At 45.8% G+C, this 144,179-nt stretch overlaps 2 protein-coding genes across 9 annotated transcripts in view; both read right to left on the minus strand.

Moving 5' to 3' along the window:
• Window positions 1-1,428: 1,428 nt before the first annotated feature.
• On the minus strand, window positions 1,429-119,262 carry LOC115130244 (microtubule-associated protein 4). 8 transcript variants are annotated; one of them, XM_029661163.2, is made up of 18 exons: window positions 119,154-119,262; window positions 88,029-88,219; window positions 85,730-85,786; window positions 64,008-64,121; window positions 63,130-63,219; window positions 61,700-61,828; window positions 50,426-51,790; window positions 24,344-25,389; window positions 23,692-23,949; window positions 19,554-19,728; window positions 19,260-19,322; window positions 18,219-18,505; window positions 16,919-16,981; window positions 15,136-15,228; window positions 14,123-14,204; window positions 13,751-13,863; window positions 5,562-5,739; window positions 1,429-5,265 (listed from the first exon to the last, which is right to left on the minus strand). In XM_029661163.2, exons 2-18 carry the CDS (start codon window positions 88,213-88,215, stop codon window positions 5,258-5,260), a joined length of 4,308 nt encoding a protein of 1,435 aa, XP_029517023.2. In that variant the 5' UTR covers window positions 88,216-88,219; window positions 119,154-119,262; the 3' UTR covers window positions 1,429-5,257. The 8 variants fall into 8 exon arrangements, with proteins under 8 accessions (XP_029517023.2, XP_029517024.2, XP_029517022.2 ...); XM_029661164.2 differs by having other exon boundaries at window positions 1,429-5,129; window positions 18,219-18,508; XM_029661162.2 differs by having other exon boundaries at window positions 18,219-18,508.
• Window positions 119,263-129,342: 10,080 nt separating this feature from the next.
• kcnh2b (potassium voltage-gated channel, subfamily H (eag-related), member 2b) overlaps window positions 129,343-144,179 on the minus strand; it is a 317,198-nt gene continuing 302,361 nt past the window's right edge. The window contains exons 7-16 of the mRNA XM_065019434.1: window positions 143,435-143,857; window positions 142,048-142,438; window positions 139,059-139,258; window positions 136,332-136,584; window positions 135,604-135,797; window positions 135,303-135,405; window positions 134,685-134,960; window positions 134,344-134,533; window positions 131,924-132,101; window positions 129,343-131,736 (exon numbers count right to left, since the gene is read on the minus strand). Of these exons, the coding sequence (XP_064875506.1) occupies window positions 131,311-131,736; window positions 131,924-132,101; window positions 134,344-134,533; window positions 134,685-134,960; window positions 135,303-135,405; window positions 135,604-135,797; window positions 136,332-136,584; window positions 139,059-139,258; window positions 142,048-142,438; window positions 143,435-143,857 (2,634 nt within the window). The 3' untranslated portion in view covers window positions 129,343-131,310. The remainder of the gene's footprint in view (window positions 131,737-131,923; window positions 132,102-134,343; window positions 134,534-134,684; window positions 134,961-135,302; window positions 135,406-135,603; window positions 135,798-136,331; window positions 136,585-139,058; window positions 139,259-142,047; window positions 142,439-143,434; window positions 143,858-144,179) is intronic.

A 144,179-nucleotide genomic window follows, 5' to 3' on the forward strand; every position in this document is an offset into this window, starting at 1 on the left:
TGTCAACTCTGGGACCTTATATAGACAGGTGTGTGGTTTTCCAAATCATGTCCAATCATTTAATTTTACCACTGGTGGAATCCAATCAAGTTGTAGAAACATCTCAAGGATGATCAATGGAAACAGGATGCATCTGAGCTGAATTTTTTAAAATTCTAGAAACCTGTTTTCGCTTTGTCATTATGGGGTATTTGGTATTTTATTAGGATCCCCATTAGCTGTTGCAAAAGCAGTGTGTAGATTTATGAGGGGAAAAAATGATTTAATACATTTTAGAATAAGGCTGTACCGTAACAAAATGTGGAAAAAGTCAAGGGGTCTGAATACTTTCTGAATGCACTGTAAGTCGAATAAAATAATAAAATGTTGTGTAGTGGCTTTGCTGGCATGCATCTAAAAAAAATTGGTTGAGTTTTCCCCACCAAGATGTAAATGCTAAAATCGCCACTATTCAGGAACCACGCCTGTGTGGAAGCACCTGCTTTCAATATATACTGAACAAAAATGTAAATGCAAAATGCAACAATTTCAATGATTTTACTGAGTTACAGCTCATACAGTATAAGGAAATCAGTTAATTGAAATACATTAATTATGCCCTAATCTATGGATTTCACATCACTGGGCAGGGGCACAGCCATGGGTTGGCCTGGCAGGGCATAGGCCCACCCACTGGGGAGCGAGGCCCAGCCAATCAGAATGAGTTTCCCCCACAAAAGGGCTTTATTACAGACATAAATATAATTAACTGTCCGGGTGGCTTGGTCTCAGACGATCCCGCAGGTTAAGCAACTGGAAGTGGAGGTTCTGGGCTGGCGTAGTTACACGTGGTCTGCAGTTGTGAGGCTGGTTGGACATACTGCCAAATTCTCTAAAACGACATTGGAGGCGGCTTATTGTAGAGAAATGAATATTCAATTATCTGGCAACAGCTCTGGTGAACATTCATATAGTCAGCATGCCAATTGCACGCTCCCTCAAAACTTGAGACATCTGTGGCATTGTGTTGTGTGACAAAAGCGCACATTTGAGTGACATTTTGTCCCCAGCACAATGTGCAACTGTGTAATGATCATGCTGTTTAATCAGCTTCTTGATATGCCGCACCTGTCAGGTGAATGGATTATCTTGGCAAAGTGTTAAATGCTCACCAACAGGGATGTAAACAAATTTGCGCACAAAACGAGAGAAATAAGCTTTTTGTTCATATGGAACATTTCAAGGATCTTTTATTTCAGCTCATGAAACATGGGACCAGCACTTTACATGTTGTGTTTATATTTTTGTTCAGTATACTTTGTGTACCTCATTTACTCAAGTGTTTCAGTTATTTTAGCAGTTACCTGGCTTATAGGCCATGTGGCTTATATTATGTCTAAAAGAGGACAGAGAGGATAACGTAACTGATCAAAAGACAAGCACAATATCTTAAACATTTTGTTTTTTAATGTTTAATAATCACATCACTAATTAACAATTAATCACAATAAACACTTCTTTCAAACCAAAAATGTCAATTCAAAATGAATGAAAAACAAAAAAACAAATTCTGCAAATGACAAATTCTGCGAATGACATAAGTCTACTGAACACATTCCATTTGTTTCTGCATGCTCTTAAATAGGTGTTTTCTATGAGTACACTTGCACATTGGGTGTGCGCTAGCGGAAGAAGCAGATCTATGGAGCTCATTGTAGCATTACTGGAGAGCTCTAAGTAACACAAGCCAAACCTGACAGCTACTGTTAGCCTTACATAAGGGTGTGTTAGGGCGCGGACGTCTCCATGACACTCCAGGACAGAGTGTGTGTGTGTGTTTCTGTGTGTGCGTGCGTGTAGGGCAAGGGCAACAATATTCCTAAATGACAGATATGACCTCACTTCTAATCCCACTTCCTGCTTTAACAGGAAGCCCTGCACCACAATGGCATGTTATACAGTGCAATTCTACACATTAGTTTCAATCCCTTCCATGTTGCACGTATCTTGTTTTCAAATCAACGCAAGAAGGTCACTGTATCCTACAATGTCAAAATCACATCTGAAGGTCTACCTGTAAATAAGAGTATTTTCATTTCTTAAGACTGGGGTTGTGGGGATGGAAAAAGGTTATGTGAAAGTTAACAAAACTCTTACAATTTGTGAAATAAACACTGTTCAATAGACAGCAATCCACAAACTGGACCAGACCTCATTATGCCTCCCATGCGTATAGCCCCTCAAACACTCCCCACTGACCCAACCACCATGTCGGTATGGGAACACAAGATAAATACAAAAGTGTTGCATCTATAGAACATTATATCTCTATAACATTCTTTCACTTCAGCAGCCCTTTTCTTGGAAAAAAGACAGACTTGCTCAATAACAATAATGATACCCCTTACCATTAAAACTGTTAAAGACATATTAACATAAAAGCTGTATGTAACATCCTTATTACCGTCATTGTTGTTTTCATATTGTTTTTTTCTTCCTGTGGCGAAAGTGTATAAAACAGTCAAATATCTATTTATATACAACCGTGTGCAATCTCAGAGAGAACATACCGGTGAGTGTGGTAAGTCAGGATCAGGGGTAATATTGAAATGTCTCTTATCAGATGAGGATCGTGTCACCAGAGGCGATACTACGATCCACCTCAGCAGCCGTTCCTCTTACAACAATCACTGCTGTACTACAAAACCGCTCCAATATCTATATCTACAAACCTCTCCAATTTTAAAAGAACATCTAGTTGATAACAATAAAATGTATTGACCATTTTCTTAAAACATTTAAATAGACTTTTTTTTGGCTCTGGGTATTAGGCCTATTCCACACATCTCAATAGATTGTGATTAATTTAATTTAAAAACATTATTACAATGTCTTTTAAACACTATTTCATGGATATCCTAGGAACAATATGGGAGTAAATCAGTGTGTGGAGAGACAGCTTTACCTTTCATGAAATACACATTACCATCACACACCCTCTTTAATATATTCAAGAATTTAAGGTCATTTTAATAGTTTCCATATCTCTGATTTAAGAGGATAAAGTAGGTCTACATCTTGATGCGAATTAGGGGGGGGGATCATTCCTCAAAAAGAGTACCTGGTGTACTGTCCTTATTTTGAGCTCAACACATTTAAAAAACATGACGAACTTATAGCTGAATTATATAATATACCAAACTGCAATAGAATTTAGAATCAAATTGACAGCCCCCAATTTTCTTCCTGCCCACTGTAAAAAAAAAAGAGAAGAAGATACAACACCGACTATTTGCCCCCAAGGACAAATATACTGAACCACAACACTGCAAGTCATAATGCACATAGGCTTTCTGCTCTGGGCATGATATTACCTGGCCATGCACTAAAAAGGCAATTGGAGGCAATTGTTGGATACATTACTACAAGTAAAATAAGCCACATTGAATGTTCCACTGCCAACAGCCTGACAAAAACAAGTCCTTCAGCAGAACCTCTAATAATGTTCCAACAAGTCCTTCAGCAAGTCCTCTTATAACTGTCAATAACACTTTACCAGAACCCTCAGAAAACAGCTGAAATGGGACAACAAGCAGGACTGGTCACAAAATACGATTATTCTAAATCCTAATGAAACTACAGTGCCACCATGCGGTTTCATTTTCAACTATGACATTCTGTCTGTCTGTGTCACTCCAGGGACAAGGGTCCATCAGCTTGAGCTTCCAGCCCGAGTCCCATCCCAGTTTCAGGTAAGCAGGACAGGAGGCACGTACAGTACAAGACACATCGCTCCACCAACCTCCAAGACACTTTCCTTCACATAATTCATCTTAACATTCTATTACCCTCTGGAGTTTTCCTAGACAGCACTATTCTGACACATCACATTGTTGTCTTAACACACTGAAGAGGACACGTCTTTACGTCACTACGCCTCAGTGTTCGCTGTCTCCCTTTTTATATCTGTCTTTGTCTCCCTCGTCACACCCCTGACATGCTTTCTCAGTCTCAACGCCCTAAACGGAGTCGCATCTTCATGCCTGTGTGCCTTTGTTTCGAGAAAAATATATGCGTGTGTATTCAAGAGGATTTCTGAGCCCTGTTGGTAAAGAGAAGAAAACAATGAAACAAACCTTAAAACTAAGCTGATGAGGAAAATAAACGAATGTAAAAGTAAACAGAACAGAACGCCACAGCTCATTGTTACAGTATTATTCAATCAAACACACCATCACAAACACACCGTTTAAAGAGAGTTAAATAGCCTACTGTTCAAGTACAGTCTACTAGTTTACTAATATTTTGTGAGTGCTCTTTAAAAACAAAATGTATTTAACCCTTGGACAGTGAAAAAGAGGGGTCTGGACTCTGGGTACATGGATATGAGAGAGGAGGGAGGTGAGGCAGTTAAGTGAATGAGTCGATGTTTGGTGAATAGTGAGTAAATGAATCAATGGTTATTGGGAACACACCACAGCCCTACATGCTCACAAGTAAAAGGGCTCTACACACATATTAGTCTGCGTACATAACCCACCACAGGTGAGTCTAGGAAGGTTTCCCATTGGGGGTGTCTATGTGAACCAAACGGGTGTGTTCAGGGCTGGCGATGCCTGGTAGATTACTCTCACTAAAACGGCACTAGGAAGTACTGTAATACTAGATAAGACTGATTTTTGCTACTGTACGCTGCAACTGCCATGTTATGCTCTTGGAGAGGTAAGGAAACATGAATTAGACTTCACAGTTAACATGGCAAGCCTCCGTTCCCCTCCCAATGTTATCCCAACCTGCTTGAAGCTTGCTCTACTGTATGTACAATGTCAGCTCATCCAATGGGAACACAGGACAGCGGTAGGTAGGTAAGCGCAGGTTTAGGCGTAGTAAGAGAATGATACATGGGTGAGGTGTTTGGATGTGGGATTGAGGGTCATGACCTGAGTCCTGCTAGCGTGCCGTTGCCCCCCTGTCCCAGCGGGGGGGAGGGGACAGCGGGGGTAGCCAGCAGAAGTCAGGGAGTCGTTGAGAGAGACGCTGCGTTGTGGGTGTGAGGGGCTGTCTCCCGGGGCTGGCCAGGTTATGATGTCGGCGCCGTGGTCCGTGCGAGAGCGGGCGTTCTCGCGGAAGTTGAGCTTGAAAGACTCAATCTGCAGCAGGAAGTGTGTAAATGGGACAGAAAGAATGGGAAAGAGGAGAGAAGGAGAGAGGAGTGGGGGACATAGGAGATGTTGAGGGGGTTAAGATGAAGAGGGTAGATGGATAGCACAAAGAAGAATTAGAAGCCTGTAAAATAAGAAGTCAAAAGGTAATGGGGTGGTCAGGGACATGTAAATCACAAAATAAATATGAAAGTCTCAAAGTCATTTAGGTAAGAGACCATCTCTCCTTCTTTTGTATCCAAACTTGCCCCTTCATAAGGCCCCTCTCCAGACCAGACAACCATAAAGCCTATTTGGGAGGCCTCATATTAGCTCACATCAAAGGATAGGAGTCTGAGAGAATGAGGAGGAAGGAGTGGGACGCAGCCCTAGTGGAGAGAGGACAGGCAGGGGACTGTTCGGTTTGGACGGCACACTTACTTGTCTCAGGGATGCGCGAGTCAAAGCCCTGGGGGTCATGGATGCCCTGGCTTCCGCAGGGGGCACCCTCCTTCACCCCATTCTCCTGGGCGGGGCTGCTTGCCTGCCCTGGCACCTTGGCTGAGGCATCACTGGAGGGAGCCCCATTTTCCTCTGCCGTCTCCTCGGCTCCCTCAGCCTAAAAATGCATACAGTAGCAGGGTGTCAATTGGGTGGAAAAAGGGGTTGCAGTGTGTGTACAGTAGGACAGGTGAGATATTAACTACAAGCGTACTCAATTAAAACATGGTAGGCGCTGAGGATGTCTTCAATGCTGGAAATAAAAATGGTAGAAAATCATAAAAGCTAAAACAGGTCCAGCGGTCTGACGGTATCAAATATTGTGGAAAATAAAGAGCTATATTTACTCAAACATATTAGATGAGAGCTAGCTTTGGATGTGGAATATATTCTTCAGCTATATTTCATCTGACATTTCTTTAGAATAATAATAATTATAGTTATAATTATCTTTAGACAGGGGCTTATGTGTCCAGTAGCTCTAGGTACATAAAACACGTGTCACTATTTCACAAAAAGACCACAAGGGAAGGGATAAATAACAGCATCCATTGGAAGCAAGATGGTTTGGTAAACGTGTGTGTGTTTCAACACAACACTACACATCACCCGCACCATTAAACCCTGGGTTTTGTCACCATTTTCATTCTAAAGAAATGTGCATACCTAAACCATAGAGAGCACCAAATGAAACATGTTATCATGGATTGTGTAAGTGTTGCGTATACTGCTGGTGCAAGCTGAAAGGTACTGTATGTGTCCAGGTATATTATAACATCTCTGAAATAGTCATATAGTATGTGTCCAAAGAATGTGATTGAGGACCAACTGAGAACATGTCAATATGTGTATGTGTTCTATGTGGTCTAGTCATGTAATGGATGGTGGTGTAGATGAGGCTGGGTCTAGTCATGTAATGGATGGTGGTGTAGATGAGGCTGGGTCTAGTCATGTAATGGATGGTGGTGTAGATGAGGCTGGGTCTAGGCAGGTTATGGAGGGTGGTGTAGATGAGGCTGGATCTAGTCAGGCTATAGATGGTGGTGTAGATGAGGCTGGGTCTAGTCATGTAATGGATGGTGGTGTAGATGAGGCTGGATCTAGTCATGTAATGGAGGGTGGTGTAGATGAGGCTGGATCTAGTCATGTAATGGAGGGTGGTGTAGATGAGGCTGGATCTAGTCATGTAATGGATGGTGGTGTAGATGAGGCTGGGTCTAGTCATGCTATGGATGGTGGTGTAGATGAGGCTGGATCTAGTCAGGCTATAGATGGTGGTGTAGATGAGGCTGGATCTAGTCATGTAATGTATGGTGGTGTAGATGAGGCTGGGTCTAGTCATGCTATGGATGGTGGTGTAGATGAGGCTGGATCTAGTCAGGCTATAGATGGTGGTGTAGATGAGGCTGGATCTAGTCATGTAATGGATGGTGGTGTAGATGAGGCTGGGTCTAGTCATGCTATGGATGGTGGTGTAGATGAGGCTGGATCTAGGCAGGTTATGGAGGGTGGTGTAGATGAGGCTGGATCTAGTCAGGCTATAGATGGTGATGTAGATGAGGCTGGGTCTAGTCATGCTATGGATGGTGGTGTAGATGAGGCTGGGTCTAGTCAGGCTATAGATGGTGGTGTAGATGAGGCTGGGTCTAGTCAGGCTATGGATGGTGGTGTAGATAAGGCTGGGTCTAGTCATGTAATGGATGGTGGTGTAGATGAGGCTGGGTCAAGGCAGGTTATGGAGGGTGGTGTAGATGAGGCTGGGCCTATTCAGGTTATGCTAGTGGATGAGGAGAGCATAGTGGGGAAGGGCAAGCGACTAGGGGTGGTGGAGGAGGGTGTCAAGCGGAAAATGAAAAAGGGGGAGAAGAAAGGAGGTGGGAGGGGAGAGGCACTAAGGAACCTTTGCCTGGTGCCGGGGGGAGGGGGGGTGGGCCAGCTAGAGAGAAAGGGCAGGTGGTCAGGATGGGAGATGCGGAGGAGGGTGAGTCTAAGGACGAGGAGGTCGCTTTCTTTTCAGACTCAATGGGTCCAGAGCTGACAGTCAGTCAGGCAGAGGGGTCAAAGTACAAGGTTAGGGAACTGTCAAGGTTCCTGAATGATAGGAATCTTGAAGCTTTTTTTTGTGATCCGGTAAAGTTTGTAAGATCAGTACAACACGCCAGAGGTGTGGACTCGAGTCATATGACTTGGACAAATATGATGATTTGCAACTCGACTTTGACTTCAACACCAATGACTCGTGACTTGACTTGGACTTGAGCCTTATGACTCGACCTGACTTGATACCCTCCCCAAGCCCAAATATAAAAAATGACGCTATTAAAAAAAGTGTGCAGCACATCAACTCTTCATTTAATGGATTACAGTTTGAATCGGACAGCAGCCAATCAAATTGTGCCAGCTGAGAAAAAGCTGTGCATGGCAGTCAGGAGGAATGTCGGCGGGTGAATTCAGATGGAGCCCTTGGAAAGATGATACCACAAATTATTATTTTCGGATATAAAGACGATGCTGTATCAACAAAAAACAGATTGTAACTTGCAAAACATGCAGGAAGAAAATTACAGACGGAGGCGCAACAATTTCCAACTTTGTTTGACACTTGAAGCTGCACAAAGAACGGTAAGCCGCGGCTAATATAGCCGACAGCTATATATTTTATTACCTTACTATCATGTAGGCTAACGTAACGTTAAATCAATGAGCCTCCACACAGCCAGTCAGTGCAGGAACGTGATCATTGCACCCCAGATTGAGCTACAACTGGCTAGGCAGTTGGTAGCCTAAATCTTGCCTGATGTTCCTAAAACAAGGTTGGGTGATTGTGTACAAGCCTACATCGCCCCATAGCGATTCTCGATAGTCGATCACTATTGTTTCCATGGAAAAATAAAATTTCTTTAGAAAGTAATAAATATATAGATATATTTAAAAGCATTCATGATTTGCGTAAATGTAATATACTAACTATTACTCTGGTTAAAAATATGAAATTCTATTACATTTGGTGAAGAGCACATTATGACTTGTTTAGGACTCGAAACTCAAAGTTAAAGACTTGAGACTGACTTGATACTTGACGGTTTTGACTTGGGACTTGAGTGCTAAGACTTGAGACTTACTTGTGATTTGTAAAACAATGGCTTGGTCACACCTCAAACACACTATGAAAAACGAGGAGCATGGTGTCATCTCACTCAGGAAATGTGTTAGGTTTAGGAAGTGGGTCACAACCACCGTTCGTAAGGGTCTACCTTCAGATGCTGTTTAGATTAATAGTTTCTTTCTGGGACTGGGGCTTTTTGAGCTTTGCTATTGGTCTCTTTCTTGGCTGGCTTTTCTCCCACTTTTTATGGAGACTCTTTGGCTCGCTTAATTTAATTGGTGCCAGAGATGCAGGTAAGAGGAGTCTGTCGGGTGAATATGTAAAACAAAAAAAGTACAGGTGTTGTTTCTGCTGGAGACACATAGTGATGTGGTGAATCAAGTCGATTTGGAGCTCTGGTGGAAAGGGGCAAGTGTGTTGAGACATGGGACAAATCTTAGTGCAGGGGTGGCAGTCCTTTTTGCACTGGATCTGTCTGTAAAAATGTGCTCCTCAAAGGAGGTGTGTAGGGGTAGGCTGCTTGTTGTTAAAGCAGAAATTAACAACATGAGTTTTGCCCTTATACATGTGTATGCGCCTAACACAGTGTCTAAGAAACTCACAGGTAGCGCCTGAGGAGATGCTGGTGGTAGGCGGGGACTGGAACTGTACAATGGATTTTTACCAAAGATAGAAATGAGGAGGAGCCTCATTCAGGCTCAGTGCGGGTGTTTTTATTTATTTTACCCTTATTTTACCAGGTAAGTTGACTGAGAACATATTCTCGTTTACAGCAACGACCTGGGGAATAGTTACAAGGGAGAGGAGGGGGGGACATCTTAAATCAGTTTGATGTAGTGGATGTTTGGAGAACTAGACGTCCCAACACAAGACACTTTACATGGGTGAAGGTCTTTGGGGCTAGGGTGAGTGCAGCCTGACTAGATCGGTTTTACATGTCCAGGAACCAGAGCAATAGGCTGCTGGGCGCTACCATTCTCCCGGTGGGTTTTTCAGATCGCCGCATAACCGGCTGTCTACTTCATCAGGGCTTCGGCAGGCATCCTAGTAGAAGTTTAATGTAAAGATCTTAAAAGATGCCACTTTTTGCTCAGGTTTCCAGACTTTTTGAGAAAGGTGGGGGCAGCGAAAAGAGGGGTATCTCTGAGTCAATGGTGGGATGTGGGAAAAGTCCAAATGTGTATTTTCTGTCAACAGTATACAGTTCTCTCATTCTCAGGCTAGGAGAGTATTGGAGGAACTCGAGCGTAGTATCAGTGATGTGGAGGTAGAGCTGGTGGGGCAAGGCAATGTAGGCCCCCAGGTTAATTTGGCTGAATTACGTAGGGACCTGGGCAGTTTTTTCCAGGTTAAAGCAAAGGGAGCACTTCTAAGTTCTCCATGCTCAAGGAGATGGATGCTCCCAGCTTATCCTTCTTTGGTTTGGATTGTCTGCGGCTGTCGGCCGGGCGGGTGACCTCTGTGGTGGGGGAGATGCCGGAGTGGACTGTGGAGTTTTCTACTGAGTTGTATAGGGCACAACCGTGTGATCCTATACGTGTTCAGGTTTTGTTTGCAGAACTCCCTAAGCGCTCTCTGGCACAGAGGGATGAAATGGACATTCCCCTGTTGTCCAATGAACTGGCAGAAGCCATAACCCAGATGTCCACCGGGGTCGATGGACTCCCAATTCTGGGGAATAATTGGACTGGACTTCTTTCGCGTGGGGGTAGGAGAGTTGCCGATGTCCTGCTGTGGCTCTGACTCTCCTGCCCCCCAAAAAAGGCCTGTAGCATTGCTCTGTGCGGACTACAAGATATTTGCCAAGGTCCTCGCTAACAGAGTGAATTCCCATCTGGACTCTATAGTATACAAGGACCTGACATATTGTGTACCGGGATGCTCAATCACTGACAACTTCTTTTTAATCAGGAACATGTTGGACTTGTCGAGAGTTTCTAAGATGAAATTCGGACTGGTCTCTAGACCAAGAGAAGGCTTTTGGTAGAGTGGACCATATATCTGAGTATCTGTTCAATGTGATGTCTGTGTTTGGGTTTGGGGAAAGGTTTTGGCTTGTGTGAAGATGTTGTATGCTGGGGCGTCACATATGGTCAAGTTCGGAGGGGGGCTCAGTAGACCAGTCTTGGTGAGGCGGGGCATTAGACAAGGATGACCTCTATCGGGGCATTTAAATACACTAGCCATTGAGTCTTTTTTTGGGCGTCCTACGCAGGAGAGTGCAGGGAGTGTGATGGACAGGCATAGCAGTGTCGGCATATGCAGATAACATTTCTGTGATGGTCAGGGATGGGCAGGATATGCAGGCACTAGAGACTAGGTGTACGAGGGAGCTTCGTCAGCTAAGGTGAACTGGGGCAAGACATAAAGGCTTAACATTTTGGGGGTGTACCTGGGCTAGGAGAGGTGGTGAACTGGGAGATGTCAAGATTGGCCAGGTGGAGGTGGCTCCTGTCTCAAGTGTCATATAGAAGGAGGGTACTGATAATCAACAACCTGGAGGCATCCTCCCTGTGCTTGCAGACCTGCAACACAAGCTGGTGGATTTTTTCTGGTCGGGCCATCACTGGCTGAGGGCGGCAGTGTTGTACATGTCCGTCCACAAAGGAGGACAGGGCCTGGTGGAACTGGAGAGCAGGGTGCCTGCATTCCCGACTAAAGGCGGCGCAGAGACTGCTGTACCATACTGATGTCGGCTGCTGCTGAGGAGAGCTGGTGGATTAGGGTTGGACCGGCAGCTGTTCCTCATGAGGCTGAAGAGGCTGAGTACAGCAGGTCTCTCTGATTTTTACTCTGCAGTGCTGAGGGCCTGGCAGCTGCTAAGGCCCACACGAGAAAGGGGTTTGGAGCCTGGGCTGTGGGAGGAGCTTATCTTCAACAATCCAGCCATCCTTTTGAGATCAGTTCAATCGGCCACCCTGCAGAAGCGACTGATGGCAGCGGGTTTACTAAGGCTGGGTGACCTGCGGCTGCTGGGGGAGGAGGGGTGGAAAACCCTGGAAGTCCTGGCATAACAAACAGGTTTATTAACACCTCTTAGGCTGCTAGAGAGATTCCTGGGGGAGGTCCTGGAGGCACTGTCTGAGCCGGTAAAGTGGGTTTTTGTGCAGTCAAAGGGGGAGGGACCACCAATGTTTCCCCCACTTGTTGGTGACGGCAGAGACTGGGGACTGGCAAGGGGGTATGGAGGACTTGTTGGACTTTAACACTCTGAGCCTGGGGGAGTTTGAGGGGGTGGAAGGTAAAGCCCTCTACAACCTCTGCATTAAGGTAAGGAACATTAGGAGCCCAACAGTATGAAGGCACATCAGTGGCAGGGGGTATGTGGGGCGGAGAGTATGGTGGGTCCCCAGTGCCAAAGAGGTCAGGGATCTCCAGTGGAGGGTTCTACATGGAGCCATGGCCACTAACAGCTGGTTGGCACGGGTCGACCCAGGAGTCGGACAGGGGTGTCCTTTACATTTACATTTACATTTAAGTCATTTAGCAGACGCTCTTATCCAGAGCGACTTACAAATTGGTGCATTCACCCTTTCTGTGTCATGAGTGAAACTGTGCATCATGTGTTTTCTGTGTGCACCAAGTTAATGCAATTAATGTCTCTGTTGGAATGTCTGTCTGAGAGGTTGGGAGTGGAGTTTACTGTCAGGATGTTTATAATGGGGTAGAGGTATTTGAACAAGGAAAAGGCCAAATGTGTGTTGTTGAATGTTCTGTTTGCTCAGGCAAAGTTAGTTATTTGGCTAACAAAGAGGAACAGGGTCAAAGGTGGGGGGATAACAGACCCTTTACTATTATTTAATGGGATGGTCTCTGTGCGCCTTAGGGTGGATTTTGAGTTCTATGAAATTGGCGATGTTTCACGAGATATGGTGTGTTGGGGAGGCCGTCTGTATAGCTGGGGAAGATGTTTCAGGAGATATGGTGTGTTGGGGAGGCCGTCTGTATAGCTGGGGAAGATGTTTCACGAGATATGGTGTGTTGGGGAGGCCGTCTGTATAGCTGGGGAAGATGTTTCACGAGATATGGTGTGTTGGGGAGGCCGTCTGTATAGCTGGGGAAGATGTTTCACGAGATATGGTGTGTTGGGGAGGCCGTCTGTATAGCTGGGGAAGATGTTTCAGGAGATATGGTGTGTTGGGGAGGCCGTCTGTATAGCTGGGGAAGATGTTTCACGAGATATGGTGTGTTGGGGAGGCCGTCTGTATAGCTGGGGAAGATGTTTCACGAGATATGGTGTGTTGGGGAGGCCGTCTGTATAGCTGGGGAAGATGTTTCATGAGATATGGTGTGTTGGGGAGGCTGTCTGTATAGCTGGGGAAGATGTTTCAGGAGATATGGTGTGTTGGGGAGGCTGTCTGTATAGCTGGGGAAGATGTTTCAGGAGATATGGTGTGTTGGGGAGGCCGTCTGTACAGCTGGGGAAGATGTTTCAGGAGATATGGTGTGTTGGGGAGGCTGTCTGTATAGCTGGGGAAGATGGGTTGGATATATGGTGTGTTGGGGAGGCCGTCTGTATAGCTGGGGAAGATGGGTTGGATATACGGTTGCAGAAGTGGTGAGGTTTTGGTTATTCTGGTGTGTGATGTTGTTTTGTATCGTGGGGTAAAGGACAAGGTGAGTACGCAGCACAGGGGATATTTGTCTTTTTGAAGGGGGTGGTGGTGGTGGTGAGGATTGAATGAAATGAGGATGTATCATTAAAGAAAGTCTCTCCCTCCCTCCCTCCTGTGGGGAGCGACACTTTCCACAGACAGTATTGTCCACAATGTATTGTAATAACTTACCGTACCTGTGCCATGCTCAATGGCTATCTTCACTAAAATGTTTTCCGAATGCTATCACTGTGGAGATCACAGTTGTTTTCTGGACTATACCATTCGACACAGGCTGAACATCTGATCTGATGCACTAGATGTAATAGACTATACTGGGGACGGGTGTCTGACAGGAAACTGTCAGCGTGAAAGTAGGAGTATAAAGCAGTCACTCAGTGTGAGGGTCCTTTGTCCAGTGACCTCACCTTGATGTTGCCCCCGCCGGGCTCGTGACAGAGGTTGTCCATTGAGCCCACTTTGGACTTAGCCTGATCCTTGTTGTTCACTTTCTGGGACTCGATCTTCACATCGCCGCCCCCTACAGGACACACACAGTCAATGGGACAGCACAGACAATACACACTGCACAGGTCCGCAGAACAGAGATCAGTTGTTGTTCTGCTTAATCATTATAATCATCTTTGGTAGTCACATTTGAATGGTCCTTAATAACATATTGAGCATATAATGACAGTAACGTGCTCTGGTCAATAAAACACACAGAAACATACACAACACATACATTACAGTGTACATTCAGTATGGCAACTCAACAGGTCTACCAAGAGGGCCTTTACCAGGCTTGTGTTTGATGTTGGCCTTGGAGCCACACTTCGATGTCACTTTGCTTAGATCCACCTTCTTGTTGAGTATCTGTACCTGCAAATATACATTAGACCCAGTTACACACACAGAAGAGGAAATGAATGACCACCCGTCAAAGATCCATGACGGCCATCTTCTTCGCCATGCAGTTGAACCTATTCAGCTTTATCATTAGCCATCTGTTCTTGGGAAAACTCATGTACTCTTGTGTCCACCGCATACAGTAGCAGCACGAGCACAACCAATCAAAGGAGGAAGTCTGCATAGAGAGCCAATCAGAGTTGAGTGTCTGGGCAGGTCAGAGGTTAGACAGGTAAGGGCGGTGTTTGATTGGTGTTGAGTGAGTTAGAAACAGCGACAGGTAGAGTCTAAGCCAGTGTTTTACAACTCCAGTGTTTCCCAACTGTAGCCCCGGAAAAGCTTGTCAACTAATCTTGTCAACTAATCATCAAGCTCTCAATGAGTTAAATCAGGTGAGTTTATCTGGGGCTACAACAAAAATGTGTGATGTTGGAGGGACTGGAGTTGGGAAACACTGGTCTAAGCCATGGACAGTAGCAGGTACTCCAGAGGAGGGTTAGCTAGAGACACCATGCTGTCCAAAAACCACATCATACAACAGCCTCTTATTGCCAAGGTCCCCCCCCCCCCCAAAAGAAACGGTGAATAAGAGTGACGTCTTAAAAGCGTTCGGTGGTGTCATTCGGCAGGAGCGATGCTTTCAGGCAATGACTGTGCCAGTGCCAAAAGGGGGGCAGCACTGTAGCATTTCCTAGACTAAAACCAAATTTGTCAATGATAGAACCGTGACTCAGACATTTTGAGGTCTGCAGAAGTTTTTTTTTTTGGTATGAGTGAGGTTCAGCCTGTTCCAGTGGATTCTTCAGAAGATAACCCCCCGCCACGAGCTCTTTAGTGGTCATGACGTGCGGTCGGCCGTGTAGGGTTGGGGGCCATTCAAGCTAAGCCGCAATCCGGTACTAACCTTCCCTCCACCAGGAACATGCTTGATATTGTCCTTGGAACCCAAGCGTGAGGTGACGTGGCTGAAGTCCAGCTTTTTGGAGACTATCTGAACCTACAAAGCATAGAGCAGGCAGAGAGGAAGAGTAGATTCACTGTGGGGGTTAGAGGGAGGGTGGGGTGGGGGCGAGCTGTGACGAGGAAGGATGAGAGGAGCGCAGAAGCATCTAGAGGCCACACACACAGACGTCTATTGACACACGCACGCGGGGTCCCACATCCACACCTGCCCTTTGAAGATGCTCAATTGCTACGGTATTAAAATAGATGATTGAAACAGGCATGTGAATGTATTATCACGGTGATTGTTTCACCTGGAATGTATTGTATGTTGGTGCTAACGTGTGTTGTTACAGTGATAATTACTATAACTGTGTCTGACTGCCTGAATTGTGATATTGCTATGCATACTGTATGCCCTTTTAATGGGCTGAAGAGAATGTCTCCGTTTAAAATTCGCTTTGGTGATATCCTGCCATATTGACACATTCATACTTGTTGGCACATAGACGGACAATCGCACAGTGACAACATGACATTGGTACCATGAACCCATAAACCCAGTAATTAGATTTAGACAGGAAAATTACTACATTTCATACAGACATCTTAGTTAGAAATCACTGCTGACAGTTAAGCAAAGGAACCACACACAACCACACAGACAAACAGATACTAGGCTGTAGCAGGCTTAAGCTCAGATCCTTGACAGCCATAGGAGTCCTCTGGGTATCATTATGTTGTGGCAATTAGGGGGATGGAGAGCTTTATAGTGGAGGGTGTGACGGAGCAGAACTCAGAAAGTCTCTCTGTCCGGATCCTCCGTCTACAGTGCAGACATACGCTACTGTACAATGACTTATCACAGCTCTCCAGCCCCTACTTTGCCACAGGGTAGGCCAACATTAATACTTTGCTTTAGGTTCAGGACCATTTTAAAACCAGGGATATACAGTATTCGTATTGCTGTCAAGCAACATTGTAGCCTTGCGTTACTGTATGAAGTCTTGTGAGGAGAGAGATTGTAGCAAGGCAGTGTGTTAGTATGCTTAGCGCTCTACCACGGACGCGTGCCTCCCCTCCGAGGGTATGCCACCTGATCTGGTATCTCATTGACCGTTCTTCCATGTCTACTGTAAACAATAACCTAACCAAATGTTTTTGAGGTGAAACCTAAGACGCAACATGAATCAGAAGGATTGTATTTCAAACGCATGATTCTTCTTCGGGTGTGGTCCGCCTCCACAAAACCTCACGTTGATGTTGGTAACTCCAGAACTGTCTGGCTGTAAAGACATAGTCACCGGTGCGCACCAGTATGGTGTCGGTGGGTCGGTGAGTCAGTCACCTAAACATCTGCTTTAGACAGCTGTCCGTCAGTCAGTCCATGCAGTGAATGAGGGATAACCAGAGATGAGTGAGTGTTTGTGAACAATGAAATATGGCAATAAAAAAAACTGCAAAACCACAATATTTTAACCTACAAAACAGAGGTCGGAGAGATGAACAGCTTGGAGGAAATGTATCTCACTTAAGAAGAAAATTACAAGAGGATCGAGAGACAAAGAATGAGAGAGAAAGGGGAAGAGAAGAAAGAGAGAGGTTGACAGAGAAAGAGCGGGTGAGAGACAACACAATGAGACATATACAAAGAGAGAGACAGAAAGTGAGAGTAGTAAACAGAGGGTGAGGAAGAGAGAGATATTTGAAGAGGGAGGGGTAGATATGGGGGGGGGTGAACTCACTTTGGCCTCGCTGGTCTCTTTGGAGGAGGAGCCTTTGGCCAGGGCGTCGCTCCTGCCAGAGACCTGGGGAGACAAGCCCCACCCTGGGTCAATACAACACACAGGACACAGGAGTCCGCAGAACTACCTCCTCTATTCTGATGCTGTATCCAAAGCAGCAGGGCTCCGTTTATTTCAGAGAACAAAGAAAATCTGCATTTTCTTTGACATGCAGTTTGGGGTCCATCGCTCAACATGTGGCACCATATGTCTTTCAACGTTGTTATAGGTCATTCCAACGTTGGACTTGGTTATTCCACCATGTTGACACTTGACAGTAGAAGTGAAGGCATAGTGTATCTGGCTAAAAAGCGTGTTAGGAGGACTTATAATGTATTAGGGATCTCAGCCAGGGAAAAGGAAGTGAGAGGTAAAGTAGTGTATAGGTGGATGTAGAGAATGGGGTGAGATGTCAGCATGAGTGCAAGATGGTGAATTGAATCAAATGGTGATTTATGGAGGAAGTCACTGAGTTAACTGAAGTTAACTGGGAACTATTGTGGATCGCAAAGGGTAAAATATGAGACAAGCTGGGACCAGTTGTCTGGGAGAAGAAACTAGGAGGGGTTGTTAACAGGGAAAGCTCTGCTACGGGATGTGGCATTAGGAGAAGTGCACTATGGAAAATTCCGTGTTAGCTGGGGCTTCAACTACTGAACATAACCTGTCTGAGGGAGGCAAAACCATTATTAGACCAGGGGTGTCAAACTCATTTTGCCCCGGGGGCAACATTCAGTCTTCAATGAGATCTGGAGTCCCGCACTGAAAATTGGTTGTATTTCCTTGCCGCCAGAATTTGCAAAAAATAGTCCTCTATCCATCGTTTTTGATTTTCCGATGCTCCCTGACAGTCATTTGGGTGACTATTAGCTCGTTACAGTCAAGAAACTGTATGAATGTAGGTCCATTCTTATTTCTACACAGTTTCCATTGCATTTTAAAGTATACAAGTTCATTCCCCCCCCAAAATAATTTGTTCTGTTAATTGATGTTTTACTCAAACCACCCAAGGACCGGATAGGACCCCCGGGCCGTATGTTTGACACCCCTGCATTAGACTGTGAACACTACAGAGCCCTACACAAAATCAGAATGGCAATGTCTGTAAAACAAGCCCATCTGTGAAACAATATCTATTTTTACTAATATAATGACTAATGTATAAAACACAACCTGACCGATAAGCCTTGGAAATATTAAAACGTGTAGCCGCATAAATGATACGGGTATCTGCATCTACCACTGATGCACGACCCCTTACCTTCCCCCCTCCGGGCTGGTACTTCATGTTGTCCGTGGAGCCGATCTTGGAGCGCACATTGCGAATGTCTGGTGTGGGGGCTGTGCCTGGGCGGGAGGTGGTACGCGTGGCGTTGGCACTGCCGGTGGTGGTGGGGGTGGGACGGGGGACGCGGGGCACAGCCGGCTTCTTCTCTGATACTGTGGAGGAGGGGGCAGGTTTGGTGGTGGAGGGGCGAACACGGGGGGTGGCGCTGGTGGTGCTAGCTATAGAGCTGCGGGTGGTGCTGGTCCGGGGCCGGGTGGAGTCTGCTAGAACGGAGGGAGGAGGAGGAGAAAAGAGGACAATCAACAACCAGGTAATGAAGCCGTTTAGATGCTAAAATACTTCAACTCAGTTCAGAGAAATTATATAGACCTGCTCTCTTCGCTACTCTTACTATTCTGTGATTAAGATCAGGTGATGGTTAATATGCTATTAGCAACAATTTGAAAAACCTTTTTGGGAACATACATCGGGCAGGTATCCTTTCTGCTCTGTAGCAACATAAACCCCAGTATGCACTGCAACGTTTATTATCCCACTTCCCAAATGTCTAACGGACATCACGTGATGAACTAAATGTACCCTGCCGAGGACTTAAGTCTTAGATCCGTCCAATCCGTCCTGAAAGAGTCTTATTTCTGAGCAGAAAGACATGCTCGGATCAGAAAATCATCCCCTCTTTTATGCGTATATTAACGGGCTTCTGCCTGCGTTGCTGGTTATGCAACGTTGAGACGTAGTGGCAGTGTCAGCAGCTCATGTCAACAGTAGGGGAGTGTAATCCTCAGAGTGTGCTGTGTTGAGCTTTTTACACTCTGCTGCTTTCTTCTCTCTCGACGACTTCACCACCTCTTTGTCCCGGTCTACATGCTTCATCTGTGTGTTCCTGCATGACACTGTCACTCATCATTTCCTGTCTCTCTCTGCCCCCAATCCCTCAACTGGTGTTACAGTACTGTGGCTGTCTGGCTGAAGGACTAGCGCTGGAGGAGATAAGAGAGAAAAGTGTTTCTGTACCTGTTGTTGACTTCAGAGTGCTGGGCTTCTTGTCCTCTCCTGGCTTGCTGTCAGTCTTTGATGCTGAGAGGCAGAACAGAAGAGATCAGAGTTCAACCTGTTGCTCCCTGTTATTGTCTTGTCAAAGTTTGTTTGGCAAAGCAGTGGAGTCACGTTGTGGAATAGAGAAACAGTTTGGTACTCTGCTGGCTAGACGTCAGACACCTTGAATCACCAAAACAATAGGTCAGGGTGTGTGTGTGTTTGTGTGTACGCGTGTTCAAAAATGTGTAAGTGTGTAGCATAGCGACTCACCCTGAGGGCGTCTGGTTGCAGGTGCGCTGCCGGCAGTGCGGGATGCGAGGGGCGTGCGGGTCGCCGTGGCTGGTTTACTGGTTGCCGTGGTTGCCGTGCCGTTTTTGGGGGCAGCAATTCGAGCCGTGGAGGCGGCGGTGGCCTTTGGCACTAGAGGACGCCTCTCTGTGGTCGTCTGGAGGGAGAGACAGACAGGGAATGGGAGACGTTTGGTAAACAGATACATAAGGGAGGGAAGGATGGAGCTGCACTATTCAGTTACAAATAATGGAGTAATGGAGTGTAATAACAAATAAAAGGTTGAATGGACACCATAGCGCTCTCATAAACTGAAGCTGTGGCAAAGAACCTCTTTGTTGCGTAATGTTACATTCCTTACTAAAAAGGAACATTGGATAATGTTATATTTATAAAACCACTTGCCTATCTAGTATTCGATGTACAACAAAAACATCAGCAAATCCTCATAGAGTAATTGCTATCATATCTCTCTCATTGCCATCTGGCTAGCCTGTACTGAATCCTCTGCTATCATATCTCTCTCATTGCCATCTGGCTAGCCTGTACTGAATCCTCTGCTATCATATCTCTCTCATTGCCATCTGGCTAGCCTGTACTGAATCCTCTGCTATCATATCTCTCTCATTGCCATCTGGCTAGCCTGTACTGAATCCTCTGCTATCATATCTCTCTCATTGCCATCTGGCTAGCCTGTACTGAATCCTCTGCTATCATATCTCTCTCATTGCCATCTGGCTAGCCTGTACTGAATCCTCTGCTATCATATCTCTCTCATTGCCATCTGGCTAGCCTGTACTGAATCCTCTGCTATCATATCTCTCTCATTGCCATCTGGCTAGCCTGTACTGAATCCTCTGCTATCATATCTCTCTCATTGCCATCTGGCTAGCCTGTACTGAATCCTCTGCTATCATATCTCTCTCATTGCCATCTGGCTAGCCTGTACTGAATCCTCTGCTATCATATCTCTCATTGCCATCTGGCTAGCCTGTACTGAATCCTCTGCTATCATATCTCTCTCATTGCCATCTGGCTAGCCTGTACTGAATCCTCTGCTATCATATCTCTCTCATTGCCATCTGGCTAGCCTGTACTGAATCCTCTGCTATCATATCTCTCTCATTGCCATCTGGCTAGCCTGTACTGAATCCTCTGCTATCATATCTCTCTCATTGCCATCTGGCTAGCCTGTACTGAATCCTCTGCTATCATATCTCTCTCATTGCCATCTGGCTAGCCTGTACTGAATCCTCTGCTATCATATCTCTCTCATTGCCATCTGGCTAGCCTGTACTGAATCCTCTGCTATCATATCTCTCTCATTGCCATCTGGCTAGCCTGTACTGAATCATCTGCTATCATATCTCTCTCATTGCCATCTGGCTAGCCTGTACTGAATCCTCTGCTATCATATCTCTCTCATTGCCATCTGGCTAGCCTGTACTGAATCCTCTGCTATCATATCTCTCTCATTGCCATCTGGCTAGCCTGTACTGAATCCTCTGCTATCATATCTCTCTCATTGCCATCTGGCTAGCCTGTACTGAATCCTCTGCAATCATATCTCTCTCATTGCCATCTGGCTAGCCTGTACTGAATCCTCTGCTATCATATCTCTCTCATTGCCATCTGGCTAGCCTGTACTGAATCATCTGCAATCATATCCAAGCAGGACATTCAAGGGCCAGGCTCCATGGTGTCTAAAAGTATTCCCTCAATGCACTGCTCTATAGGGCATTTTCACAACAGAGTGGGCACGCTAGATTGCCTCACCCCTCGTGTGTTGTTTAGCCAAAAAAAGAGGAGTAATTTAATTTACAAGCGATAATGTCACTGCATGTAGTAAAGCAGGCAACCACTAGAGGGCAATGGCAGATCATTCCTGCCTGGAGTGTGTATGGAACTCCAAGTTCACGCTAACAACTATGGGCCATCACATACACTGAGTATAGATCACATTAGGAACACCTTTCTAATATTGAGTTGCATCCCCTCTTTTGCCCTCAGAACAGCCTCCATTCATTGGGGCTTGGACTCCAGAATGTGCCGAAAGCGTTCCACAGGGATGCTGGCCCATGTTGACACCAATGCTTCCCATAGTTGTGTCAAGTTGGTTGGATGCCCTTTGGGTGGTGGATCACTCATGGTGCACACGGGAAACTGTTGAGCGTGCAAAACCCAGCAGCGTTCACCCTTTTGAATCACCCATGTCTCAATTGGCTCAAGGCTTAAAAATCCTTATTTCACCTGTTACCTCCCATTCATCTAAACTGATTGAAGTGGATTTAACAAATGACATCAATAAGGGATCATAGCCTTCACCTGGTTTCACCTGGTCAGTCTATGTTATGGAAAGAGCAGGTGTTCTTAATGTTTTGTATACTCAGTGTACAACAGGGGTGGCCATTATCATACATACGGGGCTGGTGATAGTCCAGACCTTTTTCCAACCAACCAGTAACACACCTGATTAATTGAACTAACCAAAGTCAACTAATGTTACTTCACAGGCACACTTATATACAGTGTATGGCTCTGAATCAACACCAGATATAACCTCAGAGTGCACAGTTCAGATTAGCATTATCAAACGAAGGCTCCAGCCAATCTTGTCCAGGAAGCATGTGTTGCATCGGAACTTGAAGGCAACAACGAGCACGCGCCAGAATCCTCAAGCAGGTACACTGTTGATAGGTCTCAACATGGTGTGTGTTGCCTTGGCGCTGATGTAAGGATTGTACTAGGAACCAGGGATATAACGAGAATGCCAATGCACTGTGTGTCTGATTTCCCCATGCATAGATACACCGCCCGAGGGAGGCTTTGCATGGAAAACAGCTTGGATTTCCGCGCCGTCTCCTCATTCATTCCCTCTCTCATTCAAACGTGTCTTGCGATCTCTCGAGTCGCCCGCTCTTTTGACCTAGACTGTATTACTCTACTCCAATATTAAACAGCAGTGTAATATGTAGTTATTGGCTAGAATGTCAGCCCTGAGATTGGAAGGTTGCGAGTGCCATCCTGGGCCGAGACATACCAAGGGACTGTAAAAATGGGACCTGATCCATCACTGCTTAGCACTAAGATAGATATGGGGTAAGGCTCTGCGATAGACTAGCGGACTCTCCAGGGGGTGTACTTGCACATCAAGCTGCCTTCCGCTACAAAAACAGGAGATGGGCTCCAAGACCCGTGCAAGGCTACTTAATATGTAATTAAAGGCAAATACACCCGCAGGATAGAGAAGTGGCGCTACATCACCTTCAGCGCTGACGGCTGAAGGTGAGAGACTTAGGTGTGGTGAGGGAAGCCTTGAGCGACTGATGCTTGGCCCTGGGTCTCTCTAGTAATTGCCAAGGGAGGAGTGATGAATGCTGGCTTCACCTCCTCTGGCCCCCTACCCTCCCCTACCCTTTTATTTATTTTTTAAATCTGTTATTTTACCGGGTAAGTTGACTGAACACGTTCTCATTTGCAGCAACGACCTGGGGAATAGTTACATGGGAGAGGAGGGGGGATGAATGAGCCAATTGTAAACTGGGGATTATTAGGTGTCCGTGATGGTTTGAGGCCCAGAGTGGGAATTTAGCCAGGACACCGGGGTTAACACCCCTACTCTTACGATAAGTGCCTTGGGATCTTTAATGACCTCAGAGAGTCAGGACAGCCGTTTAACGTCCCATCCGAAAGACGGCACCCTACACAGGGCAGTGTCCCCAATCACTGCCCTGGGGCATGATTGAACCCTCTATGAACCCTGCACGGAGTAATCCTGCCACTCAGCACCTGGGACACAAGGGCTTACTAGGAGACATGTTTAGAAGGTGGATACATTCCAGGCAGATTAGGCTCCGAGCAGCACCACTGCAGTCAGACAGAGCCTTTGTCTATAGCTCCTGTGGAAATTAACATAGTAGCTGAACTAACACTTATGCTAAACAGAACTGAACCTGCTCCTTCTTCTGATCAGCAAGATGATGAATAGGAGGTTGAAAGAAATGCCATGGGAGAAGAAGAAAGTGGTAGGTACTTCTCCCGACACAGAGACACCACACAGGGGTGGCTATGGAGGTGGAGGGGACTGCGGCTGTCCCTAAAGCAGGACAGGGCCACTCACCTTGGGCTTGACCTCACGTGGCACAGTGGTGGAGGCGGTGGCTGCGGATGTGGGTCGGCTGACTGTGGACGAAGGCCGCTTGGGGCCAGCAGTGGGGGTAGGGGCCTTGGGCACGGGCGTTTTTTTGTTGAGGAGGGTGGCTGAGGTGGTGGTGGAAGTGGAGGAAGGGGTGGGGCGTTTGGGGGCGGCAGCACCAGCGGATGCTGCCGAGCTCGGCCGCGGCTTAGCGGCGCTCAGTTTGGTTGCCCCGGCGACAGGCTGCGAGATGGAACGCACACCAGACAAATGAAGAGCAAAACAAAGAACAAAGGCGAGAAAGAAAACAACAAAACACAAGATAGTAGCAGCAGGAGAAAGCAGCAGAAGCAGCTTTAATCATAAGAATAGCAACAAATGGAACTGCCAGCTGAACAAAAACAACAACTCTATTCAGTTACATCAAGTTAAAATCAGCACTATAACAACGAAGACCAACATCCTTTCCTTGTTCTTCATATGGTTGATTATGACAGATATTACTTCATTCTGTTAACTTCAATAGTCCTATCTCACAACTATACGTGGATTTAAAAGTAGCAGTAGGAAAAGCGTTAGCAGCATGAGTGATGTATGATTTGATAATGTTCCTCTTTAAATCTAGACTGTGACCTACCTTGGTCTTCTTGTCTGGACTGGGCAGGTCCTTGCTTGGTGCGGCACTGCTCCCATTGGTCGAGGGTTTACTTGCAGGTTTTTTGGCCTTATCAGCGGTCTCTGATTTCTTGTCCGTCTTTTTCTCAGGACTTTTCAGCTCTTTTTTCTCCGATTTCTCCACCTTAACCTGCTTGTTTAATTTCTGAGCCAGCTCTGTTTTCTCTGGCTTCTTATCCTCCTTCTCAACGTTGTCTTTGGGCTTCTCAACATTTTCTGTTTCTTTCTCACCTGTTACTGTTACCTTTCCAACATGATCTGTCTTCTCCTTGTCAGGCTGTGTTTCCATCTTGCCAGACTGTGTTTCCATCTTGCCAGGCTGTGTTTCCATCTTGCCAGGCTGTGTTTCCATCTTGCCAGGCTGTGTTTCCATCTTGCCAGGCTGTGTTTCCATCTTGTCAGGCTGTGTTTCCATCTTGCCAGGCTGTGTTTCCACCTTGCCAGGCTGTGTTTCCATCTTGCCAGGCTGTGTTTCCATCTTGCCAGGCTGTGTTTCCATCTTGCCAGGCTGTGTTTCCATCTTGTCAGGCTGTGTTTCCATCTTGCCAGGCTGTGTTTCCATCTTGCCAGGCTGTGTTTCCATCTTGTCAAATGTGTCCAACTTCACCTCTGTCCCCGGTTTCTCTGGGGTCTTCTCCATTTTTTCAATATTCTGTTCTGTCTCCTCAGGCTTTTCAACCTTGTCCATCTTCTCTACTTTGTCAGTTTTCTCTACCTTGTCTGTGTTGTCGCCCTTATCCATTTTATCCACCTTCTCTGGTTTTTCTTCTTTGTCTACCTTTTCTGCCGGCTCCAGCTTCTCCGTTTTCTCTGCCTTGTCCATTTGACCCATCTTCTCTCCTTTGTCCAGTGGTCCTGCATACGCCACCTTCACTGACGCCTCAGTCTTCCCAGTCGAATCCTTCTTCTCCACTTTATCGAGCTTATCCAACATGTCAAATTGGTCCAACTTCTCAAAGTGGTCCATCGTCTCCTCTTTCTCTGGTTTGTTCATCTTCTCTGATTTGACTGAGAGAGAGAGAGAGAGAGAGAGAGAGAGAGAGAGAGCAAAGATCATATTTTAGAATCATACCAATCATGTGAATGACATGATCATTAATACAAAGAACCAAATGCCTTGCTGACCTCAAGTACCTCCACAGACAGGCCAGCGACCAAACCGGATGACATTAATGTCATTTGAAGTGATTAACCACTATACACACACACACACATACGATATCCTATAGTCCCAAAGTCATGCTCAAAGGCATGCAAAGATCAATCTCTGCTGAAGTTTGAACAAGTGAATCACCTTTGATAATGGAATGAATCAACAGTAGCTCAGGCTGATTACATTTTGGGACACACAGGGAAGGCTGGAGTGGAATTATCCTGTGGGCGAAGCCTGATTTAGAGATGGCCATTGACCCTGGCAATCAACCAACCAGCAGAGCTGAGGAAAAACCATAACCAATGACCATGACCATCTCTCAATACGGTCTACACAGACCCGACAGTCAGGCAGACAGACCGACAGTCAGGCAGACAGACCGGCAGTCAGGCAGACCGACATTCAGTCAGGCAGACCGACAGTCAGACAGACTGACATTCAGTCAGGCAGACATATCGATAGTCAGGCAGACAAATGCACACACACACACACACAATCTCTTTTGCATTCCAGAGACATGTATGCATACACCAACATATCTACGCAGATACACATACACCGGCACACAAGATAAACACACAAACTCACTTCAATTTCATTTGGAATACATATTGCATTACTACATAGTGCCGCTTTGAACTCATTCCACCAACCCTACTGTATCTTGAAGTGTTTTGAGTAAGGCCAGAACAGACTCCACAGACAGAAAGTGGCAGTAGTTTATAAAGACCCTTTGGTCACCGCAAATGTGTGATGGTGCTTTGCTTGCCTAGTAAAGTATGGTTGTCTAGTAAAATATGGCCGTGAGAGTGTGGAAGGCCAGCCTGCCTGTCCTGCCGCATTAGACACTGAGCAGCTGTGGGCTGGACACACAGACATGGCAGCCTGAGGGGTGGACACAGCTAATTCACCATAGCACAGGCACCCAGAGATAGAGATGAGAGGCAGCCTATTAGCCTAGACACAAGCTCTGCGGCCTTGATACTTTCACTGAGTATAATAATAATCATCATCAAGAGGACAATAGTGACACAGTGTTCTAGCAAAGTGCAGTATGTGAAACACAAAACCCCACCTAATTCACTCTTTTCTCCCGGACATATCCCTGAAGCTCTGCCCCCTCCCATCCCTCTAGCTGGCAGCGCCGCCCCCTCTCCAGAGGCAGCTCATCGTTCACCTCCTCTCTCACTCCTGGGAGCCTCATTAGAGGGCAGGCCATCTGGGGTACTGGCCCGCTCCACACCAGAGGGCCACAGGCCCTTAACCCTAATGTTCCCACAACGCCTCAAGCTCACACTGTAGGAATGATGCTCAGACCCAAAGTAGTAACTGACATTAGATGACATGGAAAGGACTAAAAGTATGTGGACACCTGCTTGTCGAACATCTCATTCCAAAATCATGGGCATTAATATGGAGTTGGTCCCCCCTTTGCTGCTATAACAGCCTCCACTCTTCTGGGAAGGCTTTCCACTAGATGTTGGAACATTGCTGCAGGGACTTGCTTCCATTCAGCCACAAAAACATTAGTGAGGACACTGATTTTGGGCGATTAGACCTGGCTCGCAGTCGGCGTTCCTTTTCATCCCAAAGGTGTTCGATGGGGTTGAGGTCAGGGCTATGTGTAGGCCAATCAAGTTCTTCCACACCAATCTCGACAAACCATTTCTGTCTGGACCTCGCTTTGTACATGGGGGCATTATCATGCTGAAACAGGAAAGGCTTCCCCAAACTGTTGCCACAAAGTTGGAAGCACAGCATTGTCCAGCATGTCCTTGTATGCTGTAGCATTAAGATATCCCTTCACTCGAACTAAGGGGCCTAGCCAGAAAAACCGCCCCAGACCATTATTACTCCTCCACCAAACTTTACAGTTTGCATTCGGGAAAGTAGTGTTCCCCTGCCATCCACCAAACGCAGATTAGTTGGTCAATGGCGGTGAGCTTTACACCACTCCAGCCGACACTTGGCATTGCGCATGGGGATCTTAGGCTTGTGTGCGGCTGCTCGGCCATGGAAACCCATTTCATGAAGCTCCTGACGAACAGTTATTGTGCTGACGTTGCTTCCAGAGGCAGTTTGGAAGTCAGTAGGGAGTGTTGCAACCAGGGACAGACCATTTTTATGCGTTATACGCTTCAGCACTCGGCGGTCCCATTCTGTGAGCTTGTGTGGCCTACCAGTACGCGGTTGAGCCATTGTTGCTCCTAGAGGTTTCCAATAACAGCACTTACAGCTGACCAGGGCAGCTCTAGCAAGGCAGAAATTTGACTTACTGACTTGTTGGAAAGGTGGCATCCTATGACGGTGCCACGTTGAAAGTCACTGAGCCCTTCAGTAAGGCCATTCTACTGCCAATGTTTGTCTATGGAGATTGCATGGCTGCGTGCTCGATTTTATACACCTGTCAGCAATGGGTGTGGCTGAAATAGCTGAATCCAGTCATTTCAAGTGGTGTCCATATACTTTTGTGTATATATAGTGTAAATGTCAATGGATTGATTGGTAAAGCCATGACAATGACTAGACTGATGGTGCCCCCGGCTTTCAGTCCAGTCAGGAATGTCAATAGTCATTATTCTGTTTATTTTGACTACAGTGATATAATGATACGAAGCTACAGGGATTATCACATTAAACAGCTGGAGAAGAGGACGGCCTAATGAAACCACTACACCACAAGATCGCAAAATAGAAAATGCTCATTGGCTAAGCGCAAATAGCTCAGTCCTTTTTAAATAGAGCGGTATCTTCCTGGCTAAATAACCAACTAAATCAATATGGTTCCAGAGATTTGTGGAGTTATACACCCATGCATAATATCTCAGCTCTGCAGTGTGTCAGCATCAACCCAGTTAAACTGTTAATCCACTAGTATAAACAACCCAAAATGAGGATTAGATATCATAGACTTTCATATTTCCCCGCTATTAAGCATCTGCATTATTTGACCTTTGGATAATATTGCTGGGAGAAGTCCACTGAAAGTAGTGACTGTACAGCCTGTGGGAGTCTATTCAAAACAAAGGACAAATACCATAGAGCTATGGCCACATTCAACCCTTAATATCTAGAAACTGAGGAATCCTGTATCCTCCCATTAGCTTAAAAGTCTATTAGCTACACTGTGATGACAAATGGTGAAAAGGCTCTTTAGCAGTGTTAGCGATTCCGCTAACAACGCCTCCCTCACATCAGCATAATCAGTCAGAGTAAACCCCAGAGGAAGCAGGATACCCATTTACCACTGGCCCTGCTTCAATTACTTCAGACCTAAATCCCTACCTTTGTATAATACATTTTCAAGTGTTTTGTCTAAGCACCCAAATGAGAGATTGGAGAGGGCAAGGGGCTGCCTGAAGTGGGGGATCGTGGGTGGGGGCGTAGACGCCATACATAACTGGGTACAGTGCTCCACAAACTTCAGAAGGGAGGAGAACAGTGGACAACCAGAGAACCCAATAGGTGGACTAATATAATGAAGGCACAAAACAAAGTGCTCACCCAAATCCAGTCAGGCTACAGGACAAGACAAAGGGAATGGAAGGAGGCAAGGCACAACAACACGAGGCTTCATCTCTGTAGTCCACAGCTTTAACAGACTTGTCAAAATAAATCATATATAAACTGGATATCTTAATTAGCTAAGACATTGGAGATCCAATAGACTTCTACTGACCCCAAACCCAGTATTTGGTTGATTTATGAAGCAGTATGAAGAGCCACCCTCAAAACAACCTCATCAACTCTGCTCCCACTCTTCTCTCCTTCCCAGCCTGAGAAAGCCTGTGAGAAGCTTTAGCACGGTGGATTTTCAAGCTACATTCACAAGGTAATTATGGATTAGCCGGTGAATACCAACAAAGGTGATATGCAGAGTACTCCGAGAGCGCTGGGACCTATAAAGCCGCTGAAGCCAACATACTCAAACAACCTCAACAGCCAGCTTTGTGTCTCAGACTCCCCACCACTGAGCAGCAGGGCTAAATGTAAACAAGCAGCCATTTTGAACCCTCCAGTAGAAGGGAATTAATACATCATGAATGGAGCATCTGATTAGAAGCATTCATCACTCTTAGGGCCTATGACACTGATATCATTGGGAGGGAAGACATTTTCTGGAGATATGATGACATTGTGGCGGTCACCCGTGAATCCATTATATCTATCCCAATAAATCTCACAGACAGCCGCCTGGCACCCTCATCTCTCATTTCAGTTCGCCAACTAACACAGTGGGAGACAACTCTGTCTTTTCTATGCTGGGTCAGTTCATTAGACCACACATTAGCATAGACACAATTCAAGCTCTGTTAAGGTGACTAAACAGCCTTTAAACCACTTGTATGGTCTTTTTAATTAAGAGTTTTTTTTTATGGGAGAAAAACATGACAGCGATAAGACACCATCTCCACATGGATTTTGAGACCATCGGATTGCTTCTTACATTTTCAGAGTCGCATCAGATAAGGAAAAACCCTCACTGTTCCAACACTAACACTCAAAACTACCAATGAAACTCCTCCCGAAGAAGTTTCAAGTAACTGTCCAGTGAAAATCTCATTTTAAAAGTTAATATTCTGTTAACTCATAACCAAATAATGTTGTTGACTTATCCTATACTTGTATTTGTGGACAAAGTATGAATTGGAGAAGGAAAAAAAACACCACAAACTTGTATCTCAAAAAGTTTTAAAAATGCTTGCCATTTCCTCATAGAGGATGATGTTATCCTCCAGAAGAGGATGAGCTGGCCAGCTGGCCAATCAGCAGTCTAGTCACATGAATATTTTTAATGACCGGTATTTGCCCACACCTTTCTGTTGTTGGTGTACGCCCACACCATACCAACACACACAAAAAGCTGCTTTTTAACATACATAATTACCATTTTTTTGGAAGGACAATTATTTCACTCATATTGCAATTAATTATAAGTCATATTTCATAGATATCTGGAGACACTGGACAGTTACTTTAAACAGGCATAACCTGACCATTTTCTTGGGTATTTCCCTCTGGTTCCTCAGATGACAAAATCAATCCTCGAGGCGAACGGAGCCTTATTAAAAGACAGTCATTACCTCCAGCCTCACCCAGAAGCCGCTACGAGGCAGAATCCTTGACAACGTATTTGTGCCTTCCAAAGGAACGATCCTCCTTAGTGACTATTCTCCACACGTCAAAGAAGCTGCTGGCCGCCTATAGAATGTTTGGAGTGATTTAGTGAAAGTGGATGCCATTGCGTTTCACTGTATTTAACTGTCAGAAAATGGAGCCTTTCTTTGTTCATGTTAAGCTGTTCACTTGGTGTGTGGCTCAGGAGCGTATTCTAGTCACCACAACGGCTTGTATCCAACAAGGCAACTTCAAAGGCAGAAATAAACGACAAAACCCAGGCTATTAATCAAAGTTATTCCATACGGTGTCAGGTTGGACAGGCAGCTTTTGGAAGGACTTAGGCATTACCTACTGTAGACTGGCGTGACACCTGACATGAACACACAAGGATGATCCACATTGACCATGGAAACACTCACGGGGTCCTCTCTGGATTGGATGTATTTCTCTCTCTGACACACACACACACAGCGCTATCACTGCACCGCAGCCTTGACTGCAAGACAGGTCATTGCAGAGGGATTTATCTAATCTACTCTGTATGTGACGGAGGTCAGGAAAGTGTTGCTAATATATGAGCCTAAAGTATCCACCACATCCAGACCTGAACCTTCCTCCACTCCCCCTTTCAGACAGTAGTGCATTGTGTCCTTGGTAACTGCATGATCATATACAGTAGAGTGGATCCGACTTATGCGCGGAGAGGACAAAAAAAAACACTTGAGCTGTGCTGATGAGATCTGGAGGGTTCTACAGCTTTCTGTCCCCCTGGGTAACAGGCTTCTTACGCACAAGCGTACCCACATCGATCACTTACTCACAGAGACATATGCATGCGCATAAAGTGAGAGCCACATAGGAATGCTGAGACAAACGTTTGAACGTGTCAAAATATTTGAAGCATAATGGCATAAATAGAAAATGATTCATGCATACGAATCACCTTTACACATTTAACTCCTATTTTAAAAGCTTGCCCAAATAATCGAAACAAACTTTTTTCTGGTATTTTTCTGGATGTTGAGGTCAAACACAAACATGGGTAATTATTTTTTTAATTGTATTGACGTAAGGCTAAATTAATCTGAGACAAATGGACGCAAAGCAAAACACTCACACACATAGTACCACACATTTGTGCACACAAGAAGAAACACAAACAGAAGCGTGTACAGAAACAGACCAACAAAGCCCAGAGTCTTTACTACAGAGCACTCATTACGGGCCACATTCATCCTTCTGCTTAGTAGGAGATAAGGAGAGCGACATTGGGTGACAATTATCTGTTTCGTTCTGGGGAGAAACATCCCACTATGACTCCAAACCACGAAGAAAGACACTCAAATGATTCAAAGCCTGTTTGAGTGCGAGTTCCTTTGTCTCTCCACGCTGCATCTCTCCTCCAGTATCGTCTCCTAATCCCTCTCTCCAAACGGGGGGGGGGCGGAGAGAGAGAACTAAAAAGAGGGGCTGGATGGAACTGAGGGAGTCAGTAAAAATACATTCAGGCAGATTCTTATACTGGGACAAACTATTTTTTCTCTCTCTATATGACTCTGTGTATCTCTCTCTCCCCTCTGGAGCCAGAGATGGCAAATCTGTTTATCGATATTTCCCACACCCCAATTGGGGAGCCAAGACGAATGCCTGAACAGAGCCAGCCGGCCGACGTGTGTGTGGATTCATTAATGTGCACGCTCCGCATGAACACTTTTTACAAGTGCAAACTGCCTTTGAATGACCTTGTCAAGCCAGTGCATGCTCACACACAGTCGCGCACACGCACTCTTCCTCTGACCAGCTCACACACTCTCATTCTGAGCTCTCCGGGACGCTGGCCCTTTAATGCTCCAGCGTCCACGAGGCAGATTGCCGGCACACTTTAGCGACAGAGAGAGAGAGAGAGAGAGAGAGAGAGAGAGAGAGCGGTCATTAAAAGCGACGAGTGAAGAAACAGACGGATTTTGTTGCTGGGTTTACATCTCCAGTGACCCTGTTCGGCTAAGGGGCAAGAGTTATCGGATGTGACCGAGGCCATCTTGGCTCTGCCTCTCCCCCACTCCTCCCAGGGGACTAATGACTGTGTCGGTGGCCAGAGAGAGCGAGAGAGGCCAAGTCTAGCTCTGGACTCTGGTCTGTGGTAATGAGCTGTGTCGGCAGCATGACCCAGTCCCACATTCCCGGTCCGCTGACGGTCACCTAGATATAGTACATCCACATGCAACACGCTTAGTGAATCACATGCAAAGTGACAAGTACACTCCTGCTGCACATACACCAGCAAGCAAAACACACACAAGGCTGCACTGGGCATATACTGTACTATGCCATCAATCACTATACCATCCTTCAGAAACTCTCCCTCTCTCTCTCACGCCCTCCTCCTTCCCTTTCTCTTCACACTACTTGACTGGGACCTCAGACTGGTGGAAGCAGCTCAGTTGTAAATCAGACAGTGTGATGCCACATCTTCCCCCTACACACAATCTGGGCTGTCTGTAGTCTGCAGGCCATTTGAGGAGGCCATTGCCAGAGGGCAGCACTAGTAGCAGCCAGATAGCATCACCATTACCTACCCTGGTGAAAGGACTGGTAGTAACCATGCCTTCACCAAAGCCGGTGCCAAGGTTGGTACTCATACCTGATCCAAAGCCGGTGCCAAGGTTGGTACTCATACCTGCTCCAAAGCTGGTGCCCATGCCTGCTCTAAAGCTGTTGTCTGGGTTGCTACCCATTCCAGCGCCAAAGCTGGTGCCTGAGTTGGTACCCACGTCTGCTCCAACGTCAGTGCCAAGGTTGGTATCCATACCTGTGCAGATGTTGGTACCCATACCCGTGCCAATGCCGGTTCCTGGGTTTGTGACAATGCCCAGGCCGGTGCCCATCCCGCTGATGGCCTGGCTGCTGAGGGGTACAGGCAGCAGCACGTCCTCGTTCTTGTCTGCCCCGAGCCCCTCCACGATGCCCTCTAGAGGTGAGAGCGGAGAGCTGCCCCCACAGTCTCTCATTGGGGGGAAGGGTGAGAAGTGTAGGGTGGGCTCCTGGTCCTGCCTCAGGTCGGAGCGGGTGGCGCCTGCAGCAAACAGAGTGGGGGGCAGCTGGTCGTCCGAAACAGTCAGTGAACGCCTCATGCTGGAGTGGCAGGAGCGGCGCGGACCGCCCATGGGCGTTGTTAGCTCATCCAGCCCAGCTCCAGGGTAATGGTCGGGCAGCTCCAGGCTAGAGGGTACCGAGAGGTGGGAGCATTCGGACATGGCCCGCCGCAGAGCCTTCCGCTGCTGGTTAGCACGCCCCATGAAACACGGCTCAAGCTCCACCTCTTCCTCCTCCTCGTCCTCGCTCTCCTCCGAGGATCCCTCTGTCATTTGGAGGCCGCCTAGTGCTGATGCGCTGTCCTCGTCGCCCCTCTCCAGGTAGTTGTCATTGACAACACCGATGACACAGTAATTAGGGCTGGCAATATTCTGGGGTGGAAGGGTCTTGGGGCTGGACTCTGAGAATCCAGGGTTCCACACACCGGTGCTGGCTGGGGCTGGTATGGGCGGGCTAGAGGGTAAGGGTAGCTCCATGCGTCGAGCTGGGGAACCAGGTACGGGGGGATGTAGGACCCCATTGTTCCCACAGCTCAGAGGGGAGGGGGAGGAAGACACTTGGCTTTCTGGGCTCTCCCCAGCGCTGCCTAACCCCTGACAGCCCCCCCTGCCAGGTACCTTGAGATCCGCATCCAAGCCAACACCGGCTGACGGGTCGAAGAAGCACAGCTTGTCCTCGTCGGTGAGTCCCGGGGCCCCACCGAGGCTCCTGGGAGGCCCCATGTCTCCATGCTGCCAGTCCCAAGCCTGGGGGGCTGTGGTGGGGGCCATGGAGGGGACCTTACACAGCTCACTGTACTCTGAGAACGGAGAGCCAGGCGGCTGGTTGGAGAGAGAAGACATGCTTTCCCTCCTTTCTCACTCTCTCTCTTTTCTCCTCAGGCTACGTTTCTCTGTCCTCCGGTTGTTCTCGTTCCCCTGTGTGTTGTGTTGTTTCTTCTGGTTAGGATGCACAGGTGGGGTCTGTCACGTCTGCGGTAGGGCCAGTGAAGAAGGCGAGCGTGTGTGTGTGTGGTGTAGCCTCTCTCTCTCTGTGCCTCTTCGCTCTCAATTGACCAAGAAGCACTGTGAACTGGGCTCCTCTTTCTCTATCGCTCTCTCCCTCCCTCCCTCCCTCCCTCCTCCCTCCTCCCTCTCACTCACCGACAGCCTTTTGCATGGCTTTTGGTCATGTGACTCGAGTGGCTGCTCATTCGCTGCTGCCAAATCACAACTCCCTCCCCCTGTGGTGGAGTGTACATCCCCCTCCTCTCAGTTTTTTTCTTTCTCTCCAAGCTTTCTCTTTCTACCCCAGTCCCACCCTCTCGCTCATCCTTCTCCCCAGGCAACACACAACCCCAGGGAGATGAGAGGGAGGTTTTGGGGCAGCTGCTTTAGGGGAGCATGTTTGTAGCTAGGGCATCTCTCTCGCTCTCTCTCACAGCAAAGTGATCCATTTCTTGGTAACATATCTCCATTTGACCTCACCTCACTTCACACATTCAATCTGTGTACCTCTCTCTGAAGCTCTCACACACTGTGTGTCTCTGAGCCAGACAGCCAGTAGTGTACCCTGGCAGAGGCCTCTGTCGAGCAGAGCCAAGGTCTAGAGCCTGGCCCCTTTGTTAATTGTGTTAATGACTTTGTTGTGGGCACTGTGCTTACCCTTACTCTGCAGGAGTAATTTGAGAGAGAGAGAGAGAGAGAGAGAGAGATGGTGGATGTATCTGTCTGTGTGTGAGAAGGGGATTGTTTGTGTGTAAAGATAACACAGACTCACAGTCAGCCCAGTCACAGAAACAGAGAAGGGGGGGTAGGAAGGAGAGCGGTAATGAAAGAGGGGTGTCAGATATATGAAAACCACCGCCTCCCAAAAGCACCGTAGATGCCTGTCATCCCTGATCTCGTCATGCAAAGAAAACGGAGCTGAACAGTAGAGAGAAAAACCACGCTCAAGAAGAGATGAACTTCTGACACAAACGCAAACACATCGTCTGTGTGAAGCCTTTGCCTGGCCTCAACTCTGCACGGGCGAGCCCTCAAGACTTTAACTGCAACGAGAAGGCACACACTCTGACCTGACTTCACTCTCTCAACCCTGAATCACCATTCGGTCCATTCTGTTTCAGTCTCACCCAGACTCTGCTGCATTACTAAAGGCATATTTTTAAATTGGAGTACAGTGGAAACATTCTCAGTCCACATCCCGGTTGAATGTGTACAGTTGAAGTCGGAAGTTTGTAGGCCTCCTTGCTCGCACATGCTTTTTCAGTTCTGCCCACACATTTTCTATAGGATTTGTGATGGCCACTCCAATACCTTGACTTTGTTGTCCTTAAGCCATTTTGCCACAACTTTGGAAGTATGCTTGGGGTCATTGTCCATTTGGAAGACCCATTTGTGACCAAGCTTTAACTTCCTGACTGATGTCTTGAGATGTTGCTTCAATATATCCACATAATTTTCCTCCCTCATGATACCATCTATTTTGTGAAGTCCACCAGTCCCTCCTGTTGCAAAGCACCCCCACACCATGATGCTGCCACCCCGTGCTTCACGGTTGGGATGGTGTTCTTCGGCTTGCAAGCCTCCCCCTCCAAATATGACGATGGTCATTATGGCCAAACAGTTCTATTTTTGTTTCATCAGACCAGAGGACATTTCTCCAAAAAGTACCATCTTTGTCCCCATGTGCAGTTGCAAACCGGAGTCTGGCTTTTTTATGGCGGTTTTTAAGCAGTGGCTTCTTCCTTGCTGAGCGGTCTTTCAGGTTATGTCGATATAGGACTCGTTTTACTGTGGATATAGATACTTTTGTACCTGTTTCCTCCAGCATCTTCACAAGGTCCTTTGCTGTTGCTCTGGGATTGAAGTGCATTTTTTGCACCAAAGTACGTTCATCTTTAGGAGACAGAATGCATCTCCTTCCTGAGCACAGTCAAACACCAGGCCCCAGGACACGGCCGTTCCCTCCCCAAAACATCCCCTTCTAAGCTTTAAGTGTCAGCTGAGTAGTCAAAATGAATTACCACCCGTCTCAGCCAGAGTGAACCGTCAATGTGAACCAGGACAGGACAAGACAGAGAACATTCTTTAATGTTAAGCCCAGCATAACCCTTAAGAAGGCACTGCGTAACATTAGTTAGATTGACCCAAGCATGTCAAAAGTGTGGAACTTTCTTTAGTTCTATACAGTTCCGCTCAGTTTAGTAATGGGGGGAAAAATGTGATGGGCAACAGGCTCTGACAAATTTACATCTCTGGTCTGTGTGAAGCTTCTGTGGCTTGGGAAACAAAAATAGATGTATTGTCCACAGAAACACACACCAACACACAGAAACACACGCCTTTACCAGTCATCCAGGCCCCCAGCACTGGGGCCACGTTACATAAGCTCCAGTTGAGTCTGCTTCTGCAGCTCAGAGTATGAAGCTCTGACAATAGACACCAGGCCAGGACAAACACAATGAGACAGATCAGATCAGACACAATCACTTCAGATGCTAATCACAAGCCGAGTAGCTACTATAAAAAAGTGGCCGCATACACACGGATGTGTGGTGAATGAAGCAAACCATACATTTGTCATGTGGAAAAACATGACTGTTTTTAGAAATAGTACTTTGCAGGATTCTTCAATGTGTTTAGACAACATTGTCAACCATTCATGATCACGTCAGAATTGCTTAGTGTATTTTGTAGTGGTGTCCTGTACCTGCGTACATCAAGAGTCGAACCTGGTAGTGTAGTGTAGAGAAGGGTAGTGTGGGGTAGTGTAGTGCAGAGTAGGGTATTGTAGTGTAGGGTAGAGTAGGGTATTGTAGTGTAGGGTAGTGCAGAGTAGGGTATTGTAGTGTAGGGTAGTGCAGAGTAGGGTATTGTAGTGTAGGGTAGAGTAGGGTATTGTAGTGTAGGGTAGAGTAGGGTATTGTAGTGTAGGGTAGTGCAGAGTAGGGTATTGTAGTGTAGGGTAGTGCAGAGTAGGGTATTGTAGTGTAGGGTAGAGTAGGGTAGTGCAGAGTAGGGTATTGTAGTGTAGGGTAGAGTAGGGTAGGGTAGTGTAGTGTAGTAGGGTAGTGTAGAGTAGGGTAGTGCAGGGTAGGGTAGTGTTGAGTAGGGTAGTGCAGAGTAGCGTATTGTAGTGCAGAGTAGGGTAGTGCAGGGTAGGGTAGTGTAGAGTAGGGTAGGGTAGTGTAGAGTATGGTAGTGTAGTGCAGGCTAGGGTAGTGTAGAGTAGGGTAGTGCAGAGTAGGGTAATGTAGAGTAGGGTAGTGGAGGGTAGAGTAGGGTAGTGTAGAGTAGGGTAGGGTAGTGTGGACTAGGGAAGTGGAGGGTAGGGTAGTGTATAGTAGGGTAGGGTAGTGTAGAGTAGGGTAGTGCAGGGTAAGGTAGTGTAGAGTAGTGCAGAGTAGGGTAGTGTAGGGTAGTGTAGAGTAGGGTAGTATAGTATAGAGTAGGGTAGTGCAGGGTAGGGTAGAGTAGGGTAGTGTAGAGTAGGGTAGTGGAGGGTAGGGTAGTGCTAGGCTGACACAGTGGAATAATAATGTGTATATTTGGGCCATGCTGACCCTGCCGACTCACAGGCAGGCTGGAGGCCTCTGTCACTGTCACATCACAGCCCTCTCTCAATCCCAAATGAGTGACACCCAAGCCCCTCAAGGACAGGGACACAGAGCGCCCCCTCTCCAGTGATGACCTCACTCTGCCTGGCCCGGCTGGCTGGGTGGCTGGACGTACACACACACATGCACGCGAACACACAAACACACACAGAGGCTCTTTTACATAATCCCACAGTGCTACTAAGGCACCGTTTCTAATAGACAAACAACAATAAGAACGCAGAAAGGAAGCAGAAAGTTGCAAACCGTTCCATAACTTCATTTAGCCGTGGATATTTGGATAAAAGTAATCAAGTAATCAAGTTAAATCAAGTTAAATCAAATCATCTCTAACAATGGAAGCAACAATGGAAGCAACTGGGAGGTAAAAACAGCAGCAAGAAATGTGAGTTATTTTTCCGATCCATCAAATGAATAACATATTTCTGCAACGTTCCATCCAAAAATGTTCCATCCTTGCACTGGAGCCTGTCATCGGTGAACTATCTACGGAGTATGCTGCAAATAGGTTAGATAGGTGGCCATTAACTAAGAACACTGATGAGAGTAAAGGGGGCTTTATTTAACCCGGTGCCCTACAGAATATGTAAATAGGCCAATCAGTCAAGCCATTAAACAAGCACATACTCAGAGGTACATTATTCAGGAGGTGCAGTACTCCAAATGTAAGCTTTACAATTGAGGAGAGGCACAGCAGCGTTGAACAGTGAGGCTAAATCTAAAAGTGAAAAAGAAGTCAGTGCTCAAATTAGTGCCTTCACTTCTCTGAGAGAGAACGAGAAAGGGAAGAACGGTGTGGATGGAGAGATGAGAAGACACAGAGAGAGAAGGAGTGGGGTGGAAGAGAGAGAACGCGAAACAGAGTCTTTAGTGGTTCTATTTTTAGCTCAAATCAGTACCCCCTCCCCCTGCTGTCACACACCCATTGTTTCCTTGGTAGCCCCCTCTACCAAATGTCTCCAAAAGCAACTGCCTCCCATTTCCATGGCAACAGGATCCTTGCCACGGCAACCAAGTGGAGCCAGAGGAATATATGAACGGAGGAAGGGGAGAGAGGTGAGAGGAGGAGGGGGAGAGAGAGGTGAGAGGAGGAGAGGGAGAGGCCAAATTCAACTGGGGGCATTTTCGTATATTATTATGTGCACATCTACGAACCAATGAGCTGCTCTCACACTGCTCTTGAGTTTATGGTATCTTTCAATTAATCACAGTCATCATTCTGCTACGGTCTTTCAGCTGCTAATGCCTATGCAAGTCTGTTAATCCAGCAATGTCTGTGTCATGCTGATAGACTGGCCTCCAGACAGATCATTTCAGCTGCAAATAGCTTGGGAGGGGGGGGGAGATTGGGTTTGATCAACATAAAAATGTGAAAGTCACATGCTGTGGCCGTTATCGTCCAAGCCACAGATCTTCTACTTCCACGATGAACTCCTTGCCTCCCTCGGATCAGGGCACTACATCACATCAGCCTCAAAATCAGAGGGAGGGAGCCTGGCTTTGTGTACTTTGTGTTTGAGAATCCTCCTTTTTCAGACACGATGGCCCACATTACCAGACAGATAACTGTCCAGTGAAAATCTAACTTTTAAAAGACTCATCCTATACTCTTATCTGTGGCCAAAGTATAAATTGGTGAAAAAAACCACTTCAAAAATCCCACCTCAAACAGACCGTTTCTAAAATGCTTGCAATTTCTTCATAGAGGATGATCTGGCAAATCAGCAGTCTACTTGCATATTTTGTGACCATATACACCTACACCATTCTGTTGTTTGGGGTTACATCCACCCCATTCTGTTGTTGGGGTATACCCACCTCATTCTGTTGTTGGGGTATACCCACCCCATTCTGTTGTTGGGGTATACCCACCTCATTCTGTTGTTGGGGTATACCCACCCCATTCTGTTGTTGGGGTATACCCACCCCATTCTGTTGTTGGGGTATACCCACCCCATTCTGTTGTTGGGGTATACCCACCCCATTCTGTTGTTGGGGTATACCCACCCCATTCCAACACAGAAAAGCTGCACTCATATTGAAATTAATTCTAGGTCATATTTCATAAAATAGTACGGTGTTAAAAATAACATGACAATGTGCTTTGATTGCTCACTATGACTGAAAGGGTTTATTGAGTTGATGCTTCAGTAGTTACTCCCTTTTATTCAATGGAATCTATTCTACAGGTTGAAACTGGGTCTACTTCTGAACACTGACATAAGCTGCACCTAGCCTCTGACATATTACTTTCACCTATCTAATAGCTATCTTCTGATGAGAAGCTGACTATTGCCTGATGTATTGGGCAGATTGCCATTATAATTGTCCTGGAACAACAACAGAGCCCTATTAAAGTGCTGCAGACGACGAACAATTGGCCTGAGATCCGCGTAACCATCTATCAACGTGAAATAGCTGTTCAATCTTGTGCGGTAAAATCGATACGTCCATAAACCGCCCCACCATTTTAGTTCTATTATAGCAGATGTGCTCGGATCCCTCATCCATTGCTATTGATTATGGATGTGGTGCCTGTGGCCAATTCGCTCTGCCAGATTCACAGCCGTTCCCACTCTGGACACAACTGATCCCTGATTAATGCGCAACGAGCTCAGATCAGCTCAGCTCCCCAAATTCCCTAAATTGTATAAACGACGGACGCTCAATCAAATGGGATGATTTTTTTGGGGGGGGGAACTTAAGAGTGGATATATGTATTCATGACATGTCCAATTGATATGAAATCTTAGTGATGGCTGCATTTTGGGCTTAGGTTTTTGAGCAGATTGATTCGGAATTCAATTTGGTGTGGCATGTACTGCCAGCATGTGGTTGTCAAGCCTTTCACTCTAAAGTGACAAGACATTTCTCAGTCATTTCTCCTTTATCCAGCACCGTAAGACCACCGCCATTCGAATACAGCGGACGAGAAAGAAGGTGCATATTTAAAGTGTGAAACATCGCAACGAGAAGAAATCCAGGGAAGGAAGTCCACTCACTTCTCCTTTAACCAGCATTACATCAACTTTCAAATACAAGGGCGAGAAGGAACACATTCTTGTAGTGAGAGGGCGAGAACCAGCAATTTCTTGCAATGAGAAGAAATTGGTACCAGCACAGCTCAGAGTAAAACACTGTTGGATTATTCCAGTTTATGGAATCTAAAAATAATCCTAGCATGTCTACTGTAAATCAAACAGTGTCAGCCCCAGGTTTGGATGCTACAATGTAGACATTTCATTTGAATTCCATCATGTCAAGTCTGGATTATGGATTATGCCAGCTGTGTCAGGGGAGTGAGTGGAAGGGGAGGTGGAACAGTCCCTCTGCTATGCCAGGAATATTATATTATTCTTTGACAGCAGACTGCTCCCTTCCTCCTTCCACATGCAGGCAGCCGCCCACCGGTTTTAGAAATCACCCGATTCCAGAGCCCATTATAGAAACAGAAACAAGCCCAGGGCTGCTTCATTAACATGTTTTGTATAATTAAAGCAGCGTTTTTAAAAACTTTTTGGGCGACCCGACCAAATTCACATAGAAATGTGAGTTATAGATCTATCATAAGCATTGAAAACAAGTCTAAGAAGCGGTAGATCTGTTCTATATGCACTATTTTGAGCTTCCAGTTCTTACAATTTGTTTTTGCATCTTTTACTTTCGGTTTTGTACACTAGCGTCAAACAGTTGAAAATACTATATTTTTGGTTACTGAAAATATTTCACAGCGGTTTAGATGGTACAATGATTATCTACACTATACATTGCTTGTTTTGTCACATTAATTGAAATTAGGCGAGCTATTCGAATTTTTGCAACCAGGAAATGTCAGAGCGATTTCTGCATATTGCACCTTTAAGACCGTGATCGAGTGGCTGGTGCTGTGATGTACTGCACCGTCCAGCGGAACGCTTTGTTGTTTCAGTGTACATGATCAGTTTCACACTAATGAGGTTGCATGAGAAAAAAGGAAATTGTATTGAAACATACAGTTGAAGTCGGAAGTTTACATACAGTTAGGTTGGAGTCATTAAAACTAGTTTTTTAACCACTCCACAAATGTATTGTTAACAAACTATAGTTTTGGAAAATCGGTTAGGACATCTAATTTGTGCATGACACAACTCATTTTTCCAACCATTGTTTACAGACAGATTATTTCACTTATAACTCACTGTATCACAATTCCCAGTGGGTCAGAAGTTTACATAAATGACAGGCAAATTGACATCATTTGAGTCAATTGGAGGTGTACCTGTGAATGTATTTCAAGGCCTACCTTCAAACTCAGTGCCTCTTTGCTTGACATCATGGGAAAATCAAAAGAAATCAGCCAAGACCTCAGAAAAAAATTGTAGACCTCCACAAGTCTGGTTCATCCTTGGGAGCGATTTTCAAATGCCTGAAGGTACCACATTCATCTGTACAAACAATGGTACGCCAGTATAAACACCATGGGACCAAGCAGTCGTCATACCGCTCAGGAAGGTGACACGTTCTGTCTCCTAGAGATGAACGTACTTTGGTGCGAAAAGTGCAAATCAATCCCAGAACAACGGCAAAAGACCTTTTGAAGATCTTGATGGAAACGGGTACAAAATTATCTATATCCACAGTAAAACGAGTCCTATATCGACATAACCTGAAAGGCCACTCAGCAAGGAAGAAGCCTGCTCCAAAACCGCCATAAAAAAGCCAGACTCCGGTTTGCAACTGCACATGGGAACAAAGATCGTACTTATTGGAGAAATGTTCTCTGGTCTGATGAAACAAAAATAAAACTATTTGGCCATAATGACTATTGTCATGTTTGGATGAAAAAGGGGGAGGCTTGCAAGCCGAAGAACACCATCCCAACCATGGAGCACGAGGGTGGCAGTGTCATGGTGTGGGGGTGCTTTGCTGCAGGAGGGACTGGTGCACTTCACAAAATAGATGGCATCATGAGGGAGGAAAATTATGTGGATATATCGAAGACACATCTCAAGACGTCAATCAGGAAGTTAAAGCTTGGTCACAAATGGGTCTTCCAAATGGACAATGACCCCAAGCATACATCCAAAGTTGTGGCAAAATGGCTTAAGGACAATAAAGTCAAGATATTGGAGTGGCCATCACAAAGCCCTGACCTCAATCCTATAGAAAATTTGTGGGCAGAACTGAAAAAGCCGACTCAGTTACACCAGCTCTGTCAGGAGGAATGGGACAAAATTCACCCAACTTATTGTGGGAAGCTTGAGGAAGGCTACCCGAAACGTTTGACCCAAGTTAAACAATTTAAAGCCATGCTACCAAATACTAATTGAGCGTATGTAAACTTCTGACCCACTGGGAATGTGATGAAAGAAATTAAATCTGAAATAAATAATTCTCTCTACTATTATTCTGACATTTCACATTCTTAATATAAAGTGGTGATCCTAAATTAACTAAGACGGGGATTTTTACTGGGATTAAATGTCAGGAATTGTGAAAAACTGAGTTTAAATGTATTTGGCTAAGGTGTATGTGAACTTCCGACTTCAACTGTTACTGTGTGTGTGTGTGTGTGTGTGTGTGTGTGTGTGTACATGACTGTTGCTGTGTGTGCGTCACCGATAAAGATATTTTAGCCTCAGCCTACGTTCTCAGCATCAGTTGCCATCCCCATGGCAACATTAACTGCTCCTCAGTTACGATGGCAACTAGCCAGACCCCACCCTCCCCAAAGGCACATCTATAACTGTCTACCACTGGAAAAATCTAATCAACAATCTGACCTTTCCTACCCTTTTCACAACATTCACATTTGTGCAACATTTCTACAACATTTTACACTCCATTTCATTCAAGTCTGCCATGTCTCTAGTAGTCTTCAAATCATAAACACCTTTTCGTGTAGCTTTCTGAAGCATTAGTAAGGCAATGTAAGCCCACAAGGATTTTCCCTATTCACACACATCGTCTCGTTCACATGAACAAACAACGTTCTGTCACATTGTTCCCTTTAGATCAAAAAGACATCACCCAGACAGAACCCCCCCCCTCCCACACACACACACATACACACACAATCACTCTCAGAGGAACAGCAGAGGAATCAAAGCCTTTAACTCTTTCCGCTCTGTACTTTGCAATGTTGCTGAGGGCCAGTGGACAGCAGAGCAGCCCTGTGGATAGGTTTGTCTGTCTCCAAGGGGGCTGTGTCAGAAGATTTATTTACAGTGAGCTCCAAAAGTATTGGGACAGTGACACATTTTGTGTTGTTTTGGCTCCGTACCCCCAAGACATGCTACCTTCTCACCATTACAATAACAGGGAAGGTTAGCATTTTATATCATACCCCCAAGACATGCTACCTTCTCACCATTACAATAACAGGGAAGGTTAGCATTTTTTCTGTGGGGGGGGGGGGGGGGGGGTTATATTTATCATTATTCACGATTCATTCCTGATTATCTGTAATGATGGTAGCATCCACATGAATGTAAAAGTGTTCAGAAACATATCCTATTCCTATTTACACTAAAAGTGACTCCAAAATGACACAATACATTATTTACCATTCATTTCTTTTGGGCACAAAATAATCTGAAACACACCCAAAACAAACAGCAAAGGCATCCAACAAGTTTGTAGAGTCACAAGCTTGATGTAGACATTGAATATGGGACCAAATACTCAACTTTTTACTACTTTAATACACACAAGTGAATTTGTCCCAATATTTTTGCTACCCTAAAATGGGGGGGAATATGTGTCGTTTCAAATCCAAAGTGCTGGAGTACAGAACCAAAACATTTGTCACTGTGCCAATACTTCTGGAGCTCACACCTGGGTGCTTCTGTCTCACCACATGACGGGGACAACACTGTCGCGGATGACTCCACGTTCAAATGCTCATCAGGGCTCATCTGTGGAGGAGACAGTGGTCTCAGATAAAAATCTTCTCCAATGAAAACATGGTATTTCGAAGAATAGCCACGCCCTCCCTATTATTGGTGGAGAAGAATGGAATGGAAGCGACACAGAAACCCCACACACCTTATAGGTCGGATGACTGGCTTCTTGATTGATGGTTATACGCAAGCGACTGACAGTGATGGGACGCAGCGTAACTGGAAATCAAATAGCACTTACAATGGAATTACAGCTGTTCTAGAGTGGCTGACGCAACAGAGAGCAGTGGATGGCACCAACCCGACCTTGGCACTGTTATAACGGGTGGTTTCAAAGGAAAACCTGCTCTGTTGCTGCCTTTACAACTAAGGAAATGAAGATACTAAGGCATTTTAAGCCAAACGGATGGAGTATTATATATATATATATATTTTTTGAGAATCAGAAAGTGTGTTACAGAATAGAGATCGTGGTATTGCTACACGACTAGGGCCTGGGGTTATTCCATATCGCCCTCGCCCCTCTGATCCAATGTGTTCTTCCCATCAGTGATAACAGAAGTGTAATGTTGCGGTCTGGCTTCCAGCACATTCTCATAGGGATACGACCGAGATAGAACAAAACTCCATCCAAACCCCACTGGCTCAGACTGTAACACTCCTTTACAGAGATAGCCCCCACTACCTGACAATAACCCCTTTCTAAAACAGCACCCGCGGGAGTCCTGGCTTTCACAATGGTGAAATCACATAGGTTACCCCTTCACGCCACGACCCATCAATTCACAGTACTGCTAATACACAGTACTGCTAATACTGTACTCTTGTCCCTTCTAGGATCCCATCCGTCAACGGCCTATTAAAGAAATCCGCCCCCCAGGAACAGTGAAAAAAGCCATGGATAGAAATAGGTGGCTGGAATATTTATGAAGCTTCGTTGTTCTGGGCCGTGGCCCTAAAATAACACCAATGACTCGTTTTGTTGCTGTGTGCAGTCACAGTGACATGGGGACACTGTGGGGGCACATCGGTGGCACGTTGGCACCTCTGTTAAGGCGTTGTACTCCTCCCACTGACCCCCAAATGGCCAAGGGGTGTTGTCATTCACAGAGGCAAGTTAACAGTCTGACTGCCTCACCTCAAAAGGCCAGGAATGCTCGACTTATCTAAACCACACAAATCCCATCAATATTACATTGGGTCACAGGGGGGTTGTGAATGGTAGAGAGGCTTAGTGAGGGCAAGGATATGTCCCGTATTGGTTGGTCTATAAATACACCAACAGACCAGTAATGAGGGGGAGCAAGGCCAGACTAACTTTATCTAACACCACACACACACACACCCCACCAAGACCAAGTCAACATGATAACACTCTGAAATGCTATCATATGTGTAGAGGAAATCCAATACTAGTTTGTGTTGAGCCCTTGGAGATATACTAAAACGCTGTTTAAACAGAATCTTCACTGAAGCTGAGAGGTACTTAATCTCTGGCCTGTGTCCAAATGAAAAGCACATGAATGACCCCTTGTCCCACAAACACACACACACAAACACAGATACTGAGTGGCAGTGGCTGAGCTGTCAAAGGATTTTGCCCTGAGCTAACGGTGCACTTTTCCACTCATATGGGTAACAACAAGAATTGTCTACTGAACTTCACACACTGAAAAAAACATGAGAAACGGAACACACACACACACACACACACACACACACACACACACACACACACACACACTGCTGTTGGGCTAATCTTGTCCTTCATCCCCAGGAAAGAGCATGCTGGGTGAAGGATGGGCTGGGACACAGCAGCCTTATCTCCTGTCTCCTACGAGGCCTAAATAGCACCCCCAGTGACACAGCTCCACCCCTTGAACACTGACAAAGAGAGCAAATTACAGAGGGGCAACAGAGGCAGCTGTGTCTCTCCCAAAACCCACCCACCCACACATCAAGCTGTTCATCTCAAGGAACAGAGTGCAACTGTTAAAAGCCATACACTTTTAGATAAACAATGGGCCCTGCTGCGATGGCTGACTCAAGGTGCCAGACCAAATAAAGCTATTTTATACACTTCACTTTCTCTATCTATCGCCACAGGTGAATAACGGGCTCACGTCTCATTAGAAGGAATATTTGGCTGCACCGAGCTGACGAGGAAGCCACGGACAGGAAGTGATGCGGGATGAAACGGTAAACTGTATCTACTCGTCCGCTTCTTTAATTAATCAGAGTGGTGCCTGCTGAGCTGCGCTTTAACGCTGCGTGTCAACATAGTCTATTTATATACTGGCATCTCGCCGGGGCGCTCATAAATAAACAAATACTTCACATGCTACTCGGCGGACAATTTCTCCAAAGTGAATCCGGGGGAGTTGGCGACTGTCATAACTCTTCATTACAGAGGAACCCAGATTGCCAAAGTGAATAAATATATAGAAATGTGTGTAGTTTGGGCATTGTGCGCTCACTTAAAGCTGCCCGATGGTGAAGGCGGCATCTAATTGGCTGTGGCAGCTGTATCTTGAGGGGCACATTCAGTACACATGGCTTAAAATAAAGCTGTGATAAAAAAAACTGACTCTGACGCTCGTTTACCACTTGCTCCTTTGAGCAACTACTGTGGAGTTAAAGAGTCAGTCGTCGTCCCTGGATGACTGCACTAGAACGGAAGAGGTGTGTATATCCCAGTATCTTTATTATGTAAGGGGGAAATGGGAGAAATACTGTGAAACAGCAGCGAGAGTAGAGAGTGTGCTGAATGTGGTCTCTTATTGGACAATACTCTTCTGGCTGCAGTGCATTCTGGGCGAGTTGCCTGGGAGGGAGGGGTTAGAGAGGGTTTGAGGCGCTCACCCCTCTCAGCTCAGTGAGAGTCAAGGTGCCAGTGTTGTTTCGCTCGGCCTGAACATGGCAGCTTATGTAGGCGACTCTACGGGGGGTTCGGCTGACCTTCACTCAGCCCTCCTGGCCTTCGTAGAGAGAGCACACAGGGCACCAGGGGAGACCCAAGGGGTACTAGCCAACATCTGGAGCTCTCAAACAAGTGTGCCCGTCTCCTAACACAACCTCTCTCTCAGTTCTGTTCTATATTCCACTCTCCTGTCCCAGTGTCCCCAGCTGCTTGGATTCAGCCCCAAGACACTTTTGTTCAGCAACATCTCGCCCTGTCTCAAAGAGATTGCTTCACTGTGGTGCATTGCAACGCAAGACTTTCCCACAATTTATGCAATTTCACAAAATACATAACGTACGCAGCAGCAGATTAGCAAAAAATGTAATGGCACATTATCCAAACAGGTTGTTGCATGGCAGCCTTTAGAAGCCTCCAGAATATTTCATTCACACAAAGTCGCCGTGAATTCAAAGCACGCGCATTATTGACACGGACTGCACACGCGACCCGAATGAAGTTAATAAACCCTAGAGGAAACCTCTACAGTACAGCTTATAAAATAATGTGTGCCTCTTTGAGCTGTCATTGTGACTCTTTGGACAGTCACACATTTGATAGGCCTACGGACAATTCACTACATAGGCATTTCTGTCACAGTCTGTACATTTTTTTTTTAAAAGGCAGGAGGGAAAATTCTCCCTTCTCCTGTCCTAGATTAGGTTATTTTTCTATCCGGTCCCGACCCCACTGAAACCCAAAATCCCCACTCCTGTCTCGCATGGAAAGTCCTAACTTTATTCTGTAAGCCATAGGTCGCTTTATCAAAGCACTTCTCTCGCCTACTATGACAATTCACCCGCTTCTCTCTCTCGTTTCTTGCTGCCCATATGAGATCTGCGGTAGGGAATGTGTGATCAACAATAAGAGTACATATGGATTTGGTTTTTAAACAGAATTGGTCCCTAAGATTGGCGAAGATACCTTGATATTTCAACTATTTCCACTCTTCATCTCTTGGTTATTCATGAACTGATCTGCTTTCTGTATAATCATCAACACCATTTGGCCCAAATACCGGAGATATTCTGCCATTCGTTGAAGGAGGTTATCTGGCAAGTTTAGCAACTTTGGTCATTTTGAATTTTGCTTGACTGCTGTTACAAAGTTACACTCGGGGTGAGCTCTGTGCATCCTGCGTGCGCTCTGTGCATCCTGCGTGCGCTCTGTGCATCCTGCGTGCGCTCTGTGCATCCCGGGTGCGCTCTGCGTCGAGAACCACCGCTGAAATGTGCTGAATTAATTGAGGAACGTGAGAATGCTCTGAATTTGTGAACAGCCCGTTTCACAATTCACAACAATGTCATTGGATAGTTACTTTATCATGACCAAATATCAGTTTCAATTCTTTACATGGTGGAGCAGCACCCCTCTAATGAAGGGAGAACCCTGGCATAATGATCATATCTTGGTTCTAAACGCTTTAAATGGGAACTTCTGATTTTGCGATATTTCCTGGGCCTCTCAGGATTAATATGAATTATTCCCGGTATTGAAACTTGGTAGATTTGAAGGAAAATATTGATCCCTATTTCCCACAATATATTCCCCAAAAAGATCAAGGAGATTTCTGACTCACCTATTGGGGGCGGCCGTCGTAGAGGCAAAAGGGATATGAAAATCGCCAGGACATGGAAAGAGAGAAGGAGACAATGAGAATCTGATTGGAGTGTACATTCATTCAGGCATGCTTTGGTTAGAGAGCGGTCATGCACTGCAGAGGTTTGGACAAAACATCCAGAGAACTGTTTAGAGGTTCCTCTCTGGAGGAAATGCTAGCTAAAGAGAAGAAGACAAGGAAACCAATGTTAATTCAACGCAGAGGATACAAAGACGAATCACGGAGGTCCAGTAGACACACACTAGACTGTTATCAGAGACACCTGGATACAGCAGGAAGGAAGAGAGGTCTGGTTATGAAACAAAGTGCCGGGGAAACTGGTGACGCTGTGTGTGGTAGTTAGTAGCACACCATAGGGTTAATGAGAACACTCCAGCACTGCCCAGACGCAGCAGTGCCTTGTGGGTGAGAGGAACCCCCCCCCCCCAAAAAAAGCCAAGCCCCTCGGACAGTGTATATTTTCGGGGAACCTGTATGTTAGTCAGTCAGGCTGTCTAGACTGGGCTATTGAGTCGGTCCCAGCCCAGTCTTAGCGCCACATGCCCATGCAAGGTACGGGGCTACTCCTCTAATCTTCCAATCCCCCTAGTGGAGAGCACATGCCACTGCAACAAACCTTCAGACATGGGGGCCACCACCACCAGGGGCTCCGTGAGTTCGGCAAAGCTGGGGAAGAAGGGCTTGGCAGCGGGGTTCAGACCAGACCCCGGGGAGGTGGGGCTTTTGGTGGAAGAGGAGGAGGGGGACTTCGTGGGTATATTCTGTGATGGGGATTTGCCCTCCCTGGGGTGATATTCGGGTATGGTTTTGGGAGAGCGGAGGGGGGCTGGGCTGGGTGTGTCGAAGGCTAGGCCAAGAGGTAGTGGGCGCCCTGGAGTGAGGTCACTGAACTCAAAGGAGTCGTTGTTGAAGTTGGAGTCATTGATGAGCCAGGAGCTGTCGGAGGGGGAGAAAGGGGGAGCGGTCGCTGTGAGCTCACTGAACTTCTCCAATGGGGGCAGGCCACGATCTGGTTGGCTGGTGAGGCTTAAACTTAAGGCATTTTTCATATGGACATCGTGCATGGGGGTGTCATGATCAAACACCACCTTGACACCTGACTCATGAACTGGGGAATCTAGGGGAAAGGTTGTGGAGAAAGCCTCTTTGGCATTGCCCATGCTAGCGTTCTCTGTATCCATGAGCAGGTCTTGGTAGCTAGCAGTGAATGGGTCTCCTGGACGTGAGGCCATGGGGAAGGTGTTCTTGGGCGAGAAGTCTCCCTGACTGGTGGGCATGGAGACAGGGGCGGTAGGCAGGAGCTCACAGCCCAGGGCCGGTGGAGGGGAGGTGGGAGCTGTGAGAGAGAGCAGGTCCTGGGTGAGAGATGGAGGGAAGAGGCCCCCGTAGAACTCCTCACTGGCAGGACTCAGCCCCATGTTGGAGTAGGGGTTCTCCAGGGGCTGGGAATGGGTGATGGGGGGCACTAGTTGGTCTAACACCCCTTCAGGGAGGTCATTGGCAGAGGAGGCAGAAGAGGGCATGAAGGGCTCAGCTGTGACTCCCCACTCTTCTGGAAGCTTCTTCCTGCTCTTGCCCCTCTTTCCCCTGCCTCCACTTCTCCCTGGCTCTTCGCGCTCCCAGCCTCCATCCATCCTGTCCCTGTCCTTGCGGGGGGAGACCCTGTGGTGGCCCTCTGACAGGGGTGTGTTTTCAGCCTGAGCCTCCGGGTGGTCCCTGTTCTCTACCAGGTCGTACACATCATCCCGGGGCCTCCTTTTCTTCTTCTTCTTCTGCTGTTGTTTGCGGTCGTTTCCTTCGTTGCTTTCCCTCGCCTCCCCCACCGCCGAGGCCTCTCGGAGGGGCCAGCCAGAGTCAGGGCGGTCCTCGGGGCTGGCCGCCAGGTGGCTGGCATGGCGACTGATCACTGTGGAGACGCTTTGGGTGAATGGCAGGTCGGTGGGAATGCAAGCCTCGTCTGGCCAGCCATCGCCCAGGGCACCTCGTGTGTGAAGAGGGAAGAGAGTTTAAAGCATGCATACAGTCGCTCTCCCTCTCTCGTCTAGACAAAAGCGTGAACTTCAAAGGGCTCACTTACTTTGAAAACAAAACCAAGTTCAACAATGCAGTCTAAGAAATGAGAGTAGTAACAGACATTGTGTACATCTTTACAGCTGTAGACGCTTATTGATGGTCCATTCAATATAACTGAACTTTGGTAGTGTACGAGCTGCAATTTCACATTTTGCCACTGAACACTCAAAATGCAACATGGGTGTCAAATCAGTCATGCATCCTCATTGGCCCGTTGCCTCAGTAACCCCTGTGTGAATGAATAGTCCCGCTGAGGGACTGGTAATACTGTGGCTTTTTGGCTGCTGACTCCGTGCTACCCTAGTGACATGCTGGTGTACTGAATGACATTTTAGGAGGAGGAGAAAGCTGTGTTTACTTCGTAGTGAGTAGGTAATTGAACTCAGCAAATACAGACAAAAACACAGCAATTTGGTCAAGTATACAGAAACAGGCACAGACCACACAGTTTTATAGTACAGTATAGGCATTGAAATGTTTGTGTACAGAGCGCTCTGAACGGTGCAACATCAACTGCTGTGCACTCTGTGAAGGCTCTGGTTGTCCCGCTTCTGACACCTCATTTGAATAAGGTGCGACATGCCACATTTTCTGGCCTATCCAGACAAAGGATACATTTCGTCTGCCTGTGAATCCTGCAGCTCCACCTACAATACGACATATGAAACGGGAGACTAGCGATTGGAGCAAAAACAGTCTCATCTTGCTGTGGTGTTCTTATATGGATTTAGAGCTCTCAACATGAAACAATACCAAACGATTTTGCAGAATCGAAACTAGACCAGATCTCGTGGTCACAGAGGGACAAAATGACTTGGTGCTTAAAGCTGAAGTTGTAACGAGTCGACAGGCATTTGAATGTCTCTGCGCCGCTCAGAGGACGCTGGGCTGAAAATGCTCTGTCGTCAGTTATATGAAACGGTGCCAATTTTCTACTGTCACGAAGTATAATGATTTTTATTTTACAGTGATAAACAAGGTCAAATATTATAGTAAGTCAATTAGCATTTGATTGTTACTATATTTAGAATATTTACTTTTGTTAAATAGGAAAGAAATCCTATAGGATTTTCTATATTTTCATATTTTTATGATACAGTGTCTGTACTGTGTACTTGAACTGGTGTCTTCAAAAGTGAATACAACTCAGCAATTTATGACTATTTTTAACAGAAAGGTAAAAAGCATTACTACAGTTGGTATTGTTTAGGGCCCTGTCATTGTAAATAATTACTTTTGGATATTCTGCTTAGGTGGATACAACATTTTGACATTAGATTTAAGGGATTGTTAAGGGATTGTTTTCTTTCCTGGACTGTTCAGTCTAGCTAATTAAATTCTAGAGCCCCACGCTGCCAAGCTGCACGGGTAAGTCGTGCCGGTTCTGAGGAGAGGAGGAATGGAAGGAGGGAGCAATGGAGGAGGAAGTGATTAGCCAGTAAGGCTGGGCCACTTTGCCCCAGTTGTCTCTCTGGCCTTTTGAATACTGAAACTCCAAATGGAGCATCTCTTTATCATATTTTCATATTTTACATGAATCAAGCACCACATGACAGAAATGGACCTAGTATGTTAGAGCAGAGACGAGAGACAATGCAGGAGCACTTAGAGCCGCTCCCTCAATGCTCTGGGGAGCTGTTGAAGTTGTTCCTGTGATGAACAGCAACAGATTGTCTTGGTAGCCGTCGTGGTTCTCTCCAAGTACCGAACCAGGGCGTGGCACCGTATCCCCAGAGCCCACAGGTTGCAGGTCTCCAGGGGTGTGACTGACTCCATGACTAATGCAGCACGACGGTGCTGTTCGGCACGTATAAGGTCACTGCAGCACTTCTACTCCACCAGGTTCCCAGCCCTTATCCTCACAACTCTGTTCAGTGCAGACACGCTTAGCTAGCGTGCTATGCTAATGTTCACACATGGGGAAACATGAGACACTCAACATAACCCTGACTTAGTTGTAATACATAAATACCTCATGACTTTTGTAGCAGAGGACGTTTTGTTTGTTAATTATCGTGGCAGTTGTTATTCTTCCCATGAGTGTCTCTGACAAGAGATGGTTTGTGAGTCATAACAGGACCCCCCCCTTCACCAGCAGGTGAGTCATAACAGGACCTCCCCCCTTCACCAGCAGGTGAGTCTTCCAGGGGTAAACATGAACGCAAGATGCATTCAGATATTGTACTGATCAAATGAGTTTCCCCATATCGAGTTCTAAATGACTCATTCTCTACACAGACAAGCTCTGGAGTTTGGAGTCAATTCTCCACAGGCAGCGTTGTGAAGTTTATCTTTCAGCCTCAGGCTTCCAATCGGTCTGCAGCTTATAACTTATTCAGTACCAGACTGTGCTGCGTGCCTTTAGTCACACGCACGCACACACACACACACACACACACACACACAGCTACATGCTATTCCTACACAAACATACTAGTGGAACCACCTACTGCAGGGGTAGGCAACTAGCCTGTGGGCCGATCGGCGTGCCAGAACATAATTATAATAATATGCACACTACAAATTGCCCACAACTAAGACTAAAAAGAGATTGTATTTGAAAATAACAGTAATTTCATACATCTCACATATCTTTTTAATTTTTTTATTCGTGTGAATACTTGGGAACAGTTTTTATTTATTTGATTAATTCCCAAAACACTTGCGGGGCAGTTTTGGCGGAGGGAGGCAGACACAGCTCTAGGTCTAATGGAGTGTAGAGTATTCCCAGCAGGGGCTATACCCAGTGAGCGGAGGGAGGCAGACACAGCTCTAGGTCTAATGGAGTGCAGGGCTATACCCAGTGAGCGGAGGGAGGCAGACACAGCTCTAGGTCTAATGGAGTGCAGGGTATTCCCAGCAGGGCTATACCCAGTGAGCGGAGGGAGGCAGACACAGCTCTAGGTCTAATGGAGTGTAGAGTATTCCCAGCAGGGGCTATACCCAGTGAGCGGAGGGAGGCAGACACAGCTCTAGGTCTAATGGAGTGTAGGGTATTCCCAGCAGGGCTATACCCAGTGAGCGGAGTGAGGCAGACACAGCTCTAGGTCTAATGGAGTGTAGGGTATTCCCAGCAGGGCTATACCCAGTGAGCGGAGGGAGGCAGACACAGCTCTAGGTCTAATGGAGTGTAGGGTATTCCCAGCAGGGCTATACCCAGTGAGCGGAGGGAGGCAGACACAGCTCTAGGTCTAATGGAGTGTAGAGTATTCCCAGCAGGGGCTATACCCAGTGAGCGGAGGGAGGCAGACACAGCTCTAGGTCTAATGGAGTGTAGAGTATTCCCAGCAGGGCTATACCCAGTGAGCGGAGGGAGGCAGACACAGCTCTAGGTCTAATGGAGTGTAGAGTATTCCCAGCAGGGCTATACCCAGTGAGCGGAGGGAGGCAGACACAGCTCTAGGTCTAATGGAGTGTAGAGTATTCCCAGCAGGGCTATACCCAGTGAGCGGAGGGAGGCAGACACAGCTCTAGGTCTAATGGAGTGCAGGGTATTCCCAGCAGGGGCTATACCCAGTGAGCGGAGGGAGGCAGACACAGCTCTAGGTCTAATGGAGTGTAGAGTATTCCCAGCAGGGCTATACCCAGTGAGCGGAGGGAGGCAGACACAGCTCTAGGTCTAATGGAGTGTAGGGTATTCCCAGCAGGGGCTATACCCAGTGAGCGGAGGGAGGCAGACACAGCTCTAGGTCTAATGGAGTGTAGGGTATTCCCAGCAGGGGCTATACCCAGTGAGCGGAGGGAGGCAGCCACAGCTCTAGGTCTAATGGAGTGTAGGGTATTCCCAGCAGGGCTATACCCAGTGAGCGGAGGGAGGCAGACACAGCTCTAGGTCTAATGGAGTGTAGGGTATTCCCAGCAGGGGCTATACCCAGTGAGCGGAGGGAGGCAGCCACAGCTCTAGGTCTAATGGAGTGTAGGGTATTCCCAGCAGGGGCTATACCCAGTGAGCGGAGGGAGGCAGACACAGCTCTAGGTCTAATGGAGTGTAGGGTATTCCCAGCAGGGGCTATACCCAGTGAGCAGAGGGAGGCAGACACAGCTCTAGGTCTAATGGAGTGTAGGGTATTCCCAGCAGGGGCTATACCCAGTGAGCGGAGGGAGGCAGACAGCTCTAGCTATAGCCCCCCTCAGTGGACAAGAGAGGGCATTAGTACAAAAGTTATATAGGTGCCCCGTGTGAGGATTCTCTACACAGGAGCGGAGTTGGGGGTCGGATTGGGTGATGAGCCCCACAGGGGGTCCCCTCACTGCTCTAAGCCCATAAGCCCTCAGCCAAAGCCCAGACCTCATCAACTGAACTGGGCATGAGATATGGAGGAGGGGTAGGGGCTGGCTGCCACTGGGTATACTGGCATGGGGAGGTGGCACTGGGATGAGACTATGTGGAGGAGACAAGTGGGGTGAGGGGACGGGCTGGGGTTGACAGATGGCATCGGCATTTAAGGATTTGTGGCAACACTCAAGTCTTGGGTGGTATACCGTATAGAGAGGTATTCTGAAATACCCACGGTATAATTTGTCAACACCCCCCCCCCTGACCTTTTCCATTTTGTTACGTTACAGCCTTATTCTAAATTTTTGTTTTGTTTTTCCACCTGTGGAAAGGCACACATCTGTCTATATAAGGTCCCACAGTTGACAGTGCAAGTCAGAGCAAAAACCAAACCATGGGGTCGAAGGAATTGTTTGTTGAGCTCAGGGAAAGTATTGTGTTCTGGGGAATTGAAGGTCCCCAAGTGCACGGTGGTCTCCATCATTCTTAAATGGAAGAAGTTTGGAACCACCAAGACTCTAACTAGAGCTGGCCGCCCGTGCCAAACTGAGCAATCAGGGGAGAAGGGACTTGGTCAGGGAGGTGACTAAGAACCCAATGGTCACTCTGACAGAGCTCCAGAGTTCCTCTGTGGAGATGGGAGAAACTTCCAGAAAGACAACCATCTGTGCAGCACTCCACCAATCAGGCCTTTATGGTAAAGTGGCCAGAAGGAAGCCACTCCTCAGTAAAATGCATATGACAGCCCACTTGGAGTTCACCAAAAGGCACCAAAGGGAGTCTCCAGACCATGAGAAACAAGATTCTCTGGTCTGATGAAACAAAGAATTGAGCTCTTTGGCCTGAATGCCAAGCGTCATGTCTGGAGAAAACCAGGTACCACATATCACCTGCTCCAGAGCGCTCAGGACCTCAGATGGGCGAAAGTTCAACTTCCAACAGGACAACGACCCTAAGCACACAGCTGAGACAACACAGGAGTAGCTTTGGGACAAGTCTCTGAATGTCCTTGTAGTGGTCCAGCCAGAGCCCGGACTTGAACCCGATAAATCTCTGGAGAGAACTGTAAATAGCTGTCCAGCGAAGCTCCCTATCTAACCGGACAGAGCTTGAGCAGATCTGCAGAGAAGAATTGGAGAAACTCCCCAAACACAGCTGTGCCAAGCTTAAAGCGTCATACCCAAGAAGACTCAAGGCTGTAATCACTGCCAAAAGTGCTTCAACAAAGTACTGAGTAATGAGTCTGAATATTTATGTAAAGGTGATATCTGTTTTGTAGTTGTAATACATTTGCAAACATTTCTAAAAAACTGTTCTTGTTTTGCTTGTATGCAGATTAATGAGGGGGAAAAAACTATTAAATATATTTTAGAACAGGGCTGTAACGTAACAAAATGCAATGTATAGACATTTTTGGGGGGGAAATAGTTGTTAAAGAAATACCTGCAGTGAACTTGTGGACTAGTTTAATAGATAAAGCAGATTGAATTATTTTTCGCCTGTTGCATTTTTTCTCTCATTGTGAAGCAGTTCCCCAAAGTAGCTGATTGAGCCAGTTACATGGTATATTTTTTTATAAAGAGCGCAAGGAGCAATGGTGATGGGACGATCCAGTGTTGTGCAGCGCAAGAGAGGTTATCAAGTTATACTTTTATCTTTATTACTGTTTGCCAGCTAAATATATTTTAACTAAAAAGTTGAACTACTTAAGATGTGACAAATAAATTCTCTCCAGCTCAGGGCTCCAACTATGCATTTGGTTTGCTAACTTGCTAGCTAAGGGGCAAGTTAGCAAGTGGTGATCAAGCTTCTTGGTTACAGCAGAGACCATCAATCCCCTCCTAGATCAAGATCCCTGCAGTCTAATATTTGTTTTGTGCATGCAGCAAACTTTTTTTAGATAGTTGTACAACTTTCTGAGCTGGGGTGTCTATCCTTGCAAATTGTTTATGTTCACTTGCGCTTGTTACCATTTAGCTAGCGTCTGCTACGGTAATTCGCTAGTACCTTGTTAGAATTGTTTTAACGTTTGGAAAGAAATAGTGCCCCCTTGTGTGCACTCACGGAAATACTGGAAACTGCCCAACCCTAACACCCTCTAGTGTGCACAATGGACTTCCACAAATGCCACACATACAAGCCAACACGAAGAGAGGCAGACCGACATACACATACAGTTGAAGTCGGACATTTACATACACCTCAGCCAAATACATTTAAACTAAGTTTTTCACAATTCCTGACATTTAATCCTAGTAAAAATCCCTGTTTTAGGTCAGTTAGGATCACCACTTTATTTTAGAAATGTGAAATGTCAGAATAATAGTCGAGAGAATGATTTATTTCAGCTTTTATTTCTTTCATCCCATTCCCAGTGGGTTAGAAGTTTACATACACTCAATTAGTATCTGGTAGCATTGCCTTTAAATTCTTTAACTTGGATCAAACATTTCAGGTTGCCTTCCAAAAGCTTCCCACAATAAGTTGGGTGAATTTTGGCCCATTCCTTCTGACAGAGCTGGTGTAACTGAAACAGGTAGGCCTCCTTGCTCTCACACGCTATTTCATTTCTGCCCACAAATTGTCTATAGGATTGATGTCAGGGCATTGTGATGGCCACTCCAATACCTTGACTTTGTTGTCCTTAAGCCATTTTGCCACAACTTTGGAAGTATGCTTGGGGTCATTGTCCATTTGAAAGACCCATTTGCGACCGAGCTTTAACTTCCTGACTGATGTCTTGAGATTTTGCTTCAATATAGCTACATCATTTTTCTACCCCATGATGCCATCTATTTTGTGAAGTGCACCAGTCCCTCCTGCAGCAAAGCACCCCCACAACATGATGCTGCCACCCTCGTGCTTCACGGTTGGGATGGTGTTCTTCGGCTTGAAAGCCTCCCCCTTTTTCCTCCAAACATAACAAACAGTTCTATTTTTGTTTCATCAGACCAGAGGACATTTCTCCAAAAAGTACGATCTTTGTCCCCATGTGCAGTTGCAACCCGTAGTCTGGCTTTTTTTATGGAGTAGTGGCTTCTTCCTTGCTGAGCGGCCTTTCAGGTTATGTCGATATAGGACTCGATTTACTGTGGATATAGATACTTTTGTACCTGTTTCCTCCAGCATCTTCACAAGGTCCTTTGCTGTTGTTCTGGGATTGATTTGCACTTTTCGCACCAAAGTACGTTCATCTCTAGGAGACAGAAAGCATCTCCTTCCTGAGCGGTATAGTGGCTGCGTGGTCCCATGGTGTTTATACTGGTGTACTATTGTTTGTACAGATGAACGTGGTACCTTCAGGCGTTTGAGAATTTCTCCCAAGGATGAACCAGACTTGTGTGGAGGTCTCCAATATCTTTTTCTGAGGTCTTGGCTGATTTCTTTTGATTTTCTCATGATGTCAAGCAAAGAGGCACTGAGTTTGAAGGTACCTTGAAATACATCCACAGGTACACCGCCAATTGACTCAAATTATGTCAATTAGCCTATCAGAAGCTTCTAAAGCCATGAACTTAGAACTTTCCAAGCTGTTTAAAGGCACAGTCAACTTAGTGTATGTAAACTTCTGACCCACTGTAATTGTGATACAGTGAAATATAAGTGAAATAATCTGTCTGTAAACAATTGTTGGAAAAAATACTGTCATTCACAAAGTAGATGTCCTAACCGACTTGCAAAAACTATAGTTTCTTAACAAGAAATTTGTGGAGTAGTTGAAAAACTAGGTTTTAATGACTCCAACCTAACTGTACAGTGCCTTGCGAAAGTATTCGGCCCCCTAGAAATTTGCGACCTTTGGCCACATTTCAGGCTTCAAACATAAAGATATAAAACTGTATTTTTTGTGAAGAATCAACAACAAGTGGGACACAATCATGAAGTGGAACGACATTTATTGGATATTTCAAACTTTTTTAACAAATCAAAAACTGAAAAATTGGACGTGCAAAATTATTCAGCCCCCTTAAGTTAATACTTTGTAGCGCCACCTTTTGCTGTGATTACAGCTGTAAGTCGCTTGGGGTATGTCTCTATCAGTTTTGCACATCGAGAGACTGACATTTTTTCCCATTCCTCCTTGCAAAACAGCTCGAGCTCAGTGAGGTTGGATGGAGAGCATTTGTGAACAGCAGTTTTCAGTTCTTTACACAGATTCTCAATTGGATTCAGGTCTGGACTTTGACTTGGCCATTCTAACACCTGGATATGTTTATTTTTGAACCATTCCATTGTAGATTTTGCTTTATGTTTTGGATCATTGTCTTGTTCGAAGACAAATCTCCGTCCCAGTCTCAGGTCTTTTGCAGACTCCATCAGGTTTTCTTCCAGAATGGTCCTGTATTTGGCTCCATCCATCTTCCCATCAATTTTAACCATCTTCCCTGTCCCTGCTGAAGAAAAGCAGGCCCAAACCATGATGCTACCACCACCATGTTTGACAGTGGGGATGGTGTGTTCAGGGTGATGAGCTGTGTTGCTTTTACGCCAAACATAACGTTTTGCATTGTTGCCAAAAAGTTCAATTTTGGTTTCATCTGACCAGAGCACCTTCTTCCACATGTTTGGTGTGTCTCCCAGGTGGCTTGTGGCAAACTTTAAACAACACTTTTTATGGATATCTTTAAGAAATGGCTTTTTTCTTGCCACTCTTCCATAAAGGCCAGATTTGTGCAATATACGACTGATTGTTGTCCTATGGACAGAGTCTCCCACCTCAGCTGTAGATCTCTGCAGTTCATCCAGAGTGATCATGGGCCTCTTGGCTGCATCTCTGATCAGTCTTCTCCTTGTATGAGCTGAAAGTTTAGAGGGACGGCCAGGTCTTGGTAGATTTGCAGTGGTCTGATACTCCTTCCATTTCAATATTATCGCTTGCACAGTGCTCCTTGGGATGTTTAAAGCTTGGGAAATATTTTTGTATCCAAATCCGGCTTTAAACTTCTTCACAACAGTATCTCGGACCTGCCTGGTGTGTTCCTTGTTCTTCATGATGCTCTCTGCGCTTTTAACGGACCTCTGAGACTATCACAGTGCAGGTGCATTTATACGGAGACTTGATTACACACAGGTGGATTGTATTTATCATCATTAGTCATTTAGGTCAACATTGGATCATTCAGAGAGCCTCACTGAACTTCTGGAGAGAGTTTGCTGCACTGAAAGTAAAGGGGCTGAATAATTTTGCACGCCCAATTTTTCAGTTTTTGATTTGTTAAAAAAGTTTGAAATATCCAATAAATGTCGTTCCACTTCATGATTGTGTCCCACTTGTTGTTGATTCTTCACAAAAAAATACAGTTTTATATCTTTATGTTTGAAGCCTGAAATGTGGCAAAAGTTCGCAAAGTTCAAGGGGGCCGAATACTTTTGCAAGGCACTGTATGTAAACTTCCGACTTCAACTGTAGGCCTTAAGAGCTGGCTGAAGATGTTGATAGGTACTGACAGTTACTGAACTAGGTACTGAGGTAGGCACTTCGGTATAGGCACTGTTACTAATAGTGATAATGTGTGTTTCTTAATGTGTGTTTCCCTTTACCTGCAGACATGTCCTTGGGTGTGTTGGCTGCCTGAGGTGGGGGCTTCTGGGGTTCTGCGATGCTGGGAGGCCTCTCTGTCGATAGTGGAGCTATCCCCATCTCCGTCCCCAAAGCAGGCTGGGAGAAACCTGTCACACAGACACAAAGAAACAATCAACCCCTGTATTCACAAAGCATCTCTGATTGATCAACCCCCACTCTATCCATTTAATCATGTTCATTACAATCTAAAAGGCTAAATCGATTCTTGATCAGCACTTCTACTCTGAGGTGCTTCGTGAATATGGGCCCAGAACCGCTTCAAATGGATCCTGATACAGAGTCAGACAAATGTCACACAGAGCAGTAGCAATCAGAGCTTAGATCAACCTCAGACGGGCCAATGAATAGGTCGAACATAAGTCATTACACAGGCAGACGGAGGGAGCCAATCCAGAGAGCTCATTGAGGAATGTTCAAAAGATGAGTCATGATAGGATGAAGCCTTTCAGGCGCAGAAATGAGGGACGGAGACATTTGAAAATGGGCCCCGCTAAATGGACTTCTATTCCTCAACGAGGGCCCTTCTCCTGAGTGGGGACTGGCTAGCAACACCTTCTGAGGCAAGTGCAGTGGAAATGTCACAGACAGAGAGGAAGTGACACGGTGATGAGAATTCCATGTCGGTGGCAGTTGGCTAGTGGGGGGTGGGGGGGGGGGGGGGGGGGGAATGAGCCGCTGACACATTGATTGAAACCGTAAAGCAATGACTCAGACAAAACACCCAGTAACCCCTTCAAAATGTCATCCATTGGTTCCTGGTGGGGATTCACAGCTACTGTTCCTGTGTGTGTGTGCATGTGTTTGCCTGAGTGTGTGTGTGTGTGTGCATGCCTGTTTCCTTTTGTAAGTGTGTGTCTTCAAGTGACTAGCCTTTCAACAGTGATTCAGTAGCACTGAGATGACAAAGGTTGTGGCGGGGCTGTATCTGCCGAGTCTGGCATCGTAGAGGCTCAACTCAACTCAGCCCACAACTAATCAGGCCAGTCACAACTCCCAAGCCACCAATGTGGCAAATCAGTGTGTTCAGTTTTACAGGCACTGAGTTCATACTCAATAAAACAAAGTGTTTTTTAACACTCTTTGCATAGTCTATGTAATGTATTACAAGTTTACAATATCTCTTCTTTTCTTAGCATGCACACATTCTTATTGTGTGAATGTAAACATTCAAATGGGAAATCATTCCCGCATGGCCAGTTATGACATGATCAAAAGAAAGTACATCATACATTTAATATATGACAGCGCACTACTTAGCGACTTACAAAGAATTCCTCATATCGAGGAATCTAGAGACCTAATCTGTTCGTAATGGATGCTATTACTCGGACAATAGGATGTAGGATGTGTGTTGCTCAAGTATTGACAATTGAATCAAAGAGTCCACCTGAAGAATCTCCCATCAGTCCACTGTCCATCATCTGGGGCGGGTTGTTGGGCTGGGAGCTCCAATGATCAGGGAAGCCTGCCATGGAGCCTGGAGAGATAGACGGAGAGAGATAGGGAGAGAGAGATAGAGGGGAGGAAGGAAGGGAAGATCAAAAGAGGGGGCAGAGGAAAGGGCATGAGTAATGAAGGATCAGAGAGAAGTAGATGGAAGCAGACAAATCCACAGAGCGAGAGAGAGACAGAGTGAGAGAGAGAGACCGAGTGAGAGAGAGAGACAGAGAGAGAGAGACAGAGAGAGAGAGAGAGAGACAGAGAGAGACAGAGAGAGAGAGACAGAGAGAGACACAGAGAGAGAGAGACAGAGAGAGAGAGACAGAGAGAGAGAGACAGAGAGAGAGAGACAGAGACAGAGAGAGAGACAGAGAGAGAGACAGAGAGAGACAGAGAGACAGAGAGACAGAGAGAGAGAGAGAGAGAGAGAGAGAGAGAGACAGAGAGAGAGAGAGAGAGACAGAGAGAGATAGAGAGAGACATAGAGAGAGAGACAGAGAGAGAGACAGAGAGAGAGAGAGACAGAGAGAGAGACAGACATAGAGAGAGATAGAGATGGGTGTGAGTAGACTAAGCATGAGACCCTCCACCACAAACTGAACACTGAAAATGCAGAACAGTCCTCTCTTTAAGGGTAAACAACACATCACTTCAGTCACACCTGTGGGAGTTGAGAAAGTACAGTACTCTCTTAAAGGTGAACAACACATCACTTCAGTCACACCTGTAGGAGGTGAGTTCAGATCTCTACCAGCTCTCCAAATCAATAGATGAGATATACTTCAGGGTAATCATTATGAAATAGTGCAGCATCAGGTCCCTTACCTGAGAGGGCTGCAAAGACTTGCTGCTCTGACGAATTGGGACGCACTTCCCCCTGTGGTTCTGGGCGTGACGCTGCTGTCTGTCCCCCAGGTGTCACTTTAGAACCTGCAGTAACTGGAAACACAGAACACCTCACATTAGTTCCACCCTCTGGCAACACACCGCACATGTCCACTAACTGTACATCAAAACACACAAACCTCTCACTCACTCACCTGTAATTTCTCCTCTAAATAAAGCGCTATCAAGCCTGTTAAATCTAAAACAGCATTTGATATTGGGAATCCTTTCCCCTATGTCTTTCCAGTCCAGCTGTATCTCTGTGTACGCAGTAGCTCTGTGCTGATCAGAGGCTGCAGTAGCCTGGGCCGTGGTCACTTCCCCCCGTCTGTGACTGGTTCTGCCCTCCCACCTCTGTCCTGCCCTCCTGCCTCTGGGTCCTGACTCTACTATCTAGGCCCTCCGTCTGGTCGTCTGATCCGATGTGGCTGTTATTTGCCCGCTGTGGGAGAGCGGCACTCTCCCAAAAAACACCCCCCCCCCCCAACCTCCCTCTGTACCCATGCAGCTCCATTGAGGGTGACAGTGACGCGGGGGGACAGGACGACACCCAAAGTCACAAACACAGCAGTGCCGGTTCCAAAAGCTAGACAGTAGTAGACGGAGGGGGGCAGGCGGGGGGAATTTGAACTTCCATGTGTCCTCACATGTGGCTGTGTGTGTGTGCGAGTGCGTGTGTGTGTGTCTCAGCGCTCGATAATACACATGCCTATTCAGAGAGACAAGAGGAGACACAAAAAAGTTGAATCAGAGAGGCTGTTAACATTGCAGAGGTGAGAGGAAGGAAGAATAGACTGGTGCTTTTTAGGTTTGCTCTCTGGACTTTGCTCGTTTGCTGGGTTACTGTCCAAGGTGCTGAAATCTGGCAGAGCAGTTTAGAAAAGGGCATTCCTGGCTTAATATGTTTGAAAAACTAAAACATAGAATATGGCTATGAAATTGCAGCTTTCATTCTCACACTGGAAAACTATAGTCAAGATAACTGAGCAACGCAATGTACATATTACCTGGACTAACCTGTCCCCCCTCACATTGACTGTACCGGTACCCCCTGTATATAGCCTCGCTACTGTTATTTTACTGCTGCTTTTTAATTATTTGTTATTTCTCTATTTTTTTTATTTTTTTTACTTCAGTTTATTTGGTAAATATTTTCTTAACTCTATTTCTTGAACTGCATTGTTGGTTAAGGGCTTGTAAAGTAAGCGTTTCACGTTAAGGTCTACAACTGTTGTATTCGGCGCATGTGACAAATAACATTTGATTTGAGATACTACGAAAGCTCAAAGGAGATGGACTGAACAAGACCGTGTCTGAATGCCTCCAATTCGTGATGAGGCATGTCTCGTGAGCCTTTCCCCAGGGAACTGGGACAGGGCACTCAGGGGGCTTGGAGATCTAGAATGGTCGGCAGAACTAATAAATGAATGTTAGGAAAAGTGGGGACACAGTAAGAGGTTAATGCTTGGATACGAGGACAGTGATTGGATCTTTGTGAAGATGTGAGGCAAGGGAGCGTTGAGGACAACCCAGAAGAGAGAAAGGCCCGGGTGGGTCAAGAAAGCATCCGAAACAGTGGGACACTGACAGCTCCGGGCAGCCCAACACTCCAAAATTCACACACATCACTAAGTAAATCAACTTCAGACTGGGGCTGCGTGGGCGTCTGGACCCAAACATGCCAAGTCATGTAGCACTCGTATCAGCTTGCCCCCCGGGAACCCAGCGTGGGGAGCAAGGCTGCATGCCCACCCATTGTCGACAAGCTGTTAGCTATTGAAACACACCAGGCCAACTGAACACAATGGGGTTGTTTAAGGGCATTGGGGAAAAACAAAACAGGGCAAAAATGAAGGGGCCCCGGACGGGGTGGGAGAGGGAGGGGTGAAAGATTGGTACACCACAATTAAGGGCTTTCTGGCCCAGTAAGAAGAGCAGTGAACCTTTGGATGCCTTTGCCCAGAGTTTCATCCCTCCATCTCTCTACTCCTCTATCCATCCCTCTGTATCTCCAGCTCCTAGCATACTCTATGGCTCGGTCTGACCTAGATCACTGCTGCTGTGTGTGTGTGGCGTCTGTATACACAGTATATCCCTGTCATGGTTCAGCTGAGCAGACAGCATCTTACAGGGCCAGTCGCGCTGGCTTTCACAGTTGGAGAGATGAAGTCCCTCTGAAAACGGATGGATGGGTGTGACACAATCACCACCTGAATCTCAAATACAACCCAGTGACATTCTGGTCCGCCCATGTGCAGTAGACACTGTATGTACATTAGAGAGCCTTTTAAAGTGTTACATTTCAAATGGATATTGTGTGACATAACATCTGGAGAGTGCTAGGCTCTGCTTTGAAACTGCAGCCATACAGGAACTGGCCGACTCCCGTCCCGACCCATGTCACTTATGAGGATTAGACACCTGGACAGGGTAAATGCAGTGGGTTATTTTCAGCCAAGGTGGCAACGTTAGTGGACGTATGGCGTGGTAGTGGGCATATGGCCAATTGTGTGGTTTCAGACCAAAGTTTGAAAAAAGGCCCTCTTCTTGGCCACAGAGACAAAAATGTAGCTATTTATGTCTCTGCAGCCGAGAGCTAATTTTCTGCAATTCTACACATTTATGCGAGTGACTCAAACATTTGTGGAATTTTAGATTCTTTCTGAGTCCATTTTTTTTATTATTGGTGATTGTTAGTTCTCAAAGATGATCTTATTTCAAAAATATAGCGGCGACCCGCCACTGCTAAATGAATATTGGGTAAACACTGAAATGTATCTCTCTAAATAGGACTCAGCAACACAGCTTTGGTTTTGTGTTCTCCCATAGCAAATCCTGCCATTCACATATTAGTTATAAGAGATATAGAAATATGAATTATTCAGCCCACTATTTGAGCCCAACTTCGTGTGGGGACAGAACACATCAAAACCTCTGAACATTTCCTCTGTGGTTGTAACGTGTAACGTAATCAATACGACTGGGTGGTAAGGAAGGCAGAGCAAAAACAAAATGACGGAGCAGTGGAAGTGTCAGGATTAGCCCCGTGCCACACAGCTGGACAGAAGACTATGCTAGGCTACGCTAACTCGGCTAACTCCACAGTGTTGTCCTACAGCTGACCCCAGCTTTCCCCCCCCCTTCTTATCCCCAGTCGGATTTCCGCATGCTGGGTACACACGCCGGCAGACAGGGCGAGGGATGAGGGGAGCACCACAGGGGCTCCTCTGAAGAATACTGATTTGGGGGTAAGATAATCCCACCTCCAACAGATGTGCAAACGTCTGATAAACGTTGACGTTGTGGTGAAATGTCCCTATAACACAGCAAATAAAATAATGTATAGTACATTCACATTTCAAACAAAAGAAAAAGGCACAAAAGAGCTAAAACCAAATAAATGCATCAACATAAAAGACTGCTCTTCTGCAGTCAGACAGGATGACACATGGACATAGAAGACTGCTCTTCTGCAGTCAGACAGGATGACACATGGACATAGAAGACTGCTCTTCTGCAGTCAGACAGGATGACACATGGCCATATAAGACTGCTCTTCTGCAGTCAGACAGGATGACACATGGACATATAAGACTGCTCTTCTGCAGTCAGACAGGATGACACATGGACATAAAAGACTGCTCTTCTGCAGTCAGACAGGATGACACATGGCCATAAAAGACTGCTCTTCTGCAGTCAGACTGGATGACACATGGACATAAAAGACTGCTCTTCTGCAGTCAGACTGGATGGCACATGGCCATAAAAGATTGCTCTTCTGCAGTCAGACTGGATGACACATGGACATAATAGACTGCTCTTCTGCAGTCAGACAGGATGACACATGGACATAGAAGACTGCTCTTCTGCAGTCAGACAGGATGACACATGGCCATAGAAGACTGCTCTTCTGCAGTCAGACTGGATGACACATGGACATAGAAGACTGCTCTTCTGCAGTCAGACAGGATGACACATGGACATAGAAGACTGCTCTTCTGCAGTCAGACAGGATGACACATGGCCATAAAAGACTGCTCTTCTGCAGTCAGACTGGATGACACATGGACATAAAAGACTGCTCTTCTGCAGTCAGACTGGATGACACATGGCCATAAAAGATTGCTCTTCTGCAGTCAGACTGGATGACACATGGACATAAAAGACTGCTCTTCTGCAGTCAGACTGGATGACACATGGACATAGAAGACTGCTCTTCTGCAGTCAGACAGGATGACACATGGACATTAAAGACTGCCCTTCTGCAGTCAGACAGGATGAAACATGGACATAGAAGACTGCTCTTCTGCAGTCAGACAGGATGACACATGGACATAAAAGACACATGGCCATAAAAGATTGCTCTTCTGCAGTCAGACTGCTCTTCTGCAGTCAGACAGGATGACACATGGACATAGAAGACTGCTCTTCTGCAGTCAGACAGGATGACACATGGACATAGAAGACTGCTCTTCTGCAGTCAGACAGGATGACACATGGACATAGAAGACTGCTCTTCTGCAGTCAGCCAGTATGACACATGGACATAGAAGACTGCTCTTCTGCAGTCAGACAGGATGACACATGGATATAGAAGACTGTTCTTCTTCAGTCAGACAGGATGACACATGGACATAGAAGACTGCTCTTCTGCAGTCAGACAGGATGACACATGGACATAGAAGACTGCTCTTCTGCAGTCAGCCAGGATGACACATGGACATAGAAGACTGCTCTGCTCTTCTGCAGTCAGACTGGATGACACATGGACATAGAAGACTGCTCTTCTGCAGTCAGACAGGATGACACATGGACATAGAAGACTGCTCTTCTGCAGTCAGACAGGATGACACATGTGATCCACGGATGCAGGGTCATTAGATCATAGCTCTGGGTTGCCACAGCCTGCCGCTCTGCAGATTTTGATGTCAATCCCTCTGGAATATCTCTCTCTCTCACACACACACACACACACACACACACACACACACACACACACACACACACACACACACACACAGAACTAAGCTGAATGCTGAGCCGCATGTGTGTGTGTGTGTGCTGCCCCTGTCTGTAAAGCACCCATTGCCTGGCTGCCCATGTAGAACCCTGTTAGCAGCAGCTCCATTGATCTTCCCAGTGGTTAGCCTACGGATTAAGGCTGAGGGGTTTTATCATTTGGAAGGCTTTGATACAAATAAACCAGAGGGAATAAAATCCCAGGGAAATGAAGTCCATTTAGGTCAGAAATGATAGAACCCATTTCACCCTCATCTGTAAAGACACACATCTGTGCTGAGTGGGGGGAGTCCTCCTGGGGGAGGATTGTATAGAGAGGGGTGGTACTGTAACTCATAGATAAAGGGCAGTGGTCAGAAGTGGGAAAAGACGTGATAACGGGGAACGAGCCGCCAGAACAGTGTCAATGCACCTTGGCGTTCTACAAGTGTCTGGAACTCTATCGGAGGGATGCAACACCATTCTTCAATATTCCATCATTTGCCGTTTTGTTGATGGTGGTGGAAAAAACACTGTCTCAGGCGCCGCTTCAGAATCTCCCATAAGTGTTGAAACACACACACACTTTAAACCCCCCATGCTCCTTTCAGACACCTCTTTCAAAGTCACAGATCTCTTCTTCTAGCCCTTCTACCCCTCAGGAACCACACCTGTGTGGAAGCACCTGCTTTCAATATACGTTGTATCCCTCATTTACTCAAGAGTTTCCCTTATTTTGGTAGTTACCTGAACACCTGGATACTGAACATCTGGATTAGTTCAACATGCTGAGTTCTGTGAGCGCGGGCCGTCCTCATTTCAGGAGTACTGAACCCAGATCTAACACATCTTATTTTCTATCTAAGCCAGAGGGCTATTGCAGGAGATAGGGGAACAATTGATGAGGAGCGTGGTCATTGACAGGTCTTAAAGAGAAAGGTGGGACACCGCCGGAGGGAGGGGACACAGCAGCAGGTACCCATTCCACTTGCACCACTCCCACAGAGAGGCCGCAGGTCTGCAGAGCAGGTTCGTCAAAGCAGAGGGAGCACTGAGGCAATGGGCTACTGACAAGACTCCACACACACACACACACACACACACACGACAAGTGACCCCTCCGGTTCCATAATAATTATGATACATTATATTTATATGGCGCTTTTCAAGGCCCCAGAGTCTGACCCAATGACCTCATGATAGAGTCTGCCATTCCACCACACCTCCTTTTGATCGCCTTCTTAAACACCCCACAGCCCTGTCCAAGACAGACAGTCTGTTGGAGGCAGAAATGCAGAGAATAGTGTTCCCTTATCTCTGTTACAGCTCCCAGTCACACAGTGAGACAACACGGCCCATCTCCCTGGCCCACAGTACACCATGAAGGCATTGGAAAGGCTCCAGTGGGTTTAAAGTCACTGGGATGGGGAATCAGAACATTACACGTGGAGACTGCAGAAGATGAAAGAGACAGCTTCCACTAGAGAGGAAGAAGGAGGATACACTGTGTGCTTTCCCAAGCTGCAGGATTAAAAAGGCAGATCATGAATATGTAGGGGGTTTAGCCACAGTTCTTGTTCATAGGTTATTGGGATGAAAAGAGCATCAGGCTCTGGCATGCGTTCACATGCATTGCAGAGGTTTTGCTGAAAGCCTGTGTGTTAACACTTTGGCTTGCATGAATTCCCAGTAATAGTGTTTTGAGTAGTCCAAGAGGGTTTTGTTAGATTGTAGGTGATGAGCTTCCATCTTCAGTCCTCCGTAAGGAGCATAAAGATGGATAATTTAAAATACATTACCATATAGTGCCATTTCCATGTTGTATTGTAGGCTAATACATACAGTACACATCAACGTAGATGAATATGAGGAAGTGAGCTCATTCCACTTCCTCCCTCCATTACATTGCCACTTGTGGCCACCTGAACAGGTATTTATCTCTCTCGGTCTCGGCGTCTTCATCTCCCTTTCAGTCTCTCCGTCTTCCTCAGTCTCTCTGTCTCTCCCTCTCAGTATCTCTCTGTCTCTCCCTCTCAGTCTCTCTCTGTCTCTCCCTCTCAGTCTCTCTCTGTCTCTCCGTCTTCCTCAGTCTCTCTCTGTCTCTCCCTCTCAGTCTATCAGTCTTCCTCAATCTCTCTCTCAGTCTTCCTCAGTCTCTCTCAGTCTCTCCGTCTTCCTCAGTCTCTCCCTCTCTGTCTCTCCGTCTTCCTCAGTCTCTCTCTGTCTCTCCGTCTTCCTCAGTCTCCATCTTCCTCAGTCTCTCTCAGTCTCTCTCTGTCTCTCCCTCTCAGTCTCTCTCCGTCTTCCTCAGTCTCTCCCTCTCAGTCTGTTCGTCTTCCTCAGTCTCTCTCTGTCTCTCCCTTTCAGTCTCTCTGTCTTCCTCAGTCTCTCTTTGTCTCTCCCTCTCAGTCTCTCTGTCTTCATCAGTCTCTCTCAGTCTCTCTCTCAGTCTCTGTCTTCATCAGTCTCTCTCAGTCTCTCCGTCTTCCTCAGTCTCTCTCTCTCTCTCCGTCTTCCTCAGTCTCTCTCTGTCTCCCCCTCTCCGTCTTCCTCAGTCTCTCTCTGTCTCTCCCTCTCAGTCTATCCGTCTTCCTCAATCTCCCTCTCAGTCTCTCTCTGTCTCTCCGTCTTCCTCAGTCTCTCCCTCTCAGTCTGTTCGTCTTCCTCAGTCTCTCTCTCTGTCTCTCAGTCTTCCTCAGTCTCTATCTCTGTCTCTCAGTCTTCCTCAGTCTCTCTCTCTGTCTCTCAGTCTTCCTCAGTCTCTCTCTCTGTCTCTCAGTCTTCCTCAGTCTCTCAGTCTTCTTCCTCAGTCTCTCTCTGTCTCTCCCTTTCAGTCTCTCTGTCTTCCTCAGTCTCTCTTTGTCTCTCCCTCTCAGTCTCTCTGTCTTCATCAGTCTCTCTCAGTCTCTCTGTCTTCCTCAGTCTCTCTCTCTCTGCATCTGTCTCTCTGTCTTCCTCAGTCTCTCTCCGTCTTCCCCAGTCTCTCTCTGTCCCTCCCTCTCAGTCTCTCTGTCTTCCTCAGTCTCTCTCTCACACTCAGTCTCCCCGTCTTCCTCAGTCTCTGTCTCTCTCAGTCTCTGTCTGTCTGTCACTCTCAGTCCCTGTCTCTCTCTGTCTCTCTAAGGCTCTGTCTCTCCATGTCTCTGTCTCTCTAAGTCTCTGTCTCTCCAAGTCTCTGTCTGTCTTTCTAAGTCTCTGTCTGTCTTTCTAAGTCTCTGTCTGTCTTTCTCAGTCTCTGTCTGTCTTTCTCAGTCTCTGTCTGTCTTTCTCAGTCTGTCTTCGTCTCTCTCAGTCTCGGTCTCTCCCTCTCATTATCTGTCTTGCCCTCTCAGTCTCTTTCTCCCTCTCAGTCTCTGTCTTGCTCTCAGTGTCTCAGTCTCTGTCAATGTCTCTCTCGGTCTGTCTCTCTGTCGGCTCTCTCGCAATAACTGTCCCTGTCTCTCTCAGTCTCTATCTCTCTCAATCTGTCTGTCTCAGTCTCTACCTGTCTCTCTAAGTCTCTGTCTGTCTCATTCTCTGTCTGTATCTCTCTCAGTCACTGTCTGTCTCTCTCAGTCACTGTCTGTCTCTCTCAGTTGCTGTCCATCTTTCTCTCAGTCGCTGTCTTTCTCTCATTCTCTGTCTTTCCTTCTGTCTCTCTCTCAATCTCGTTATCCTTCTTAGTCTCTTTATCCCTCTCTGTCTCGGTCTCTCTCTGTCTGTCTGTCTCAATCTCTCTCAGTCTCTGTCTCTCTCAATAACTGTCTAAGTCTCTATTAATAACTGTCTTGGGCTCTCTCAGTCTTTCTCTGTCTCCTCTCAGTCTCCGTCACTCTCAATAACTGTCTCAGTCTCTCTCAGTCCATGTCTGTCTCTCTCAGTTTATCTGTCTGACTCTCAGACTCGCCCCATCGATGTCTCTCTCAGTCTGTCTAACTCAGTCTCGTTCTCTGTCTCGCTCAGCCTCTGTCTAACTCAGTCTCGTCTCTGCCTCTCTCAGTCTCTGTCTGTCTCTCTTACTCTATGCCTGTCTCTCTTACTCTATGCCTGTCTTTCTCAGTCCATGCCTGTCTCTCTGTCTCTGCCTGTCTCTGCCTGTCTCTCTCAGTCTGTCTGTCTCTCAGTCTGTCTCTCTCAGTCTCCGTCTGTCTCTCTCAGCCTCCGTCTGTCTCTCTCAGCCTCCGTCTGTCTCTCTCAGCCTCCGTCTGTCTCTCTCAGTCTCCGTCTGTCTCTCTCAGCCTCCGCCTGTCTCTCTCAGCCTCCGTCTGTCTCTCTCAGTCTGTCTCTCGCAGTCTCCGTCTGTCTCTCTCAGTCACTGTCTGTCTCTCTCTGTCTCTCTCAGTTGCTGTCTATCTTTCTCTCAGTCGCTGTCTTTCTCTCATTCTCTGTCTTTCCTTCTGTCTCTCTCTCAATCTCGTTATCCTTCTTAGTCTCTTTATCCCTCTCTGTCTCTGTCTCTCTCTGTCTGTCTGTCTCAATCTCTCTCAGTCTCTGTCTCTCTCAATAACTGTCTAAGTCTCTATTAATAACTGTCTTGGGCTCTCTCAGTCTTTCTCTGTCTCCTCTCAGTCTCCGTGTCCCTCAGTCTCTGTCACTCTCAATAACTGTCTCAGTCTCTCTCAGTCCATGTCCGTCTCTCTCAGTCTCTGTCCGTCTCTCTCAGCCTCCGTCTGTCTCTCTCAGCCTCCGTCTGTCTCTCTCTCAGCCTCCGTCTGTCTCTCTCAGCCTCCGTCTGTCTCTCTCAGTCTGTCGTCTCTCTCTCTGTCTCTCTCAGTCTGTCTAACTCAGTCCATGTCTTTGTCTCCCTCAGTCTCTCCTCAGCCTCCTCTCTTACTCTATCTGTCTCTCTCAGCCTCCTCTCTGTGTCTTTCTCAGTCCAGCCTCCGTCTGCCTCTCTCTCAGTCTGCCTGTCTCTCTCAGTCTGTCTGTCTCTCAGCCTCAGTCTGTCTCTCTCAGTCTGTCTCTCTCAGCCTGTCTGTCTCAGCCTCCGCCTGTCTCTCTCAGCCTCCTTCTGTCTCTCTCAGCCTCCGTCCTGTCTCTCTCAGCCTCCTTCTGTCTCTCTCAGTCTCCGCCTGTCTCTCTCAGCCTCCGCCTGTCTCTCTCAGCCTCCTTCTGTCTGTCTCTCTCAGCCTCCGCCTGTCTCTCTCAGCCTCCGTCTGTCTCTCTCAGCCTCCGTCTGTCTCTCTCAGCCTCCGTCTGTCTCTCTTAGCCTCCGTCTGTCTCTCTTACTCTATGCCTGTCTCTCTCAGTCTCTGCCTCTGTCTCTCTTAGCCTCTGCCTGTCTCTCTCAGCCTCTGCCTGTCTCTCTCAGCCTCTGCCTGTCTCTCTCAGCCTCTGCCTGTCTCTCTCAGCCTCTGCCTGTCTCTCTCAGTCTGTGTCTGTCTCTCTCAGTCTCTGTCTGTCACGCTCAGTCTGTCTCTCAGTCTCTGCCTCTGTCAATCTCAGTCTCTGTCAAACTCAGTCTCTCTCAGTCTGTCTCTCTTTCAGTCTCTGTCTATCTCTCTCGGTCTCTCTCAGTCTGTCTCTCTTTCAGTCTCTGTCTATCTCTCTCGGTCTTGGTCTCTCTCAGTCTCTCTCGGTCTCAGTCTCTCTCGGTCTTCTCTCGGTCTCGGGCTCTCTCTGTCTCAGTCTGTCTCTCTCCGTCTCAGTCTGTCTCTCTCCTTCTCAGTCTGTCTCTCTCAGTCTCAGTCTGTCTCTCTCCGTCTCAGTCTGTCTCTCTCAGTCTCAGTCTGTCTCTCTCCTTCTCAGTCTGTCTCTCTCCTTCTCAGTCTGTCTCTCTCCGTCTCAGTCTGTCTCTGTCTGTCTCTCTTGGTCTCTGTCACGCTCAGTCTGTCTCTCTTTCAGTCTCTGTCTATCTCTCTCGGTCTTGGTCTTTCTCGGTCTTGGTCTCTCTCGGTCTCAGTCTCTCTCGGTCTTCTCTCAGTCTCAGTCTCTCTCCGTCTCAGTCTGTCTCTCTCCTTCTCAGTCTGTCTCTCTCCTTCTCAGTCTGTCTCTCTCCTTCTCAGTCTGTCTCTCTCAGTCTGTCTGTCTCTCTCAGTCTGTCTCTCTCCGTCTCAGTCTGTCTCTCTCCGTCTCCTTCTGTCTCTCTCAGTCTCCGCCTGTCTCTCTCAGCCTCCGCCTGTCTCTCTCAGCCTCCTTCTGTCTCTCTCAGTCTCCGCCTGTCTCTCTCAGCCTCCGCCTGTCTCTCTCAGCCTCCGTCTGTCTCTCTGTCTCTCGCAGTCTCCGTCTGTCTCTCTCAGCCTCCCTCTGTCTCTCTCCTTCTCAGTCTGTCTCTCTCCGTCTCAGTCTGTCTCTGTCTGTCACGCTCAGTCTGTCTCTCTTTCAGTCTCTGTCTATCTCTGTCTGTCTCTCTTTCAGTCTCTGTCTATCTCTCCTGGTTTTGGTCTCTCTCAGTCTTTCTTGGTCTCTCTCAGTCTTTCTCGGCCTCTGTCTCTCTCGGCCTCTGTCTCTCTCGGCCTCTGTCTCTCTCGGCCTCTGTCTCTCTCGGCCTCTGTCTCTCTCAGTCTCTGTCGGTCTTTCTCCATCCCTGTCGGTCTCTCTCCATCTCTGTCGGTCTCTGTCAAACTCAGTCTCTCTCAGATTGTCTCTCTTTCAGTCTCTGTCTATCTCTCTCGGTCTTGGTCTCTCTCGGTCTTGGTCTCTCTCAGTCTTTCTCGGTCTCTCTCGGTCTTGGTCTCTCTCGGTCTCAGTCTCTCTCGGTCTCAGTCTCTCTCTGTCTCTCTCTGTCTCTGTCTGTCTTTCTCCATCCCTGTCGGTCTCTCTCCATCTCTGTCAAACTCAGTCTCTCTCTTTCAGTCTCTGTCTATCTCTCTCGGTCTTGGTCTCTCTCGGTCTCTCTCTAGTCTCTCTAGGTCTATGTCTCTCTAGGTCTCAGTCTCTCTCGAGTCTCTCTCGGTCTCAGTCTCTCTCGTCTCAGTCTCTCTCGGTCTCAGTCTCTCTCGGTCTCAGTCTCTCTCGGTCTCAGTCTCTCTCGGTCTCAGTCTCTCTCGGTCTCTGTCTCTCTCGGTCTCTGTCTCTCTCGGTCTCTGTCTCTCTCGGTCTCTGTCTCTCTCGGTCTCTGTCTCTCTCGGTCTCTGTCCCTCTCGGTCTCTGTCCCTCTCGGTCTCTGTCTCTCTCGGTCTCAGTCTTTCTGTCAAGCTCTCTTCCTACCTTTCTCCTGGTGGCAGCTCTGTAACTTTGCATTTGAATGAAAGTAAGTATGTATAATGTATAGGTCAAAGTTATCTTTGCCCTCTCTCTTTCTGTCTCGCTCCATGGCAGGGGCAGTCTCCCTCTCACTCTTCCCAGGGATGTGGGTGACACAGCTGGCAGGACCAGGGCTCTGAGGACTCGGAGGCAGGCTCCTGTAGGTCTGTGGAGGGACGGTCCTGTCCTTCCCGCTCTCCTCTGTTCTGCCTCCCCGTGAAGGACATCTGATGTGGGGCCATCCAGCCACTGCTGCTACAGCCCCCAGCCGTAAGTAGGCCAACCTGACCCATATAGCTGCAGCTCGAGCTGGAGATCTCCCCCCGGACTGGAGAGACAGAGAGAAGCCTGCCAAGAGGCCACACAGCAGCAGTGCTACCCAGGCCCCCTGTTCCACTCGGAAGAGAACTGGAGAGCACATACACACGAACATCAACACACAGATGCACAGACACACACAGTGCTAACTGCAGTCTAATGGCACAGAGGGGAGAGGAAATAGACAGGATGATCTGAGTAAAGTTAAATGAACGAAGAAGGACAGAGCTCTCCTAAGAGTAAAGGCTGTGTTAGACAAGGACATCAAAACAGTAGGAAAAAACAAGTGTCTTTTTGTGGTCGTATCCGTCTGTCTCCCGTCCCTCTTGTATTGTTAAAGTAGCTTGATTAACGACTCAGGCAAGGGTGTCCTCATTAATTAGTCTAACAAACATTATTCTTCAGAAACATGACTAAACCAAGCAGAGTACTTCATTGAAGGTAAAACTATTCCCTATCTCAATAAGCTAACGCTATTAACCAAGGTTCTGTTTGTGAACGAGGCAAATGGAGTTAGGATTTTTAGGTCATATCACCCAGCCCTATCTCAACTTATGGGTGATTCATGATATATGTCTTAATTGTTTTAAAAAAATTTTCTAAATACGCCTTGTTGTACAATTAAAGGTCAAATATACTACATTTCAAACAGTCAGCAATAATCTAATGAATTCAGTGCTTGTGAAATTATACCTGCCTTCCACAACCATAAGACCCACTAATAATGAAACGAGCTCATCCTGCTTTTTCCCCCCAGTAATTACTGATCTGGCTTTGAAGTCTATCAAAATGCCATTTTTGTTCCAAATTGAAACAGAACCATGCATAATGCACATTCACTAAACTGGCCAACTTCTTTTAGCAGGCATTGGAGAACATGAACACCGGTCTCATAAACAATCTCTCAAGCACAAGCCCACATGCTAGTGAGTAGCCAGCTAATCTTTATATTTCAAATTTAGCCAACTTGGATCTATTTGCTAGCTAACAGGGTAGAACAGTATAATTGTTATGAACACACCCTTCTGTTCGTCTCCAACTGTTGGAACACATTCTAGCCTGTCCACTTTGTTCAGATGTTGAAATCAAGTGGTCTACCTTATTTCTCAGAATAAGATTGAGTTGCCAACTCCTTTATATAAATGTTTTTATGCTCATTGCACATTTATAAAACACAGACTCGATAGCTAGTATTACAGTCTGAGGCCCAAAATGCATGAAACACAAACTGAGCTTTGGTTTTCCAGAATGAAATGTTCATTGATACCTCTGTTTTGATAGGGGGCTGCTCGTCACGCAGTTTGAGGAGTTGAGACATAAAAAGGGAATAGGTAGAAAGGTTAACTTCTCCTCTTTTACAGAAATGACTCTGTTGGACCAAACCTCAAACGTAAATAGCGAGTTGAAACTGCTTGTTGTCAGAGAGGAAGAAGTGATTCATATTTGTTGCTGTGAGTGGCAGGGGCTTGGTGTGTGTGTGTGTGTGTGTGTGTGTGTGAGTGTGTGTGTGTATGTGTGTGTAAAATGGGAAGGCGCAGAGCCGCAGCAGAAGGAGCGAAGGAGTGTGTTCAAACAGTTGGAGATGAACAGAAGGGTGTGTTTATAACGATTCAACTGTTAGCTGGCAAATAGAGCCAAGTTGGCTAGACTTTAAATGGAACGATTGTCTGGCTTAACACTAGCATGTGGGCTTGTGCTTGAGAGATCGTTTATGAGACCTGGGTTCATTTTCTACAATGCCTGCTAAAAGAAGTTGGTCAGACGAGACAACATTAAAACAACATTAAAACAACATTAAAACAAGCGGACATAAACAGTCATAAAACAAAGAAAAAAAAACGTCATTCTGGCGATTCAGGCAAATGGAATGTTGTCAAATGAATTCCATTTAAATCGCCCATCCTTAAAATGGATGGTTCAGACGTGTGTCTGTTAATATGAATAATATATTATACTGTATATTAAGACAGGCTATTTCAAAAAAAAAAAGCCCTGTTAAAGTGTACCAGTTTCGGCCACCAGCAGGCTTCTGAAACAGAGGGTCATGTCTAATGTAAGTTGTAACATGGCCAAAACACACAGCATCGAAAGGTTACTATGGTAAGAATGGTCTTTCAACGCCTTCAGGAAAAAGAGAGTTCGGCGGACTGAATGAACATTTCACCATATCATTTGAACGGGAAATAAAAAAGACAGGATCGACAAACATCGAAAAGCACAAAGCAACATTCACAGAATCAACAAGGGGTTAATTGGAGGTTAACCGGTGAAGAAAGAGGAATGCAAAGCCAGGTTGTGGAAGAGTTTATTAGCACAATGTGCAGACAGATGGACAGACTACGACGGGCGGACAGTCTAGAAAAAGAGCGCTGTACACAGATGCGCTATCCAGTAGAGGGGGAGGCTTGATATCAACCACACGAAGAGTCGTCAAAATCAAGGGGACGACTTTCTCAGAACAGCAAAGCCATCGGGGAAAATAGTTTGGTAAACCTCGCAAATATGTTTAAGTCATCCTTAACTTTTACTTGACTTACTTTAAACTAAACTGAAACAAAAGACAGATGAATGAGAAAGCGTGTAAACTTCCACGTCCAGTGGCATGTGTTAAAAAGTAGTGTGTTAGAGAGAAATGTGACTTTCCGAAACAGCCCAGACTTTTAGGACAGAGACAACCTGACATCGGAGATAGAAGCAGCGTGAGTTTGGTGTTAGGAGAGCAGGCTGGCAGAGCTGTCCCAGTAAGAGACAAGGTGCTGACGGGAGGAGAGCGGCTGGCAGTGGTACTGTGGGTCAAATCAAATCAAAGTTTGTGTGTGCGTGTGTGTGTGTGTGTGTGTGTGTGGAGATGAACTTGTCAACTGAAGCATAATAAAACATCACCAAGAAAGTGAGTGACACAAGGAAGAGAGAGAGAGAAAGAGAGGGAGAGTGAGATAATTGAAAGAGAGAGAGAGGGAGAGCGAGATAATTGAAAGAGAGAGAGAGAGAAAATTGAAAGAGAGAGAGCGAGAAAATTGAAAGAGAGAGAGAGGAGAGAGCGAGAGAATTGAAAGAGAGAGAGAGAGAGATAATTGAAAGAGAGAGAGAGGGAGAGCGAGAGAATTGAAAGAGAGAGAGAGATAATTGAAAGAGAGAGGGAGAGCGAGAGAATTGAAAGAGAGAGAGAGGGAGAGCGAGAGAATTGAAAGAGAGAGAGGGAGCGAGAGAGAATTGAAAGAGAGAGAGGAGAGCGAGATAATTGAAAGAGAGAGAGAGCGAGATTGAAAGAGAGAGAGAGAGAGCGAGAGAATTGAAAGAGAGAGAGAGAGAGCAGAGAATTGAAAGAGAGAGAGAGGGAGAGCGAGAGAATTGAAAGAGAGAGAGAGGGAGAGCGAGAGAATTGAAAGAGAGAGAGGGAGAGCGAGATAATTGAAAGAGAGAGAGAGCGAGAGCGAGAGAATTGAAAGAGAGAGAGAGAGAGCGAGAGAATTGAAAGAGAGAGAGAGAGAGCGAGAGAATTGAAAGAGAGAGAGAGAGAGCGAGAGAATTGAAAGAGAGAGGGAGGGAGAGCGAGATAATTGAACGAGAGAGAGGGAGAGCGGGAGAATTGAAAGAGAGAGAGGGAGAGCGAGATAATTGAAAGAGAGAGAGAGCGAGAGAATTGAAAGAGAGATTGCTACATTGTAAATTGGGTAGAGAAACTTTGTGGAAGGGTGAGTATGTAAACTACACGTATGAATAAATAAGGAGTGTGGGTGAGTATGTAAACTACACGTATGAATAAATAAGGAGTGTGGGTGAGTATGTAAACTACACGTATGAATAAATAAGGAGTGTGGGTGAGTATGTAAACTACACTTATGAATAAATAAGAAGTGTGGGTGAGTATGTAAACTACACTTATGAATAAATAAGAAGTGTGGGTGAGTATGTAAACTACACGTATGAATAAATAAGGAGTGTGGGTGAGTATGTAAACTACACTTATGAATAAATAAGGAGTGTGGGTGAGTATGTAAACTACACGTATGAATAAATAAGGAGTGTGGGTGAGTATGTAAACTACACGTATGAATAAATAAGGAGTGTGGGTGAGTATGTAAACTACACGTATGAATAAATAAGGAGTGTGGGTGAGTATGTAAACTACACTTATGAATAAATAAGAAGTGTGGGTGAGTATGTAAACTACACGTATGAATAAATAAGGAGTGTGGGTGAGTATGTAAACTACACGTATGAATAAATAAGGAGTGTGGGTGAGTATGTAAACTACACGTATAAATAAATAAGGAGTGTGGGTGAGTATGTAAACTACACGTATGAATAAATAAGGAGTGTGGGTGAGTATGTAAACTACACGTATGAATAAATAAGAAGTGTGGGTGAGTTGAAGAGTAATCCTGGCAATATATTACAGTTACTAGTAGTATGCATCACTGGCCATATGGGATATGAGAAGAGGACAGGGTGACAGACAGGAGTGTTTGTGAAGGTACTCCGTCATCATGACCAGCCATATTAACAGTACTCTCACCTATAACACTCATCTTGGGCCCTAGAAAATGTACGATGCGGAGGACGCGGACGGAATCACGGAATCCGGCCGTTAAAGCGGAATTCAACAATATTCTAGAATGTCTTGGACTTAATAGGGGATCGACTAAATGTACTGAAAATGTATTCATTTGTTCAAGTTCATCATGACACGAACAGAATGCATCAGTGATTCGTATATTTCCTGCAACTTTCTGCGGAGGCAACGAGAACTCCTCGTCTGTGGATGAGCGGTGCGTGTGGCCTTTAGCGATGATGCTAATGAAAACCTTCTGGTACATGGAAAGACTCCCAACACCCTTCTCGTTGAAATGTTAACTACAAAGTAGACTGTGCTTGCCTGGCAGAATGAGATCATGATTATTCGCATCATTCAAGTGTTTTTTGTTTTGTTTTGACTGATAAACAACAGCCTGTTGCTAGTTGCACACTAGAATTAAAAGGGTAATTACACCCAAAAATCGAGATTTCTAAATTTGCCCAGACCTCAAAAGTGGTCTCCTGATGTGGTTTAAACATTCTTGTTAAAACATGGACTTAAAACATCCAATTCAGTTGTTTTTCTATTTAAAAAAGTGTGATTTTGAAATCAAAAACCTGAAAGAAAGAAAAACGGAAACCTGGAAAAACAAAACGGAGAAAAATCAGACAACCAACAAAAAATGTATAGGACCCTACTCATACTCTGGTTGGAGTTTAGAGTTCTTCAAAGCATCTGTGTGTGTGTGTGTTCATTGTGTGTATGAGTCTGTACCTGCATAGCTACTGTGTGCTTGTGTGCTTGATAATCTGTGTAGGTGAAGGCTTATTTCTGCTCATTTAGTCCTCTAGGCTCAGAGTAGGAGAGAGAGTGGACTTGCTGGCGGCAGTGGAGCACCCTAACCCCCATATTGGTGATTGAAGGCTGGCGAGAGTCAGGAGAGGCTCCACAACGTTTCCTACAGAGGTCTCCAGGCTGATGGGCATTGCGGTGGTGGTGGTGTGGTTGTTATAGGGGGGTACTGAGGTGGGAGAGGAGAGGTGCAGAGAAGCAGAAGCACTGGTGACACTCAGGCGGTGGCTTGTTCTAGTCCTCTGAAGCTTGGGTTGGGGAAGGACAAGAGAGAGGAGAGTTGAGGGAAGAGAGGAAGAAAAAGAGGATGAGAGAAGAGAGAGACACTCAGACAGAGAGATGAATGGTAGATAGGAGGTAGATAGGAGGGAGAGATGATCCAAGAGAAAGGGAAGGAGAGTATGAATAGGAGTGGGGGGACATGGTGGGTGAGAGGGGCGATAGGGAAGAGAGGAAGAAAAAGAGGATGAGAGAAGAGAGAGACACTCAGACAGAGATGAATGGTAGAGTGAGATGGAGAGATAAGAGTATGAATAGGAGTGGGGTGACATGGTGGGTGAGAGGGGCGATAGGGAAGAGAACAACAGTGCTGGTTAGTAAAGTGATCACAACAGAACCAGTTCTGCCAACTACAACACCTGCCTACTCCAAGCATTTGCCCATGCAGTGGCATACCTACATGCATTGCAGCCAGTGGCATACCTACATGCAACACAGCCAGTGGCATACCTACATGCATTGCAGCCAGTGGCATACCTACATGCAACACAGCCAGTGGCATACCTACATGCATTGCAGCCAGTGGCATACCTACATGCATTGCAGCCAGTGGCATACCTACATGCATTGCAGCCAGTGGCATACCTACATGCAACGCAGCCAGTGGCATACCTACATGCAACACAGCCAGTGGCATACCTACATGCATTGTAGCCAGTGGAATCATGCAGTACAAACACAAACACACACACTCATTCTCATGGCTCCCAAACGTTGCTTACCGTCTCTGCATTTACCTTACGTCTCAATTCTCTGACCTAGTTACTACTTATACCTCCTGCCTCTACTTTACTCTACTCTACACTACTCTACTCTACTCTACACTACTCTACTCTACACTACTCTACACTACTCTACACTACACTACACTACTCTACACTACACTACACTACTCTACACTACTCTACTCTACTGTACAAAAGGTTAGTTTTTATAATGATAAATGGAATCAATGTACCCAGAAAAGACCAGATGCTATGTGCAAGTAGTCTAGCACAATTGCATCACCAGTAGGTGGCTATTATATATATAAAAAACACATCTTAATCTCCTACTATCAATGGGTAGACGTTATTTCATTTAGACATATCTTAGTCTCCTACTATCAATGGGTAGACGTTATTTCATTTAGACATATCTTAGTCTCCTACTATCAATGGGTAGACGTTATTTCATTTAGACATATCTTAGTCTCCTACTATCAATGGGTAGACGTTATTTCATTTAGACATATCTTCTATTTACGCAACGTCGCTATGATATAGCTGATGACATCCTCTTGTGTCCTACAGTGGATTTGAGGCAAATCAAGAGTCAGACAGGATTAAGTGAATACAGGCTCCAAGTCTGGACTGGAGCCTGGTCTGGAAGTCCAGAATACATCCTCCCTGAGAACACCCCTGTCCCACAGCATATCCCTGCCATACACACATACTGCCCCCACACACTCAGACACCGTTTGTAACCGCAGTGACTGAGGGTGACCGAGGCATGCAAACAGATCGGGGGACAGAGACAGACAGAGGTCATGCCAACCCAGACGACCGCCCGCAGTCCTGCTCCCCAGTAACACCCTCCCATCGACCCGCGGTCAGATGGGCAAGGCAGGCGGGCACTATGACATGCTGGGCACAGCCACACTGCCAACGGGCACAGGCTCTCTAGTCTTATTCAACTCAACCTGGGCTGAAGGGAGAGAGAGTCGGACTGTACTTGTGTGGTAAGTATGTGTTGGTGTAACAGAGCATGTGTGCATCACACTAACTATTTCCTCCGTGCAATTTCAACCTCATCAAGGTCATGCACAGTATTTCAAGAAAGGGTCATGTGGTGGATTGGAATTGTCAGAATGGCAAAGGAATTAGACTGAGCAAATGGAAGCAAAGAAAGAAAAGGAGTGTACAAAGCACACACACGCGCACACACAGACACAGACACACACACACGCGCACACACAGACACACACACACACACACACAGACACACACAGACACACACACACACGCGCACACACAGCCACAGACACAGACACACACACACGCGCACACACAGACACACACACACAGACACACACACACGCGCGCACACACACACACACACACACACACAAAGTGGAATTCCCCTTGCTGAATTGTATTGAAATATATGCAGACGTCCTACGGCACACGTTGGTCTGTTAGTGGGCCGTTCAATAGGAGATGGCATAAAGGCAGAGCAGAGTTCATTTCATCCCTCCAGTGCTGCAGTTAGTTAATTACCTCAGAGGCGACAGGCAATAATGAAGTTTCCGTCAGATAGGCAGAACACTCTGATAAAGACTGAACAGCTAGTCACAGAACACCTCCCTTTAGATGGAAGGACGAGAGTAGACAGCACTTCAGCGCTTGAGAAACTGAAGTGATCCACGGCAGCACTTGAGTGTTCACAGAACATGAGTGTTCACAGAAACACCTTCTTTCTTGTCCCTTCAAGGTTCTTATGCACAATTCAGGAGATTCTGTAACTTCTATAGAGTTCCTGTGAACAGTAGTAATGGCTATTCAGCCTCTCGGATACAGGTGAGAGAGAAGAGCAAGGTAAAGATGAACCTCGCTATAAATAGGAAATGAAAGACAGAATAACGGCCTTGTACCTTTACAGTGTGTGACACGATGCCGTTGAACCTCAAAAAGGTCCAACCAATATATAACTAACCTTACACATCCTGGACTACCAATATATAACTAACCTTACACATCCTGTACAAACAATATATAACTAACCTTAACACATCCTGGACTACCAATATATAACTAACCTTACACATCCTGAACTACCAATATATAACTACCAATATATAACCAACCTTACACATCCTGGACTACCAATATATAACTAACCTTACACATCCTGGACTACCAATATATAACTACCAATATATAACTAACCTTACACATCCCGGACTACCAATATATAACTAACCTTACACATCCTGTACTACAAATATATAACTAACCTTACACATCCTGAACTACCAATATATAACTACCAATATATAACCAACCTTACACATCCTGGACTACCAATATATAACTAACCTTACACATCCTGGACTACCAATATATAACTACCAATATATAACTAACCTTACACATCCCGGACTACCAATATATAACTAACCTTACACATCCTGGACTACCATTATATAACTAACCTTACACATCCTGGACTACCAATATATAACTAACCTTACACATCCTGGACTACCAATATATAACTAACCTTACACATCCTCAACTACCACTATATAACTAACCTTACACATCCTGCCCTGAAATTCCTTGGTTGACTATACAAGTAAGAATGGAGCCAACCCAACCACACAGTCAAAACACTCAAAAAGAGAAATAACTCAAGCAAATGACGAGGACACAGGAAGTGGGAAGTAAAGGACCAGAAAGAGGCGTGACGAACGAAGGTGCATGAGAATGATCAGGTGGTACGTTCAGAGTGGCCGGGGACATAGTGGAAAATTCTGGGAATCAACTCTTACCAGGTTTTTGTGCCCCTTGGGCGTCCTGCTCGCCATTCTCCAACACAGAGTCGGCATCTGCACACACACACACACACACACACACACACACACACACACACACACACACCACCAACAACAAGGCGTGTTGGTGCGTCAGCTGGAACCAACACTTAATTTCTGCCTAAGGTACTTCTGAAGTTGACCATCATGGAAAACTGCCCACACACAGTCTGCAACTCTGGACAGACTGTCTGGACAAGAGAAGTGGCCTACAGCTGAGTCACAGTCTGCTGGACCCACACACAAACACTCCACTAAAATCAGGCCGCAGCCGCTGGAGTGACACACCGTCAGACCCAAAATGGCAGGCCTTGTCCAGCGCTGTCTGGCTTCATCAGTCTCTTATCTGGAGCTGCTTACATAAGGCCATGTAACGTCACACACACGCTTCTTCTCACTTTTAGGATTATAGTTTGCCTACACCGTTGGGCCTAGTTACGTGCCTAATTATGGCAGCCCTTCCCAGAAACCACGGAGGTCTGAATTAAAGTGAGATTAGACGTTGGCAGCTATCCGCACATTCAATACCATGGATTAAAGGTGGTATCGGTTGGGTGTAGATGGTGAAGCCCATACGCTAAGGACTAATCCCGGGGTTCATTTCATTAGAACATGCATGATCTGCTCATACAGCATGTGAAACTCTAAGACGCCTGGCTGCACGCGCTCCAGTACGGCCACCTATTGTTCGTTTAACCGTAATTCATCCGGGTTAGTCTCATTGAGATCAAATAGGTTTTTCAAGGGATACCTGATCCAACCAAGACAACAGCAGCGGGGAAAATGTTTCAGACAAATATCAGACATAACAATTTACAGACTTGGACACACCATAATCAAATTATAGACAGACACACACGTACAGTACAATTACAGAAACATACATGGGTAATAGATATACACCCATGTTAGTGTGTGGCGTGGGGGTAATGTGAAAGAAGATTTGTAGAGCTCTCTTTCTTTCTTTCTTTCTTTCTTTCTTTCTCTCGCTCATTTCTCCCAGGAAGGAAGAATAGATGGAAGGAAGTAATTGATGGAGATGGGAACAATAAAAGCCAAGCACATTACCCTGAGAGAAGAGTGAGTCTTCCACATCACCCTGCATTACAATGAGAGAAAAGTGAGTCTTCCACATCACCCTGCATTACCCTGAGAGAAGAGTGTGAGTCTTTCACGTCACCCTGCACTACCGAGTCTTACACGTCACCCTGCATTACCCTGAGAGAAGAGTGAGTCCTTCACATCACCCTGCATTACCCAGAGAGAAGAGTGAGTCTTACACATCACCCTGCACTGCCCTGAGTCTTACACATCACCCTGCATTACCCTGAGAGAAGAGTGAGTCTTACATCACCCTGCATTACCCAGCGAGAAGAGTGAGTCTTACACGTCACCCTGCATTACTCTGCGAGAAGAGTGAGTCTTACACATCACCCTGCACAGCCCTGAGTCTTACACATCACCCTGCATTACCCTGAGAGAAGAGCGAGTCCTTCACATCACCCTGCATTACCCAGAGAGAAGAGTGAGTCTTACACATCACCCTGCACTGCCCTGAGTCTTACACATCACCCTGCATTACCCTGAGAGAAGAGTGAGTCTTTCACATCACCCTGCATTACCAAGAGAGAAGAGTGAGTCTTATACATCACCCTGCACTGCCCTGAGTCTTACACATCACCCTGCATTACCCAGCGAGAAGAGTGAGTCTTACACGTCACCCTGCATTACTCTGCGAGAAGAGTGAGTCTTACACATCACCCTGCATTACCCTGAGAGAAGAGTGAGTCTTTCACATCACCCTGCATTACCCAGAGAGAAGAGTGAGTCTTACACATCACCCTGCACTGCCCTGAGTCTTACACATCACCCTGCATTACCCAGAGAAGAGTGAGTCTTACACATCACCCTGCATTACCCAGAGAGAAGAGTGAGTCTTACACATCACCCTGCACTGCCCTGAGTCTTACACATCACCCTGCATTACCCAGAGAAGAGTGAGTCTTACATGTGTACAGTGATAATGTACAGTGATAAGCCCAGCAGTGCATCAGTCTGAGGTTATCCACTGTAGGTTAATAAGTCTACATATGGCAGGTGTTCATTCATATTCCCATTGTCATCGATCAATCGATCAACCAACCCCTTTTACTCACCTTCACTTATGACCTATGATTGTGTTAGTGACTGAGCTCAATGACCTCCCTCCTTCCCGTTCCCCTCATCCCCCAAACCCCGTCCCCTCCAGTCAGCTCACCTGCCCTGTTCCCGTCATTGTCCAGCAGGGGGATGTAGTCCGTCTTGCCCACAGTCTCGCCCACCTGGTCGTCAAAGGCCTCGGCCTCCAGCTGGGCCACAAAGTCCCTCTCCACCAGGTCCTCCGGGCCAGCCTGGGGCACACTGTCCATCAGAGCATCGCTCAGGCTCAGGTCCAGCTCTGCCATGGTTCTGAGGGGGGAGACAGAGACAAGCAGTGGTGTAAGGTTAGAATTCAAATGGGATCCAGGGAGGACAGTTTAGGATGGATGAAACATTTGACAAATGCCAAAGTATATACCGCAGGAGAAACATGCACACACACATATAATATACACACACACAGATTACACATACAGTTTGAGGTAATAAAATAGTTACAATAGTTATAATTTCTTACATCAGTGTGTTACATTTTAACTGTACCAACAAGTCAGGTTTGATACTTAGAAGATGCATCATTCATGAATTCTCCCAACCAGAATCAGACAGAGCCAGCAAGCAGGCCTCCTGAGGTTCCAGCTGTCTCTCTATCTAACCTGCCTGTAATGTAATGTCCTTCTGGGCCACAAGGCCTCTCTGCTAGGCCCACACAAACCCAATAATCTGGGACATCCACGGATGTTCCCAATAAGAGAACAGCACACTCTAGGCTGCTGTAGCACTAGGGCAAGTATACATACATACAGACAGAGAGAGACAGAGAGAGAGAGAGAGAGAGAGAGAGACACTGCTGATCAGGTTTGAGAGAAAGACCCAGCTCTAGGGTCATCTGACCACGGAAGCTGCGAGAATCTGCAGAGTCATACGGTGTCATCTTTCACCAACGTCAAAGGGAGGGGTAATGACAGGTTATAATCCTGATCAGTGCCCCGGTCCCCTATCCCTCTCTCGCTCTCTCTCTCTCGCGCTCTCTTTCTCCATTTTCATTTCCCCACAGGCTAAGCCTTACCATTCCCTCAGTCATTCCTCCTCTCCGATCCCCTCCCTCGCTCTCCTATAATCTCTCCTCCATTCTTCCCTTTTTACTCCAACCCCTCCTCCCTCTGCCTTCCTCAATCAGGGAGATTAGAATAGCATGTGCCAATGGTGTATCAGAAAGAGGGATTAGGGTTAGAGCAGAGCAGCACACGCTCCAGCAAAACCTCCCTCCCAGCCATAACACACATCCTGGGCAGTGAGGGCATCTAACCTGGCCTGCACCACTCTCCATCTCTCTTCATCCTTCTCTTTTAAATCCTTCTCTGCTCTCTGCATCTTTCCTTCTCGGCACACTTTCAAATTGTGGACGTACATAAAAAAAGAGTGACCAGCCAGTGCACTTGTACAGTGTGAAATGACAGAGCTCATTGTAGAGGTACTATCTGTATGGTGGGGCCCTCTCACTCTCTCTGTCTCTCTCTCTTTTCACAGAGCTGTCTGTGTGTATATACAGCATAACACATCAGGGGCTCCATCTACTGGACAGTCTGGGTGGTGACAATGCCTATAGGCTTCCGAAATGCTTCGTTTCGGCTGGTGCCTCCCTTAAAAGCGGCAGTAGTACTGTTTGTCCATCCTGAGATGCCGTAGCCAGTATACACTTCCTCAAAATAGTCCAAATTAATTAATTAATCTTAGGCGTGCAATTTTAAATCTAACTAAATTGTTTGGGGCAGTATTTCTCAAGTTAAATAATGTGCATGAAAACGAGTCATCTATCGTTGAATGACAACAAACATTTCATTGATGAGTCCTTATTGTTGACTAATGACCGAAGAAGGGGCTTAGACCTTGGCTCCAAACTTCAGCTTGCCTCCCGAGGAAAACATTTGTGCACGAACAGCCAAAAAACCCTTGCCGAAAAACTGCTCAAAATTCCATCCTAATATATGCAAACTGTTTCGGATGGGAAGCGTGCAGACACTTTAACACATTATAGGTACAACCTTTTCAGTGACATTTCATTTGATAGCCCAGTCAATGGTATAACGTCGAGTCAATGGCAGATTGCTATAGTATAGAGGCGCAGAACTGGTTTTAAAGTGTGACTTTACAGTGTCTGGTTTTACATATGGGCAATTCCACGGTAACGGAATTACGCTTAGACTCAGATTTTTCACTGTAAAATGTATTCCAAACAAAAGCCATTGATTTCAAAGTTTAACAAACCATACAACTCTATGCACAGGGGCTACTTTTAACAGTGCAGACGCAAAGTTTGGTAACAGCATGATGGCATCAACAGCACAAACCGTCATTCTGTGACCAAACTTTGAGTTCTTTAAGTAAATGTGTTTTTGTCAAATTCTCTGTGTAAATTGTTAAAAGTAGTCCTTGTGGGGGCCTCCTGAGCGGCGCAGCGGTCTAAGGCATTGCATTGTTGCAGCATCACTACAGCCTGGGGTTCGATTCGGGCCGTGACCGGGAGTCTCATAGGGCCGTGCACAATTGACCCAGCGTCGTCCGGAATTAGGGGAGGGTTTGGCTGCAAGGGCTTTACTTGGCTCATCGTGCTCTAGCAACTCCTTGCGGCGGGCCGGGCGCCTGCAGGCTGACATAAGTCATCAGTTGAACGGTGTTTCCTCTGACACATTGGTGCAGCCGGCTTCCGTGTTAAGCGAGCGGGTGTTGAGAAGCGTGTTTTGGCGGGTCGTGTTTCGGAGGACACATGACTCGACCTTCGCCTATCCGGAGCCTGTTGGGGAGTGTTAGTGTAATAAAGTTACTGTGGAATTGCCCATATGTGTTGTACTGTAAACTATATTTCCCTATGGGGTTATGAAGACCGACTGAAACCTGAACATTCATAATACAGTGTAAGACTCAAACCGTCTACATGGGGGTTTCCTGTAAGCAGCAGTAGTATACAGGCAATTCCACGGCAACAGAGTGATGCCGAGACTCACTTTAAAATGTGAGCCAAACAAAAACCAATGATTGTATAGTAAAAAAAACAACATATGCACAAGGACGACTTTGACCAATTTCCACTGAACATTTTACCTGAACAACAGTGCAGATGCAAAGTTAGATATTTTTTTATTTCACCTGGCAAGTCAGGTAAGAACAAATTCTTATTTACAATAAATGTTGTTGAAACTGAATTGGCTAAATTGCTAGAGCTCCAAGAAAACAATCCAAAGGTTGCTGCTGCATTTTTGGCTCAGATTCTACCATTAACCTCTTGAATACAATTTGGTGTGGCCACTCGGAAACCATATTGTTTCAACAAAGGAAGGAAACCAAAGGAAAGCCAGGATTTCTATTGTGCGGTCTGACCAACAAATGGCCCACGGGACGTCTAGTACTGATGGGGCAGTGTGTGTGTGTGTGTCCGCTGGATGACATAAGGCCATAGAGAAGGTTCATCCTCTCTATTCTGCTGCAACAGATCAATATTGTAGCCGACAGCACACGTAGGTGAATCAAAGGTCTTTTTAATTGCATATTTAAATTGTCGCTGCATGTCTAATAAATCACTGTGTGTGTTTATTTCATGAAAATAACTAAAAATATATTTTTGGTATCATTTATTTTCCTGAGCCTCCTTTTGCCATTGAAATGCTCAGTCTGATCATGTGGGTGTGTTGATATAAATGTAAATATATTTACATACACAGCCCTGATTGGCGGATAAGATCGTATAGACTCCCACATGTTAAACTCCGGACCTTAAAGCAAGTGCCACTCCTTTAAAAAAAAAAAATTCCCTCTAATCAGGGACTGATTTAGACCTGGGACGCCAGGTGGGTGCAATGAATTATCAGGTAGAACAGAAAACCAGCGGGCTCCAGACCTCGTAGTGTCAGAGTTGAATACCTCTGGTCTAGACTCTAGAGAGCCTACCCGGCTAACCCCTTCAAAGTAGGAGGATATATTTAAGCAATAACGCCCGAAGAGGTGTGGTATTCGGCCAATATACCACGGCTAAGGGGTTGTTCTTACGCACAACGCAACGCGGAGTACCTGGATACAACCCTTAGCCATGGTATATTGGCCATATACCACAAACCCAGAGGTGCCTTATTGCTATTATAAACTGGTTAGTAATGAATTGGGTCATGCCCATGGTATACGGTCTGATATCCCACGGCTTTCAGTCAATCAGCATTCAGGGCTTAATCCACCCGGTTTAGAAATGCAAATAAAAGATGACTTGTCATTGGTCAGAATAGTCAGATCAGATTGTGATGTCATGCTGTGGGACAAAAACTCCATCCTACCTGAACAGGCTGAAATTACAGGCATTTTTCTCCTAAAAGCTCTTACACTAAATGGGCATAATCACAATTTCAAAGTGATATTTCGAGCTCATAGTATGGGAAAATTACGTTTGACTGCACTGCCCCTTTAAGAGCATTTCAAAATGGCCACCTGTCACATAAGCAGCCACAATAGCAGACAATGCGCCAAACCTGACGTAATGCCCAGCGTAATCTATGGACGTGGTAGGTCAGCCCCTTTGCGGGTTCTCTAAGTGGCACTCGTACGTGTTGACATGACAGACATGGTAGATACGGCAAGTGCACTATTTAGCGTGTGCTGCAGCCTAAGTGGTGTGTGGGTTGTCCTATCAACTTACTGCAGTCACTCTGGGCACTGCGCCAAGACAGGGACCAGACCTACAAGGGATTCAAGGGTCACTCACAAGTACAGTATGAAAGTGAAGGTTAGTATCGAATTAGATTAGTGCTGCGGTCTTTGCCTGTCCTCTGAAAAATCCCTTCAAACAAATGTAGAGTTTTTCCAAACACTGTAGATACAGTACATCACTTCTGGACACAGACATCCTTGGACCCGAATGAGGGGCTGGAAGGACCCAGACAACTGTGGTCATTGGTCAATGTTTGTCCGGCTGCAACAACAGTGTTTTCCTTAGGGGAAAAGTGGCACATGAACTGGGCTGTCCTAAATTGCAACGTCCGCGGCCCTTGTGGCGCCAAAACAACTGTCGGGCAGCTCGATACCATTTATTTTCCGTGGTAGGGCTGCCATTTGGGTTGCGGGCACAACCGACAACCGGGGGTTGAGGTCACACAGTCTGTCCAATGAGGTCATTGGCTTCCTAGATACTTCCTGGGGCGTGCCTGTGTGGGAGGAAATGAGGTCACGCCGGTGCTCTCGTTATGCTGTGACCTCTCTCATGTAGGCCACACCCTTTCCTGTTCATCTAGGACATCCGGGGTTAGGACTGTTACTATGTCAACTGGCTTTACAGAAAAGTAGCCTAGTTCCAAAAGCATTATGAGTTGTGTTGTGTTGTGTAGGTTTGGGAGAGTTATTTTTGTCCTAAAAAAGTAGTAAGTCAATGTTTCCAGTCAAGACCCAAGTCATGACCCTGAAGGAATTAGCCACAACACACCGATCAGTTCCAAACCGCCAGTTGGGGAAAAAATATATATATATTAGAACCTTTAATAGAACCTCTAATTACTTTCTACAACTCATTAAATAAATCCCCAAAACTCCAGAAAAGCCATCATGTTCTTTACTGAGCAGATAGAAAACAGCTATGAGGAATTCTGACCTCGGATGTCACATTCTAGGAGAGGTGATGACACTGTTCTGGTTTAGCAGGCCTTATTCCCTTCTTATGGTATGTAGCATATCTCTGAGTGTATGTGTGTGTGTGACTCAATGAATGTGTATGTTTGTGTGCAGTGACTCTCTAAAAACAGCCCTCACTCACCTCTCAGTTTAACTTCAACAGGACTGGCCTCTGATAGACCCCAGCCAACCGTGTGTGTGTGTGTGTGGATGTGTGTGTATATGTGTGTTTGTGGCTGTGTGTGTGTGTGTGTGTCTGTGTATGTGTTTGTGTGTGTGTATTTGTGTCAGTTTGTGTGTGTGTGTTTGTGTCTGTGTCTGTGTGTGTGTGTTTGTGTATGTGTGTGTTTGTGTCTGTGTGTGTGTGTGTCTGTGTGTGTGTGTGTGTGTGTGTCTGTGTGTGTGTGTGTCTGTGTGTCTGTGTGTTTGTGTGTCTGTGTGTGTCTGTGTGTGTTTGTGTCTGTGTGTGTGTGTGTGTGTGTGTGTGTGTGTGTGTCTGTGTGTGTTTGTGTCTGTGTGTGTGTCTGTGTGTGTGTGTGTGTGTGTCTGTGTCTGTGTATGCCTGAGGCCCTGTATAGCGCACAGCTTCCCATTTTCTGCACCACCACTTCTGTTTTTGTTTCTACTGATCTGCACAGACAGCTGACACAGCCTTTTCTCTACATGTTGTTTATCAAAGGCCTGTTCACACATAACATGATGGCTGACATTACAAGCAGGTGGTTGTGTGACAGTTCCATGGTGCCGGGCCCACTGCTGAACTCATTAAAAGTGGATAATGTCTTTACACTTGGATTTGGCAGTCTACTGGATGCCACCATGCATACTTTTTCATACAGGTCCCCAGTGGGACTCAAACCCACAACCCTGGCATTGCAAGCCCCAACTGAGCCACACAGGACTAGAGACAACGGGACCTTACTTCAAAAGGTGGACTCCTTTTATCTGGTGACCATGAACTGCAGCTCTCCCTCAACCCACTCAACAGCTCACTCAGAGGAGGAGAAGACTGTTCCTTGTAGCTCAGTATGTAACCTGTTCAGTATGTAACCTGTTCAGTATGTAACCTGTTCAGTATGTAACCTGTTCTGTATGTTTCAAGACGCATTACAATCAATATACTGTAAATATACGGCCAAATCAGGTTTTAAATTCTCAAACTCTTTGGGGTGCTTTGAAAATAAATGGAACGGACCAACATCAACATGTCCAACGCTTATGGCCGCAACAATATTTTTCTTATCCTTTTTTAACATTTCTAGTGCTGATTTAAAAAGGAAGTGCCGGTCCGATAATTCCAACCCAAAATAACAGCAGTGTGCAGCAGCGAAAGCTGAACCAAAATATGTCTCAAATGAAAATGTGCTGTAGAGTCCCGCTGGTTGTGTGACTGACTGTGGGCCAGTTGATGATGACAACAGGCCAAGTGTCCAGCTGTGATGTTAATCTAAGTGAGATGGTTTCTTCGACATTCCTCTTGGTCTGGTTCACTACCAGCCCAGCCCACACAATCAACAGCACTGTACTGTGCACCACAGTGTCTATCATTACCCCTGACACTGGACTCATTACACACAAGTGTTCTATATATTCTAGATTACATTACATTTACATTTAAGTCATTTAGCAGACGCTCTTATCCAGAGCGACTTACAAATTGGTGCTTTCACCTTATGACATCCAGTGGAACAGCCACTTTACAATAGTGCATCTAGGTCTTTTAAGGGGGGGGGGAGAAGGATTACTTTATCCTATCCTAGGTATTCCTTAAAGAGGTGGTGTTTCAGGTGTCTCCGGAAGGTGGTGATTGACTCCGCTGTCCTGGCGTCGTGAGGGAGTTTGTTCCACCATTGGGGGGCCAGAGCAGCGAACAGTTTTGACTGGGCTGAGCGGGAACTGTACTTCCTCAGTGGTAGGGAGGAGAGCAGGCCAGAGGTGGATGAACGCAGTGCCCTTGTTTGGGTGTAGGGCCTGATCAGAGCCTGGAGGTAGTGAGGTGCCGTTCCCCTCACAGCTCCGTAGGCAAGCACCTACGGAGATCAGGGATGGGCAACTTTGATGGGGGTGGGGGCCACAGTGGCTCGCAGGTCTGCGTACCTACATCTATACCCACACATGCAATTTCTTTGCGAGCAAAACATTTTAGCGGCCCCCCTCTTGACCGCGGAGAGAAAAAGTTTGCCGAAAGTCGACACATTTTTCCATGGGGCAGAGAGAACATTTTTCCGTTTTAAAGCTAATTTCATCTAATTCTGCACATTTTGCTATTAGGTGGAGAGATTTTTTAATAAAAAAATTTTTTAAATGATATTTGAGCGAGTGACTAAGTAAACCAATGCCCCCCCGCTGGTTGGTAATTCGACCATGATTATTACAAGTGTAGATAGCTGGCTAGACTAACTTACCAATCTAAAGCTGTCAGTGACAGACATAAGAGAAAAACTGCTGACACACAACCGCACAACCAAATTTCAAAATTGCACCTTTATATATTCTACTAGTCTGACTCTCAACAGTAAGTTGAGACCCCGACTGGCAGGCTGCCAGTTGCCCATCCCTGTTCTAGATAGTTCACCTCAGGGAAAGTTCATACCTCCAAAGCATATCTTTGCATAGCCAGGTATCACAGATGTATTTGGCCTCTAGCAACTCAAAAGAGGTTAATTTTATTGCAATCTGTTAGGCCATATTGATGTACTTCAACTTGACAAAGAGAAGTGTAGGAAATGGCAACAAGCATGACACTAGAGTAGACATAACCGTATTATAACATTAGCTACAATAAGATAGTAAAGCTGGCTAGCTAGCTAGCTAACGTTAGCTAGGCTAATTGAGACTAGCTACATAACTTGAACTTTGAACTTTCTCGCCTTCAGAATCCTACAGGAAATAACGACAACTCCATACAGATTATTAAGTAGCAGCGTGTCAGAAGTGCTTCAACCTCATCAAATATAAGACCAGAACATTGTCCGAGTCGACAGGAGAGGGGATTTCACAACAGCTAACTGCTCTTTTGCGTCTCGTCATTGAGCAGCCCAAGGCGGAGTCATTGCTATGGATACTCACGCAGGCAGACCAGCAGAAGAGCGCATGCAGAGCAGGGAGGGGGAGGACAGACAGAGACAAGCAGCTAATCATTACTAACAATTGAAGTTATTTCTGATTTTGGGTTTGGACAGGGCAGAAGCAATCAGGCCTGGGTAGGGCCTGAACGTCGGGCATGGGTAGGGCTCGGGCTGAAAATTCATGCCCGTGCAGGGCTCTAGTTCTTTGTGCTAGGGTGGTTTATGTAAGAGTGTGGTAGCGTGGATAGGTATGTGTTCAGTCAAGCTTTGCCAAAGAGACCTGCAGGGAGTTACTGTTTGATAAAGGTTAATGAGTGAGAAAGAGAGAGGGGGGAAAGACCCTGGAGGCCACAGCTCTGACAATGTGAGACGAGTTCCTCTCAGGAATGCAGGAGGTGGCAGCACTGCCTCACACAGGAACCCAAGGGAGGTGTGTGTGTGTGTGTGTGTGTGTACGTGTGCACGCTGCTAATGAGTCTCAGGTGGGTAACAGTTGGGGCACTGTGAACTACACCCATGAATTGCATTTCTGTGCCAGTGAGGTATAGTGTGTGTGTCTGGCTGCCTTTAATGATCCGGAGGTGGGGCTGTGGGGCAGTGTTGTAAACCTCAGATCAGAGGCTCATGCCCTGCCTCCCTGATGTGTGTGTCACCCTAACCCGAGGCAGGCACAGTGTGATTGACAGTGCTGACTCCATGGGCCAAGCCCGCTCCCCTTGCTCAGTACACAAGGCTAACCACCTTTTCAGTCAAGACTGTAGGGGCTCTGTTTCAACACACCAAACACAATAGTACATTTAAGCGCTGGCAGTAGGGCTATAGGTCCGAGGGTGTGTCAGGAATACTTGAGTTATTTTCACAGACGTTATTATGAATGCAATAGCTGGCGGTGGCGCGAAAGGGCTGGGTTTTGATGAATGAACACTGTTCAATCGAGGTGTTCCAAGGCTTATACTGAATGTGTTTGTCTCTAGTTCTGTAGGTCTTTGCTGTGTCATCAAGTCCAATTCGGCTGGGGGATGGAATATTGTCGTCCTAGTCCATTGTGGATTGATACTACAGTTTATTAGATAGCATAGCCTGCAGTAACAAGTGACTAGGCTCCCGTAAATTACATTGTATGTGTAAGGCACCTTCTCAATAAGCAAGATATAGCCAGGCCTACCGTTGATATGGCGTTATACTGAAACATTTTTGTTTGGCGGAGCGAGTCTTTGGTAACCGGACAAAGGCACTCTTTGGAAAAGGGGATGGATACAAGCCGAATGGAGTACACACTGCAGGTAGGTTTATGTTCATTTTGAAAAATGCAAAAGAATGTTGGCAATAATGTCACGAGTAGATCATTATATGGATAAAAATGGCCATATGCTTTGCTGTTGAACCAGCTTTCATTATAGAAAGGTAAGCCTACTAAGTAGAGGTCGACCGATTATGATTTTTCAATGCCGTTACCAAAAGAAAATCCGATGCCGATTTAACGCTGCACTTGTTACAGGAAAATAACTTAAATGTTTCTAAATATGAGTGTCACCGGATTATCTCATCTCTTGTTCAATGATGGGCAAATAGCCGACAAGGAGTTTTTTTTTACTCAGCCAAAATAATAACGAGAGCTGGTTAAAATAATGTAATAGCCTACATAGATAAAAAGGGGATGTCAGCTCACAGTTTTGCTGCTGCCAAACGAGCCAAACCCTTTACTGATAGTCTTGTTGACTGGTTGTATCACTGCCCGGTATGGCAACTGCTCGGCCTCTGACTGCAACTGCTCGGCCTCTGACTGCAAGGCACTACAGAGGGTAGTGCGTACGGCCCAGTACATCACTGGGGCCAAGCTTCCTGCCATCCAGGACCTCAATACCAGGCGATGTCAGAGGAAGGCCCTAAAAATTGTCAAAGATTCCAGCCACCCTAGTTATAGACTGTTCTCTCTGCTACCGCACGGCAAGCGGTACCGGAGCGCCATGTCTAGGTCCAAGAGGCTTCTAAACAGCTTTTACACCCAAGCCATAAGACTGGTGAACATCTAATCAAATGGCTTCCCAGACTACTTGCATTGCCCCCCCCCCCCTCTTGTACACCACTGCTACTCTCTGTTGTCATCTATGCATAGTCACTTTAATAACTCTACCTACATGTACATTTACCTTGACTAACCGGTGCCCCCGCACATTGACTCTGTACCAGTACCCCCCACAATTGTTATTTTACTTGTCATGGTTGAGAATAAAACGACTGAACAAATGAAGAATGAAACAGCACAGAAAGTAAGTGAAATAAATAGGTTTTGATTATGTTTTACTGGTAATGGGGACAAACGTAAATGCCAACAAAATAACTTTTTGATCAGTGTGGTGTGTGTGTCTGTAACCTTTATTTAACTAGGCAAGTCAGTTAAGAACAAATTCTTATTTACAATGACGGCCTACCCGGGCCAAACCCGGACGACGCTGGGCCAATTGTGCGCCACCTTATGGGACTCCCATCTACGGCCGGATATGATACAGCCTGGATTCGAACCAGGGACTGTAGTAATGCCTCTTGCACTGCAATGCAGTGCATTAGACCGCTGTGTCCATGTGTGTGCGTTAACTATTTAACTGTACTAGAATGCTAAAAAGGCCGCTAATTTTTTTATATCGGTTATCAGTATCAGTATTGTTTTTTTGGGGGGCAAGGAAAATATCGGATATCGATATCGGCCAAAAATATCATATCAGTGCATCACTAACCTCTATGCATTATTTATCTGTGAAGTTCTAAACATTGTATCCCTTTGAATAATCCCCAGGTCAGAATCCCCAGCATGATTTGTCCTGCTCTCTGGTGTAGGGTTAGTCTCACGAGGGCTCTGTCCTAGCAGGCAGGAAGGCCCCGTTCAAAACAAAGCCTGTGGATTATACACTGTGGAGAGCACCGGCAGTGGCGTAGCACTCATTCAGTCATCGTGTGGTTTCTGTGATCACCCGTTTCAAACAGTTTGGTTCCTCTGTTCAACTTGGAACTGGTGTTCACATTGACTACTGCTGCTCAGAATGTTGCAGACTGTCACGGTTGTTGAAAAGGTCGGACCAAGGCACAGCGTGTGTTGAGTTCCACATCTTTTATTTAAGTGAAACTTTCAAACATAAACAAGGAACAAAATGTGCCACCAGCACAAACACCAACAATATCCCACAACCCAGGTGGGAACAATGAAGTATGATCCCCAATTAGAGACAACGATAATCAGCTGCCTCTAATTGGGAACCATACCAAGTAAACCAACATAGAAATAGGAAAACTAGAACACCCCCCATGTCACGCCCTGACCTACAACACTAAAGAAAACCAAGGGCTCTCTATGGCCAGGGAGTGACACAGACAAAGAAAGATGGTTTGTCACTGTCACACACAAACGTATGTGCACAAATGGACAAACACACACACAAATACATCCATTCATGAACCCACCCACATGTCAAAATGTAATTTTCACAGAGGTGCCATTCCTCTCCTGGTATGGGGAAAACAACATGTCAGGATGGCAAGTCACATGGACCAAAATAGTCTGGTAACGTGCTGCAACACAACCATCACTCAATCTGGGATGAGTGCTGTATGTTCCACATATGAATAATATGTCAGAAACATATTAATAATGCAATGGTGTCATCCACTAAGGCTTTATGAGCAGGAGGGAAATCAACTAGCACTGTTGGTTTGCTCTTTCCTGCTGTGTGGTGTGTGTGTGTTTTTTCTCTCCCAATGTCTGGGTAAATCGATGGTAAAAAGAAAAGCAGAGCCCTTGGGAGGGAAGGGGGGGGCCCTCACAAGGTCCTCCCAAAAACCTGCTGTCAGCCATCCAACTGCTGTGTAAGGAGAGAGGGATGAAAGGAGGAGGGGAGGAGAGAGAGATGGGGCTTATCCTCTGAGCCGACATTGCAGCAGCACACTGATTACTGAGACAGGTCATCTGTGCTCAGAGAGAGAGTGTGTGTGTGTGTGTAAGCAAATCTGTAAATGCAACAGCAGATGTTCTTGTATGAGTGTGCATGTGCCCCACAGAGATAGTATGCGTGTGTATGTGTTCCTCTTGTGCATTTGTCCTTGCCTGTGGATAAGTGGCAGCACCCATCCAGTCATCTCCATGTTAAAGTGTTTCCCCTGAAGAGCCTGTGTATGTCTTTGATCTGAAGCCCTCTTCACCGAGACCCAGTGTGATTACTGCAATTTGGTTTGCTTCCCCCTCCAGAAACAGAGGCTCTTCATACTTAATAGGCTTTACGCAACAATACTCTCGACTACACGTATACTGTAAGGTATACCAGGTAGCGCAGGACAGTTGCCTCCCTCTAAGCAGGGCAGTGTAAACAGAAATGTCTCGTTGAGCCAACACACTTACAGTGAACATTTTAATAGCATGGCAATGTTTTAGAAACAGCTCAAATGTACAGACATTTAGCATATTTTCTAGACTTGTTTTAATTGAGTTTTTATCTGAAATTGTAGTAACAGCCTGTAACATTCTGAAATTGTAGCTTTAAATCTCAAGCGATTATTTAGATGTTTTTGCTTGACTGCACTAAGCCATCGAGGTCCAGACAAGAAGCAACTCCCCAGGGAATAACTAACGATTTCACTCGCAATTTGCTTTTACCTCATATAATGACTTCCATGAAATTGATGAAATGAAGCCTGGTTTGTTCTAAGGTAACTTTAATAAAGTAGCTTGTATAAGCCTAAGAGCTTGGCCTGCTGTGGTTCAGCTAAACATCAGCATTCAACTACAGCCAGCACGTTTGTGAGGATTCAGAAGTTATTGTTTGTTTAGCTAGCTAGCTAATGTTACCTAGCTGTGTAGCGTATACAGTGCATTCAGAATGTATTGAGATCATTTGACATTTTCCACATTTTGTTGGGAGAAACTCTCCAAATACAGGTGTACCAAGCTAGTAGGGTCGTACCCAAGAAGACTTGCGGCTATAATCGCTCCCAAAGGAGCTTCAACAAAGTACTGAGTAAAGGTTCTGAATACTCACAGTACCAGTCAACGGTTTGGACACCTACTCATTCAACGGTTTTTCTTTATTTTGACTATTTTCTACATTGTAGAATAATAGTGAATATAAAATAACACATGGAATCATGTAGTAACCAAAAAAAGTGTTAAACATATCAAAATATATTTGAGACTTTTTTAAAGTAGCCACCCTTTGCCTTGATGACAGCTTTGTACACTCCTGGAATTCTCTCAACCTGCTTCATGAGGTAGTCACCTGAATTGCATTTCAATTAACAGGTGTGTCTTGTTAAGAGTTGATTTGTAGAATTTCTGTCCTTCTTGATGCCTTTGAGCCAATCAGCTGTGTTGTGACAATGTAGGGGTGGTATACAGAAGATAGCCCTATTTGGTAAAAGACTGTCATGATCGTCGTAATGATGAGACCAAGGCGCAGCGTGCATAGAATTCCACATAATTTTAATAAAGAGAAACTCACTAAACAAAACAATAAAGAACAATGAATGAACCGTGAAGCTATACAACTAGTGCAGACAGGCAACTAAACATAGACAAGATCCCACAAACACAAAAGGGAAATGGCTACCTAAATATGATCCCCAATCAGAGACAATGATAAACAGCTGTCTCTGATTGGGAACCATATCAGGCCAACATAGACATACAAAAAACCCTAGATGACCCACCCTAGACACTATCACGTCCCAACCAACACAGAGGCGTGACAAAGACCGAGTCCATATTATGGCAAGATTAGCTCAAATAAGCAAAGAGAAATGACAGTCCATCATTACTTTAAGACATGAAGGTCAGTCAATTCGGGAAAATTTCAAGAACTTTGAAAGTTTCTTCAAGTGCAGTAGCAATAATAATAATCAAGCGCTATGATGAAACTGACCCCCATGAGGACCGCCACAGGAAAGGAAGACCCAGAGTTACTTCTGCTGCAAAGGATAAGTTCAGTAGAGTTACCAGTCTCTGTAATCGGCAATTAACTACACCTCAGATTGCAGCCCAAATAAATGCTTCACAGAGTTCAAGTAACAGGCACATCTCGACATCAACTGTTCAGAGGAGACTATGTAAATCAGGCCTTCATGGTCGAATTGCTGCAGAGAAACCACTACTAAAGTACACCAATAAGAAGAGATTTGCTTGGGCCAAGAAACACGAGCAATGGACATTATACCAGGGAAAATCTGTCCTTTGGTCTGATGAGTCCAAATTTTAGATTTTTAGTTCCAACTGCCGTGTCTTTGTGAGACGCAGAGTAGGTGAATGGATCATCTCCGCATGTGTGGTTCCCACAGTGAAGCATGGAGGAGGAGGTGTGATGGTGCTTTGCTGGTGACATTGCCTGTGACTTATTTAAAATTCAAGGCACACTTAACCAGCATGGCAACCACAGCATTCTGCAGTGATACGCCATCCCATCTGGTTTGCGTTCAGTGGGACTATCATTTGTTTTTCAACAGGACAATGACCCAACACACCTCCAGGCTGTATAAGGACTATTTGACCAAGAAGGAGAGTGATGGAGGGCTGCATCAGATGACCTGGCCTCCACAATCACCCGACCTCAACCCAATTGAGATGGTTTGGGATGAGTTGGACCGCAAAGGAATAGCAGCTAACAAGTGCTCAGCATATGTGGGAACTCTTTTAAGACTGTTGGGAAAGCATTCCAGCATTCTACCTCATGGAGCTAGTTGAGAGAATGCCAAGAGTGTGCAAAGCTGTCAAGGCAAAGGGTGGCTACTTTGAAGAATATCAAATATTTAGATTTTTATAACACTTTTTTGCTTACTACATGATTCCATATGTGTTGTTTCATAGTTTGTATGTATTTATTATTATTCTACAAGGTAGAAAATAGTAAAACATAATGAAAAACTCTTGAATGAGTAGGTGTGTCCAAACTGGTACTTTATGTAAATGTGATATTTCAGTTTTTTTGGTTAGTCATTATGGGGTATTGTGTCAAGGGGCCTGAATATTTTCCAAATGCACTGTATTATAATATGAATGACACTGTATGATAATGTTACTGTACTTTTATATTCGTATGGGAATACGAATATAAAAGTACTAACAGATAATTGAATGTGTACGGACAAGAAAATAAACCATTTAATTGTCTGCACAGGCTTGTGAATTGTTGCATTATTCAAGAGTGTAATATGGTTTGGTTGCATTATTCAATAGTGTAATTAGGGCTGGGCGATATGGCCTAAAAAGCATAAGCTTTGTTGTTCAATAAAATGTGAAATACACTGCATTTCAAAACAGTGAGCAATAATCTAATGAATTCAGGACTGGTGAAATTATACCTGCCTTCCACAACCATAAGACCCACTAATAATTCAATTATTTTATGAAAAGTTTAACCTGCTTTTTCGCAATAATCACTGATCTGGCTTTCAAGTCTGTCTACAAAAATGCCCTTTTTGTTACAAAATGTAACCAGACCCATGAATAATGTACATTCACTAATAACGACTAACTTCTTGTAGCAGGCATTATCGAAAATTAACACCGGTCTCATCAGCAGTCTCTCAAGCACAAGCCCACATGCTAGTGAGTAGCCAGCTAATCTTTATATATAAAGTTTAGCCAACTCACGGGCAATGTCACCAGCAAAGCACCATCACACCTCCACCTCCTATTTGCTAGCTAACAGGGTAGAACAGTTGAATTGTTATGAACACACCCTTCTGTCCAACTATTTGAACAACATGCTAGTAGGCCTGGGACGATACCAGTATTGCAATATTTTTTCCATGGCAAAAATGAAACCACGAAGCAGACCAAACTCTTTGGTCCTTTAAAAACCTTCTGAATGTAAAATACTGTGTGCTATAGCTTGGAAAAGAAATGTGACACTGGATGAAAACATAAAGATGTTTGTTTCCAACATCAGGGCTGTTTTCCTAAACAAGTTGCGTGCCCTTCGCGTTTTGTTTCCTTGCAGCGATACTAATGAGTATAGCGATACTGGCTTCGTCTCGGTCCTACATGCGAAGGGCATTTAAGACTATTCTTGATTTTATCTTGTCTTAACATATACTAAATAATAAACTCAGTAAAAAAAGAAACGTCCTCTCGCTGTCAACTGCGTTTATTTTCAGCAAACTTAACATGTTTAAATATTTGTATAAACATAACAAGATTCAACAACTGAGACATAAACTGAACAAGTTACACAGACATGTGACTAACAGAAACGGAATAATGTGTCCCTGAACAAAGGGGGGGTCAAAATCAAAAGTAACAGTCAGTATCTGGTGTGGCCACCAGCTGCATTTAAGTACTGCAGTGCATCTCCTCCTCATGGACTTCACCAGATTTGCCAGTTCTTGCTGTGAGATGTTAACCCACTCCTCCACCAAGGCACCTGCAAGTTCCCGGACATTTCTGGTGAGAATGGCCCTCGTCCTTACCCTCCGATCCAAGGTTCCAGACGTGCTCAATGGGATTGAGATCGGGCTCTTCGCTGGCCATGGCAGAACACTGACATTCCTGTCTTACAGGAAATCACGCACAGAATGAGCAGTATGGCTGGTAGCATTGTCATGCTGGAGGGTCATGTCAGGATGAGCCTGCAGGAAGGGTACCACATGAGGGAGGAGGATGTCTTCCCTGTAACACACAGCGTTGAGATTGCCTGCATTGACAACAAGCTCAGTTCGATGATGCTGTGACACACCGCCCCAGACCACGACGGACCCTCCACCTCCAAATCGATCCCTCTCCAGAGAACAGGCCTCGGTGTAACGCTCATTCCTATGACGATAAACGCAAATCCGACCATCACCCATGGTGAGACAAAACCCCGACTCGTCAGTGAAGAGCACTTTTTGCCAGTCCTGTCTGGTCCAGCGACGGTGGGTTTGTGCCCATAGGCAATGTTGTTGCCGGTGATGTCTGGTGAGGACCTGCCTTACAACAGGCCTACAAGCCCTCAGTACAGCCTCTCTCAGCTTATTGTGGACAGTCAGAGCACTGATGGAGGGATTGTGCGTTCTTGGTGTAACTCGGGTAGTTGTTGCCATCCTGTACCTGTCCCGCAGGTGTGATGTTCGGATGTACAGATCCTGTGCAGGTGTTGTTACACGTGGTCTGCCACTGCGAGGACGGTCAGCTGTCCATCCTGTCTCCCTGTAGCACTGTCTTAGGTGTCTCACAGTATGGACATTGCAGTTGATTGATTGCCCTGGCCACATCTGCAGTCCTCATGCCTCCTTGCAGCATGCCTAAGGCACGTTCACACAAATGAGCAGGGACCCTGCTACTCTTTCTTTTGGTGTTTTTTCAGAGTCAGTAGAAAGGCCTCTTTAGTGTCCTAAGTTTTCATAACTGTGACCTTAATTGCCTACCGTCTGTAAGCTGTTAGTGTCTTAACGACTGTTCCACAGGTACATGTTCATTAATCATGAATTGTTTATGGTTCATTGAACAAGCATGGGAAACAGTGTTTAAACCCTTTACAATGAAGATCTGTGAAGTTATTTGGATTTTTACGAATTAACTTTAAAAGACAGGGTCCTGAAAAAGGGACATTTATTTTTTTGCTGAGTTTTTGTGTGAAATTTGTTTTGATTTAGAATGGACCATTATTATATACCTCGGAACAGGGGCAGGGGAAACAAATATATGTCACCTGTGCATTTAAATAGCGAATGGAGGATGCTATTCCCATGGTTCATTTTCATGTCATCCTTTTGTAAAGAGAACAACCTATAGAAAGCTGATGGGATCCTCCTCTTTTTAATAAAGGCCATCACTCTGTTTTCTCATGCAATTGCATAGCCTTTAGAAATGTTGTGTAACATGAGCTCATGGGCTCTCATGAAGTATTTCATTTGATTTTCAATTACATTTGCATTGATGTCAGAGTGATTAGAGGGACAATAGAGTGCCGAGTATCAGGCAGGAGCACGTTTGGTAGGCTACTAATGACCATCAGCAGCATCAGAGCTTGGAGAAGCCTAATTACCGTGACTAAAACGGTCATGTGGAATTTGACTGCCATCATGACTTGTGACCGCCTGTGTGGCGGTAATACGGTCACTGTAACAAACAGCCCTTGTTGAGACATAAAAATGGTACCGTTAGAAAGGGTCACTTCTCCTCTATTACAGTAAAATAATGTCTCTGTGTGTGTGTGTGTGTGTGTGTGAGATATAACATATATATAACAGACCGACGAAGACAGAAAGAAGAGAGAAAGACAGAAGCAGAAAGACATACAACGACAAGGCAAAGCGGAGAGCGAGAGAGATATCCAGTAAGGAGGGAGGACATGAGAGAGAGATATCCAGTAAGGAGGGAGGACATGAGAGAGAGAGATATCCAGTAAGGAGGGAGGACATGAGAGAGAGAGATATCCAGTAAGGAGGGAGGACATGACAGAGAGAGATATCCAGTAAGGAGGGAGGACATGACAGAGATATCCAGTAAGGAGGGAGGACATGACAGAGATATCCAGTAAGGAGGGAGGACATGACAGAGATATCCAGTAAGGAGGGAGGACATGACAGAGATATCCAGTAAGGAGGGAGGACATGACAGAGATATCCAGTAAGGAGGGAGGACATGAGAGAGAGAGAGATATCCAGTAAGGAGGGAGGACATGAGAGAGAGAGAGATATCCAGTAAGGAGGGAGGACATGAGAGAGAGAGAGATATCCAGTAAGGAGGGAGGACATGAGAGAGAGATATCAAGTAAGGAGGGAGGACATGAGAGAGAGAGATATCAAGTAAGGAGGGAGGACATGAGAGAGAGAGATATCCAGTAAGGAGGGAGGACATGAGAGAGAGAGATATCCAGTAAGGAGGGAGGACATGAGAGAGAGAGAGATATCCAGTAAGGAGGGAGGACATGAGAGAGAGAGAGATATCCAGTAAGGAGGGAGGACATGAGAGAGAGAGAGATATCCAGTAAGGAGGGAGGACATGAGAGAGAGAGAGATATCCAGTAAGGAGGGAGGACATGAGAGAGAAAGAGATATCCAGTAAGGAGGGAGGACATGAGAGAGATATCCAGTAAGGAGGGAGGACATGAGAGAGAGAGAGATATCCAGTAAGGAGGGAGGACATGAGAGAGAGAGAGATATCCAGTAAGGAGGGAGGACTTGAGAGAGAGAGAGTTATCCAGTAAGGAGGGAGGACATGAGAGAGAGATATCCAGTAAGGAGGGAGGACATGAGAGAGAGAGATATCCAGTAAGGAGGGAGGACATGAGAGAGAGAGATATCCAGTAAGGAGGGAGGACATGACAGAGATATCCAGTAAGGAGGGAGGACATGACAGAGATATCCAGTAAGGAGGGAGGACATGACAGAGATATCCAGTAAGGAGGGAGGACATGACAGAGATATCCAGTAAGGAGGGAGGACATGACAGAGATATCCAGTAAGGAGGGAGGACATGACAGAGATATCCAGTAAGGAGGGAGGACATGACAGAGATATCCAGTAAGGAGGGAGGACATGAGAGAGAGAGAGATATCCAGTAAGGAGGGAGGACATGAGAGAGAGAGAGATATCCAGTAAGGAGGGAGGACATGAGAGAGAGAGAGATATCCAGTAAGGAGGGAGGACATGAGAGAGAGAGATATCCAGTAAGGAGGGAGGACATGAGAGAGAGAGAGATATCAAGTAAGGAGGGAGGACATGAGAGAGAGAGAGATATCAAGTAAGGAGGGAGGACATGAGAGAGAGAGAGATATCAAGTAAGGAGGGAGGACATGAGAGAGAGAGATATCCAGTAAGGAGGGAGGACATGAGAGAGAGAGATATCCAGTAAGGAGGGAGGACATGAGAGAGAGAGATATCCAGTAAGGAGGGAGGACATGAGAGAGAGAGAGATATCCAGTAAGGAGGGAGGACATGAGAGAGAGAGATATCCAGTAAGGAGGGAGGACATGAGAGAGAGAGAGATATCCAGTAAGGAGGGAGGACATGAGAGAGAGAGAGATATCCAGTAAGGAGGGAGGACATGAGAGAGAGATATCCAGTAAGGAGGGAGGACATGAGAGAGAGAGAGAGATATCCAGTAAGGAGGGAGGACATGAGAGAGAGAGAGATATCCAGTAAGGAGGGAGGACTTGAGAGAGAGAGAGTTATCCAGTAAGGAGGGAGGACATGAGAGCGAGAGAAATCCAGTAAGGAGGGAGGACGTGAGAGAGAGAGAGATATCCAGTAAGGAGGGAGGACATGAGAGAGAGATATATATCCAGTAAGGAGGGAGGACATGAGAGAGAGATATATATCCAGTAAGGAGGGAGGACATGAGAGAGAGAGAGAGAGAGATATCCAGTAAGGAGGGAGGACATGAGAGAGAGATATCCAGTAAGGAGGGAGGACAGGAGAGATAGAGATATCCAGTAAGGAGGGAGGACATGAGAGAGAGAGATATCCAGTAAGGAGGGAGGACATGAGAGAGAGAGATATCCAGTAAGGAGGGAGGACATGAGAGAGAGAGATATCCAGTAAGGAGGGAGGACATGAGAGAGAGAGAGAGATATCCAGTAAGGAGGGAGGACATGAGAGAGAGAGATATCCAGTCAGGAGGGAGGACATGAGAGAGAGAGATATCCAGTAAGGAGGGAGGACATGAGAGAGATATCCAGTAAGGAGGGAGGACATGAGAGAGAGAGAGATATCCAGTAAGGAGGGAGGACATGAGAGAGAGATATCCAGTAAGGAGGGAGGACATGAGAGAGAGAGATATCCAGTAAGGAGGGAGGACATGAGAGAGATATCCAGTAAGGAGGGAGGACATGAGAGAGAGAGAGAGATATCCAGTCAGGAGGGAGGACATGAGAGAGAGAGAGAGAGATATCCAGTCAGGAGGGAGGACATGAGAGAGAGAGAGATATCCAGTCAGGAGGGAGGACATGAGAGAGAGAGATGTCCAGTAAGGAGGGAGGACATGAGAGAGAGAGAGATATCCAGTAAGGAGGGAGGACATGAGAGAGAGAGAGAGAGATATATCCAGTAAGGAGGGAGGACATGAGAGATATCCAGTAAGGAGGGAGGACATGAGAGAGAGAGAGAGATATCCAGTAAGGAGGGAGGACATGAGAGAGAGAGATATCCAGTAATGAGGGAGGACATGAGAGAGAGAGAGATATCCAGTAAGGAGGGAGGACATGAGAGAAAGAAGGATATCCAGTAAGGAGGGAGGACATGAGAGAGAGAGATATCCAGTAAGGAGGGAGGACATGAGAGAGATATCCAGTAAGGAGGGAGGACATGAGAGAGATATCCAGTAAGAAGGGAGGACATGAGAGAGAGAGATATCCAGTAAGGAGGGAGGACATGAGAGAGAGATATCCAGTAAGGAGGGAGGACATGAGAGAGAGAGATATCCAGTAAGGAGGGAGGACATGAGAGAGAGATATCAAGTAAGGAGGGAGGATATGAGAGAGAGAGATATCCAGTAAGAAGGGAGGACATGAGAGAGATATCCAGTAAGGAGGGAGAACATGAGAGAGAGAGATATCCAGTAAGGAGGGAGGACATGAGAGAGAGAGATATCCAGTAAGGAGGGAGGACATGAGAGAGAGATATCCAGTAAGGAGGGAGGACATGAGAGAGAGAGATATCCAGTAAGGAGGGAGGACATGAGAGAGAGATATCCAGTAAGGAGGGAGGACATGAGAGAGAGAGATATCCAGTAAGGAGGGAGGACATGAGAGAGAGATATCCAGTAAGGAGGGAGGACATGAGAGAGAGATATCCAGTAAGGAGGGAGGACATAAGAGAGAGATATCCAGTAAGGAGGGAGGACATGAGAGAGAGATATCCAGTAAGGAGGAGGACATGAGAGAGAGAGATATCCAGTAAGGAGGGAGGACATGGAGAGAGATATCAGTAAGAGGACATGAGAGAGAGATATCCAGTAAGGAGGGAGGACATGAGAGAGAGAGATATCCAGTAAGGACATGAGGAGAGAGACATGAGAGAGAGAGATATCCAGTAAGGAGGGAGGACATGAGAGAGAGAGATATCCAGTAAGGAGGGAGGACATGAGAGAGAGAGATATCCAGTAAGGAGGGAGGACATGAGAGAGAGATATCCAGTAAGGAGGGAGGACATGAGAGAGAGATATCCAGTAAGGAGGGAGGACATGAGAGAGATATCCAGTAAGGAGGGACGACATGAGAGAGAGAGAGAGATATCCAGTAAGGAGGGAGGACATGAGAGAGATATCCAGTAAGGAGGGAGGACATGAGAGAGAGATATCCAGTAAGGAGGGAGGACATGAGAGAGAGAGATATCCAGTAAGGAGGGAGGACATGAGAGAGAGAGATATCCAGTAAGGAGGGAGGACATGAGAGAGAGAGATATCCAGTAAGGAGGGAGGACATGAGAGAGAGATATCCAGTAAGGAGGGAGGACATGAGAGAGAGAGATATCCAGTAAGGAGGGAGGACATGAGAGAGAGAGATATCCAGTAAGGAGGGAGGACATGAGAGAGAGAGAGAGGGAGAGAGAGAGATATCCAGTAAGGAGGGAGGACATGAGAGCGAGAGAGATATCCAGTAAGGAGGGAGGACATGAGAGAGAGAGAGATAGCCAGTAAGGAGGGAGGACATGAGAGCGAAAGAATGCAATATATAAAAAGAGAGAGAGGTCCTGTTGTAGCTATGTCCTCATCTCTCTAATGGTATTAGTGCACTCAGGGACATTTCTGTTCAATGTAATTCAGACCCTGATGTAGCCCATTAGGTTGTACTCTGGAAGAGGGAGGAGGGAGAAAGAGAGAGAGCATAGTTCTGCTCTAAAAGTACTGGAGCCATTGCCACACCCTGTACTAGCCAATCCCCCTCTCCACTCCTCCTTGGGCCTCTCTCTCGTCTGACAAGCCAGTCTGAGTCTCTGTGTGGGAGGGTGAGGGTTGGGGTTGGGATAGAGTGACAGAGAATGAATTCCCCTGTGCCAATTCCCTGTGTCTCCCTCCCACGTTTATGTGCATGTAGGTTCTCTCTCGCTCACGCTCAAGCACACACACACACACACACACAGCGCTGGGTCTGTGTTTGCCAGGATTGGAAACTATGCTGCCCATTGTTGCAGAGCGAGGCTTGACACATCGCAATGGAACGCACAGCAGCAGACACAAAGGACAATTCTAATCCCAAAACAAACACTTACACACAGGTAGCAGACACACTAAGCCTGGCCTAAATCTGAGGGAACATTAGCGAACAAATAAACTAAAGCTCAGTCCTATGTTGTAGTATTAATGGTTAATAGGAAGTTCTCCAAAAGAGATTCATGTAATGGTACTCAAAGCAGCTCTCTCTCCTCCCCTTCCCTCCTCCGTGATTACCTTTGGTAATGGTGGTTCTCTCTCTCCTCTCCCCTCCTCCATGATTAACTTTGGTAATGGTGGTTCTCTCTCTCCTCCCCCTCCATGATTACCTTTGGTAATGGTGGTTCTCTCTCCTCTCCCCCCTCCCTCCTCCATGATTACCTTTGGTAATGGTAGTGGTTCTCTCTCTCCTCTCCCCCTCCCTCCTCCATGATTACCTCTGGTAATGGTGGTTCTCTCTCCTCTCCCCCTCCCTCCTCCATGATTACCTTTGGTAATGGTGGTTCTCTCTCTCCTTTCCCCTACTCCATGATTACCTTTGGTAATGGTGGTTCTCTCTCTCCTCCCCCTCCATGATTACCTTTGGTAATGGTGGTTCTCTCTCCTCTCCCCCCTCCCTCCTCCATGATTACCTTTGGTAATGGTGGTCCTCTCTCTCCTCTCCCCTCCTCCCTCCTCCATGATTACCTTTGGTAATGGTGGTTCTCTCTCTCCTCTCCCTCCTCCATGATTACCTTTGGTAATGGTAGTGGTTCTCTCTCTCCCCCCCCCTCCTCCATGATTACCTTTGGTAATGGTGGTTCTCTCTCTCCTCCCCCCCTCCTCCATGATTACCTTTGGTAATGGTGGTTCTCTCTTTCCTCTCCCCCCTCCCTCCTCCATGATTACCTTTGGTAATGGTAGTGGTTCTCTCTCCCTCTCCCTCCTCCATGATTACCTTTGGTAATGGTAGTGGTTCTCTCTCCCTCTCCCTCCATCCATCTATCTCTGTGTCTAGCTGTGTGGTGATAATGGTGGTGTTGGATGTGTCCCAGGCACGGTGGCTATAATTCTGCTGGAGGCCTGATTGACAGTTAAAGCCAAGCTGTGGCCCGGCTGCCTCCGTTGTCCTGTTGCAGGGGATTACACCGCCCGCCAACCCTTTGCTGCCTCTGTCCTCTTTCCATCCTTCCTCCATTCTTCATTCACCCGCTGCTGTCACGCAATCTCAAAGTCGTGGTCGACTATGGACGACCACTTGGCCAAAAGCCAACCAACTTAATAAAGCACAGAACGATATCGCTCGCCGGTTTATCCTATTTACTAATCCAAAGTAAAGTCCCACATAGCCACCTCCTTCTCCTCCCATCCTTACGTTCTAACCTCACCAGCATTCCAATCCAAAGTAAAGTCCCACATAGCCACCTCCTTCTCCTCCCATCCTTACGTTCTAACCTCACCAGCATTCCAATCCAAAGTAAAGTCCCACATAGCCACCTCCTTCTCCTCCCATCCTTACGTTCTAACCTCACCAGCATTCCAATCCAAAGTAAAGTCCCACATAGCCACCTCCTTCTCCTCCCATCCTTACGTTCTAACCTCACCAGCATTCCAATCCAAAGTAAAGTCCCACATAGCCACCTCCTTCTCCTCCCATCCTTACGTTCTAACCTCACCAGCATTCCAATCCAAAGTAAAGTCCCACATAGCCACCTCCTTCTCCTCCCATCCTTACGTTCTAACCTCACCAGCATTCCAATCCAAAGTAAAGTCCCACATAGCCACCTCCTTCTCCTCCCATCCTTACGTTCTAACCTCACCAGCATTCCAATCCAAAGTAAAGTCCCACATAGCCACCTCCTTCTCCTCCCATCCTTACGTTCTAACCTCACCAGCATTCCAATCCAAAGTAAAGTCCCACATAGCCACCTCCTTCTCCTCCCATCCTTACGTTCTAACCTCACCAGCATTCCAATCCAAAGTAAAGTCCCACATAGCCACCTCCTTCTCCTCCCATCCTTACGTTCTAACCTCACCAGCATTCCAATCCAAAGTAAAGTCCCACATAGCCACCTCCTTCTCCTCCCATCCTTACGTTCTAACCTCACCAGCATTCCAATCCAAAGTAAAGTCCCACATAGCCACCTCCTTCTCCTCCCATCCTTACGTTCTAACCTCACCAGCATTCCAATCCAAAGTAAAGTCCTACATAGCCACCTCCTTCTCCTCCCATCCTTACGTTCTAACCTCACCAGCATTCCAATCCAAAGTAAAGTCCCACATAGCCACCTCCTTCTCCTCCCATCCTTACGTTCTAACCTCACCAGCATTCCAATCCAAAGTAAAGTCCCACATAGCCACCTCCTTCTCCTCCCATCCTTACGTTCTAACCTCACCAGCATTCCAATCCATAATTGTTCTATCCATTCTCCTCCATCTTATCTTCCTGTTGTTTTTCACTGATAAAAAGTGCTTGCACTTAAAATGTCTATGTGGCAGTCTAAGCTTGGAATTTTTAAGAGATCCCAAGCAAAGCTCTGTACAGTATAGTACTGTTTGATAATGGGTCAATTGGCGTGATAAGACCAGTGACTAGGAATGCATAATTAATGTAAACTAGAAAGGTTTCTGTTGATGCACTGCTAAATGGAGGGAAGGAGCGTTGCCTTGAACTGGCAGAAAACACAAGCAAACTAAAAGAGGGTGGTGATTTGATAGGCTAATGTAGAAACACAAGCTGTGAATGGGTGAAACATGTCCACAGCGATACTGGACAAGCTCAGACAGCACAATCTGGCACAATCATAATCAACACTTAAGTAATCACCAATCGGTATTGGTGATTACACAAAACTCAAAGTAAAATGGCCGTCTTTGGACTGATTCCTCTTGCGATTATCCAGGTGTGAAAAAGTAACAACTACGACCGACCACCAACTAACACAACCTACTTCAAGGTGAGAAGAAATGTGGGAGGTGCTGTACACAACGCCAACAACTCTTCGTGATCCTCTCAGAAATGACAACCTGGCATAATTGAGATAAACCATTGTTGCATTCCAATCCCAGAACCATATTCTTCCAATCAGCCAGCAGACAATGTATAACTCCAGTCCTGTTCGGGGGCGCCCTGGAAATACAAGAACCCTTCTGCCAGCACATTAGACTCCCTGGAATGGGTCCAAAACTATCACACACGTCTCAATGAGACACTTACAGTCAGAGCTAGGAGAGATGAAGCCAGAGATGTTCCATTGATGCTTTTAAAAGGGAGACACAGTCCTGTCCTATCAGGCTTACAACATCTTCACCCTGTCCATGATGTATTGCCTTTGAGCATGTGCCCACAAAAAAAGTCAACTTATTATCACACATGATTGTAGAAGTGAAACTATTCAAACTAGCCAATAGGTATAAACTGTCCATATAGATAGATGTAACAGTATATAACAGTTTATGTTATGTTATATTCACATTCGCAGGTAACTGTCCTGTTATTGGCCATAAAAGCAGGCGACCTTAGTATCGATCCCTGCTCACGGATGCCAGACTGACCGGACGGATAAGAAACAAGGCTGCTGTAATTGCATTATGGATAATCGATCCGATCAACTACAGATTGGGCCAACAGCAATAATGACAGTGTCCTGGTTGTCATGACGATCGGTGGCTTGGGGCAGAGGTAGGAGGCTGGGGTACACCACACCGTGATACAGCGATCAGGAGTGAAGACAGTCACGTCAACTCCCTAAGCCCTACACACTCTGTTTGGTAACCATTACCTCACTGTACCGACACCGCCTGATATCCATCACAGGCCCTGACCCATCCCTGTCCTTTGTCTGACCTAGCGTGAGCTGTAGTGCCCCTGCTGGACCGCACAGCATCACGCATGCTCTCTGAGGACAGCCACTCCCATCATGGCTGTAATGGTGGTTAATTGAGGGGCAAAAATACTACATCGTTTGAAAATACTGAAGAAATGGGTGATTGATTTCCCAGGCTTCCCATAGGCCCAAACTCCATTGACAGGCTCTTTAAGAGGACCTGTCTATCTATGGTTGACCAGGCCTCTCTAGGTCTAAGGTTACTGTGGCTTGACTTCCTATCTCTGCTGCAACACACGCTGCCAAGGGTCCCACTTCAGATGGGTCATGCAGGCCAGGCTAGCAGAGTCATGGTGAGCAGCAGCAGCCACAGGGATGGGAGACACAGATCAGACCAGATTAGCAGAGTGAGGGAGAGTGGAGAGGAATTGAGAGTGCTAGTTCTACTCAATTGGTTTCTCCTATTCACTCTTGCTAGCTAGACTGGGGGCCCCACTCACCTAGTATGCTCGTTCATCAATTCGTACCCTTCCTGATAACCTCAATTTATTTGAGTCGTTTCGTAATAACCGCCCTTGTGTAATAATCCAAGCACACAAGTGAGGGTTTTAGTGCATAATGAAAATGTGTCCCATGCGTGTAGTTGGAGCTCGCCTAAAAGGCTTTTATCTAATGATCGGTGTCACTGTACACGATGCACATTGGTCTCTATTGAGGTAGGATTCATTTGATTTCGATAGTCCTTTCACTTCTAATTGAAAAAGGACAGTTGTAGATCATTTTAACACAGACTTGGTACGTTTCCCAACAGTGCTGTCGAGCTTTAGGGGCTTATTCTGTTACATTTGAACTCCAGAGAGTGTAGTACGTCATGCCATGTGTATCCGAGAAGCAATCCCCTTTGCAGGGCACGATATAGAAAAAAACTTGTGATAGTGCAATGACATTACAAATCCACCCGAGGAATTTCCCCAAAAGTTCTGTTTGCGTTTCAGATGTTCTTCTCCATGAGGCATGTAGACACTGTCGACTGACAGCCGTAAAAGGTTTGTTTCTCCACCCCAAAGCTAACATTTCTTGTCACTTTTGCCCTTTGCAGTGAACGTGCGCTGTGATCTTAGGATTCCTCTCTCTGTCTGTCTCCTCCCTGTAGCATTCCAAACCAAAGCTTCCACCATCCACTAGATGTGTTTCTGAATAAATACATTCCATTCCAAAGCGCTTTTTTATTGTGCCGCCTCGATGGAGTGATGACTACGTAGCTTCCAGGTTGCCTGCTCCTGTTTAGACGGCTAGAAGCTGAACGAGACATTACATTAACATGCACTGGCACAGAGACCAAATAGCACAATAAAATGGGTCGTTTCAACCGCAAATAGATATCGACAAGTCTTTGACAACAACGTGAGCACGGTTAATGAAATCACCACTGTTTTGAATTCTTGTACTAGGTGAAGGGGGATGCGTGAAACTACACAGTTGACAACGAGGAAAAACTAGGTTGACCAATACAAACCTCTAACGACCTAACCAAAGGTCACTAATGATTAGCAGACTTTTACCCAGAGCAGGCTAGATAGGCTACTTTCATTTTGACATGTTTGACATATGACACAGTAATCCTAGTGGAACCATTCCAGGTCAGGACACAAGTCCAGAAGTTATCCTTTGGGATACGAAAACATCAACGAGTACATGTCTGCATGATTAATCCACAGCCTAACATACTCCCCCTCTTAGCTCAGCTATGCTACAAGCTAGCATGGGCCACGAGACAAAGACATGGAAACCCACACACACGCAGATTAGATGAGGCCTCCACCTCATTTGGCCAATTTGGTCTGATAGGAGTGTGTGGATTTGTGCCGGAAATGTCTCTAACTGCAGCGGTGCCAAAGAAAGGGAGTAAACATATGCACAATTAAGATAAATATGCTTTTTATTGTCACATACACCGGAATAGGTGCAGTAAAATGTGTTGTTGTACAGGGTCAGCCAGAGTAGTACAGCAACCCTGGAGCAAATTAGGGTTAAGCGCCTTGCTCACGGGCACATCGACAGATTTTTCTGGCCTAACACTCTAACTGATAGGCTACCTGCCGCTCTAACGTTGCTATTCTGTAATGATACTATAATTACTAACAACAACAACCTTATTACTGTAGTAATTACAGCATCACTCATAGGTATAAGAGAATCTTAATGTATAGTGTTACCCTCACCTGCATGTTTCTAAAGGTAAAATATATCATTTGACAATCAGACAGGATATAGCCAGTAAGGAAGCCACCGCTGGGTTAGATAGACCCACCTCTGATTCCTGCCTGTAGTAATCTGGGGAGGATTGTCCAGTAATCTCCTGCAGGATCCACACTCCTCTCTAATAGCAAGAATAATCCTCTCTCTGCTCTTCCTCTTATCATTCCTATCATCAATATCTAGGAGGTATGGCAGCACAAGAGGCCTAGGGGCTGATAATAGTCTACCGAAATCAAATAGGCAGCCCAACACTGAGAGAAAGTAACTCAGTGTTTACAGTAATGTGATGCAATGGGGTGGCCAGTTGGCAGAGGGTACATGTTCCTTTTCATGGATAGGCCTACAGACTGCACTTTGAAACACATGGCAGTGAAAGATATAATTGTCAATAACTGCTCTAAGCAGACAGCACATGTTCAAGATAAACAGCTTTCTGGCTACAGTGCAATATCTAAGCTGCTGTGTAGTAGCCCTGAAGGTTGCTTTGGAGATTATATTCACTAAATCATAGCCGATAAACTCAACTCCAAGATTTATGATGTAGTTGAGCGGGCTACTAGTGTGGGTTTTTATTTTTGTAAATGACAGATTTCCACACCCAAAGAAAAGCAAGCCCGCAATTAAACACGATATTTTTCTGTGTAATTGCGGGCTAGTTTTTTAAATAACAACTTCATAAAAACGTATAAAACCCCACACTAGTCGCCGCTCAACTCCATCATAAATCGTTGAGTTTAATCCGCTAACTAAATCAGAGCATACATAACACGTAGCCTATTCCAGCCTTATAGGAAATTAAAACTACATTTTAAACCGTAACATCGAAATGATCCAAATGTCACAATGTTGCAGAGTATTCAAAGTTCACATTTGTCAACAGTCGGATTTGAAGAAGCTCTGCGGGAGGTCCCGACTAAACTGGAGGTCCCGACTAAACTGGAGGTCCCGACTGAGCTGAAGCCCCCCAAACAAACAAAAACACCCCCTTAACATTAGGAATTGCACTTTATAAAGGCTTATACCAATAGGAACCATGTGCGCAGTTGCTTAGCCCTAATTGAATGACGTTATGGCCCCACACACACACACACACACACACACACACACACACAGTCAAGCTTGCATAACTTTGCGAACAGCCACAGCTCCTGCGCTGTGACACTCGGGTGTGACACTGCGACTTCACCCATGCACTTTTTGCTATGATGCGTAACGTGCGTATTTCTCATCCAAAATCACCGTCCCTTCTTCACTGATAAATCAACAAACCATATCAGAACAACATGATAGCCGTAACCCGAGGTACCTAGACGATTTGCCCAATAAAAGGATGAGTTTATTTTGAGTTGACTCACCGTTTGCTGAATATTTTTGACAGTTTGTCGGGAGTCTCCGAGTGTAGCTGCCACCACGATGATGATCCGCCCTCCCGTACTGCGCTTCAGTGACCGCAGGGTAACATTACCGCCTACAGACAGATTCCTCCAATCAAAATCCAAAAATACCATCTGACTGAAATGTTATCCAATGATAATGGCGAAAATGTCATTTTGACAGACGCTACCTCCAATCACAGCTTTGTATTTTACAAGCGAACGCCCTGTGATGGTTTCCTTCGGCACTGTAATTTACTTTGATCGACAACCAGAACGTACAATGAGTAAGTTTGACGCCTTTTACGGGACTATATTGGCCCAATAGGCAACCATAAGAAGAACAGCCATTGAAGAATATCACGCAACTTGACTAAAACGTCAGAATGTCGCTGGCGGACAGTCTACATGGCTAGATCATATATCAATCGCATTGGGCGCGTTGGAACGGATCACTTTTATCAAGTCGGTGGTCACTGCCTTTCAAATTGTATTGTATTATGGGGGTAAAAGAAAATCTGCCTTGCGCCGACATGTCGACTACATTAACTTTACAACAACCCTATGATCAAAGGTCATGAAGTTTCAACTGCAATTTGATGTAGTTGCTCCTCACTAGCTGCAACTTGCAGCCATCGCCTGCATTGTGGGAGGCACTAATTGTCAACCAATCATTCGTGTTTTTGTTTGATTGCCGCGAACGTGACCAAAGACGTTACTGAAACAGGAAGTAACTTGCCCGCAATTCATATCTAAACAGTGTACAAGTGAATGTAATATTTGAGTCTATCTCCAATTAATAGTACAATGTAAGCCTACGCACGTATATTTACAGTATGGAAGTTGGAGACATGTTTATTTCAACATTTCAAAGAAACGTATAAACAATGGCAACATTGCCATGTTGCATTGAGCCATGCTTGTTGGAAAACCAAATCATTGTTCCGACTTTTGGCTGTCGTAGATGCACCTCCCCGAATTCCCTCCTCGACTTTCATCTGCAGTTGGTTGCTTTATCAGCCTTACCACTCAAACAAGCCAATTGTGTGGTGTGACGATGCAGGTTTTAAATTCGAATGCATAAAAAAGTGCATTATTCATCAGGCCTATGGGCTTGCTAGGCTATAGCATAGGCCTAATCTTATTATTCGATTTAATGAGCAGTGTTGGCTGTTGGAATGACCAAATCATAATATCCTTTATAAACTGTAGAAATATTGTAAATGGCAGTTAATACTATGAAACATGATTCCAAAAATGCATAGACAAGTACCTTAACTTACCCTGACACTAAGTTACTGCATTACTTTGTAAAAAAAAAGTAATGTTTCAGTGTTTAACTGTAACCACTCATTAACATTGTATCACCGAGTTTGGAAACTATTTCAGTTACTGTTTCAACCCTTTTACATTAAATTATACAATGTCGCCATCGCATGGCCAAAAGCTCACCTTTCAGGAGGGATTAGCCACTTGATTATTTTTACTAACTCTATTTTATCAATGTACCAATCGGGCTTCAGGAAGAAGCATAGCACATTTACAGCAGCCATGAAGGTTTTAAATGATATCACTGAAGCCATTGACAAAAAACAGCACTGTGTCTCACTTTTTATTGATCTCTCTAAGGCTTTTGATACAGTTGATCATGCTATACTGAGGCAGAGATTGTCGAGTGTAGGTTTTTCGGAGCATGCAGTTGCATGGTTTGTTAACTATCTGTCTGATAGAACTCAGTACAATCAATTTGATGGGCTTATGTCTGTTAAATTGTCTGTCTTGAATGGCTCTGTACTTGGTCCTCTCTTATTCACTATTTATATGAATTATTTAGACAAAAATGTCCAAAATGCACAACTTCATTTTTATGCTGATAATACTGTTATTTACTGTTGTGACTCGTCTCTTACAAAAGCTTTCCAGCACATGCTAACTGCTTTTTATACAGTTCAACATACCTTGTGTCAATTGAAGCGTATCCTCAATACTGACAAAACTAAACTAATGGTGTTTTCTAATGCAAGAAATAGACCTCTGAACCTTTCACATATTACTACCTGTCAGGGCAAGGAGATTGAGGTTGTAACCTCATATAAATATCTTGGAATTTTAATTGATGATGGCCTCTCTTTCAAATTGCATATTCAACAAAAAAATTGAAGCTGAAATTGGGATTTTATTTTAGGAATAAGGCCTGTTTTTCTTTTGAAGCCAGAAGGAGGCTAGTACCAGCTACATTTATTCCTTTACTAGACTATGGGGATATTTTATATATGAATGCTTCCACTCAGTGTTTGAGATCAATTGACACTCTTTACCATGGCACTTTGAGATTTATTTTAAACTGCAAAACCCTTACGCACCACTGCACTTTGTATACCAGGGTTGGCTGGCCTTCTCTAGTCACTCGTAGGCTCAGTCACTGGTATACTTTTATTTACAAAGCCATTTTGGGTTTACTACCTTTTTATTTGTGCATTTTTATTGTTCAGAGATGTGGTGGGTACTCTTTTCGTTAGCTGGACTTTATCCTGCTAACTGTTCCAAATGTTTGAACTGAATTTGGTAAAAAATTTGGTAGAACAGGGCTCCGGGCAGCCGAGCGGAAATGGAGGAAAACTCGCCTCCCTGCGGACCTGGCATCCTTTCACTCCCTCCTCTCTACATTTTCCTCCTCTCTCTCTGCTGCTAAAGCCACTTTCTACCACTCTAAATTCCAAGCATCTGCCTCTAACCCTAGGAAGCTCTTTGCCACCTTCTCCTCCCTCCTGAATCCTCCTCCCCCTCCCCCCCCTCCTCCCTCTCTGCAGATGACTTCGTCAACCATTTTGAAAAGAAGGTCGACGACATCCGATCCTCGTTTGCTAAGTCAAACGACACCGCTGGTTCTGCTCACACTGCCCTACCCTGTGCTCTGACCTCTTTCTCCCCTCTCTCTCCAGATGAAATCTCGCGTCTTGTGACGGCCGGCCGCCCAACAACCTGCCCGCTTGACCCTATCCCCTCCTCTCTTCTCCAGACCATTTCCGGAGACCTTCTCCCTTACCTCACCTCGCTCATCAACTCATCCCTGACCGCTGGCTACGTCCCTTCCGTCTTCAAGAGAGCGAGAGTTGCACCCCTTCTGAAAAAAACTACACTCGATCCTTCCGATGTCAACAACTACAGACCAGTATCCCTTCTTTCTTTTCTCTCCAAAACTCTTGAACGTGCCGTCCTTGGCCAGCTCTCCCGCTATCTCTCTCAGAATGACCTTCTTGATCCATATCAGTCAGGTTTCAAGACTAGTCATTCAACTGAGACTGCTCTTCTCTGTATCACGGAGGCGCTCCGCACTGCTAAAGCTAACTCTCTCTCCTCTGCTCTCATCCTTCTAGACCTATCGGCTGCCTTCGATACTGTGAACCATCAGATCCTCCTCTCCACCCTCTCCGAGTTGGGCATCTCCGGCGCGGCCCACGCTTGGATTGCGTCCTACCTGACAGGTCGCTCCTACCAGGTGGCGTGGCGAGAATCCGTCTCCACACCACGTGCTCTCACCACTGGTGTCCCCAGGGCTCTGTTCTAGGCCCTCTCATATTCTCGCTATACACCAAGTCACTTGGCTCTGTCATAACCTCACATGGTCTCTCCTATCATTGCTATGCAGACGACACACAATTAATCTTCTCCTTTCCCCTTCTGATGACCAGGTGGCGAATCGCATCTCTGCATGTCTGGCAGACATATCAGTGTGGATGACGGATCACCACCTCAAGCTGAACCTCGGCAAGACGGAGCTGCTCTTCCTCCCGGGAAGGACTGCCCGTTCCATGATCTCGCCATCACGGTTGACAACTCCATTGTGTCCTCCTCCCAGAGCGCTAAGAACCTTGGCGTGATCCTGGACAACACCCTGTCGTTCTCAACTAACATCAAGGCGGTGGCCCGTTCCTGTAGGTTCATGCTCTACAACATCCGCAGAGTACGACCCTGCCTCACACAGGAAGCGGCGCAGGTCCTAATCCAGGCACTTGTCATCTCCCGTCTGGATTACTGCAACTCGCTGTTGGCTGGGCTCCCTGCCTGTGCCATTAAACCCCTACAACTCATCCAGAACGCCGCAGCCCGTCTGGTGTTCAACCTTCCCAAGTTCTCTCACGTCACCCCGCTCCTCCGCTCTCTCCACTGGCTTCCAGTTGAAGCTCGCATCCGCTACAAGACCATGGTGCTTGCCTACGGAGCTGTGAGGGGAACGGCACCTCAGTACCTCCAGGCTCTGATCAGGCCCTACACCCAAACAAGGGCACTGCGTTCATCCACCTCTGGCCTGCTCGCCTCCCTACCACTGAGGAAGTACAGTTCCCGCTCAGCCCAGTCAAAACTGTTCGCTGCTCTGGCCCCCAATGGTGGAACAAACTCCCTCACGACGCCAGGACAGCGGAGTCAATCACCACCTTCCGGAGACACCTGAAACCCCACCTCTTTAAGGAATACCTAGGATAGTATAAAGTAATCCCTCTCACCCCCCCTTAAAAGATTTAGATGCACTACTGTTCCACTGGATGTCATAAGGTGAATGCACCAATTTGTAAGTCGCTCTGGATAAGAGCGTCTGCTAAATGACTTAAATGTAAAAGGTCTTTTATGTACTCTGCGCCATCGTCTTGGAACACCTTACAAAATACTTTTAAACTGGAAGAACTTGTCCCGATTGGTGTTTTTAAATCACTGATGAAGGATTTTGAGGCTGATTCCCTGACCTGTCAATGTTTTTAATTTGCTGTTTTATACTCTTGTGAATTCAATGGTTTTTACTAGATTACTTGTCGTTTTTCATGTTGTCTGTCTGTAATTGTTTTGTAAGGACTTGGTGCTGCCTATCTTGGCCAGGGCGCTCTTGAAAAATATATTTTAATCTCAATGAGCCCTTCCTGGTTAAATAAAGGTTAAATAAAAATTATACTCATTAGCAAACATTCCATAACTGCAGGTGGCAGAAAATCACCAACCTTGGCTTTATACCTGTTCAAACAACACACTCCAGGTGGCAGTATGCACCCTTTTGGTTTGTTTACCATCTCATAGAAGTAGTAGAAGAAGAAAATGGACTACTTCAAAATGGAGATGGTCGCAATGGCACCAGAGTGTTTCTAAACCCAGAGGCCCAACGCTTAGCGAAGCAGACCAAACGGGTTTGGGAAGTAAATGTGAGAAGTGAAAAATGATTACTTAGTTCATTTTCTTGGAATCTAAAGGCACATCGTAGATTCGAGCAGTGATGTAAAATACTTAATTAAAAATACTTGAAAGTATAACCTAAGTAAAAACAATTTTAGGTATCTCATCTGTACTTTACTATTTATATTTTTGACAACTTTATACTTTAACTTCACTACATTCCTAATGAAAATGATGTACTTTGTACTCTATATCTTTTCTCTGACAACAAAAGTACTCGCTGCATTTTGAATGATTTAATTTATACATCCATATATCCATACATTTTTAAAAACAAGAAAATAGTGGTGTGGTTTTCTTAATATAAGGAATTTGAAATTATTTATACTTTTACTTTTGATACTTAAGTATATTTAAAACCAAATACTTTTAGACTTTTACTCAAGTAGGATTTTACTGGTTACTGAAGTATGACAATTGGGCACTTTTTCCCCCACTGGATTCGAGCCAATGTCTTAAGTAGCTGAACATGTTATTACTCCAACCTCGTGAAAGTAACAAAACATAATAACATTTAATAATAATAACAGTCCTGTAGCTTAGCATCTGCATCATCTGACCACTTCCTTATTGAGCGAGTCGCTGGTACTTCCTGCTTTAGTTTTGGCTTATAAGCAGGAATCAGGACGATAGAGTTATGGTCAGATTTTCCAACTGGAGGGTGGGGAGAGCTTTGTACGCGTCTCCGTGTGGAGTAAAGGTGGTCTAGAGTTTTTTTTCTCCTGTGGTTGCACATTTAACATGCTAGTAGAAATGAGGTAAAACGGATTTAAATTACCCCGTATTAAAGTACCTCGCCACTAGGAGCGCTGTCCCCGGATGAGCATTTTCTTGTTTGCTTATGGCCTTATCCAGCTTGTTGAGTGCCGTCTTAGTGCCAGCATCGGTTTGCATGGTTCACTGTTAATGACTGGGCCATGTTGCCATTAAACCCTTATACTACCCTGCTGATGCACTACTGGTAACCACCAGGTGTCACAACAAACAAATAAGACATGGGTTTCTATAAACATGAACTTATATATTTTTTTTAAATAATAGTTTCTTTACAATTAATACTTAATTCTTACATATTCCTTAATATAATTTCAACACTTTCTTTTCTATCAAAATGTCTCTGACAATACCATTGATCTTGTACTGCTGTTAGCGAATGTGTCTCAATAGCATGTCCATTGACCACATTAACTGTGAGAGGATGGTGGAAAACTCCAACGTGGGTGAGACTTAAAAGTATATAAAGAGAAAATCTATAAAGCCCCAGACATACATAGCAGACGCCCAGTTTGTTTTCAAAGAGGTTTATTGAAATAAATATTTGAAATGTTATATAAAGTCAACCATGTATAACGCTATCACACAATCAAGACCTGGAGCTGCTTCTGTCTTCTAGCTTCCTGTATTGTCTGATATGAACAGGGTGACATAGGCGATGCACTCCAACATGGTCAGGCTAGAAATGTATTATTATTCATAGTCCCTGGTCTGAAAGCCAACTGTGGCAGAACTGGCCATAGCCCCGCACATGTATCCACCATAACGTTACAGTATCTTGTAACTTTTCAGTGTCCCTTTCTCCCATGACCAGGAAGTACAGTATATGTTACTCTTCCATGACCCGGAAGTATACAGTGTATTACTCTACACAGCCACAAGCACACAGCCCAAAATCAGCTGCCTTCCTTGTACATCCACCCTCTCATTTCTGAAAAGATTCTCAGTGCAGCATGCAAATAAAATGTGCACAATATTAAAGTCGTCTTGTTCATTATCATTATACTCCTCATCGTCATTATTATTAACAATATTATTATCTTTATTCACATGGTTAAAATGTTGAACAGACTTTATGTTGTTTCCTCTACAGTTTTTCTGCATTTCAAAGCATGCCAAAGAAATGTCTGCATAGTGCTGGCTATATGGGTGCCAAGAATGTATTCCTTTACAAGATGTTCTTATGTACAAGGGGGGAGGCGGGAAAGAGCAATCCAGTGTAAACTTCACCAAAAACCCCACTGCTCAAAATATCTACAAATTCGGGACCTGTGCCAATGATGCAGCATAATAATGATATAATATACTATAAAGTTGAAAAGTGCTCTGCCAAATGTGAGAGGTGCCAGAGGCTTGTGTAACAGAGGTGTGTGTGTGTGTGTAGGCAAAGAGGATGCGAAGCGAGAGGGTTTACTCCACCCAAAATCTGTCCAAGAAAGTAAGACCACGAAGTGAGGAATTTTTGTTTGGTGGTCAATGAGTGTTGAATTTGGTCAACAAAACGTTGAATAACTTATTTGCTATGTGAGGCTTAATTGATCAAATAGAAGTTTCGTGATTGGTAGGTTGTTACGAATGCACTGATATCAAACAATTTTGTATGGAAGTTGTTCTTGTTGTTCACGCGTGTATCTTCCCTCTCATTGGCTAGAATGGTCCCACCTGATCTCGCCTCCTCCCGCCTGCCTTCCATCTTTGAGGACATGTATTTCCATTATTATAGCGGTCACTTGACTATCTTGTCAATATAATAGATAATCTTTGGTGTAGGTTGCTAAAATGTGAGATCCATTCACTAAGCCACCGTGACACATCCCAGTGGGTGGGCACATTTCACTGGAAGCTAATAACATTTCCTTGTTTGAGCTTTCTATGACAACTTTACATACATTTCAGTATTTTTTGGGGATAAACTGTAGCTATGTTATAAGATAGACAACTTAATCCCCCTAGATCTACACCTAAACCCAGTCAGTCTACATTAGGATGGTGATTTTGAAGAATGCAAAATGTAAATTGCATTCTAAAGTGTTGGGAATATCCTTCAAGACAGAGACAAAAGCTATTGTAGATGGTATATAGACATTAGGCAGTTCTGTGATGATTGAGGAACAATATAACATCCTATAGTGTGGGAAGTCTATGTTCTGGGAGGGTTGGCTTGACTGTGAAACTGTACAAAAGGAGACTTGTCACTATCTAAGGAGGCCATTTAAGCTGCCTGAGGTTAAAAGCAGAGTCGATGTGCCGAGACCAAAAGAGCCCTCTTTTCAACTGAGCTTATTTACTGTGTCCAGTTCCATCACTGCACTGAGCATCTTCAATGGTTGTAACAGCGACACAGCAAGAGCTCAACAATTGTTTAAGAAATTGGAGATATTGGCCTACGGTAGTTTTTTGTTGTCGTCGTTGGCATCTTGCTGTGTCACTGTTACAACCATTGAAGATGCTCAGTGCAGTGATGGAACTGGACACAGTAAATAAGCTCAGTTGAAAAGAGGGCTCTTTTGGTTTCGGCGCTTCGACTCTGCTTTTAACTTCAGGCAGCTTAAATGGCCTCCATAGATCAAAAACCATCTCTTTATCAATGTTCACATTCCATTCAATTCAATGCAGAATACAGTAATTGCTTCCCTTCAGTTGCTTTGGTTCAACACTAAAATGCATTATCCCAAAGCACAATTCATGCATTATCTGTCTTCCAATTCACTAACACAGGTTTTACTGCACTTTGTACATGCAAAGATATTACTAACAGTGATTAACAGTGAACAGTGCGCCTAATAGCATGTGTGTGTGTGTGCCTGCTTGCGTGTCTTAGCTGAAACCTGACACATTTCTTTGCCTTAGTGATTCAGTTTTTTCTAACAAGCTAAATATATATAGTAATTTAATGTTCATTACTCATCACTTCAAAACACTGTTTTGCCTCCTTCAGCTACCTCACCTGCTTCTATTCTTCCCTGTATACAGATACAATGTGTTTGCACCGTGCAGGATACACACTACACACAAACACTACTCACCGCTTTGGGATTCACTTTAACTCTCACTGTTTAAATCTTACTCTGGGAGCTAATAGCTCTCCACCCTTCTCATCACCCCCTATACCTCATGCCTGCTCTCTACCCCTTCTCTCTACCCCTTCTCTCCACCTCTGCTCTCTACCCCTGCTCTCTACCCCTGCTCTCCACCCCTTCTCTCCACCCCTGCTCTCTACCCCTGCTCTCTACCCCTTCTCTCCACCTCTGCTCTCTACCCCTGCTCTCTACCCCTGCTCTCTACCCCTTCTCTCCACCCCTGCTCTCCCACCCCTCTCCACCCCTCTCCACCCCTGCTCTCTACCCCTTCTCTCCACCCCTGCTCTCTACCCCTTCTCTCCACCCCTTCTCTCCACCCCTGCTCTCCACCCCTTCTCTCTACCCCTTCTCTCCACCCCTTCTCTCCACTCCACCCCTGCTCTCTACCCCTTTCTCTCCACCCCTTCTCTCCACCCCTTCTCTCCACCCCTGCTCTCTACCCCTTCTCTCCACCCCTGCTCTCTACCCCTTCTCTCCACCCCTTCTCTCCACCCCTGCTCTCCACCCCTGCTCTCTACCCCTTCTCTCCACCCCTTCTCCACCCCTGCTCTCCACCCCTTCTCTCCACCCCTTCTCTCCCCTTCTCTCCACCCCTTCTCTCCACCCCTGCTCTCTACCCCTTCTCTCCACCCCTTCTCTCCACCCCTTCTCTCCACCCCTGCTCTCTACCCCTTCTCTCCACCCCTGCTCTCTACCCCTTCTCTCCACCCCTTCTCTCCACCCCTGCTCTCTACCCCTTCTCTCCACCCCTGCTCTCTACCCCTTCTCTCCACCCCTTCTCTCCACCCCTTCTCTCTACCCCTTCTCTCCACCCCTTCTCTCCACCCCTTCTCTCCACCCCTTCTCTCCACCCCTGCTCTCTACCCCTTCTCTCCACCCCTTCTCTCCACCCCTTCTCTCCACCCCTGCTCTCCACCCCCTCTCCACCCCTCCCACCCCTGCTCTCCACCCCTTCTCTCCACCCCTTCTCTCCACCCCTGCTCTCCACCCCTGCTCTCTACCCCTTCTCTCCACCCCTTCTCTCCACCCCTGCTCTCCACCCCTGCTCTCTACCCCTTCTCTCCACCCCTTCTCTCCACCCCTGCTCTCCACCCCTTCTCTCCACCCCCTTCTCAGATCTGATGAGAATATTATCTTACTGCTCACCGGACACACACGGGTTGAATCATTGTTGTTTCCACGTCATGTCAACAAAATGACATTCAACCAACATAGATGTTGAATTAATGTCTGTGCCCAGTGGGTGAACACTGACATCAGTGCTAACATCTCTGGTCGGGGTTGATGAAGAGTAAATAATCATTAGAATTAGAATAATAAAGTGCAACTCCTGTCAAACAGTCATATTACTCAAGTAGCATCTATAATGGTTGTACTGACATAACATTTAAAACAAACACACACATGTGGGGAGAGGTACCTGGTGGAGAGGTACCCATGTGGGGAGAGGTACCTGGTGGAGAGGTACCCATGTGGGGAGAGGTACCTGGTGGAGAGGTACCCATGTGGGGAGAGGTACCTGGTGGAGAGGTACCCATGTGGGGAGAGGTACCCATGTGGGGAGAGGTACCTGGTGGAGAGGTACCCATGTGGGGAGAGGTACCTGGTGGAGAGGTACCCATGTGGGGAGAGGTACCTGGTGGAGAGGTACACATGTGGGGAGAGGTACCTGGTGGAGAGGTACCCATGTGGGGAGAGGTACCTGTTCACATTTACAACAAAAAAATATTATTTCAATTCCCTCCACCAAATAAGTTTAAACTGTACATCTTCTTTCTGCAAAACGAGAAATCATATTTGGTACAATCTACAACATGAAACGACTAAAACCAATGAATAAATAAGAAGCTCAGACCAGCAAGCGGTTAAATACAATCTTCAGGTTCCCCGCGTATCGCAGGCCGCCATCAACTACCATGTGCAGAGACTCTCCCCAGAGAAAGGACAGGTGGAGGGAGGGAGTGAGACAGGACCCCTGTGGTAGTACAGCAACACGGGGAGAGGATGGAGGATCTACATTGTAACGTGTGTGGAGTGTGTTCTCTCCTGGGGCTGAGTATTGCTGTGTAGTCAGATCCTTGGACGGGTAAATGTGGGTCATTTTCTTCTTCAGGTGTTAGATGGGTGTTATGCTTTGTGAACTACCGACAAAACTAGGGCAAAAAGCTTTGGAACCTGAATCTGATGTTATCAACACAGATATAGGATACAACATTCCTCTCTCGCCAGTGTTTGCATACTGAACTGTACAAAGACAGTTATCTAGCAATCTGTACACGGTTCTGGTAGCGATTTGATATGTTCATCAAAGAAGTCATGGCTTTTAAACCCTTCCTCCAACCCCACCCCTGAGGTGCAAACCAGCCAATCCAGTATGCTCTTGGGGCCTTGGCTCCGCCTCCGGGGATATGGACCTTAGGGAAAAGGGGCCAATGATGGGGACAGGACAGGACACCAGAGTTTCTGTTAGGCCAGCTAACACTACAGTCCACCAACCAACCAGTTTTCGGAAGCGTCACGGACATGTTAGATAGAATGTCTGTAAATTTCAGTGCAAGACATAATGGCTACTTATATAATTATGATTGTTTTTTCCCCACCCCATTATGGTAATCCAGTACTGGATACAGCAGTAAAGGGACGTTTCTTAACAGAACCAGTCATGTGACTGAGCGGTCTGTAGTCATCTGTAGGCCAGAATGGACCGGACTGAGTTCAGAAGGGCTGTGCTTCTCTCTCTCTCTCTGGGTTTGGTAACGCTGTGGTAACGTTAGGAGCTGGATAGGGGAAAGGACCCCTGAAAAAGAGAGACACCCCCCCCCCTCTCCAAACAAGGTTTCTCCTCAGGTCAGAGGTTAGAGGTCAGAGGTGAGACACACTCAGTGCCTATAGGTGAGGTTTTAGAGGCTGAAGGGAGAAAAGGGACACCCCCTTATGTGTGTCTGTTTACGCCTGGACTGAGGGAACGGACCCAATGAGATGTGTGACTGGGAAAGAGGGAAAACAGAGCTACCCCTCCTTTCCCTCTCTCTGTCCCTATTCTCCTCCCTCCCCCTCACCGCTCCTTAGCTCCCCCCAGGGTCGGAGCTGTGCCTCTGCGGTGTCTGTGAATCCAGGGGCGTCTGTGGCTCAGGCAGAGAGAGCCTTCGCTGGGTGTCAGGGTCCAGGCCATTCGCTCCTTCCACTGACCCCAACCCTGAACCTGCCTGCATCCCTGACCCCAACCCTGAACCTGCCCGCATCCCTGACCCCAACCCTGAACCTGCCCGCATCCCTGACTCCAACCCTGCCACTGACCCAGCCCCTAGTTCTAGCTCCAGGCTGCCCAGGTCCAGGTCCAGGTCCAGGATTAAGCTGCCCAGCCCAGTGGTGTCTCGTTGTGTCTCGGTGGGGCTGACCAGAGGCGAGTCCTGGGGGTGCAGCTGATCAGGGCTGCGGAGAGAGTCACACAACTTGCCGGGGAACTCCTCAAAGTCCTGGGGGTGTGAGATCTGGAGGAGAGATGCAGACAAGGAGTGATTCAGAGAAGACCCTTTTGAGTGTGTCTGTATATATGTGTGTGTGTGTGTGTGTGTGTGGACGCAACTGAGTGTGTGGGCATGTGTATGAGTGCATGTATACAGGTGTCTACAGGTGTATCTGCATGTACGTGTCTATCTCCTGTGTGTGTGTTAGTACCTGTGAGAGGGAAGCCAGTGTCTCAGACTGCACCAGCCTCTCTCCAGGACCAGGGCCAGGGTAGGGTGAGGCCTGAGGGGGAGACGACACAGTGCTGTAGGCTGGGGGCACCAGGGCCATCTGACGCTGTAGTAGTTGCATGATTGCCCCGATGTCTGTCGACATCCTCGTTTCCAGCCTGAAGAGAGAAACACACGAACACACACACACGCATACACATGTCAGAAATGCTGACACCTACCCTGGAGCATCCCCCAAGAAGCATTACTGGCCAATCATGTTACAGTAACTCTCCCAAAACAGACACAAAAGCAGGCATAGCCTCAGCCTTCTAGATAATGGAGGTCTTTGACCTCAATGAGCCTTGACAATGGGCACTGACAGGATAAGACCATAGGGACTAATATAACAGTTACTCCACTGTGGAGGAGAGAAGATGAAGAGAGGAGAGAAAAAGAGAGGAGAGAAGAAGAGGAGAGGAGAGGAGAAGAGGAGGGGGAGATGTCTGTCAGAATCAGACTGATAAATATGAATAATGAGGTAGGGTTACAGAGAGAAGTGTCAGCTGAGTGCGAACACCAGGCCTGGGTACTTCCATTACTCTGACAGGGGACAGACTTGTATCAGACACTGTGGTACAAGACATAATGGAAGCAGATACAGTGGAGTAGCAGACTAGCAGCTGTGCCCTATATTCCCATTTGTATATCTTTTATACACTCATTCTAACCATTTTCTCAGAGGGCTATAGCTAACTCTGTCCTTGTCTCTGACCTGTCCCTGCTCTGGTCCCTGTCTGTGTCCCTGCACTTTCCCTGACCCCGCCTGTCTCTGACCCTGTATGTGTCTGTCTCTGTCCCTGTATATGTCTGTCTCTGTCCCTGTATGTGTATGTCTCTGTTCCTGTCCTTGTATGTCTCTGTCTCTGTATGTCTCTGTCTCTGTATGTCTCTGTCGCTATCCCTGTCGGTCTCTGTCCCTGTCTCTGTGTGTCTCTGTATGTCTCCGTCCCTGTCTGTCTCTGACCCCGTCTGTCTCTGTCCCTGTATGTGTCTGTCCCTGTCCTTGTATGTCTCTGTCCCTGTCCTTGTATGTCTCTGTCTCTGTATGTCTCTGTCGCTATCCCTGTCTGTCTCTGTCCCTGTCTCTGTGTGTCTCTGTCCTTGTATGTCTATGTCTCTGTCCCTGTCCGTCTCTGTCCCTGTCTCTGTGTGTCTCTGTCCCTTTCTGTCCCTGTATGTCTCTGTCTCTGTCCCTGTATGTCTCTGTCTCTGTCCCTGTATGTCTCTGTCTCTGTCCCTGTATGTCTCTGTCCCTGTATGTCTCTGTCCCTTTCTGTCCCTGTATGTCTCTGTCTCTGTATGTCTCTGTCTCTGTCCCTGTATGTCTCTGTCTCTGTCCCTGTATGTCTCTGTCTCTGTCCCTGTATGTCTCTGTCTCTGTCCCTTTCTGTCCCTGTATGTCTCTGTCTCTGTCCCTGTATGTCTCTGTCTCTGTCCTGTATGTCTCTGTCTCTGTCCCTGTATGTCTCTGTCTCTTTCCCCGTATTGATCTGTCCCTCTATACCTCTTTCCCCGTATGTCTCTGTCCCTCTATACCGCTTTCCATGTATTGCTCTGTCCCTCTATACCTCTTTCCCTTTATTGCTCTGTCCCTCTATACCTCTTTCCCCGTATGTCTCTGTCCCTCTATACCGCTTTCCCCGTATTGCTCTGTCCCTCTATACCGCTTTCCCTGTATTGCTCTGTCCCTCTATACCTCTTTCCCTGTATTGCTCTGTCCCTCTATACCTCTTTCCCTGTATTGCTCTGTCCCTCTATACCGCTTTCCCTGTATTGCTCTGTCCCTCTATACTGCTTTCCCCTGTATTGCTCTGTCCCTATACCGCTACCCTGTATTGCTCTGTCCCTCTATTGCTCTGTCCCTCTATACCGCTTTCCCTGTATTGCTCTGTCCCTCTATACCTCTTTCCCTGTATTGCTCTGTCCCTCTATACCTCTTTCCCCGTATTGCTCTGTCCCTCTATACCTCTTTCCCTGTATTGCTCTGTCCCTCTATACCTCTTTCCCTGTATTGCTCTGTCCCTCTATACCTCTTTCCCTGTATTGCTCTGTCCCTCTATACCTCTTTCCCCGTATTGCTCTGTCCCTCTATACCTCTTTCCCCGTATTGCTCTGTCCCTCTATACCTCTTTCCCCGTATTGCTCTGTCCCTCTATACCTCTTTCCCCGTATTGCTCTGTCCCTGTATACCTCTTTCCCCGTATTGCTCTGTCCCTCTACGCCTCTGTCCCTCTACGCCTCTGTCCCTCTACGCCTCTGTCCCTCTACGCCTCTGTCCCTCTACGCCTCTGTCCCTCTACGCCTCTGTCCCTCTATGCCTCTGTATGTCTCTGTCTCTCTATGTCTATGTCTCTGTACCTGTTGAGTTGCTTCTGCAGCAGGTCCAGTCTGTTCTCCAGCTCGGTGCGCTGCCTGCGGCCAATGCTGTTGAGGGGCGTGTTAAGAGGGGGAGGGTAGGGCAGGCTGCAGCGCGGCAGTTCCTGGTACTCACGACTGCCCCGACTCTCACCCCAGAAACTGAAGATGTTGGACACCCCTGAAAATGCTCCTGGTTGTGAAGAGAGGGGAGAGGAAGGAAGGGTAAAGAACAGGGTATACTGTTTTACATGAATGTGCCCTAGGGTATGTCTGCTATGGAAGTTAATGAGGTGTGTGTGTGTGTGTGTATCGTTTGTTTCCACATTGATGCCCAGACCCACCTGTGAGTGCATTGCAGGTGTTGCCCCCCTTTGGGTCTCCCTCCCCCTCGGGAGTGTCGCTGAAGTTCAGGGTGGTGGCCTGAGCCGGGGACATCTCATGCAGAGCCGATGGAGGGGCAGGGCATGTGACCACAGACTCCTCCCCTTCATCGCCACTGGAGTGGGAGGACACTGAGCTCAGAGGCCCCTCCCCCTGGTTACTGGCCGCCTCCTTCTGTCTCCGCCGTAGTGGTTTATTGTCTCTCTCCTTTTTAATTTCTCCTGCATCTGCATCATCTGAGAGGACAAGTTGAGTTGCTGATGATAACGACTTTACTGAGGAAGAATGTACTTATTATAACTGTGAAATGTGGTTGTCTCCTCTAGCTATGAGTACGTGACTGCACTTATTGTTCTGGATAAGAGCTTCTGCTAAATGACTAAATTGTAAATGTAAGAAACAAGGACAGATGATGACACACTGCATGGAAATGGAAAACTTTATTTGTGATGAACAACTGAGTGTGCATGGGAGTCATCATTGAGCATTAGGGGTTTTCTTCTGGGCACCGCAGAGAAAATAATACGTTTTGCACTCATGAACAGAAATGAAGGTGTGAAAGGGAATGTGGTGGTTACCCTTCTCTGTCCGGCGCCGGAATGATAGTTTGCGTCTGCGCAGTTTGTTGAATCCTATACAGTCTGAGTTGTCACTTTCTGGAGAGCCAGGAATCATATTGGTCTGCAGGGATTGACAAAGAAAACGTCTCGAAAAATCACAAACTGATGTTAGAGGGCTTATATAGGTCCTCCATAGGGATGCACAATGGAAATAATTCCCAAATTCATTCATTCATTCACCCTTTTGCATTCATACGTGAATATTTGAATGTGCGTTTTTATGGCCTTGACCTGTCTTGAGGAAGTTAGGGTCACTCACATCCCGGAGGTTAAAGGTTATCTCCAGGTTCATCCAGAAGTGGTCGGAGAACTCGGGGTACATGTTTAACACCTCCAGGACGTCCTCTCTGTGGATCTTATGGAGGTCACAGTAGGTCAGAGCTCTCACATCGGCGTTAGACTTCCCAGCTCGCCCGTAAAGGTTGATGGGCTCGCCAAATATGTCATTCTTCCCTGTGAGTGAAGAGAGGACACTTCTACATGCACCGAAAAATGCTCATGTTTTACACTGCTATGTTATTACTGGGAAGTTACATGGCAAATGTACAATAACTCCAAATGGTACATAGCAGTGCTTGTTCAATGAAGTAGCATTTCACCCTTCTCGGCTGCCCAGAGTTTGAAGCTGTATGAGGTATAAATTGGGTCATATTTTTTGCCCAGTAGATGGCAGTGTTGGCCTATATATTATTTTGTCTTCGGGAGAATTGCCTTTGAAAGTCTGTATATCTTATTTGCCCATCTCTGACCATCATGAGTTTCCCTAGCACATCATATCTGAATATACCAAATTCACTTTGTTCTTCAATTCATTTCCCCTTTGGCTTGGCACATGCTACTCTAGCAACAGTAGACCCTATAGAGTGACAGTAGAGCCTATAGTCTTTCATTTGGTAGCCTATACATGCTAGACTAGCCGTAGAACCTGGACCATCTGGGTTGATACATGCTACAGTAATAGTAGCTCCTATCGTCTATCATCCTCACCCAAGATGGCCACCACCACGTCGCCTCGGAGGATCTCGATGGAGCCGCGGGAGATGAAGTAGATGGCGGTGAGCACGTCGCCGGCGTGCACCAGGGTGTCGCCGGGCGGGGCGTGGGTGGTCTTGAACTTCATGGCCAGGGCTCGCAGGCAGCCCTTAGTGGAGCCCTTGAAGGCTTTGCAGTTCTCCAGGAGGGTACGGTTGAGGTGGAGGCAGATGTCAGCCTGGAGACACTCTGGGAACCCCTTCAACACCTAGTAGCGGGGGAGAGAGGGCGGGAGGTGGGAGAGAGGGGGATAGAGAGAGCGAGAGAGAGTGTTACTGTCTAGCGAGTCTATGACAAGCAGTGTAGATGTCACTGCTGTCTTTGAACAACAAACCATGAAAAATGTAATTTTCTGATATGTAGAGGCAAATCAAATGTTTACCCAAAACAATTACAATATTTCATCAGCAATCTGCCTCAGTAATACTTCCACTTGTAAGGCTGCAGCTCTACCTATGTAGTTAAAATGATTACAAGAAACTAATTTAATGATTTTCCCCGCCAGCAAGGGGCTTCCCTCAATTTTTCAGAGAAAAGAGAAGGAGTTTTTCTATGTGCGACTCGACCAACGTCTCGAAAACACCCCCCCATCTTGATCTCTCATTGAAGCCATGGAAGTTCAAGGCCGACCTCGGTACCACAGCCACTGTTAGCAGAAAACAGGATCCCCATTACAGTCAATGGAAAAATGCAGATTTTCGTGATCAATCTTCGTGTAAAAAAATGTATAATCAAATACAATCATGGAACCAATAATGACTTCTAATACACCAGATGTATGTTCTTGAACTGATTCTTTAAAATCTTACACAGAACGAAGTAATGAGGATAATTGAGTTGCTAATGGCAGCCTGCAGTACCCAGGTCAGCATTCAACTTGAGTTATTTAATGAGAGGGGGCAGCACTGAACTAACCTGCAACATCACTTCCTGGAGTAGCTGAAACTGTGCATATTGTCTCCATGAGACGCCATCTTAACCAACTTCATTTGTCTTCAATGCGCTATTGAGTCTTTACATAGGAGTGAATGGTGTCACGTGATCAATGGCTTTGTCCATTCATATATACAGTCATTGGTCCATCTCTACCCAGCCCAGACAGACAAACTGTTACGGACATGGCAGCCACATTTCCTCATCATTAAAAGACAGAGTATACGACTGACCTTCAGTCAGAGAGACATCAGGCCGGGGCTACATCACAACGACCACTATAATCACCACAACAAGCATTTCACTTATCCAACACAGTTCAATGGACTCTCAACCTAACATAATGAGGAAGTTGAGTTAACAAGTGACACGGCTTGTTTGTTTCCTCTATCTTTAACATTTAATCATTTACATTAAACACTTGAGTTAAAGGGGCAAGCTGCTGTTACTTAATCAATTTTTGTACTGAAATGTACCTATTGATTCTTGAACAACACAGTGCATTCGGGAATGTATTCAGAAAGAAATCAGAAAGGGGGCAAACACACACACACACACACACACACACACACACACACACACACACACACACAGATGTGTATAAAGTGCATTCGGAAAGTATTCAGACCCCTTGACTTTTTCCACATTTTGTTACGTTACAGCCTTATTCTAAAAATGGATGAAATAGTTTTTTTCCCTCATCAATCTACACATAATACCCCATAATGACAAAGCAAAAAAAGGTTTTTAAACAAAAAAACAACACTATATAGCCTAAAAAAAAGGTTAAAATATCATGGATGGTCTGTCCTTGCATCCATAGCTGTCTATGAATTTCTCCAGCACTATTGTTTCAACTGTTAATTGCCGCTTTAAGACGGAATATTGGAATTTCGTGTTAGGAATTTTGTTCCTAAATTGCATAGAAAATGCACTTCTGTAATGTATTTACATTTGAGTAATTTAGCAGACATGATGTAATAAGTCAATGGTTACATCATTATTGCGTTTGGTACTTCAAGCATGTTGGAGAGAGTATAGTCTCAGTCCTAGGGAGAGAGAGGAGTTGATTGGAGGATATATGTACAGACAACCCTAATCAACAAAAATCAACTACAGCTTTCAGGCCAGACCTCTCTTAGTTCAATGAGTCTTTAAAAGACTGTGCAGAAAACATATCGTGTGTGTGTATGAATCATAGCATTCATGTACAGAATGTCAGGAATGGCAACCTTGCCATTAAAGTCAAGTTTTAAAGTTAATTTCCTGCATTTTGCCATGGGGATGAGAGAAGATTTAGCAATTTTATAACTAATTTCATGCCATTCTTCTCATTTTTCCAGGGGGCGGAGAGACAAATGTGCAGTTTTACAGCAAAGTTCCTGCAATTCTACACATTTAGCCAAAGGGTGGAGGCAAATGTTTGCAGCTTTTAATATGATAACAGATGATCAACAGGCCCCACCCCGGTTGGTAATTGGACCATGCTTACTACAAGTTTAGATAGCTGGCCGCCAGACTAACTTGCCAATATAAAACATTTTAGCTGACATGGACTAATTGACTGACTGCTGATGCACAACCACATCTCAAGTTGAGACCGTGACTGAGTTCCTAAAAATAAAGTTACCCATCCCTGATGTATGTGTTTACGTCTATGCACTGTGTTGATATCAATGTGCTGTGTGTATCTTTATGTGTGTGTGTGTGTGTGTGTGTCTGTCTTTTGTGTGTGTGTGTGTCACTCACAGCATTCATGTCGATGCCGTTAGTGTAGGACCAGGCGTGTTGGAAGTACTCCTCCAGCCGCTGCCTCAGTGGGTTTGGGATCTGGTGGAACCGGATGAACTCTCGGACCCGCAGCATCTGGGTGTGGTACCTCGCTGTACCCGAGTACAACCTCTGGATGATGGCCGACACGTTCCCAAAGATGCTGGCGTACATCAGAGCTGTAGGGTTGAGAGGAGAGAAGAGAGTTAGGATTTTGTGAATAGAATACTACTGCTGTCTACGACACCTTGGGCATTGTGAGTTGAGAAACGATCAACGTTATGGTATCTCAGATGTGTGTGACTGTATGTGCCATGGCCCTTCATGTCTAGGGCTGTGGCGGTCGTGAAATCTACATTTTAAAAAGTCTAATAAATCCATGTCATATAGCCTACACCTTCACAATAAATCCATGATTTATTTTAGAAAGAAACATGATATGAAGAAAATGTAGTCTATTTCAGAACAGAATAGCATACTCTTGAGTTGTCCTTATGTTAGGTCCTGATCTGGTTATGCCAAATGTGTAACGGCTCTCGTCGGTGGAAGGAAGAGTGGACCAAAGCGCAGCGTGGAAAGTGTTCATGATATTTCTTTTCAAGAAACACTCAAACAAAAATAACAAATCCAAAAAAAACGAAAGCGAACAATTCTGTCAGGCACAGACACTAAACAGAAAATAACACCCCACCAAACCCAAACGGAAAAATCACAACTTATATATCAAATCAAATCAAATCATATATATATATATGATCCCCAATCAGAGACAACGATAGACAGCTGCCTCTGATTGGGAACCACACGGCCAAAAACAACAAAGAAATAGAAAACATAGATTTCCCACCAGAGTCACACCCTCACCTAACCAAAGATAGAGAATAATAAGGATCTCTAAGGTCAGGGCGTGACAAAATGGCTGTGGGCTACACAAGATTGGCTTAGAATTCCTTGGCATTATTTTATTGTTTGAAAAATACAATTGAACAAAGCTGAATAAAATTGAAAGGATATTTTCTCTCAACGATATGAGGAAGTGCACGCATGCGGCTATTCTGTGTTGAGCGGTTAACAAATAAATATATATTCCTATATGCTTAATTTAGAGTTGTTCTACAAATGTTGGACTATACTGTATGTTTAGATTTTTAACACATTGTAAGGCTGCATGATGAGACTCTAATGATGATTTGAAAAAAGTCGCTTGAAAGGCATGAGCTGTGCTTTGTTTTTTATGCAGGCTGTAGGCACTACATCAGTCACTCATTCACAATTTGAGAAGCACTTGATAATGCCTAGAATTTCGCTGTGTCATCCCCTTTGTGTGGCCGTAATGCATCCTAAACAAATCCATGCATTTTGTAGCCAGTGGCCGTTGTGCCCTTCTCCTTGAGTGCTGCGCGCTCCATCACGTGATCGGGTCTTTCTCACAGGCTACAAGTGAAGACAGACACATCGGGGACACATCTGTGCGTGTCCTTATCCAATTCCAAAGTGCATATTGAAGATATTGGAAGAACTGTCCATATTTACTTTTCGAATTATAAGCACAGCAATGTGCACATGGTAGTAGGCTATAAGCGCAAATGTTCCATTAGCAGAAAACACCATTATCAAAAGTGACCACAAATGCAATTATGCATGTAATGCTTTTATTATAAAGGTAAATTTTTATGGTAACAAAAGTATCTTCCCGCTAACTTGAAACTCACGCGTTGCTTATGTATGCTTGTTAGGCTCTACACCCCTTGTAAAGCAGATTCATGTGCTTAATTTGAAGAAGTTATTTGGCCACTAGTTGTGATACAAACCTATTCAAACATTTAGGCCTATGGGTAAGGCTACATGAGGTGTGCGACTATGAGTTGAAAAAGTCACAAAAAAAGGCATTGTTTCTCATGCCGGGCATCATTCACAAGTGATAAGATATAACTCACAAGTGATAGGCTAATATTTAAACCAAAATGGATTAAATATTTTCTTGTTCATCATTAATCTACACACAATACCCCATAATGAAAAAGCAAAAACATATTTATTTTTTTGCCAAGAGTGTGCAAAGCGGTCATCAAGGCAAAGGGTGGCTACTTTGAAGAATGTCAATAATAAAATATATTTGGATTTGTTTAACACTTTTTTGGTTACTACATAATTCCATATGTGTTATTTCATAGTTTTGACGCCTTCGCTATTATTCTACAAAATAGTATAAAGAAAGAAAGAACCTGAAATGAGAAGGTGTGTCTAAACCTTTAATGGTACTGTATATGGATGGCTGAAACATCAAGGTGTGAGTGATGAACAATCATCTCCATATGTGTGTTAACTCTGTAGAGATCTGTAAAGAAATCTGGTCATTATCGTTATAACTTTCTTCCTGCTCCACATGATGTGTGTCTGCAGGCAAACACGACGAAGGAAATTGTTTCATGGAGAGGAAGATATTTTGATAAGTGTATTTATATTAAAAAGATATTAGCTGATGTCTTACTAGGGAATATTTAGCTAATATATTAAGACATGAAATGATAAATGGCTTGATTAAATCCAGTTTCATTAGACAAAATACTTAATTGCATATTTTACCAGAAAACATTTTGACCTTGTGTTAACACTGTCAGACTCGCGACTGCATAGTAATTATCATCATCCACTTAATATTGTAACGTGACAGAATCGTCTCTGCACTCCCAACGCTGCAGAACTGAGCGGGATTTGCTTGGAGAGGCAGAAATGTAAAACAGTCCTTCTTTATGGGCCACATCCACATGATCCTTTTTAGACATAAAACCGTAATCTTGACCCTAACACTAAACCTGTTTTTATCCCAAATGTTCATTCAAAGTGTTCGCAGCAACCAAGATAGCAAACACTGCAACAAAACAAGGAACAATCACATTTGAGCATAGGCGGAGCCACCACATTACTAACCAATCAAATCACAGTAACCCCCCCCCCCCGTACTTACATCCGATAAGCATGACACAGATGGAAAAGATCTTCTCAGAGTTGGTGTTGGGGGAGACGTTGCCAAAGCCCACGCTGGTCAGACTGGAGAAGGTGAAGTAGAGTGCCGTCACGTACTTGTCCTTTATGGAAGGGCCCGAGCCCTGCACCGTCTCGTTGTAGTGTTTCCCCAAAGACTCGCCCAGCGTGTGGAGCCAGCCAATGCTGCCGTTGCGCTCCACACTGCCGATGGCGTACCAGATGCACGCCAGCCAGTGGGCGATAAGGGCGAATGTACACATGAGCAGGAAGAGGACGGCGGCGCCATACTCAGAGTAGCGGTCCAGCTTCCTCGCCACGCGCACCAGCCGCAAGAGGCGGGCTGTCTTCAGCAGGCCTATCAGAGTAGTCGTCTGGCAGGAGAGGAGAAATGGTTTGTTTAGTGTCCGATCTTACCTTGTCAGGGCCCGTGTTGCAGGCTTTTGCTCCAGCCAAGCTTTAACACAGCTGATTCATCTCATCTATGTCTTGATTGAAGGATGTTATTAGTTAACTGGTTGAATCAGGTGTGTGACTGCTTGACTGGAACAAAAGTCAAAAGTCTGGGCCTTCTGCAGATAAGGTTGGCCACCCCTGATTTAGGAAGTCAGTTCAAAGTTTTAAAGCTTTATTGTCCATTTAGGATAAACAACCTTACTGAAATGTACAGAATGTGCAAATCATCCTCTGCCCCAGACTTGTAACCAATCACAATCCCTCAGCAGCAGTTAAATCCTCTCTATTATATACTGTGCTGTTAGTGGGTTCAGTTCAGTTCCCACAAATCACACTTGTCTTAAGGAGCCCCCACCGTGTCAATACACCAAATAAACAAGGACTTGATTACTTCCCTACGTGGCAGAAAGCCTAGTTTCTCACTTTGCAAGACATTTTAGTCCTCTTCTGGGGAAAATGTCCACTTCCTTGGCTCACTGGCCACTTCAGGTTCAATTAATTAAACATTGGCAAGAAGGTTAAAAGTACAACCTTTCACAGTTGTTTTTCTGCTCCACAGCCTTCGAGGGGATATCCCTTACTTTTAGTTAATTGGAGGTCCATAAATGATGGACTCAAAGGGAGATTTGACCTTGGAGGTCCCAAAAGCTCAATGCAAATAGTTTTCATTGGTCCTTATTGATTTTCTATAGAGCACTATACAGGATCTAACCACCCTTCAATACGGAATCAAACCTTTGAATTCAAGACTCAACCACAGTTCTTTAGGCATCGAGTCAAAAGTACAATGTAGGCCTTAAGTAGGTCATCATAACATCTGACAATCCTCATAACCCAAGATGCATTCCAACACACAGTAGTCCTCACAAAACTCCTTTACCCACAATGCCCTTCCCCTCCTCCCACTTCCTCACCTCCTCTCCGCTGCGGTAGATGAGCAGGTCGAAGGGAATGGCTGCCACCATGTCGATGAGGAACCAGCCCTTGAAGTAATGGACCGCTATCCTCAGTGGAGCGCTGACCACCTCGTCGTTAGTATTGACGTACGTCGTCCTGAAGTTAATGACGATGTCCACGATGAACATGATGTCCACGATTAGGTCGACCACGTTGAGCGGCGAGCACGAGTAGCCACAGTTCACCATAGCCGCCTCCTCGTGGTCGTTGAGGAGGAAGGCGGCGGAGTAGGGGGTCAAGATAGCCGTGTAGATGACCAGCAGCAGGATGAGCCAGTCCCACACCGCCTTGAAGGGGCTGTAGTGGAGGACGGTCCACTTGTGGATGCGAGGGGCCTGGAGCTTGTACTCTGGCAGGACATCAGCACCCAGCGACAGCACCTGGTGGGAGAGAGGGGGGGGGGGAGGGGTAAGACTTTCTGATCAAGAAGTTGGGTCAATATGATAGAAAGAAAGAACGAAAGAATGAAAGAAAGAAAGAAAGAAAGAAAGAACGAAAGAAAGAAAGAAAGAAAGAAAGAACGAAAGAACGAAAGAAAGAAAGAAAGAAAGAAAGAAAGAAAGAAAGAAAGAAAGAAAGAAAAAAAGAACGAAAAGAACGAAAAGAAAAAAAGGAAAGAAAGAAGGAAAGAAAAGAAAGAAAGAAGTGGCCAGGGAAGGACAATATGAATGTTTCCCCAAAACCTCACAATATCGCCTCATA

Source organism: Oncorhynchus nerka, linkage group LG6 (genome assembly GCF_034236695.1).
Source record: "Oncorhynchus nerka isolate Pitt River linkage group LG6, Oner_Uvic_2.0, whole genome shotgun sequence".
Classification (NCBI taxonomy): Eukaryota; Metazoa; Chordata; class Actinopteri; order Salmoniformes; family Salmonidae; genus Oncorhynchus; species Oncorhynchus nerka.

Excerpts from the sequence above, each read along its gene's own strand:
- LOC115130244 (XM_029661162.2), bottom strand. The coding sequence starts at position 88,215 with ATGGCAGAGCTGGACCTGAGCCTGAGCGATGCTCTGATGGACAGTGTG. Across the intron at positions 15,229-16,918 it reads AAGAGACCAGCGAGGCCAAA|GTTCAGATAGTCTCCAAAAA; the intron begins GTGAGTTCACCC and ends TATGCTTTGTAG. Across the intron at positions 5,740-13,750 it reads CCGGCGGGGGCAACATCAAG|GCTGAGGGAGCCGAGGAGAC; the intron begins GTGAGGTCACTG and ends ATGCATTTTTAG.